The 144,179-nt window shown below is 42.5% G+C and overlaps 2 long non-coding RNA genes and 1 pseudogene across 2 annotated transcripts; 2 read left to right on the top strand and 1 right to left on the bottom strand.

The window, feature by feature from the left end:
• Nucleotides 1-2,589: 2,589 nt before the first annotated feature.
• On the bottom strand, nucleotides 2,590-82,290 carry LOC141278512 (uncharacterized). Its single transcript, XR_012331270.1, has 6 exons — nucleotides 82,110-82,290; nucleotides 39,601-39,764; nucleotides 35,061-35,276; nucleotides 15,506-15,665; nucleotides 13,015-13,177; nucleotides 2,590-3,387 (listed from the first exon to the last, which is right to left on the bottom strand). It is a non-coding gene; the product is annotated as an uncharacterized lncRNA (long non-coding RNA).
• Nucleotides 21,168-24,287, top strand: LOC141279204 (uncharacterized). The gene is made up of 3 exons (XR_012333157.1): nucleotides 21,168-21,206; nucleotides 21,616-21,679; nucleotides 24,236-24,287. It is a non-coding gene; the product is annotated as an uncharacterized lncRNA (long non-coding RNA).
• Nucleotides 82,291-86,213: 3,923 nt separating the features above from the next.
• On the top strand, nucleotides 86,214-88,702 carry LOC101325179 (regulatory solute carrier protein family 1 member 1-like; annotated as a pseudogene).
• The last annotated feature ends 55,477 nt before the right edge of the window (nucleotides 88,703-144,179 follow it).

A 144,179-nucleotide genomic window follows, 5' to 3' on the forward strand; every position in this document is an offset into this window, starting at 1 on the left:
TTAGTTGCAGCAGGCGGGCTCCTTAGTTGCAGCTCAAGGGCCCCTTTTTAGTTGTGGCTCGAGGGCTCCTTAGTTGTGGCATGCATGTGGTATCTAGTTCCCTGACCAGGGATCGAACCCGCGCCCCCTGCATTGGGAGCGTGGAGTCTTAACCACTGCTCCACCAGGGAAGTCCCTGTTATAAAAATTAACATTGCTATTTTTTATCTTTTTTTTTAACTTTATAATGTGTCTACTAAAACATTTTAATAGCATTCATGACTCACATTATACTTCTATTGGCCAGGACTAATCTGGATCACCAAAACGCTCCTCAATGTGCATTAAATACTTGTTTACTAAATGGTTATTTGCTTCCACTCTCTCTTTGAAATTTACCAAAGAGAAGTCAAATGTTTTTCATTTCCTCCTTCCATCTGTTCCAAATTAGGAGAAAGACAAAACAAAGCTCAATACCAACAACAACACCATCAACCGAAGAAATCCCCTGAGCCATTTAGCTCCTAGCAGCAAGCCAAGGAAGGCAAACTGGGATTAGGGAACAAAAGGGTAACCTGGGATGGTGGCTGGATGGGGTGAGCAGTTTCAGCAGCCAGAGATCTTCCCTTAGGCCTAGGAGGTGACACAAGCAATTTTCCCAGGATCATCTTGACACAAGCAATAAAGCAAGTTAACAAGGCAGAAGGTCACTGAACCTGGTCTCAGCCAGTCCTGGTGCAGCTCTCCCAACATGTAAGCAAAGGGGCTGGCAGAGAAGTCTCCTCATTCATCAGCCCGCCTCAAAAGCACATCTTCCGGCTTGTATTGTGGGAGGAGTTGCAGAGTTTGGAGAGTCAAAGTGGAGTGGGGGAAGGGAAATAACTGTGGGGATAGGAAAAGCCCTACTGATTTTTTTCCAGCTTTCCTTTTAAGGGCTTCTGGAGACAAAAGGGGATTAAAACTTCAAGTTAGGGAGAAGTAAAAACTCATAGTTAACTGATTAGGTGGGTTTATCTGATTAATCCTGGGGAGTCTGGGTCATAATTCAATGCAACAAAATTTACCAAAGTATGGAAATTTAAAAACGTTTTGAAGCCAGACGCCCTACCCTGACAGGGTAATGGGTGGGAGAGGATGGGAAGGAATGAGAAGAGCTAGGAACTGCCTTGTTCTGGGAACAAAAAAAGCTGAAAGAGCCCCCAGGCCAAGTGGAGTGGGAGTAAGACTTTGCCCTTAATTTCTTTCAGTTCCACTCATTAATTCATTCATTCCACAAATATTGAGTGCCTACAGTGTGTTAGGCCTTTGCTAGCACTATGAGTTGGACTTCTAGAGTTGTTGACTGTCCTTTGAGAAACCACAAATATTGCCTTAAAATCCTTAAGTCGGTAAGAAAGTGCTTCAACTGAATGAGCAGGCAGGTGGATCTTCCACTTCCTCCTTTTATCCCTTCTCCCTAGGAATCTGCAATCCCAACCACTCCATCCCTCTGCTATTTGCTGAAGTTGTTTCCACTAAATTTCCCAATGACCTCCATTTTGCCAAAACCATATCCACTTGCATCTGTGGAGTATTTTTTTAATATAAATTTATTTATTTATATTTATTTTTGGCTGCGTTGGGTCTCCGTTGTTGTGCTCGGGCTTTCTCTAGTTGTGGTGAGCAGGGGCTACTCTTTGTTGTGGTGCATGGGCTTCTCATTGTGGTGGTTTCTCTTGTTGCGGAGCAAGAGCTCTAGGCGCATGGGCTTCAGTAGTTGTGGCACAAGGGCTCAGTAGCTGTGGCTCTCAGGCTCTAGAGCGCAGGCTCAGTAGTTGTGGTGCATGGGCTTAGTTGCTCCGCGGACCAGGGCTTGAACCCATGTCCCCTGCATTGGTAGGAAAATTCTTAACCACTGTGCCACCAGGGAAGCCCCCACCTGTGGAGTATTGACATCTCTTGAAATTCTGTCTTCCTCTGGTTTTTTCCTTTTCATTGGTTCTTCTCCTTCATTTAAAGCTGCTCATCTTTTAATCTCTTTCACCTCCTTTGGCTGACTTTTGAAATGAAAAGGAGTCCTCAGGAGTCCTTGGCTTTCTCCTTTTCTCACTCTATTCATAGTTCTTGGGCATCAATAACCAAAATAACAGCTTCATCTACCATAAAGACATGGATTGGGCTCTCAAAACTGCATCAGGCCCTTATCGCTCATCACACTTGTAGTCACATGTGATAAACTGCCTGCTAGACCTTCATTGGATGAACTTAACCCCTAAGCCAGTTATTCTCCTGTTATCCTTATATGAGGACTGACACTACCAAAAACCTGTGTCTGTTTAGACTTATGCTCCCTGTCATATCATTCATTCAATAGATTGATCCCTTCCTTACTAGATCCTAGACACTGGGCCCTGTGCTAAAGGGTACAGAGATAAATAAGATACAACCCCTGCCCACAAGGGACTGGGCACTTGGAGACAGGTAAACAATCAGAGAAGTATACTGTAAGACATCATCAGAGGGAAGTGAAAAAATAGAAACACATTTAAGATGCAAGACACAGGGACTTCCCTGGCGGTCTGGTTGTTAAGACTCCGAGCTTCCACTGCAAGGGGCATGGGTTCAATTCCTTGTTGGGGAACTAAGATCCTGCATGCCACTTGGTGTGGCCAAAAAATTAAAAAAAAAAAAAAAAAAAAGATGCAAGACACAGAGAAAGCACAATAGAGGGACTAACTGGGAGATGGAATATGAGGAAGTGCTTCCTTGAGGAGATGATGCCTGAGATGGGTTTTGAAAGACAAATGGAAATGTAATTTGCATGACAAGCAAGGGAGTTATGGTATTTTTAGGCATTGAGAATAGTATGTAAAAGGCATGAGTACGTGAAACCAAGTAGCATATCTGATAACACATGAGCAGTGTGATATTGATGGGAATGTAAAGTACATGGCAAAGGGATATTTGGTAGGAGGTGAACTTGGAGTAGTAGGTAGGGACCAAATCATAAGGGATCTGTATAATAATAAGAACAATAAAGGCTACAATTAACAAAGCAGACTTTACCTATAAGACCACTAGTGCTTAATCGGCTCTATGTTATTATTCACACACTACAGCAAGGAAGCCAAGAGGCTACATATCTGGTATGGTTTAGCTGAAATTCACACCCAGGATTCTTTGACTCCAAAGCCTAGGCCCTTGGTCATACACCTTGCTGCATGTGCATGATGCTAAAATGTCCTTACCTCATGGAGCTTATAACATAGTGCAGGGTGAAGGATATGGTGGGTTGAGGCAAGGATGGGAGATGGCTTCTGTGCCTGTTTGCAGGGTCAGGAACCAGGATGAAGCTGGCTTAGCCACAGCTGGTGGTAGGCTGGGTCTTGCTTGCTCTAGGAAGTCCACACCTCTGGGTGGTGTACAGTTCTGAAGAAAGTCAAAATATTCTTACTTCTATAATAGTTCTTTCCCTTGGCTTCCCATGCCCTCCTCACCTGCTTCCTTACCACCACTCTCCCACCCTCAGCAATCATCTTCAACACCATCCAAATTTGACCTCATCCATTCCTACTTAAAATCCTCCTCTGGATTCTCATTGGCTTTGCTGACACACAAACCCTTCCTGGTGAGGGTTCTGCCCACCCCCTTTAGCTCTGTCTTCCACCTGTGACTCAGTCACACTGCATGGTCTGCTATCCCACCCTTCTGTATCTTCCCAGCTGCTATAATTGTGCCTGGAATGCTTTCCCCTTACCTGACTTCCTAATCCCACACCTAACCTTCAGGATGGTGTACATATCACCTCCTCCAGGAAGCCTTCCCTGACTTCCCCTGGCTGGTCTAAAAGCCCCTCTTTGGTGCCCCCAGCATAATTTATATATTCTTTACTATCTATGTACTTGTTTCTATTGCCTTCTAATTGTGTTAGATTCAACTCTTAGTCTGGCTTCTTCCTAACCACTTGACCTTATGCAGGTTATTCAAACTCTTGATTCCTCAATTTACTCATCTATAAAAGGGGGTGAAAATGTCATTTCTCATAAATGTGCTCTGAAGATTCAAGATATTTAAAACATTAAAATGTATTACATGGGGCTTCCCTGGTGGCACAGTGGTTAAGAGTCTGCCTGCCAATGCAGGGGACACGGGTTCAAGCCCTGGTCTGGGAAGATCCCACATGCCACGGAGCAACTAAGCTTGTGCGCCACAACTACTGAGTCTGCGCTCTAGAGCCCACGAGTCACAACTACTGAGACCACGTGCCTAGAGCCTGTGCTCCACAACAAGATAAGCCACTGCAATGAGAAGCCCGTGCACCGCAATGAAGAGTAGCCCCCGCTCACCGCAACTAGAGAAAGCCCATGCACAGCAACAGAGACCCAAGACAGCCAAAAATATAAATAAATAAATAAGTTTATTAAAATAAGTGTATTATAACATATGTTAAATATATTATATATCAGAATATAGTATTTTTTGTTAAATATATATCAAAACATATATTAAAATTCTTTGTATAGTGTAAGCACTAAATAAATGTCACTGTTATTCTACCTGTCACAATTGTTCATCCATACTAGACTCTAAGTGGCTTGAAGGCAATGATTTATTCAATATCTAGTATACTGCCTGGCATCTGGGAGGTGTTCAGTAGACATTTGGGTTTTATATCCTTCTCCTGTTTTCAGTGTTGGCTTTGCCACTTCAGGTTCTCAATTCAATATATATTTTTTTCTTTTTAAAAATTGAGTAAGATGAGAAGAAAAGGGGGAGGGGATATTTGCATTTACTTATAGAGATTTCTTAACCCTGGGCTGTGGTCCAGCCCCCAAGGGACTGCAGGGAGATGTTATTTCTGTAGATAAGAGAGCTTTGGCGCCTACCCTAGTCTTTCCCACTGTTCCACCTCCTTCCCTGCAGAGATCCTTTCCTACTTATACTGCCTTCTCTGTCCATTCCTGGCGCTTTGAAGATTTTCAAAGAATGTGGTTGTAGTGGTGGTGTATGGGGAGAAGGGGAGTTTGTAGGTAGCTTGGGGGGGAAATCCAACTTTCTGAGGCAGTCCCAAGAGAGATGAAAAAAGATGAGGTTGTACACTTTCCCTAAGGGCCTGGAGGCTTGGAGAGCGTTATCTGAACCTGATCTTGTAAGGCAGAGGGGCAATCATTCTTTTCCATGTTTTTGTTGAGCATTTGGAAGTCCTAAAAATAGAGAGCTCATTCATCAGATAAGGACTCAGGGTGGGTGGGGAGCTGCACTAGATGAAGTAATCATTGTAACCAAATTTTCAAAACCAATATAGGACAAACTATGGCATAAAAGAATTGTTTAAATTCTGATTTGTGATTTTATTTATGTAAAGATCATGAGAAGATATAAAATAATGAAATTGCCTTGAATGAACGGTCTTTATTAAGGACGATAATTACACAAAAGAAAAAAGTACAGTCAAAAATATTTTAATGTTTGTAACATTTCACAACAACGAAGACTTAATTCAAGTCTTTTGCTCACTTTTGCATTGAGTTGTCTGTTTTCATTCTTACTGATTTCCAAGAGTTCTTTAAGAATTCTGGCTATGATTGCAAATATCTTTTCTCATTCAGTGGCTTGCTTTTTCATTCTTTTAATGGTGTCCTTTTATGAACAGAATATTTAAATTTTAAAGGAGTCTACATTATCACTCTTTTCCTTTATGGATAGTCTTTTTTTGTGTTCTGTTTGAGAAGTCTTTGACTGCCCCAAGGTCATGGCAATATTATACGTCTTCTTCTAGAAGCTATATTAGAGAATGTTCAGATGGCTAACAAGCTCGTGAAAAGATGCTTGACATCATTATTCACCAGGGAATACAAATGAAAACTGTAAAGAGGTATATCTATACCACAATGGTATATATATATATAAAATGAAAAAGTACAATACCAAGTGTTAGAGAGGATGTGAGCAACTGGAACGTTCATGCTCTACTGGTGGGTGGGTAAACTTACACAGTAAATTAGCACAATCACACTGGAAAACTTTTACTGAAGTTGAACATAAGCTTACCCTATGGTTTAACAATTTCACACCTAGGTTTGGACCCAATGGAAACTCAGACATACGTGCATCCAAACCGAAAAGTGCTCACAGCAGTTTTGTTCATCAAAGCCTCATATTGGAAACGATCCACATGTCTGTCAATAGTACTGTAGAATGGACAAATGCATGTAGCATATATAGTCAATGGAACATTATACAGAAATGAAAAAAAACCCCCAGCAAACTATTATTGCATGCAAAAACATATATAATTCTCAGCCACATAATATTGAGCAAACATATCCAGACATAAAAGAGGACATACTGTATGATTGCATTTATATGAAGTTCAAGAACAAGAAAACCTAATCTGTGGTGAAAGAAGTCAGGATATTGGTTATCTTTGGTGGGGGTGGGAGCAGGGGTTGATTAGAAAGGGGCAGAGGGAGGCCTCTGGGTGTAGATAATATGCTCTTGCTTGATCTGTGTGGCAGCTTTAAGGTTGTATATGTTTGTAAAAATTGATCCAGTGTCACTCAGAGATTTGGGCATTTTACTTCAATATAAAAAGTTAAGGGACTTCCCTGGTGATGCAGTGGTTAAGAATCCGCCTGCCAATGCAGCGGACATGGGCTCATGCCCTGGTCCGGGAAGATCCCACATGCTGCGGAGCAACTAAGCCCGTGCGCCACAACTACTGAGCCTGCGTTCTAGAGCCTGCAAGCCACAACTACTGAGTCCGTGAGCCACAACTACTGAAGCCCGCACGCCTAGAGCCTGTGCTCCACAACAAAGAGAAGCCACCGCAATGAGAAGTTCACACACTGCAAAGAAGGGTAGCCCCCACTCGCCACAACTAGAGAGAAAGCCCGCGCACAGCAACGAAGACCCAACACAGCCAAAAATAATTAATTAATTAGTTAATTAACTTAAAAGGTTAAGAAAAAATGTTATTTAATAAAATATTTGAGTTGTGATTTTTACCATTCATTGACAACAGAAGTTGAAAGAATATTACTTTGATTATATTTGTGTGTCGAAGAATAAAGGTTACTCAGTCGTAATATTTACTGATGGATTCATTCGGATATTGTTGGCAGGACTCTATGAGGGCTGGGATATTTAAATTTGATATAGCACCAGAAAATACAAGGAGTAGAGTTGGAGGACATCTAACATCCCTCTGGAAGTAAGGTATAATGAATTGTCTGAGATCACATATAGTAATAATAATATTAGCCTTTGATTATAAAAGCAAGAAGATATAAAGACTTGTTTGAAGTATGTATAACAATAATAGCATTGTCCTTTGATTATAAAGGCTATACTATGGAGAATATTTTGAGTTTTTTTCAGAAGTGTTGACTGAATTGAAATTGACTTTGCAATTTTCTGCATAGAACATCCCAAATACTTGGTTCTTGCATTATACTTTTCAAAAAGTTTTCCATGTATTATGTGATCTGCTACTTACATGTTCAGTGAATAAATGAATGAATAAATGAACAAAAGAGCACACCATTCACTTTTTTGTGCTTAGTGCTAGGATCATAGTAGTGAAAAGTCAGACCCGTTCTCTGCCCTGATGGGTGCCTAATCTTCTAGGAGGAGTGACTGACCTTAAGCAAGCATAGGCATGGAAGTGCTAGGAAAGGGACATATCGTCTGGTCTAGGAGGTCCAACCTAGCCTCAGGGATTGCAAAGAGCTTTGTGAGGCACCTGACACATAACCTGAGATGAGTTTAAGCTTGCTAGATAAAGTGGGAAAATGGAGGTAGTTTGGGCAGAGGGTTAGCATATTCCAAAGTTACAAGAATACAGAGCAGCATGCTTTGGAAGAAAAAAAAGCTCAGTGGGTTGGAAAGGAGAATTTGAGGAGTTATCTGGGAGCCATTAGATGTGGAGGGCCCTGTTTGCCCTGTTTAAAATATGGGACTTAATCCTGGGACAAGGTGAAGCCACTCCAGGTTTTAAGCAAACTTATATTTATAAATTTAATATTTATATTTTAGGAAACTCAGACTAGAAAAGGGACAACGCTCTCCTTTTGGTAGGTTCTGTGGATAAGAAGTACAGCTGGAACTAGATAGCAGCTCTCCAGGGGCCTGGTCTCTCTGTTGGTCTCAGACTAAAGTGAAAAAGGAACCTTGGGTTAGAAGTGAAGCTTAAGAGCACAGCTGGCCCCCTTTTCCTTCTTTACTTGTATCAATACCATGCCATAAGCTGGAGAGAAAGGAGGGCTGACTTCTTGCGTGGACTCATGGCAGAACCCTTTACAGAGGAATCTAGCCTTGTAGGTTCACACACAGCAAGACTTTTTAATCCTTTTCATTGATTTTATCTAGAAATACTTTTGAGGTAAAAGCAAAAATCCCTCAAATAGTGTTTCCATAAGGCCCACTTGGAATTCTGTGAAAGGATAAATGTCACCTAGGAGCGTTGTAAAAGTCACTTGGTCTATATCCAGAACACAGTGCCCAGGGTTAGTAAACTGGAAAGCAGAGGGATTTTCCAGGACAGACAATTGTTTTTTGAGAGGAAAAAAAAGAAGAGTTACAGAAATATCACTTCTTGAAGGTCCACTCTATGCTCCTCGTCCTTACTTCTTCAGATCCACAGACAATTGCACCCACAAGAATTTGCTTCCTGTTCCTACTGCTCTATGGAAACTGCTCCTGTCCAGCTCATCAATGACTACCATTTTTTGCAAACCCAGCAGCTTCTTCTTGGTGCTTATGCAAAACCAATAATCTGTCCTGAAAAATACCTCTGCTTTTCGAATCCTGTGCACTGAGTTCTGGAAACAGACAGATTGATTTTTATAACTCTCTGTGGTGACACTTAGTGTTTCACAGGATTCCAAGTGGGGCTATGGGAACCCATTATTTGAGGAGTTTTTGCTCTTTGCATTTTCATTCTGTTGACCTTCCTCTTCTGTGCAGCAGAAACTTTCACAGTTCTCTTCTCCATGGCTTTGGTGACGCTCCTCATTCCAGGTTCTCCTTTTAGTTTCCCATCTCTGATTGGTGTCTCTAGCTTTGCACCCCATTAAATGCTAGTACTCCCCAGGCTTCTAATTGTAATTTTCTTTTTCCTTTCATATTTGCTGAATAATGTCCTCTACTTTCATACATCATTGACTGATGATTCTTAAATGTATATTTCTAGCTCCTACATCTTCCGGGTTCTAATTGTAATTTTTTTCCCTTTCATATTTGCTGAATAATGTCCTCGATTTCAAACATCATTGACTGATGATTCTTTCTTTCTTTCAGGCTGCGTTGGGTCTTCGTTGCTGCACATGGGCTTTCTCTAGCTGTGGTGAGCGGGGCTACTCTTCGATGCGGTGCAAGGGTTTCTCATTGTTGTGGCTTCACTTGTTGTGGAGCACGGGCTCTAGGTGCGCAGGCTTCAGTAGCTGTGGCACGCGGGCGCAGTAGCTGTGGCTCACAGGCTCTAGAGTGGAGGCTCAGTAGTTGTGGTGCACGGGCTTAGTTGCTCCATGGCATGTGGGATCTTCCCAGACCACGGCTCGAACCCGTGTCCCCTGTATTGGCAGGCGGGTTCTTAACCACTGCGCCACCAGGGAAGTCCTGACTGATGACTCTTAAACGTATATTTATAGCCCCTACATCTTCTGGGCTCTCGACTTAGAGTGTCAATGATCACCTACTGGATTTCTTCACCTGGATGAACTAAAATCGTGCCATCTTCCACAAGTTAGCTATGCACAAGGATCACCCACATCCCAAGTAGAACTCCAGCATTTTCTGTTTCAGTTAATAGCATTAATATCTGTCTTGGGCAGATTCTGGATTCACTCCAGAATCCCGGGATTAGTTCTTCAATTCCTTTCTCTACCTCACCTAAGAGCTCAATATGTCATGAATTCCTGTTACCACTACATCCAAGATCTTTCTTCCTGCCACACTTCTCCAACAATCATGACTTGTTTTGTTTTGTTTTTAAACTTTTTATTTTATATTGGAGTATAGTTGATTAACAACTCATGACTTGTTCTTAACCCAGGATCTCTCTATACTAGTGCATCCCTCCCTGTTGCTACCAATAATCACTTTTAAAGAGCACATCTAATGATCTCGCTCCCTTCTTTTAAGTCTATGAAGTCTCTGAAGGCTACCCATCTAGAATAAAGTGTTACCCCCGACTATGGTACACAGGGTCATCCACACTCTAGTGTCAGCTTATTTCCCATGGGTCACCCCCTCTGTTGAACATGCCCTTGGTGCCCTGCCCCTGCTTTTGCCCTTGCTGTTCCCCTGTACTCTCACCCTTTCTTCACACCTAACAAACTCTTCTCCACTCTTCAAAGCTGTCACCTCCCTGTGACTTTTCCTGATGCTCCTCTTCAATATCCCAATAGATGAAATCATTTTCTTTGTTCCCTCGGTACTTTCTACCTGCCTCTATTATAGCAGCTATTGCATTGTTTCATAACTATTTGCCTTATTGTTTCTCTCTTCCTCTCTCAGGGATCTTTCCTTATTCACCACTATAATCCCCAAGTGCCTGGCCTATAGTAAGCACTCAACAATGTATATGTTTTAATGCTTCTTCCCGTTTTTGTTTCTGACCTCTTTCCAGTAAACTGATTAAAGGTATAGACAAAGCCCAACCCATATTTTCCCAGCTGAGCCAGTGCTAATGGACACAGAAGGCATGAGAAATAGTAATAAGAGTGAAAGATCAAGGGCTAGGAGAACAAAGAACACATTGAGTCTTTTCAGTAGGGGTGACTGGGATTGCACCACCCCCAATGCTTGCTCAGAAAATAACAGTAATGCTTTATTGCCAGGTCCTGTCTTACACTTTCCAGCATGTAGGCCAGCTGGTGTTAACAACAACATGGTGAATGAGCCAAATGGTGTGTATGTACCCTGGTGGGCATTTTTGTGGTGACAGAGGGGAAAGTATTATCTTTAGTTGGGAGGTGGGACGCACGGCTGGAATTGGGCTACTGATCTTCTAATGCACGGCTGACCAACTTTTTTGTATTTTAGGCTTTGTGGGTCCTTTGCAAAAGCAGCTATAGAAGATACATAACAAATGATCGTGACTGTGTTCCCGAAAAACTTTACTCATGAACACTGTAATGTGAATTTCATATACCATTCATGTGTTGTAAAATAGTCTTCTTCTTTTGATTCTTTTCCCAACCATTTAAACATGGAAAAACCATTCTTAGCTCTCGGGGCATACAAAAGTAGGCATCAGGCAGGATGTGGTCCACAGGCCACAGTTTACTACTACTGCTCTGGTGCTTAGTCCACTACTACACTACCCGGAGTAGCTTTATTGGGACCAAAGCCACATGGAGAGTGCTGACTCTATCACAGGACCATAGTAGCCTCACCAAGAGCTGGGCTCTGCGCTTCATATGCTCTCTCATTTATTTCTTACAAAAATCCCAGGAGCAAGGAACTAGGATCATCCCTACTTTACAGGGACTCAAACTGGTCACCCAGCCCATTAACTGTCAGAGTCAGGCTTTTGAAGGTCTGTCTGGTTCCGAGGTATGTGTTCTGACCACTGCATCAGACTGCCTCCTGTGGCAAAGTGTCAGTGCTGTGGAAACCATATGTGAAGGCTTATGTTTTTCAAGAACACAGATATATTTTATCAAAAAGAGGTTGGGTTTCCAAAAGAAAAAATGGGGGACAAAGATGACCATGGGAAGATTGGCTCCGAATCCCCCAAGACTTAATGACTTTTCTGAACTTGTTATCTAGTTCTTTCCCCCAGAAGTTTGGAGGAATGCACAAATCATCTCAGTCTCCACAGGGACCCTCCCCTCATTGCTTCCCACTACCCTCCACTAACCCCCCTCCACACACACACACGCGCACACCCACACACACCATCTTAGGCGTGCATGTTAAACTACTGTCAAGCAATCTATTTGGCATTAGTATCTAAAGAACAGATGTCAACCTATTGTCACTGCTTCCAGTGGCCCTGCCAGGTGAGTGCAAATGTGGGCATCGCCCAGCAGTGCCTGCACTTTCCTGCCTTCTGCTTCCATAGTTTCTCTTCCTTGGACACCCATCCACTTGGAACCCAATACTGAGGGCAGCTCAAGGGTGGGCCGCACTAACAGTGTAATGGGGGTGGTGGGGAGCTGGGTGCCCTCAGCTGCCCTCTCCACACTTCTGAAAAGTCTACTCCAAGCTTTTTCCCTCCTCCCCACCAGCCCCACCTCCCCCACTTCCTCCCTGACCTCACAAGCTACTTCCCTCTGCAAGAACCGGGTGTGGCTGTCACCCTCACAGCAGGAGCTGCAAGCCCTGGAGAAACAAGCTCAGATTGTCAGGGGGTGATGGAATTAAGTTGCGGGTGGGGGTGGGATCTAGAGTTTGAGTGAGGAAGATAAAAGGAACACAAAAGGGAACTTAAGGGGCTTCCCTGGTGGCGCAGTGGTTGAGAGTCCACCTGCCGATGCAGGGGACGTGGGTTCGTGCCCCGGTCCGGGAGGATCCCACATGCCGTGGAGTGGCTGGGTCCGTGGGCCACGGCCACTGAACCTGCGCGTCCGGAGCCTGTGTTTGTAACGGGAGAGGCCACAACAGTGAGAGGCCCGCGTACCACAAAAAAGGGGAAAAAAAAAAAAAAAGGGGAATTTAAGACGTCTGGCCATGAGTAGAGGGGGTTGGAGCCAGAGGAGGAGGTGGAGTGTGTCTGAGCTGAAGTGAACCTTGCCTCCTGTCCCTGGTTTTCTCCCAGGCCTTCTCTGCATTCTTGGAGGTCCTTGGAAATCTGCCAACCCCTGAACAGGGCAGTTTCAATTCTGTATTAGAAACCCCCTTCTTTGCTCCTTTGCCTCATTCCCCTCCTACTCTTGATCTCCTCCCTTTCCCATTTTGCTAATGAATCTTTTGGCAGCAAGCTCTCGGGGTGCGCTGGGGGTAGGGGCACAGCTGTGGAGCCATTGGTGACCTCTTAGCTTATGTCTGAACTTGGTTCCTACAGACCTATGTGCCTGAACTACCTCTGTTGTGTGGTTTTCAACTCACCATCTGCCCTTAAATAAGGGTAATGGCCTTTGCCGGATGCTGTGCTGGACAACAGGAAGGAGGGCTGGGCCGGCCGTGAGGTAGGAAGATCTGAAGCCTTTGTACTCAGGTCACTCAGCTTTCAGTGAGGCTTCTTGATGGGATCAGGTCAAGGCAAGGTGATCTACATTAAAAACAAATTTAAAAATTCATCCCATCCACCATTACTAGAGTCACATTTGTTCATAGTAAAAAAACTCGGACAGCACAGAAACATAAAGACAAATAGGAAGCAAAATCACCCATAATTCACAACGCTGGGAAAATTTCTCCAGGCATTTTGATGTATTTCCTTCTACTCTTTGCTCAATGAATATCTTTGTCTCTATCTCTACCTATAATATATGGTAACTACCATTTGAAAGCCTGCTTTTTTTTTTCCTATTGGCTTTTTTTTTTGAGTATTTCCCCATTAAAAATTCTTCTAAAGCAATGATTGACATTTAATGAAGAGATATTTGCCTTCCAAGACTAGACAATGTTCATATGCAGGAATTCATTTTGAATTATTATTGACGACATTAACATCCCCACTCAACACTACACACACACACTTCTGTCTGAAAGTTTATCAGGAAGTCAGGTGGATCAAATACTCCTCACTATGAGGGGCAGACTCTCCAGATGGGATTTGTAGGCTTGGGGTGGGGTGGAAGCCCGGGGGTGGGAGGTAAGCACACAGGGATTGTTTATAGCTGCTCATTCCCCCTCTTGAAGGCCCCACTCCTTAAGCAGAGAACTTCATCTGGGATGGACTGTGCTGGGACCAGGGCTCAAAACTATGTGGGTATATGTTTTGATGTTCAAGCAAGCAAAATGATTCAACATGAACTCTGCCCAAATAAAAATGGATCAGACAGGGAGTTTTATCTGTTTTCCTGAGAGTGCTGACATTCTCCACATCGTGGTTTATTTTCCTGCTTCCCTGGGCTGCCCTTAATTCTGTCACACACTCCAGAACAGAAGCATCCTTTCTGTGGAGATGGTGGCCAGCACAGCCCTAAAGGCCGCCAGCACAGCCTATGTGTCCAGTCCCCTAGGGCACAGTTCTTGGTAATATTTTGGATTTGGTGGGGCGAGCAGAGGGTAGAAGAATGGGGGTATAGGTGGGAATTATGGCCAACGGCAACTGTGAACCCATCTGCAAGAAACCTGACACAAGCCGCAAGTGAGAGTTCCCAAGGAATGGTTCTGAGGGCCAAGTTTCTCAGCTTGGAGGGTCAGCAGCTTGTTTATGCAGCTTTCGACACCACTGGAGGTTGGAAAGAAGCGAGAGGAAAAATGAGAGTAAAGGTGAAGGAATAGGAGCAGGGCTTGATCACCAAGAAGCCAACTATCATGCTCAGGCATCCAAAAACAAGGGAACCCAATATTTAATATTTCATAAAGAACATTCATGTATTGCCTGGAGGTTAGGGTAAGGTGGACAAGGGGGAGGTGATTAAGACCTTAATTATTTCCAGTTATTAGGACCTCAACAAGTCCTAATGGACAGAAAGGAGATGGGAAAGGAGGAAAAAGAGGAAGTTGGAGGATAAAAGGAGAGAACGAAAAGCAAGGATAGAATCCATTTACAAATATGTATTAAGTGTTAATTATGGTGTAGGCTTTGTGTTAGAAGCTAGGAACATAGAATTAAAATTTTCAAGCTGTGCCTTCAAGGGATAGCGCGCCCTAAGCTATGTGTTCCCTAAGCCCTGCCCTAGTGATTGCTTCTAGAGATCTTTGTTGTTTGGGTGAGTCATATGGAGTCAGAGGCTGTGTACAGATTTCTGGGCTCCAGATACCATGCTGGTCGTATTCACTGGGTTGGCTCCTGAACTAACATCCTTTTATGGCTGCCTGTTCTTCAGGAGGAAACCCAATCTCCATCTTTAGATGGAATGTGTTCTAGAGCCATGGGGAGGGGCTGCAACTCTATAAGGAAGACCAAAGAAATGTCAAATATCTTCATTTAAATAGAGTCTGGCACGTTCACCATTTATTTATTCATTTGTTCATTTTTCAAACTTAGAGATCACACCTTATTGCTAAAGGTGAGGTCAAAAAGAATATATCCAGCCATTTCTTTTCTATAGCACTTTATTTTATTTTATTTTTGCCTCACAGCATGTGGGATCTTAGTTCCTTGACTAGGCATCGAACCCGTGCCCCCTGCAGTGGAAAAACGGAGTCTTAACCACTGGACCACCAGGGAAATCCCTCTGTAGCACTTTAAAACACAGGAAAAGCTGTTATGACAGCCTCTCTCTGTGGCATTAATGATCTTAGTAACAAGTTAGACCTTAGACCAGATTAAGAAGGGAGGTAGAACCATTCTTGAATCACTGAATACTGGGGACTATATAGCCTCAAGGTGAAACCCCTCAAGGTTGAGCGTTGGGGACAGATGTGGGAAATCTGCTTAGAGCTTCTTATTCTTGGCTCTGATTGGTATCGAATGGCTCATTACCTGGGCAGAATCACGGAAGGTGTGTGTGATGCTGCTGAATCCATGCTCCGCACCATCAGCTGCCTTTACCATCAAAGGCTCTTGGGAGACCAGGCTGCTGTCATGTAAGGCTTGAGTTACAGAGATGAAGAGGATGCATTCCCTGCCCTTGTGTTACAGCCTAGGAGAAAAAGCAGGAAGGTAAACAAATGATTGGAATTTGAAGCAGAATAAAGTGAATTCTGAACTGTGGAAGGGGCAGTGGGTTGTGGGGACTCAGACGTAAGGGCATTTAATTTAATTATCATGCAGGATTACAGAAAATTTCATGGAGACGATATTCATTTCAGGTGGACCTTCAAGGCTAAGTAAGATTTCACAGGTGGAAAAGATGGAAGGACATTTTCCAGGCTAAGGGAGTTACATGAAAATATGAAAGCATGCAATGGGTTCCAGGAGAAGCAACTCTTGGGAGGTAGCTTGAAGGGAGAGGGAATGCATAGAGTGATGAAGCAAAAGTCATGGGTAGGGCATGAGACCCACAGGAAGAAACTCAGCAACCTTCCCATGGATGTTCAGATGGAAGGCAGTGCAGGACCATTGGAAGAGTGTGGTATTCTAAGTCAGGCACACCAGAGTTTGCCTCTCGACTCTAGGTCACTGTCACCGACTGACATTGAACAAATTATCTCACATCTTTGATCCTTATTTTCATAATGTATAAACTGAAGATGTTATTCTTACCTCTCAGACTGATGTGAAGTTTAAATGATATGATGTTCAGAAAATGCCAAACAAGTGCACATGATAGATCTTCATTAAATGTAGCCCCTTTGTTTACCCCCTCAGGTGGAATAAATTAGAAAATGTAGTTGTGCATCAAAAGGTTGTCTGTACTGTCATTCATTTTACAAATTATCAACCACCTACTATGTGTTAGGTCCTGTGCTAGGTGATGCAGGATATCCAAGATGCAAGCTCTCAAGGAGAGAATAATACAGCTGGGGGGATGATATACAAAGAGTCAAAGTTAGGTAATAGTCTGAGATAACTAGCTGAGAGCCATCCTAAGCTGTCTGTGATTGATGAATGAATGAGCGTCCAGACAGTGAACACTGTGAGTGAAGTACAGGTGGACAAAGGGCAGTGTGAGGTCACTGAGGGCTGGGGGATTGGGTGGCTGGAATTGTGTCAAGGAGCAGAAGAAATGTGAGCCAGACCTCAAACACGGTTAGCATTTGGTGAAGCAGAGGAAAGGAAGAATTGTGCTACATGGTAAAAAACCACCCGTGCAGCAAGGTGAACTTAGGGTGCAGTCTGGTTGGATTGTAGGAGGAGCCCTGGGAGGTAAGGCTGAGATGGGGGTGGAGGTCAGATTATGGAAAGCACTGGAAGTCAGGCTAGGGACTTCAATTTCCTTTATAGACAATGTCTTTTTCATTGTGTGTTCTAGGCCACACTATCTGATCTGCCCACCAGATGCAAATGATCTGTCCCCAGCCACAACTTGTATTTTTTATGCTACTTATTCTCTAGTATTTATATATTGCCTTATCTTATTTTCTCTGTTGGATATATGTGTCACACTGTGCACAAAGCAAGACTGTAAGTTTTGTAGGACAGGTCACATAAGGATTTCCTAACTTGACATGACTCAGAGTGGTAGCACACCTTAGAAGCTGAGCGGAAAGGAAGGCTTAGGGATACCCATCGAGAAGCTGAGGTCATACGGTGGTGATGGCTTGTAGGAAGTCCCAGCCACTGCATGGGCACCATAATCAGCGCATTTGTCATCTCTTCAATGTTGATCTTAATGCTCTTGGTGTTGCCTTCATGGTTTGGTCCTCTAGTTAAAGCAATATCTCTATGGACTATATTTGATGTACTTCCCATCCATTAATACAGAATCCTCAAATACAAGTGGAGGGGACACTTTTATGATAAAGGGTCTTAGACCTTCCAGATTCTTTTGAGCTTTGCCTGGTCAAGCCCCTTGACTTTCCTGGAAAAATCAACCAATCATTTAACAAGAGAACTGCTATGTGACCCTAACCCTCTTACCCTCTAGAAATCCCTGTCCTTTGGTATTCCCAGCTGCCTTTCTCAGCTTATTCCCGAGGAGGAGATCAACCAGGAATCTTGGGAATCAGATGACCAAGGGTGGACAGCAGAACTACAGAGCAAACCTGGCCTGCACCAGTGTTTGCTTTGGTTTAAAGAGTTACTGGGGAGAGTATACTAACCTTTTGTTTTGCAGGAGCTTTGCTTTCCTGGTAAATAGCTGTTTTTTAATAGCAATTTCTCCATGTGACCAGTTGAACAGATTCCTAAAATAGACCTGATTCACTTCTTTGTGGATCAGCCAGGATGGCAGCAGTGACATCTGGGTCACTGGTCCCACTCACATGCCAGAACAATGGCCAATCAGGAGTGCGTGGGTTCTTTATGCAGGGCACAGCTGTTCCTTCCTCTCACTGCCTCCTGAAGCTGTAGCCTTTGGTAGCCCTGATCACCACCAAGTGCTAGAGTCCTCAGATGAGTGTTTGCCGCCCCAGACACTGCTAGACACCCTCACTATGGGGCATGCACATGAGTGGTCTCTGGAGTAAATTACTTTGGCTCTACAGACACTTTTTAACTTGGTTTTCCATGAAACAACAGCAGCTAAACTGGGGTGTGGGTGAATATGGGACTGGAAAGAGGCCATACCTAGTTGTTCCTATAAGGAACAAGGACATTGAGAGGTAGGGGGAGTCTGTAGCTGGTTGGTTGATTAGGTCACAGCCAAGTTCTCAAGGCCCAGCAAAGGTGGCTATCATTTTTTCCTTCCTCTTATATGTATTTTCACTGGAATAAGACTAGCTCTTTACAGACACCCCCAAGTCACATTACATACATGCATCTTGTGCCAGTTCCCCCTCTGGTCTATGTCTTCTATGATTGTGCTGTTCTTTTCTCCTAATAAGTCCTTCCCTTTCCTCTGTATCTATTCAAATCTTTCCCATCCTTCGAAGTCCGACACAAAGCTACTCAACATGACCCATGAGCCTTATTTTGGATCCTTGAAAATGAGGGTATCTAAAAACATAATGGCCTTTGCGTGCATTTCTTTCATTTAGTTGCTGACCAAGGGAGTCTGACTTTAACCTCTCTGATGTTTAGTTTGAACAAGTCAAATTAGTAAACATTAAATGAGCATCTGCTAAGTACACTTCACTCTGCTGGATCCTGGTAGTGAGACCTGAGGCCCTGCTCCTGGAGAAGAGAGTCGAGAAGCCTTTATTAGTTGCCTTCTTAGCCCTAATGGGAAGTGACCATGATAGATAAGAGCAGTAGCCACAGGCTGTTCAGGGCAAGAATAAAAACAAGGAAGGGGTACTAAGGGGTCAGAGGGTCAGAAGCGGGAATGAAGGACTTCAGGTTCCAAGAACACAAACTTGTTGGTTCTCAAACTGGTTGGCCTGAGGTGACTCAAATAACCAATTACGCAAGTGACACAGTAGTCACCAGAACAAGATGAGACCTCCAAGTGAGGGGAGCCAGCCCCAAACTCTTTCTGGGGAGCAGCCAAACATTCAACAGTCATGGAACCAAGTCAGCAAAAGTCCCTGAGAAGAGCTAAATTTATCCAGGTTGCTGGAGATGATTGAGGGCATGAACTTCAGGGAAAGAAATACAAATGAGGAAACACTTATATGCCAGGGAGAGAGAACAGAAAAGATGATACCCATGGCTGGTGAATCACAGCAGGAAAAGAGGGAAGTCTCATCAATGCTGACCAGTATATATCACAGTATGTGGGGGACGAGGTTGGGGTGGGGGGTGGGAGGGGTTGTCTTTAACTGACACACTTGAGCCTTCCCGAGGATTTAAAGATGACAGAAGACCAGGAACCTCATCAAGCTTCCACTACCTCTAATGACAGATAGAAATGCAATGTTTTCTCAAAGAACTGGGTGAACAGCTGAGAGTTACAAAAGCATGTCAGCTCATACCCAATGATTGACGCATGCAATGCTCAGGGTGCAATATCTTGGTGACGTGATGGTAGAATCCCTACTAATGGTCCACAGAGAAAATGCTGAGATCATTGTCAGCTTGGGCAATGTGTCTAATTTGCAAGGAGTTGGAGGAAAGCCAAGATTATTAAGTGTTATCTTGCCCACTCAAGGGTGGTTTTCAAGGGGAAGATGAGCAGAAGGAAGTAGGAGGTGAGGGAGCACTTGTTGAGTACCCACTGGTACCTTTTCGTAAATACTGTCTCATTCGATCCTTTGAGGTAAGCATCTTCCCCATTTTAAAGATGAAGAAAGCAAGACTCATGGGGTTTACATAACTCTCACAAGGTCACGCTGATTAATTGTTAAAGTTAGGGTTCAACCTTAGGCTGCGTAGCTCCAAAGCCTGGGCTCTTTCTTCTCCACTACAGTGCTTTCCAGCTCTCTCTACTCCCTTTGGGTATGAAATCCCAGCCAGGGAGAGCCTCCAGGGAGGGCCTAGTGTAATTAGGACATGGGGGAGGAGATCTGGAACTCCTTGCTCATAAAACCTACTGGATCTTGGATCAATCAAAAACTAACAATCAACCAACAACCCCTTCCAGGCCAACTCAACACTTCCCTACTTAGAATTTCTATTTTTTCTAAAATGACATTTCCCTGAGAAATACACTTAACTAGGTGAAAGGTGCATGTCATTGCCTTTTCCCCTTTGCTTTTAGCAGATGATAACCTTTTTGGTCATGTCCAGTCTCCTTGGCCGTTCTCCTCATCACAGAGCAAGTGCATGTTTACCCAACCTTTATACCACATGGCTCTGAGCAGCACCTGCTCTGATCTGGACCAGGTTCATTTGGCAGAGGGGTAGATGGCCTTCCACTGACACTTACAGGAAACACCTGTCCTCCCCAGGTTTCCCTGGGGCCCTTGCTAGTGGCAACAGTGCTACGATGGGGGCAGAGTGGGCAGCAGCTTACTTTTCCACAGGAAGTCCAAAACTTGTTCCACCAACTTCTCCAGGATGAACCTGGAGAAGTTTGAATGCCTTTGCTCACCCTTAAATCCTCCCACTTCCTTCCTTCTATAACTTCAAGCACTGGCTAAAGATACTTATGACACATGTTTAACACTCAGGAGAAAAACAAGCAATGAGTTTAAGACGCATAAGATGGTTACTCAGAGACAGGTATAGGTTCCAGGCACTGCTTGTATTCTCCTTTACTCTTCCTGTCCTAAGGCTGGTGTTCCTTAGGATCTTGTCTTGGGCATCTTCTCTTTTCAGTGTACTCATTCTCCCGAGGCAATCTCATTCTTCAGTGTGACAGTGATCACCACCTAACTTGTCGATGACTCTGAAATCTCTCACCTCAGACCCCAACATCCACCTGTCCACTAGACACCTCTATCCGGAAATCCCTCAGGACATAGTGGGTGCTCGATAAGTCAATGTTGAATTCATGGACCATCTAAACCCTAAAGGTTGGCAGCTCAGGGAGAGGTAAGCCTCTGACTTGTTGGATTTTATATCTCCCCTTTTACTGTTGTTGCTTTGTGAGGCAGTCTGGAGTGGTGGAAGGATCACAAGTCTTAGAACTACAACTGTGTCCAGATCCTGATCTTGTTCTAAAATCTATATCTATTTATCTATCTGAAGGCTACAGGTCAAACTCTGAGGTTGGCAGTATGGAGTCCCATCCAGGGTTCTAGATCCAGTTCTGATATGGGTAAGCTGCGTAGCTTTGGACAATCTCTTTGCCTCTCTGTTTCTCCGGGGACAGTTGAACTGGATGATTTCTAAGGTCCTTTCTAACACTTAACCTTTCAGTGTAAAGCATTCTATCACCTCTGGATAGCATGGGTTTTTTTCTGACTAATTAGCTGATAGTTTTTGCTGGAAGGGGATATTATAAATCTCAGCAAGTTGGCAAATTTCATTCTGTTTTTCTATAGCTTTGTGTAGATCTCTCTGAATGAGGCTGAGAACTAGCTGTTGGCTTCAACACTGTTCAACATTCAGGCTTCTATCATAGTAGATGTACACGTAGCTGGCTTAAAGATCAAGGTAAAAATATCTCTTTCCACACAGACACCTATTTTTGTCTAACTCATCCCTTTCCCTCTTCCCGAAATGAGGACTGGCAGAAGCAGCTGTTGCCTGAGCATACCGGGCGGGGGTTTGTCTGAACGGGTGACTGTGGTAAGGAGCTGTAACTCCAGGTTGGTAACTGCTTGATAAGATGCCAGATGTACAAACGATGCATCTAGGTGAATTGTTATTTTTCCAGCATTCACCTTGGTAGGTGCATAGTTATTCTAAAACTGTCTGGGGGCTACTATATATTTCGGAGAGTAAATTAATTTAAAATTTAATCGAAGCGACATAGGCCCTGAGTTGGAACAAGTCAAATGCGCTAAAGATACTTATCAACCCAGCAGCCCAGTGGCCTCCTGACCACCTTCCCCCACATCCTGCTCCCTAGAGGCAATTACATTCATCTTCCAGCTCTTTCTTGTGATATGTACTTCCATTTTTTTTTTTTTTTTTTTTTTTTTTTTTTGCGGTACGCGGGCCTCTCACTGTTGTGGCCTCTCCCATCGCGGAGCACAGTCTCCAGACGTGCAGGCTTAGCGGCCATGGCTCACGGGCCCAGCCGCTCCGCGGCATGTGGGATCTTCCCAGACCAGGGCACGAACCCGCGTCCCCTGCATCGGCAGGTGGACTCTCAACCACTGCGCCACCAGGAAAGCCCCTATTTTTAAATAATATACTCATCCTGCTCTCACTTGATTAATGATTTGACATTATTTTTAAATTTTTACTGTAAATGAGGTATTAGATTTCTCATACCCTCTTTTTTTCTCTAATGCTTCCAATTCCTATTCCTCCAACAGAGAATTAAAAACAATATTCAGGGTTTACATTATTATGATCACTGATAGATTGTGCATGCCAAGCCTAAGGACTATGATTTCAACCTTTTGCTTTTTCAGGTAATTCACGGTAACCTACTCCCTTCTCCTCCTCCTCCTCCTCCTTGTACTCATCCTCCTCCTTCTCCTCCACTTCCTCTTCCTCTTCTTCTACCAATTACCTTGGTATCTATGGCTAAATTCCCCTACACCATTCAACATCCACTCTATATACATTTCCATGTGGTCAAACCAGGTGTCAGTGGAGGATGGAGATAATTTTGCATTTGTCTTGAAGCTTGTTATGTGTCCAGCTTCATTTTTTTTCTGTAGCTCTTCCTCCAGGATGCTCTGTCCTCCAACTCCTCTTTGGGCTTGCTCTCCAGGCTCACTGAGAACCTGACCACATGGAAATTCCCTTCATAGTCATCCCGAGGATTTCCTTTATCTTTCTCTTCTGTTGCATCTCCCATTTCCTGGATCCCATGCCTTCTTCTCAGTTTACATCTTCATTTTGGTGGGGCACACTCACTAAGAATTCCTGAGAAAGCGTACATCGGCAATGTTTTGAAATCATGCTTATATGAAAATGTCTATTATATGCTCACATTTAATTAAGATTTTTAGTTGGGAATAGTTGAAAATAATTTTCCTTCAAAAATTTTTTTGTCTACTAGCTTAGTCTAGTGCTGATGCTGAGAAGTTTACTACTATTCTTATATCTCATTTCTTTGTCTGTAACTTACTTTTCTCTGTAGAAGCTTTTGTTTATCCCTAGTATGTTGAAATTCTATGATTTTATACATTAGTGTGAGTCCTTTTAAATTCATTATGTTGTGCACTTGATGGGCCCTTTCAGTCTGGGACCTCGGATTCTTCAATTTCTTGTATTATATCTTTGATAATTTCTTCTCTATTATTTATTTTTTCTTTTCTTTTTCTTTCTGGAACTATCACTAGTCAGAAAAATAACTCCCTGGATTCTCTTATTTTTAAAAGATCTTTTTATCCATCACTGTACACATTTTCTCTTACCTTTTGGAAGAGTCCTTCAATTTTATTTTTTACATCTTCCACTGAGTTTATTGTATCTTTAGTTCTCAAGCACTTTTTCTTATTTTCATGGTTCCTTTTGCTGTTGTTTTGCATCTTCTGCTTGTTGCATGGATATAAACTTTCCCTTACCTCTCTGAAGATACTAATCATGTACGCACGGTAGTTTTCTGTTTTTGGATTGCCTCTGCTTCCTCCAAGTTGCTTTATTACTGTTTGTTATTATTTTCATCTTTCATGTTGGAGGGTTTCCTTAAGCATCTGAAGTTTCCTGGTTGTCTGCTCTTATTTAAGAGTGAGGTCTGTCAACTGGTAGGCTACATTTTACAGTCATCAGGTGACAAGTGGGCTTTTTCACACAGAGCTGGTCATATTCAGAAGACAGAAAATGCAGTGCAAAGGCCACAGGGGTGGAATTGAAACAGGGGTCAATGAATTAGTATGGTAAAAGTTCAGTGCTTTTCCCTCTCATTTAGGGTGACTGTTTCATTCTTGAACTTTAGAAATCATCAAAGGGATTAATAAGTTATTATCCCTTTGAGGTCATTTCAAATGCTGTCCAAATCTTGGAACTAGATTCAAGGTTGGAACTGCAGCTCATTGAGCCTGAAAAGCACCCTCTTTGGGGGGGGGTGGGCACAAACAATCAGCTGGAAAAGATGAAAAGAAAGATTACTTGGATATTATGACTATCCAGGGAATTGGGATTGATGCAACTGTGGCAAGCAAGAGTGAGACTATATAGATATAAAATCCTAATGTTATATGATCTTTCTGTTTGACTTTCAAGGGAGAAGCTTATTGCAATATCACTACAGGATCACTGCTGTTGACTAGGAAGCTGTCTACAATAGGATAGTCATATGGGGATGGAGAAATTACAGATACCACTGTCTTTAAATAAGTTGAAATTTCTTCTCCCTGCTCTGAAAACAAGTTTTCGTATTTTAAAGGAAAAGTGCCAGATCTGTACTCCCTCAATTCCAGCCATGGCATGCCATGAAAAGGCATCAAGTCCATCCTGGAACCCAAGGGAAATGCTTTCCTCTCTTTCATCTATCTAATTATTTATCCATCCAACCACCTATCCTTATCCTATCTACTTGTTGAGACCAAGTTTGAGAAGCTTTGCTTAACTGTTTAATTCTACAGATTTCTCCTTTCCCTGAATACCTGCAACATAGCTATCAGCCTCATGCATTCTAGCATTCATGACTTAGATTGTAATTCATGACTTAGATTGTCCTCAGGAGCGGTCACGAGCACAAATGACTCCCAAGGGCTAGCAGATAATGTAAATGACGTCTTCTCAATGAGTCAGCTAATAGGGAATTCTGGGGACCGGAGTGAACTGGAGAATGGGCGCTCTCAGTAATGGGCAGTCACACCTTCACTCCAGTCAATTGCTGCCTGGCAGTAATGCAGGTTAGAAGCCATATACCTTCTAGTTTTTCAAGAGGAGCCAGATATCCAGCTTTTCATGTGATCTTTTAAAATAATGGTTCAATTTTACAAAAACACAGTGTAGGACAAACACAGTGGGTGTTTCATGCTGTAGGTTTGTTTCCTCTGACATAAGTTTTCTCTCTTCAGGGGGTGATGAGCTTCTTGAGCTCATTGTTTCTGAGTCTCCCCACAGCAGCTCATGCATTAGCCAGCATGCATAATAGGTACCTGACAAATGACTGTCCAACTTTGCAGAATACCACGTTGAAGCCAAGCAAAATTTTTGCCTCAGCTGACTCTCTGTAGCCTATAGGTGGTGAAAAGAAAAATCTTCCCCTAAAACTCGTTTATGTATTAAAGCTTTCCACCCTGCCCCCTGAATCTGGTGAGTCTTGATGTATTTGTCTGGCAGGTTTAAATAAGGTATTAATGTGTTCTCTGCCATCTTTACATAAAACCTTCTCTCAACCTCATCTTTCCATTCTTCTATTGCTACCACTAATAGTGTAAACTCACTACCTCTTTTTTTATCATTTCATTCGTATCCTTCCACACGCCTTAGGAATCACTCTCAATAATAAGTGACCTCTTTGATATTACATGCGGTGATGGTAATCAGTGCTTCTCATCCTCTAATCTGCCTTGAATCAGGCTATAGCATTTGATGCTGTTGATTATTTCCTACTTCTCAAAATTCCTTTGTTCCTTACCCTTTGGGGGCTCTACTGCCTCCTGAATTTTCTTGCATCTTCCTAGATACTCCTCATCAGACTCCTTTCCTGCCCAATTCCCAAAATGCCAGTTTTCTGCAGGTTTTATTCCAGGCCCTCTCCCTTCTCCCTCCACACATTCACCCCGAATGACCTTATCCTCTCCTATGACTCTCCCCCACCATGAGTGCTGATGACGCCCAGTTCTACCATCTCCGCTCCAGATTCATCTAATCAGCTGCCTTCTGGCAGTGTCTGTCTCTGTTGATACTTCAGACTCACACGTCCAAGGCTGAGCTCATCTCTACTCTGCCCCTGCATATCCTCTTCCTGCATCCCTGTTCTTGGTGAAAGGCATGCCATCCACCTAGTGGCTCACACGTGAATTTCACAACTCCCTCCCAGTGCTGGCTTTTCCAATAAGCATGAAAAGGCACGTGTGTGTAACACCAAGAAAACCAAACCAGGATGCCAAAGAATTATTTGGAAAGAGTTTAGTGCTTTCAAACAGTATCCAAGTAGCCATTCTAAAATAAAACAGAAAATTTTTGGAATTCCATACACCTATTTTATTTTGAATGATGTATACACAGGAGCCTGATTGGGCATATATTTTTCAGGGCTGAGAACCAGTACGTAAGTTCTTACTACAACCCTGATCATGCTCACCCAACCCCTCTCCATACCCAATTTGTTCCTAAGCCCTGTTGATTTTGTCTCATTAACAACAATTGAGCCAACTCTAATGGAATGTTGGGGCTTTTGCTGTCTTGGTACCCGGCTTGCTACAGCAGCCTCTTAACTGGCTCTTCCTTCCCATCTGTCCTTCACAGACGATGTATCTTCTTCACAGAGGAAATATCTGCTTCCTGTATGTCACTCTCCTGTGTAAAATCTTTTCATTGCCACTTAGTACCTTCAAGGGAAGTTCCAACTACTTGCCATGGCCCTGCACACCCTGCTTCCCCTCATTTGGCCTCCTCAACTCCATGCGCTACTTCACTTCTAGCCTTGGCCCTGGATTGTCCATGGTTACTCCACCCCCTGCACCCCTCCATGTCCCTGAACCTGAGGAAAGGGTCTGCATGAGAAGTGAAAAGAAAAAAAAATCAGAAGAATCTAAACCTCTGGTCTCCAGAAAAGAAATGAACATCCCAGCCCCCTCCATCTCTTAAACGTTTCTAAAGAAGAAATGAGCAAACATAGAGAAAGACCTCAGCCAAGAAATCATTTCCTTCTTCCCTTGGGATTGTCTTGTGGTCATAGCTCTTGCTCATCAAATGCAATTAGATGCATTACTGGGGCCACATGCAGAAGAGGGTCATTGTCTTCTTTCTCTCAATGCCCTGCTCAGTGTGAGCATCTTCACGTCACCAGCCACGAGCCAGCCACTCAGCTGATAGAACTCGTGTTTGCTGTAAACAGGGCCTGGGAGAACACTCGCCTCCGGCCAAGGCTCAGCCTTGGCTGGGGAGGATGGCATTACTCACTGGAGCCCCATCCACTCCTCTCCCCAACATTGTTTGCCCATTTTCACCAGGGGACTAAAATGGGGATGGAGGGGGAGGCGGGAGAACACAGAGGAATGGGGCTGTTTGTTTTTTACTTGGTGTTAACAATACAACATCTGTTCCCCAGCCTGGCAGCTGGACCAAAGTGAAATGATGTGAGCATTCATTGGCCTCTGGATCAGGGGGTGGAGTGGGAGAAGGAAGGAGGGAGGGGTGTGGCAAGGGCCAAAGCCTCCCTGAACAATACCAACAGCAACACTAATGAGAATATCTTCCATACCACTTGGCAGGCCGGTCCATGGAACCCACAGAGCTGGGTAACTTGATGTTCTGGCTGATCCACATGCTGTAACTAATGTACCTAAGAGCGATCTATGTGCCTTTTAAAAAATCACCCAATTAAAAGGATAGTGTTTACCTGGGAAATATCTGTTTTGGCTCATGCACTTTGACAGAAAATGTCTTTGTTTACCTAAGAGTGAGGCTGAGGGAGGTGAGGCTGAGAGGTGGAGAGCAAAGAAGGAGAATGAGAGTTGGAGGGAGAGCAGCAAGGACAATGAATGACCCACATCCTCCAGGTTTCCCTCCTCCCTTCCTCCTGTTCCTTCTCATTCTCTGATGCTGAATGCTGCCATGCTCCACAACTCAGGCAGTGGGCCTCGTCTCCCTTCTCTCTACAGTTGCCCTCAGGGTTTTCATCTAGTCTAGTGATTATACATCTCATCTAAATACTGACCATTCCCAATTTATACCTCTAGCACCAACCTATCCCCTGCTTTCCAGCCTCATATATCCAACTGCCTGCTTGTTATCTCCAGTCAGATATCTAAAAGTATACCCAGCCAAGTATCCCCCAAATGAGATTCTGACGTCCTCCATCTCCCAAACTTGCTCTTCCACAGTCTTCCTCTTCTCAGTTAATGGCAACTTCATCCTTCCTTGACTCTCCTCTTCCTCTCACATCCCACAACAAAACAGTTGGCAAATCCTGTTGACCTGACCTTCAAAATGGAACCCAGAACCCAATCACTTCTCCCCACTTCAACCACTGTCACCCCACTCCAAGCCATCATTAGTTCTTATCTAGATCATGATAACAGCCTCCAGACTGCTCTGCTTCCACCTATGACCTCCTTTCCCAGTCCATCCAGTCTATTCTCAACACAGCAGTCAGAGTCCTCCCATAAAATTGTAGTTTAGATCAGACCCCCCAACAGCTTCCACTCAGACCCCCCAACAGATCCCCTTCTCACTCAGAGTAGAAGCCAAAATCCTTACAGTGGCCTGCGAGGTTCTCTGTGACTTCTCATGCTGTTAACTCTGTTTCAGAATGTACCAGGCACAGTCCCAGGACTTTTCCTGAACTGCTCTTCTCTCTGAGTTTTGCTTATCTTACTCTCTCATTTTTAGGTCTTTATCTCAGCATCTTCTAACCTCCTTTCTTAGTTTATTTTTCTCTATAACACTGATCTCATCTAACAGGTTATATCTTCACTTATTTATTTTGCTCATTGCCTCTTCCCAGTGATGATGCAAATGGTTCAAGAGTCTAAGACAGTCACCAACCAGAACTACAAATACTCTCCATTCTAGGTGCAACAAGAGTTTAATTTTGTTCCAAGGAAGAATAATGTTCTTTGTTTTGTTTCTGGTTCATGGTGATGTTCAGCATTTTTGTTTGACTTTTTTTGACCAAGGCAGTATATTCATCTCATGCTCTCTGCTGGCTCAGAATTAGAAAAATTCATCAGCACACGGAATAGGCACACAATAGTGAGACTGCTCAATTAATGCCTCCATCATAATCAGGATATGAAGATCAGTATCTGTAAGATTCTTTTCATTGGGTTTTATTATCATATTTTTTATAGCCTTTTATTACAGCAAACTGCCAAGTGATTTCTTTCTTTTTAAATTTCTGTCTAAACTTCATTGCAGTGTATAATATAAAATAATATTAAGAGGTAGCAATATTAACTTTACAGTATTAAATCCATCTTCCTTTCCATCCATAGATCAGGAGAAATAGGAAAAGTGCTGTACTCCCATCTCTGCTAGTCAAAGCAAATATTTAATATAAAACTTCTTGGTTCCATCTGAAAAGCTGACAGACCTCTGAGTCATAGGTCTTATATCTTAATAGCTCTTGAGACAGTTGCAGGAAGAAATGGTTGAAGGTGGTGGTAATAAAGTAGAGATTCCTTAAAATTAGTAACAGCTTCAAACCAAATGAAATAACAGTTTAGATTCAGTTGGGAGATTTTGATGTTCCAGGTTTATTCAGCTTCAGTTGTTTTCAAAAAAATCAGAAATTTTAACACAGCTAAAACAGTTTCTCTGTTCTTTAAAAATACTTCTGGCATTTTGTGAAGAGAAAGTGTAAGTTTATTTTAGCTAAAGGGATGTCAAAGGCTCTTCTAAATTTGATTATCAAATGACAGTCTGTCAAGTATTTGAAGACTTTCTCATGGAAGTCTGCAATTTTCTTGGGTAAATATCTTAGCTTCCTTCCAACTATTTCTTATATGACAGGGCTGCCCTATTCTGGGTATTGTGTCTAGTTGTCATTCAATGTGCCTGTTAATCTGCGAGTGTGGCACCAAGAACTGAATTTACCACTTCGCATGTGGATTGACCTGGACAAAATAAAGTGGTACTTCTACAGTCCCTCTTTGGAATTTTTTTAACTTCTATTAATCCTAGCCACATCAACATTAGTTTGTCAACCACATCACAGTATTGATTCATAATATCTTGTAGTCAACTAAAACCTCTAAAATATCTGCTGTTATTTCTTTCTCTTAAACAAGAGTAATTTTTAAAATTTTTATTTTGAAATAATGATAGATTCTCAGGAAATTGCAAAGATAGTACAAAGAGATCCCAAGTACCATTCCTCCAGCTTCACCCAATGGTTCCTACTTACTTAACTATAATAACAAAACCAGGAAACTGATATTGGTGCAACGTGTGGGCATAGTTCTTTGCCGTTCTAGCTATTTTTTTGACCTAAAAAATCTAAGTTCATCAAATAACAAACACTGTAACTACATAAGTTTCTTCAGATGTCGTCCTCTTTCTCCTGTATTGGAATAATTTATATTGTCAGAGTTGAATTTTTTAGAACTTCTCACTTCACTTTCCTCTCTTAACATTTCTTAATACTTCCCCTGACAAAAAACCAACCAACCAACCAACAAAAACAAAACGAAAACAAAACAGAAAACCAACCCTCCTCTCTCAGCATCCTATATCAGTAAAATGGTACCACCACTCACTCAATTACTCAAACTAAAATTCTTGGAGACATTGTTGCTCCTCTCCTTCACTTATACCCTATATCCAATTCATTAGCAAATCCTATCAATTTTACTTTAAAAATTTATCTTGAAGCTGTTTCTTTTCACACGCACTATGACCACCTTGGTCTAAGCTGCCATCACTCTGGCCACCACTGTGGCCTCCTAACTGACCTCTCAGTCCCACACTTGCCACCCTAGAGTCTATTCTCCACAGAAAACACAGAGAAATCCCTTAAAGAACTAAACTGAGCCATTAACACTACTCTGCTCAACACCTCCAGTGGCCAAATACTTGTTTACATATACATCACTTATTGTATGCCAAGAATGTTAGTGCTTTTTTTTTTTTTTTTTTTTTTTTGCGGTACGCGGGCCTCTCACTGCTGTGGCCTCCCCCGTTGCGGAGCACAGGCTCTGGATGCGCAGGCTCAGCGGCCATGGCTCACGGGCCCAGCTGCTCCGCGGCATGTGGGATCTTCCCGGACCAGGGCACGAACCCGTGTCCCCTGCATCGGCAGGCGGACTCTCAACCACTGCACCACCAGGGAAGCCCTGTTAATGCTTTAAATGTACTAACTCATTTAATCCTCACAACAACCCTCTGAGGCAGGTTCTAGTATGATCTACATCGTATAGATGAGGAATTTCTGACACAGAGAGGTTAAGTGACTTCCCCAAGGGCACACAGCTATTATGTGGAAGAGCCAGGATGAGACATGGGCAGGCCGGCTGGAGAGGGCACACTCTGCTATTCCGCCTTGTGCCTTTGGAGGAAGACACGATGTGGAGCCCACACTTATGGGGTGGGAGTTATGGTCCACCTCCTTGAGGAAGGATTATTTACATAAATTATTTGGAATTCTTCTTCATGGAAGAGTCACCGCTTCTCCATTTATTTGTTTGTTGAATCATTTATTTACGTCAGTGTGAACTCAGAGATATTCATTTTACACCTTGGGTTATAATTCAGTACTGCTTTGTTTTGTTGCTCAATTTATTCCAGTTCTGGCCATTGGGAATGCTTTCAGTTTGCTTCTGCGTCCCTTTGACATACCCCCATTAGTGTGGGGTTTTTGTTTTTTGTTTTTGAGCACTTCCTTACTTCCTGACACTATAAGATGTTTCAAGCTTATTTTGTATATTTCTTGCCCTAGTTCTAGAATCAGCCATTTCTCCAAAGAGCTTGCTCAAACTACTTTTAAATTATATACTTATTTATATATTTGTATTTTATTCCTCTCTCCCCTGACTATACCGCAAGTTCCATGAGGACAGGAACTTTGCTTTATCCAATGCTGTATTCTAGCCATAGAGTGCCTAGTAACTATCAGTCAATTTTGTATGTGTTCAGTCCATTTTGTTAAATCAATTTCTGACATGGGACCAGTGTTCTTTTTTCTCTGAACTTTAATTTGCTCTCTAGAAGTTGGGAATATGCAACTCACCATTTACTTGTTTGCCTCTTCATGGTTATTTCCCCCTAAATTTTCCCTCATCTCTGCAATCCTGATGACTTTTTACTTGTTGATCAAAATTAAGTCTAGAATAGCGTTCCTTTATTGCTTCCTCATGTGCAAGAGTTCAGAGAAGTTCTGTTTTAAGAAAAAGAATGAGGCTTACAGTAGATTTCCAGATAACTGAAAATAATTCCTCATAACGTCTGTATTTTCTATGCTGTGTTAGAATAGCATCATTCTCAGTCCAGCCATGTTGCTACTACTGGTTATCCTTGTCTTTACATTTCCCAGATGGTCCCCTTTGGGCTTTCATCTTCGACTTCATGGATACTCGAGACTTGCTGTATCTGCTAGGTCCAGGAAATCTACAAAAGCATACCCTTCCATGGCCATGTTGCAGTTACCAGACACTGTCCACTAAGTCTCTAGAAAATCCTTAAGACTGCATTACATTCTTTTAATTAATTTATTAATTAATTTATTTTTGGCTGCACTGGGTCTTTGTTGTTGTGCATGGGCTTTCTCTAGTTGCGGCGAGCGGGGGCTACTCTTCGTTGAGGTGCGCGGGCTTCTCATTGCAGTGGCTTCTCTTGTTGCAGAGCACGGGCTCTAGGCGTGCACGAGCTTCAGTAGTTGTAGCACGCAGGCTCAGTAGTTGTGGTACACAGGCTTAGTTGCTCTGCGGCATGTGGGATCCTCCCAGACCCGGGCTCAAACCCGTGTCCCCTGCACTGGCAGGCAGGTTCTTAACCACTGCGTCACCAGGGAAGTCCAAGATTGCGTTACATTCTTATATGAAAATTTCCAGTTTATTTTGTTATTTAAACTCTGGTATTATTACTGAACTCTATTACAGTCATCCCTCATTATCCGCAGAGGATTGGTTCCAGGACCCCACTCATAGCAATATCCAAGGATGCTCAAGTCCCTTACATAACACGGGGTAGTATTTGCATATAGTCTATGCACGTCCTCCTGTATACTTTAAATCATCACCAGGGTATTTATGATACCTAGTACAACGTAAATTCTGTGTAAATAGTTGCCAGCTCGTGGCAAATTCAAGCTTTGCTTTTTATAACTTTCTGTAAAATGGAGCTCGTAAAGGTGTCTAGCCCTTTGTATTAGCAACTGTGCCAATGTGTCTATTCAATCATAATAAATAATTTATTTCAAATATATTCCAGGGACTTCCCTGGCGGTCCAGTGGTTAAGACTCCGTGCTTCCACTGCAGGGGGCATGGGCTCGATCATGGTTGGGGAACTAAGATCCTGCATGCCATGGTGTGGCAAAAACAAACAAACAAACAAAAAAAAAAACAGCAGCAACAAAACCAAATATATTCCAAAATACCACCTTTTTATTAATTCACAGAGTTTCCTTCCAAATAATGCAAATTGGTGGAATTTTTTTTTTTTTTTTTTGCAGTACGGGGGCCTCTCACTGTTGTGGCCTCTCCCGTTGCAGAGCACAGGCTCCAGATGCGCAGGCTCAGCGGCCATGGCTCATGGGCCCAGCCGCTCTGCAGCATGTGGGATCCTCCCGGACCCGGGGCACGAACCCGTGTCCCCTGCATCGGCATGCGGACTCTCAACAACTGCGCCACCAGAGAAGCCCAGTGGAATTTTTCACATCTATAAAAATGATTTTCTTTTTTTCTGAGGCAGTGGAATTTTTGTATGGCAAATTTTTATCTGAATCTATTGAGGATGGCATAATGGTCTTTGGTTGCAGCAAGCAAGAATGCTGTCAGACAGAAAGGGGAACTGGACGCAAGTGCAGATAAAACTATTCATGGTAAGTTCCCCTTGTCCCCTGCCCCAAGCTGACCTGACACTAAATAAGAGTCTGTGGAGACTCCTTGCAGTGACTGCTGTAAGGATGTTGCTAAGGATATGCCCATCATATTGCTCAGTGTCCCTTTTATAAGGATCCTTCAGAAAAAGCTTTTCCTAGTTTTAGTATAAGCTCAATTATTCAACCAATATTCACTGAGGCTCCTCCTAAGTGCCAGACTCTGTCCTAAGAGGTACAGGCCAGGTCTTGTGCTCATGATTTCCTGTAATGGGAGAGACACACAGTAAACATATTATCAAATAAGTGAGTTAAAATTTTTCATGTAGTGATTAGGGGCTATGAGAAAAAAACAAGCAGGGTGAAGCAATCTCACATTGGGCTTAGGGGAAGAGGAGCCGCTTTCAAGCGGGCAGTTAGAAATCATTTCTCCGAGGATGGGACTTTAGGCTGAGGCCTAAATGACGAGAACAAGTCAGATGTGTGAAGATCTGAGGAAAGAGGAAAAACAGGTGCAAAGTTCTCGAGTCAGGAATGACCTTGGTGTGTTCAAGGAACAAAAAGGAGACCAGGGTGGCTGACGTGTGGTAAGGAAGCAGGGGGTTGGGAGCTGCTGAGATTGAAGGCCCAGAAGGACCTGGGCATTGGGCTTCCTAGGTGAAGAGGAAGTTGCCGGAGCTGAGAAACACACCTGGGCTGCTCTGCCGTGTGTATCTCTGGGTCCCATGAACGGATATCTTAAGCCACTTCCTGTTCTCATCTCTTGTTCAACAGCTTTGGGCCAGATTTGTGACCTTTGGTGAGTGCCTCGGAGCCTGAGTTGCGTATTAACTTCATTCACGGCACCATCTCGTGCCCAACTCTTGTGTGTCCTTTTTCTTTCTAATACTTCTTATTGTAGCTAGTTCTGGTTTATGATATGTTGTGGGTGAGTCACTTCCTGTCTTGTTTTGGATGAAGATGGGCGGACAGTGCATACACACAAAAACAATGGTGGAGGGAGGGGGTAGCAACATCTCCTTCACGGAGTCTTCAGAACGGGGTGGATTTTTATCTATCCAGCTGAACTTAGAGGCTGTCGCCCCTGTCTTTGACTTTCTGCTCCTTGGATTTTAGCGTGAGGCTATGGGTTTGGAAGGGACTACTATTCGTTAGCCACCTCTCTAAGAAGGAAAGAAGAAAGAGAGGGAGGGATGCCACCAGGAATTTTTACCTGAGGCCACCTCAAGAGATATAAGATGGGTCCCGATGAAAATAGGAAATGTATTTCAGATCCCAGATACCTAAGAGGCCACAGCAGTCAGTTCCAAGAAAGTGTATATTAATTCCATGAACTCTGTGGAGTAAAGGGACAAAAAGAACTGGGAATGTCAGGAATTTCCCTCAAAAGTTACCTGGAATTGCTGTGGACTTCTCAGAGTGTTGTGGTCTCCACAGGCCCTTCACTCAGCGGTGATTCCAGGTGTGGCAGAGCCATCCCAGGCTGACCACTGTCCCCTGGTCATCTCTAGCTCTTGGCTAAACCAGACTTGAGGTTTTGAGAAGATACGCAGGCCAGGGATCTCGTCACGTTGTGGTAACTACCATGTTCTTCCCTGTTAAACGATCATCTAAAAAAAAAAGGTAAGCACTCAGAGTGGGTGTATGATGGGGGGTGGGGCAGGGAAGAGTCACTTACAGATTCTCTCCAGGATAGGGGACAAAGACAAAGGCCTGAGATCATTCTACAGGCAATAAAGTAGCATATCTGTTTTGCTTTAAAATAACTATCTTTCTCTAAAACTAATGCTAACCTGAGTCAAATTTGCCTCCATTCACTTCCTCCATAAATATTTCTTGAGCGCTGATTAGGTGCCAGGCACTTTTCTGGGCATGAGGATACACCACTGACATTACAAGCATCTTCTCCCTCCAAGGTGATCGGGGCCTTCTGCCTGTGATGACCACAATCCTGTCAATGTTCCCTGTCGCCCTGAACTTGCTGATTCCCTCTTGAATAATTGTACTCAATGAGCTGTACAAGGAGCTCATGAAGGAGGAGCTGGGTGAAAGCAGGGAAAGAATCTGGGTATTAGTTCTTGCAATACTCTACCACGAAGATGTCTGATTGAGAGAGCTGCACGCCCATGTGGCTAATTCCACAGTGGCTTGGGCCTCTTCCAACCCACTCTACGCCCTCCTTGCAAACTTTACATGAGCTTACATGTAAATTTTTCAAGTCGTCACCTCCTTCCCCTCTACCCTCCCCCTCCGAAAAAAGGTAGAGGGTACATTTCTTCCTCATTATTTTGCCTTTTCATGCCCCTCCTTACAACTGGCCTCTACCACAACTGGCAGCAGAAGCGCTGACCTATCATGAGAAAGACTTTCTGGGGGATGTGTGGCCTGGGCAGCAGCAGCAGGAAGTACAGGAAATCTCATGAGACAGTCTGTTCTTGAACACTTGCCCGTCTTCTTCTGCAGACTCATGAGGTAAAGAGAAGCATCCGAGTTACTGGGGAGGTAACTGAAATGGAGTCGCAGCTCTTAACTGTTTGAGGTTCACCCATAACTGGCAAAATAACCGCAGGGCACGACCGTTAGACTCCAGCCAAGCCTGCGGCCATGGTGCTGCATGTTGAGATACTTCTGATTCTAACGGTTCTAAGCACCCAGGGAGCCCAGCAGTTATAACTAGCAGTGAAAGTCATAAAGCAAGGCTTTGTCTGCAAGCACTATAATGTGCTGGCTCATGGAAAGATGCTGCTATGGAGTCCTGGGGCGGTCACGTGAGAGGGGAGGCATAGTGGTCTGTTTTCTTGAGGAAAAAGAGAGCTGCTTCCAAGAGGAAGGGCAAGCAGGCTGAGTCATAGATCAGAGCTGACTTCTGTGGAAGACTCAGGATGGGGCCCTGTGACGGCTCTTGTGCTTTTCTGGATGATTTAGCTAACTGATCACACACAGTTGTGAGCTCTGGGATGAAGACACTGGCCTCAAGCCCCAGACTTCTAAAAGTTACATCACTTGTTATTAAGAAAAAGGGAGAAAGAGAGAGAGCGAGTGAGAACAAGACAGACAGACAGACAGAGAAAGAAAGAAAAGAAAGAAAGAAAAGAAAGAAAGAAGCTTTCTCTGCCACATCTCTGGCAAGTGTTGTCTCCTGATACAGCAAGGTCCATTCTTAGAAATGGCCAGGCTTCACTACCAGGGTTTGCTGAAAGCACTGTGTTAAAGCCAGCACAGAAAGACCGGCCCCAGGCTGAATGCTCTGACCCATCCAAATCCACCCAGGCACATGCCCACCACACCCTGTCTTTTGTTTTCGGTCACATCTGATCCTCTGGTGCACACCTTGGGACACTGGAAATTCTAGGATGGTTTGCCTCTGTCTTACATACACCAAAACCACCAGGCCAGGCACAGTGGCTTCCTTAGAGATAGCATCTAATGAACCCAGTGGATGACTTCTTCAAGCAAGTTGGCAGGTCAACCTAATTTGGAGGAAGAAAGAGAAGCAGGCCAAAATATGGCCAGAGATCAGAGATGGGCCCTGGACCAACCATCACCAACCTAGCTAAAACCCCCCTCTGCTACTTCTCTTGCCTGGAGAGGAACTCCTCCCTAGGCTGAAAACATGAAGAGCAGAGCTGGGTATTGTCAGAGGCTGAGTGGATTACAGCCTGGAACAGGGCCTGCCAGTCAGGAGACCAGGACTGGGGTCCCAGCATTATGATCAGGTGAAGATTATCATCTGGCCATGTTGATAAGGCCCCCCAGCCTGGTTGTGGCCGGGGTGAGAGGGTTCCTACTCTGCTCCTAATCTGGATGGAAGGTATCACATAACTGATTTATAAAATGCAATTGATGCTACGTAAGCTCAAAACACTTAATATGTCTTTCTAAGTTCAGATATGTTTTTTTTAAATGGATGCTCTCCTCCCAGCTCCCCACTGCCCATAGCTGACTTGGTGATTGAGCTATTCTGACCACTCTTTTTAAATTTACAATCAAGTTCTAAAGGTGAGCATTTCTTTAATAGATGTATAACACAGTCAATAAAATTAAAGGTGTATTCAAAAGACCTTTTTCCAAAGCCTGGAAAATTTATTTAAGATGAGAGGGGCTGCTCAACTTCAGCTGGGCAGGGGTGGGAATGCAGGGATTTTATCACTACCTCTCCTGGGGAAAATACTAAGTAGCAACTCTCCCTACCACCATCAACACCACCCAGAACATAAAAACACACAAGAAACTTTGGCCACGTAGATTTTTTTCCAGGCTGACCAGATATTTTCTTTTGTCTTTTTGAATTTTATTTATTTTTGTCTGTGTTAGGTCTTCACTACTGCAGGCGGGCTTTCTCCAGTTATGGTGAGCAGGGTCTACTCTTCGTTGTGGTGTGCAGCCTTCTCCTTGCTGTGGCTTCTCTTGTTGCGGAGCACGGGCTCTAGGCGTGTGGGCTTCAGTAGTTGTGGCTCGCAGGCTCTAGAGCGCAGGCTCAGTAGTTGTGGCGCACGGGCTTAGTTGCTCCGCGGCATGTGGGATCTTCCCAGATCAGGGATAGAACACATGTCTCCTGCACTGGCCAGGTGGATTCTTGACTACTGTGTCACCAGGGAAGTCCCAGACCAGATATTTTCTAATGAGCATCTATTAGCCCTAGGGTTATTTATTTTTTTTAAATTGGAGTATAGTTGTTTTACAATGTTGTGTTAGTTTCTACTGTACAGCAAAGTGAAGGAGAGTTCCCTGTGCTATACAGCAGGTTCTTATTAGTTATCTATTTTATACATATTAGTGTATATATGTCAATCCCAACCTCCCAATTCATCTCATCCCCTCACCCCCCATATCCCTAGGATTATAATTAAAAGTTGCTTTTTTTGGTGTTTTAAGGTAAAATCTTCTTATAAGTAACACCATCATCATAAAAAGGTCAGAATAAGTGAGAGAGTTTGGAATTGCCATGTACGCCCTGCTATGTTTAAAATACATAACCAACAAGGACCTACTGTATAGCACAGGGAAGCTGCTCAATACTCTGTAATAACCTAAATGGGAAAAAATTTTGAAAAAGAATAGATACATGTATATGTATAACTGAATCACTTTGCTGTACACCTGAAACTAACACAACATTGTTAATCAACTATACTCTAATATAAAATAAAAATTTTTAAAAAAAGGTCCAATAAAATTTCAAGTCCCTACCTATGGCCAATATATTTCTAAGTAACATCCAAAGTAACAATATTCCCATAAAAATGTTGGCATTGTGTAATACTTTCACCTGCCTTATCTGGTCCTTATGATCACATGAGTAAATTGGCCCAGCTCTACCATCCCCACTTTACAGTGAGGAGGAGCAGTGGATGTTGGAGCATATCTCTCCAGCCAAGGAAGGACACAGCCAAGGGGCACGTGACTGACCAGCAGACAGCCTCTCACTGTCAGCTCCTTCAGAGTGGCCTCAGTGGCCAAGATCCACCTCACCTGAGGCACGCCCTTCTCAGGGGTGACTGAGTGAGGAGGGGTAGAAAAGCCCAGCACTTCAGTCCCCTGCACGATGACCACAGTGGGCAACGCTCACCCCAGATCTCCCTGCCCAGGTCAGCCCAGGTTCTGTCAGATCTACGTTGCAGGTTGACTGCTTCCTCCGCCCAGCTCTGCTTCTTCCTCCCATCCTCTCACAGGTGTTGAACCCCCAAAAATATCTGCACCCTAAACTCCATCTTAACAACGTCCAAAGAACCCAACCTTTGAGTATGGATGCCAAAAAGGCAAGGGTGTGAAATGAGATTTCACTGGCTGGACCTTCACTGCCTGGTTGGCAAACTTGTCACTGGTGGTGAGTTGAAACACAGACAGCCCCCCTGCATGAGGTGGTTATTCACTTGTTCAAACTTTAACTTCTGTGAATTGGGAAGGTGAATTGGTGGCAGGGGATGCACTAACCTGTGTAGATACTCCAGGTGTTTGCACTGTGTGGAGGGAAGGATGATGTTGTCGGATGGTTATTACTAAGTGCCACTGGTGCTCTGCATGAAGATGAAGATCGGATGAAGAGTCACAGGCAGTTGAAAGCCAGGTGTGGAAGCCAGAGGGCCTCTTTGGTTGCCCTGCAGAGGAAGAATGGAGAAAGACAAGGACCAAGCCCATGACTTAAGAGTGCCTGAACTTCAAAGACAGTTAAATGCCCAACCGAGGCAGATCTGCTATGCCAAGTTCAGGGCACTGGTTGGAAAAACCTGAGACCCTAGCACAGTGCATGTGGGGACATGGTGGATCGTCCCTCCACAGGACCCATCCCTACCTCCCTCATGGCCTCTAGGTTTGAGTCACAGGATAGCACAGCTGGAAATGTACCAGGCCTGATGAGGAAGGAGACAGCCTATGCCTCAAAGGAATTGGAAAAACTGAACAGAAGATACTGGTAGAAGCCAAAGGACCATACGTATAATTAAGTTCTGTGGGTGTTTGATCAAGGGAGCTGAAACATACAGATAGGGAAGGGTTATAGGATTGAGGGAAGCCTCCTGAGATACAAGACTGAACACCCTGGCAAGGAACCCAGGAGATAGTGTGAACTTGCTACTCGGATGGCTCCTAGAAGCATAAAGAAAAAGTGATGGTACACATTGAGAGAAACTGAAATGCTAGAATTGTAGTGGCAGATAGTAGAGGAAGGGATCAAAACGCTATGGTGGTGGGGGGACTTCCCTGGTGGTCCAGTGGGTTTAGCTCCGCACTCTCAATGTAAGGGGCCCAGGTTCAATCCCTGGTAGGGAACTAGATCCCGCATGCATGCCACAACTGAGAAGCCCACATGCTGCAACTAAAAAAAAGATCCTGCATGCCTCAGTGAAGATCCCTCATCCCTGTGCCAACTAAGACCTGGCACAGCCAAAATATATAAACAAATAAATAAATATTTTTAAAAAAAGGCTATGGGGCTGGTCATGTGACAGTGAGTATAGTAGGTATGGCTGGATGATCCACTGAATGCTTATATTCCAGAGGAATGCCCAAAGGACACACCATTCCACAAGGCCATTGGGATGTGCTAGGGGAAAGTTAAACAGTGGCCCTCCTCTGAAGGCCAGGGGCTGATGGTAGCAGAAACTGTTACAGACCTTGGCTTGCTCATAGCAGTAGGGATGATGGGACATTGAAATAATAAAGGTCAGGAGACAGCATTTAACTGCCAAAGTTAAAAGTTTGTAATTATTAAAAAGACTGATGAGGTCAGAGTGGCAGCCAAGGAGGCCTGATCCACAGAGAGTTATGGCAACAGTTAACAGAACATGGGGTTCCTAGGAGAAAAGAGATGGGAAGTTGACAAGGATATTACTCAGACTGTATTAGCAGAAAAAATCTAGCATGGGTGATTGGCAGATTGTGTATGAGAGGAGGGTGGTCATCCCAATACTAAGTCACCACTCCTTGCACAGCCCCTAGATAGGATCCAGTTTTCAGACCTGGAACACACTGTCTGATGAGGTGGCTGGGTCTCCAGGCAACAATCTGGAGGACCCTGCAACACCATGACAAGTGAACAGGGTATTTCTCTAGCCCTTTTCCAAAAGGATCTATAGCTATTTATTTGAGTAACTGTGTCCTGGGCACAGGGTCTGAATTGACATTGCTATGCAGAGACCTGCAGTATAATTGTGGCCCTTCTGGAGGACACCTGAGGTCAGATATTCAATACAGTCCTAGCCAAAGTTCTGCTTAGAGTAGGCCCCCTGAGTGTGCAGACCCACCTGTTGTCACTTCCTTAACCCTTAAGTGTAAAATTAGGATTGACACACTTGGTCCAACTCCCACATTGGGTCCTTAGCTTATGGGGTAAGAGTTATTATAGTGGAGAAGGCCAAGTGGAAGTATATGAAACTGCCTCTTCCCGAGATAGTAAATAAAATTTAAAAAACCACTATTGCATCCCAGGGGGGATGGCAGAGATAAGTGTCATCCTTAAGTGTCCAAAGGATTCAGGAGCAGTGGTTCCTAGAATATCTCCATGTGAGTCAGCAGTCTGGCCACTGCAAAAACTAGATGAATCCTGGAGGATGACTGCAGATTATTACAAACTCAAATAAGGAGTAGCCTGATTACAGTACAGCTGCTGTTCCAGATTAGGTATTTTTGCTAGAACAGGCTAATATAGCCTCAGGTTCATGGTATATCGTCATTGATTTGGTAAATGCATTCTTTTTAATCCCATTTAAAAAAGAGGATCGGAAGCAGTTTTCATGTTGCTCCAGGGCTATGTTAACTCTCCTGACTTCTGTCCTAACAAAGTCCAAAGACAGCTCTACTGTCTGGACATTCTATAGTATCGATCCATTATATTGATGGTATTATGTTAATCAGGCTGGAGGAGCAACAGATGGCTAGCGCACGTGCACTTAGAGAGTAGAAAATAAACCCTATGTAGATTCAGGTGCCTGTCACTTCTGTACAATTTTTGGAGGTCTAGTAGTTAGGAGTGTGCTGGGAAATCCCTTTCAAAATAAAATATAAATTATTGCATCACATACCTCCTACTATGAAAAAGGAAGCACAACACCCAGGGGGCCTTTTGGGGTTCCGGAGGCAGCATATTCCACTCCTAGGAATGGAGGACATGAAAGGATGCCAGATTTGAGTGAGGCTCAGAGCAGACAAAGGCCCAGTGGCAGGTCCAGGCAGCAATACAAGCATTTCTGCCACTTGGACCATATGATCCAGCAGACCCAGTGGTGTTAGAGGCATCCTTGGTAAGGAAAGGTGCCACTTGGAATGTGTGGAAAGCCCTAGAAGGAGAGTCACATGGATCAAGGCCATGCAATTTGCAGTAGATGATTATATGCCTTTCTAAAAAACAACTCCAGGTGTGGTACTGGGCCCTGGAAGAAATGCTTGACCATGTGAGACCAAGTGACCATGAGTCTAGGACTATTCATCTTGAGCTGAATCCTGTTATATCCATGGAGTCATAAGGCCAAGTGGGCCCCCGAATAATTCATCATAAAGGAGAAGTGGTTCATCTGGGATTGAGCACACGCAGGCTACATAACAGAGCTCCTCCGCGCCGCACACCCATCACTGTTGCATCCACGCCTCTCCCTCAGCTCACACCCAGGTGTGTGAAGGATGATTTTTTTTTTTTTTTTTTTTTGCGGTACGCCAGCCTCTCACTGTTGTGGCCTCTCCCGTTGCGGAGCACAGGCTCTGGACGCGCAGGCTCAGCGGCCATGGCTCACGGGCCCAGCTGCTCCGCGGCATGTGGGATCTTCCCGGACAGGGGCACAAACCCGTGTCCCCTGCATTGGCAGGCGGACTCTCAACCACTGCGCCACCAGGAAAGCCCCGGGGTGATTCTTAACAACTAACTGAAGGAGGATCAAAAAGCGCAAGCTTGCATATGAATGGATTGGCTTGGTACTTCTGTGAAAGTTGAATGGTTGAATGTTGATGACAGCTGCAGGACAGTCTCACTCAGGCTTGGCCTTGAAAAAGGCAGGGGCAAGAGAAAGTCCTCCCAATGAACAGAGCTCTAAGCAGTGCCCATGGTCATTCACTTTGTGGCAAGAGAAGGGGTCTGAGGTTAGAATATACATGGACTAATGTACTGGAGTATAATTCTAGCAGGAATGATCCCCGATGTCTCACCCAGCCTCATAAGAGAGAGGTTGGAAAGTTATTTTCCAAAGATAAGCTCCATTCTTTTGGAGGGAGCCTCCCTTTGTCCCAAGACTGACCTGGCTCCTCTTTGGGGCCCTCCCCAAACTCAGAGGATCCCTCAGAGGTTTAGGAGGCCCACTCTCTCCTGTTAAGGTGTTGCTGGTCCCGCATGGCAGAGAGTACATAGCACACATAGAGAACACGTCAAAAACAAATAGCTCCTGAAGCTCTATCCCCAGCTTTGGGTTAGGGCCCCTCCTGGCACAGACTTCTCAGAAGCCTGAACAGGGTTGTGTGATTTTTTGTACCAGGATTAGCTAAGACTAATACAGATCTAATGTAAACATACTTAGGGATATGTAGGAAGTATGCTTAAATTTGCACTTATAGCAGCCTGGTCAAGCTTTGGGCAGGGGAAGGAGGATATTTTTTTTCAGTTAGACACTTGATTGGTGATATAACTTAAATATTTCAGATTGCAGTTCGTCCACAAGCAGATAGAGGAGAATGAAAAACTGGGCAGAGATTTTCCAAGAAACTTATTTAACCAACAATTGCCATTTTTTATCGTGGAAAGAAAGACTGGCCTACAGAAGCCTTGCCCCTTGTCCACTTCTGGTTCTGTAGCTACCACAAAATACCCCCAAATCCAGGAAAACCTAGTCAAAAAGGACCGAGGGACCCAGAGGAGAAGGCCCTTGTTGCCATACATTCTTACAAAATTAAACTGGCTTGTCAACCTGCAAGAATAACGATGAGAACATAGTGATAACATTTAAAATAAAGTAAAACTGTTATCTTTAACCTTTACTTTAGATGAGAAATACTTGGTGGGGTGGTGCCTTTAAAAGACACGTGGGCTCTATTCCCTGAGGCTCAGAGATGCAATTGCTCTGAGGAGGGGGCAGCCTGGTAGGTAAACACCAAAGAAGACCTTGACCTAACCTAGCACCAGGTGATTTCTATCCCCACAGAAGAATATACGTTTGGCAGGGGGTGGGGTGGAGAGAGGGAGGCCTAAAAGAACCATTGAAAAGAGATCTACAGAAACCAGTAAACCGAAGCCGATTTTAAAATGACAACTCATGAGCCTCTATATTCCACAAAGATCCTGTGAACCTTTTGAAACACACCATGATATTAAATCCACATTTCATGTATTAATACCAATTTGTTTGCTAATAATTAGACAATAAAAAGTAAGGTTATTGTTTTACAATGTCTTCGATTTGGGTTCTGTAAATGGGCAAGCAAATTCCTACTGGATATGCCAATCAGAAAAAGAAGTCTCCCAGAGGGCTCCCAGAGGGCCCTCAGAAAGCCCTCCCAGAGGGCTTTTGAGAAAGCCCACCCCGCCAGTGCAGAACTACATGTTGGCAGCCCAGTAGAGGGATGAGCGTTAGTCCAGGAGCTAGGTGACTTGGATCTTTGTCTGTTTTTGATACCGACTTAGCGAGCTATTTACCTGAGATCCTTTTTCATCTGTAAAATGGAGATAATAATGATTATTTTAATAACTTGAAAGGTAGTTGTTATTTTATTATTACATTATTATCACTCCACATGTAACTTGACCCAGTGGGTCTTAGTCTTGTTTGGGAAATTACTCTTTTTATTATAATCTTCATGACCAACGGCCTTATTTTTATTTTGGTTGGCATCATTATTTCTGTAGCAAAAAACCAGAAGAAGTGCCAAATAGGTGACCCCAGCGAAATGGCCTCAATGATACAGTTATCTAAAGGATCCTTCCTTCCCACATTATACAACAGTACATTTTATTACACTGTCTATACTCTTATACCATGAAAATCCCCGCTTCAAGGCCTAAGGAAAAGCCAGTGACTTCAGTACTCATGATCCCAACTGCAGAATGTCCTTAGAGGGCTGTTGTTAGCATGGAATGAGAGTGAATATGAAGACACTTTGTAAACTGTGAGGCACTAGACATGTGTGGGTGATGGTGATGACAGTGGTGGTTATGGAGAAGATGGTGTTAATGACAGTGATACAGACCAATTTGTTAACCTTGAATAAATAGGTAAGGACATGAACTGCTGGTCCCCACTCGAGTAGCAGTTGTACTAAAGGAGACAGGGCAGCCTCTGGAAAAAGGCTAAGTCACGTAGAGTGAAACATAGAGCTGGCTGGTTATAAAGTCTTATAGTTCTAAAACTCTATCCCATCCCTTTCAAATCTGAGAAATGCCAAACAACTTCCTGGTAGTATTCATTGGGTTTTCTTCCCCTGCATGCTTCTTTCTAGATAGTTCACTTGAGGCTTTGTCATGCATATCTCTTGTTCAGCAAAGTCCCTCCTTCTGCACAGTCTCAGTGAGTACCACTCTCTGGACCATAGGATGGGTGTCAACATTGGCCAAAGGGCAGAGTGTAGAAAGGAAGGGGCAGGACAATGAGGAAGACTTGTCTACTCATCCCCAGGAAAGTTTCACGAATTACTTGTCCTTACAACACACTGACTGCTCTTTTTCTAATGGCTAAACTCTTTGAGACAGTAACACAGAAGCTTCCACTTTGGTGGAGAAGATAGACATAGTAAAGCATTATAAAAGTACACATAAGTACCCCCAGTGCTCAGAGCAGGCTGCTACAATTCCATTTTAATTGGAAGATGAAAGGACTTCCCTGGCAGTGCAGTGGTTAAAACTCTGGGTTTCCACTGCAGGGGGTGCGGGTTCCACCCCTGGTTGGGGAACTAAGATCCCGCACGCCGCGCAGCCATAAAAATTAATTAATTAATTTTAAAAATCGGAAGATAAAAGATTTCATAGAGGAATAGGAGTGGGGACAAATTTAAAAAACTGGATTGAAAACTAAATAAATGTGAGGGATTTGTTAACCATCCAGAGGTTCACTTTTTTTCCCCCAAACAGGAGAAGAAAAGTATCATTATCCTTGTTCCGGGGCTTCTCCCACATCTTTTGGATCCCTTAGTCTGGCAGTTGAAAATTTCTTACTCTAACAGTTGGGGACTTTTTCCTCCAGAAAGCCATTCTGTCTGCCTGCTACTGCCCAAGGTATCTTTGACCAAAAGAACTGCATAGAGGACAAGATCTCAGTTGTTCAGGATCAGGGCTGGAGGTCAGAGGTAAAAGATCCATAAGTCTGTACCTCTCCCAAGCCATGAGCTGTCTCCTTGGATTAGCTCAGAGCAGTGAATGGCCATGGGCGCATGACCATCAGGTCATCCCAGCCTTGTGGAACTTGATCAGTGACATAACTATGCCCTGCTGCTGACAATCCCTCTCTTTAAAAAGACATGGGGTGGTTGTGAGAACTCTTACAACTTGCTGTGGGACCACTGGGTAGATAACACCCCATCTGCCTTCATCACAACACTTGACCCTTAATCCTTCAATAATGCTTTTATCAGAGATTTTTTTTTAATCTCTGGAGACTTTCCCAAACTCTACTGAGTTTCATGTTGTTGGTTTCATCTCACCCTGTGTGTTCTAGCCATTAGTGTCTGGCCCTTCTTTTAGAGCAGACTTTCTCATGAGAGTTTTGGGCGCTAGAAGTAGATATTCTTCAGACTGACTCTTCTTCTAGGGAGATTAGGCAGGAGTCTAAGAATGTAAATAGACAGGCCCAAGAGAATGCTTTGTGTATGACTGGATCCCAGGGCATCATGGACTGCACTGGGTGGGGGATGGAGCTTGACCAGAAACCTGGTGAAAGTTCATTCTACCCTGAAGCCCCGCTGGCTCACTGCATAATGAAACGATGGCTCAAAGAGTCTGTCTCCTCCACGGTCAATAAGGCCTCTTGCAGCAGACTGCTCAGGCATACGTGCTCATGTGCTCCCACATCCTATCTGCCGTGCGCTTCCTCTTCTCCCATGGACTCTTCAGGTTCAATGCCTGAGAAGCCACTTGAGGACCCTTCAGCACCACAGCTGCCAGTGCCCTCCATGACAGTACTGATACCTGTGCAGGTGTTGCTGTCTGCCCGCCCCCACCCCCGGCCCTTACCCCGTGTCCCCAAAGCTGTGTAGACCAAGGAGCTGTTACAGTCTCAGAAGACCTCAGTCCTCAGTATGTCTAAAACACCGCAGCCTTAGCACAGAAGCAAACAGAATGCTCTTCCTTTCCACTTTCAGTTACCCTAGCATCAGAATCCTGCTTTCTATATCTCCTCCAATGTTGAAAACTGGCTGTTGTATCTTCAGCTTGTAGCTTCTCTTTCCCTGGGGCCAAGGGCGAGATTGGCTAATGTCTGAGATACCCATTCCCACTCCTGCCACATAAATCCCTTCCAAAGTGACTCTTGCCAACCTTTCTGTGACACACACACAGGCAGGTCTGAATCCCTGAAATGGGCACCATTTAGGCTGCAGTGGGGGACCCTGTATGCTATTTAAAGAAACAAACAAAAAAGAAACGAAATCCCAGGAATCTTGAAGCTATTCATCTTGAAGACTATTCATGGAAGCAGGGAAATTAAACATGACATCCTTGAATATATACCCTCCACAGCGCAGCTTGGCCTATTGTTTCCCTCATAATGACAATTTACCTCTGGGAGGTTGAGAGCGGGGCACTCTGCTGGATCAGGTATCGGGGAGGAAGTGAGAACAAAGCTATATTGTCAGGAAGCTTGAGGGCTGACACAAACATAGCAGTGCTCCAGAAAATTATTGTTGAAAATGTTTCCTCCATAGCTGCCTGCGGTTGTTCAACCTAATCTTCAGTGAGACTGGACCTGGAGAGGAAAACTACTCCTGTGTGTTGCTATTCCATTAAGGAGAAAAACATAAAGACATAAATAAGAAGAGTGGTGTGAGCCATTCCCATTGTTCTGTCTTCCCTTTCTGCTCCCTCTTCGACATCACTTTCCAAGACTCAAGTGTTCTCTTAGCTCTAAGGGCTGTTGTCATTAGGAGAAAATATTGATTTGACTTACATGCCTTTCTTCCTTTTGTGGAGCTCCTACCTGCTCACCTGCTCATTTGATTACCTGGGGACCTGATGAGAGTAGAAAATCCCAGAGACAAAACCAGGACCCAAGGTGGAGTGTATAGAATCTTTAGAAGCGAATTGTTGGGCTAGAAAAATTGTCAAGGTGGAATCTAAAATGGGATCTGTCATCAATAAAATCCTTTAGCCCTTCTGCTTCTTTAGATAATCCCATGGATACCCCAAAGTAGATTTAAGTGCCCAACTAAAGGACACAGGGGATTATTGTGGATGTGTGAGGCTCATTGTGAGCAAGATAAAGTTTCTCTAAAGTCTTGATCTGTCAGCACTTCTGGTTGAATTTTTTTGTGGCAGCTGTAAATCAATTCCTTTCTTAAGAGTGCAGGAGAAGCTGTGAAGAATCCTGCAAAGAGTGAAGATGAAATATGGAAGGAGAAAAGGGACAGAACTGTACTAATAAGCTAGTCATGACAAATGGCTTTGGGGATTCATTCATTCGTTCATTTTTCATTCATTTATCCACCCAGTCACTCAACACATATTCACAGAACCGTTTACTGTGTGCTAAGCATTATATTGTTGGGGGCAGATCAGTGAATAAAATAGGAAAGATTGCTGCTTTCTTGGAGCTTTTGCCTGGTAAGGGAGACAGACTAATACGACACAAATTATGTAACTGTAATTGTGGTAAGTGTTAGGAAGCAGAGGCACAGGGTGCTATGAAAGCAAATAACAGGGTGGCGATGGTTCAAAAAAATTTCCATGAGGAAAGCTGAGCCCTGGAGGATTAGCCAGATGAAAGAGAGGGGAGTTTGGGGAAATGACCTAATCAGGAAATAATAGCACGAATGAAGGTGAAAAAATGGTCAGGTGAAAAAATGAATCTCAAAAAAATAGTCATCTGTAAAAAGCAAATGAGCAAAACTCAATGAAGAGAAGCCAAAACAAATAAAGCCAAACCACAGTGGGGCAAATATCTGCTCCAAAAAGCTGCAGTGGCGGCAGGGGAGTGGGTGCAGGGCCTCCTCCATCCATCTGGCTTCCGTCTCTCTCACACTGATAGCAAAAGGCATTTTGTGGAAGCACAAGGTCAAGTCCTCCACTACTGCATTCCTAAGATGTTACCCTAAGGCAGATAGATGCCATGAATTCTTTGTAAAATTAATATGGTTATCAAATGACAGAATGGCAAAGTTGGAGGTGGGGATAAAACTAAAATTACTGGGCATCCATGATGTGGCAGGTAATGTCTGAGCCCTTCGTGTGTATATTCTCATTTAACATTCAAATAGACCTCCATGGTGGATAGCACACATTTTATACTCTAAAGAGAACTGCAGTCTGGATAAGGTAAGTCACTTGCTCAGAGAGTTAAGGCTGGAGATAAACCAGCTCCAGTTGGTCTCTTACATCTGACCATATTCCCACTCTTCTTTGCAACCTAATTAGAACCCATAGAGCTTGTCTGGTCCCAGTTCTTTTGTAAGGGGACCTGGAGCTCACAAAGGTTCAGAGACTCATGTAAGGCCTTGGGATTAGAGGCCAGTGTAGGATTAGACCTCTGGTCCCCATTGCTAATCCATACATCTTCCCCATTTCTTGTTGTTTTGTTAAATGTAATAAAAACACACAGTTGAGAATTATCAGGATAGAATGCCAGAACTACACAAAAATTCATCATCATTTTTCTTGAGTTACATCCCTTTTTCCCTGGAAAGCTTCAGTGTCAAAATATGTAGTGGAAACTTCCTATCAAAAAAAATAAAAACCCCACTAAATGATATATTTTGTAATGAAGCAATCATACCTTACTTTTGGATTTTTGTATTTTGAACTCTATTAAAGCAGGACGTGTTTGAATTAAGCAGCTGATTTGTGCATTTTATACAATATTCTTCGACATTCATCTAATAAAATGCAAAGTCTTAAATAGTATATTTAATCAATTAGCTTCTCTAATAAAATCTCATATCCAGAATAATATCTTGGCTCATACACTGAATAATGAAACAGTACTGTGGAACAGGAAGATAAAAAATGGTAACCATTTGCTCCAACAGAGAGGAATTCTACATTTGTTATTATAGAGTTGCTTCTAATTAGGTTTAACTTTGAACATGTCACTCACTCTTCTGGCCTTGGATTCTGCATTGGAGAAATGTAGGGATTAGACCTGATGGTCTGTAAGATTCCTTTTAGATTTGAACTTCAATGAGACAATGGGTCTTGGAGGTATATTTACAACTAGCTCACCCTTTCCTCCTCCACAACCCTCAGCCATCATTCTCATCAGCTGTCCCTTAACTTGATTTCCAGCCCTTCCCTACTGGGTCTTAGAAATGCTAAAGGGAACTTCTGACATTTTCAATTCCTGGGCCTGAGCGCCCCCTAGGCACACAGAGAAAAATTGTAGCTCTGGGAGAAGACGGTGTCTCACTATGGGCAGCACCAAACCCTTGCACTTCCCTGTATGTACTCTGAGGCAAGAACACTGGGGCAGGGAGGGAGCTAGGAAGGACAAGAGGGAGTGGGTGGCAAGTTCTGTCATCAACCACACATTGCAGGGGCTCTGTGCGGCTGTCCCCCTAACAACAGGTACATTCAGAATGGAAGGAGGTGAGCTAGAGGTGGAGCAGACCTTGCCCCGTGGAAAGAAGTCAGGGGCCACATAGTGAATGTATCAGGCTAAAGAGTAGTTACTGGAAAAATTTTACTGTTCAACTAAATCCATTCGCAGAAAATGATCCAAAGGTTACTAAATAAACATCAATTATTTGCATTGCTTACGTTGCCTTCCTGTTCTTATAAATATCATGCATGCATATCACTGGATTTCATCTTTGTGTATTTACCTTTTTTGCTGCTTTTCTTATTTCTGGTACTGTTTTGTATACATACCTCCCACACTCACAGTCCACACAAATATTACCTTAAACCTTCTGTAATATGGCTAAACCATAGTAAGGCACTTATTGAGAAGAAAATTTATGCCTGTGTATATGTATGTGGTATTAAGTGTTCACTGTGTATGTTTGTGGGTGTGTATGTTTGGGATGTATGTATTATATGTGATAGTATGTGTCTGCTGTGTGTGTGTGTGTGTCTCGGTATGTATATGTGGTATATGTTCATGTGTGTGGTATGGTATGTGTATTTGTGTGTATGTTTGTGGCATATGTATTTGTGTCTGTGTGTGTGTACATGGTGTGTGTATGTATCTGAACGTCTCTGTGTTTGTGTGTGGTGAAGTGTGTGGAGGGTTTTGTGATGGGTGTGGTGTGTATGTGTGTGTCTGTGTGTTTGTATGTGTGGTTTGTAGTGTGTATGTGTCTGTGTGTGTATGTGGTGAATCCCTGTGTGTGGAGGTGTGTGTGGTATGTATGTCTGTGTTTTGTATATCTGTGTGTACATATGTGTGTATATTTGTGGTGCGTATGTTTCTGTGTGTGATATGTGGTGTGTATGTTTGTGTCCCTCCGTGTGTGTATGTTTGTGTTTCTGTGCCTGTGTGTGTGATCACTCCTGTACGGGGACTTCAGTCCCACAGGTCTTGGTCCTGGGCCCTTCTCTCAGACCTCAGCATCTGTGCCAGAATACAGATACAGAGACTTCCTAGGTACTCACATGGACTGTGGTTTGTGTCCGGAGAGAGTGGAGAAAGCATGTCCTATTGCAGGTGTTTATAAGCCTGCACAGTCGTGTGCCTGGGTGTATGATATGCCAACTGCTTCTGCAGAGGACAGGTGTCTGCAGTTATCAGCAGAGTCAGGACCCTCAGGAAGCAATTACCACAGGCACCAGGCTGCCTGAATTCCTTGGGAGTCTGTTTTTCCTCTAAGATCATACTTTCATTCTCTATTAAAAGAAAAAAAAAAAAGGCAAAAATAAAAATCTCTTGGGTGAATCAGTCAGTCATTGTTATTAGGCCCTTCCATCTCGACATTCTCTGATCCTAGAAGCACTCAAATCCACCAAATGGCTTTTCCCCTATATTCTGGTTTCAGTTCTCTGTGGGACTTGCACACACAGCTCCAACTCCCTCCACCACATGGGCACCTCTTTTGTGTCTCTCTCATCATTGTCGGCCTTCTGCCTTCCTGACCTGGATCAGACCCAGAAGGTGAAGACGACTGAGGCCACAGTATATAGGTTTAATTCTCTGTTTAAATCCCTGATAATTAATTCCTCTAATGTTCATTGAGTAGGTGTGGCCACATGCTGGGTTAGGCATGCAAGATACAGTGATGCGTAGAATAATATGGTAGTTAAGAGCGAGGGCTCCAGAATAATATAGAACCTGTTTACCTCCCATCCTCACCTCTTAATCTGTGACCTTTGACAAAGCAACTTCCTTAAGGCGCTGCTGCCTTATTTGTGAAATAAGTACATACCTCACTGGATGGCTGTGAGGTTAACCTGGCATGAAGTACATAGAAGAGTGCCTGGAATGCAATAGTCCACACGTTAGCTCTTGTGTGGACTGGCTCACAGACCTTCATTCCAGCCTCCCAGGTAGAGGGAGACGTTGGGAAGCCAAGCACCATGTTTTCTGGATGTCTTTGCAGTCAGAGTTCTAGATGCAAACTGCCTTCCATCATGTAGACGCACTCAGCATAAGAAGTGCAAGGCATAATCTGCTCCCTTTTGTGATATGTGAAATAAAATGGAGTCACTTATGTCAAGGGGTCTTAAAATGGAGCTGGGAGGTTATTAAGGAGGTGAACCTTACGCATGTCCTCACTGGGTGGAACCATGAAGGTTTAAACTGAAACCACGAAAATTCCAAGGACTCTACAAGAACACCTGAAAACTGTCATAGTAACAAACTTCTACCTTCCTCTAGTGATAGCCTTAGCATGAAATCATGATTAGCCAAGACTAGCTTCCACCTCCAACTCCAATTAAGACTTTGTAATGCAGACCTCCCAACTTTGCCTTTATTTTGTTTTTATTTATTTATTTTTTGCTTTGAATATCCAGCTTCTAATATTTGTTTCTTTAAAAAAATTTTTTTATTGAAGTATAGTTGATTTACAATATTGTGTTAGTTTCAAGCGTACACACAGTGATTCAGTTATATATATATATAAAAATACATATATAGGGCTTCCCTGGTGGCGCAGTGGTTGGGAGTCTGCCTGCCGATGCAGGGGACACGGGTTCGTGCCCCAGTCCGGGAGGATCCCACATGCCGCGGAGCGGCTGGGCCCGTGAGCCATGGCCGCTGAGCCTGCGCGTCCGAAGCCTGTGCTCCGCAGCGGGACAGGCCACAGCAGTGAGAGGCCCGCGTACCGCAAAAAAAAAAAAAAAAAAAAAAAAAATACATATATAAATATATATCTTTTTCAGATTCTTTTCCCTTATAGGTTATTATAAAATACTGAGTATAGTTCCTGGTGCTATACAGAAGGTCCTTGTTGGTTATCTATTTTAGTGTGTATATGTTAATCCCAAACTCCTAATTTATCACCCCTCTCCCTTTCCCCTTTGGTAACCATAAGTTTGTTTTCTATGTCTGTTGTTCTAGTTCTGTTTCATATATAAGTTCATTTGTATCTTTTTTTTTTTAGATTCCACATATAAGCAATATCATGTGATATCTGTCTTTGTCTGGCTTACTTCACTTAGTATGATAATCTCTAGGTCATTCCATGTTGCTGCAAATGGCATTATTTCATTCTTTTTTTATGGCTGAATAATAATCCATTGCATATATATGTGTACACACACACACACACACACACACACACCCCCCCCACACATCTTCTTTATCCTTTCATCTGTCAATGGACATTTAGATTGCTTCCATGTCTTGGCTGTTCTGTTTTATTCTATTCTATTCTGTTCCCCATAGTGGCTATACCAATTTATATTACCACCAACAGTGTAGGAGGGTTCCTTTTTCACCACACCCTCTCCAGCATTTATTATTTGTAGACTTTTTGATGATGGCCATTCTGACTGGAGTGAGGTGATACCTCACTGTAGTTTTGATTTGCATTACTAATAATTAGCGATGTTGAGCATCTTTTCAGGTGCCTTTTGGCCACCTGTATGTCTTCTTTGGAGAAATGTCTATTTAGATCTTCTGCCCTTCTTTGCCTTTAAAAGCCCCTGAACTTTACTCAGTGTCCCTACTAGGGACACTGGGTTGTTACCGAAATCTGTGTGCCCGAATTGCAACTCCTTGATCCTAAATAATCAAGCTTTTTGCTTGCTTATTGTCTCTGAGGTTTATTTAGGTTGACCCTCTTCTAGCCGTTTTTGCTGGCAACCAAAGTTGTGGAAATGTGAGGGTTTTCTGCAGTGGTGCTCTGGAGTCCATTTTCCAGCTTCTTGGGCATTGAGAGGCAGGGACTGTAGCAGAGGTAGCTTCAGGATTCTAGCACAGCTCCCGAGGTGCCCCAGAGGTGGTAACTCCCCTGACTGGTCATTTCTGTGTTGTTTTGGAAGCTGTTTCTGGAGCCCCAGCCTAGAATCGGCTCCTTCAACCCTTCTACTAACTTTGCAAGCACATTATTCCTTTATAAACTCCATTTCCAATCATTAAATTAAATCCTATTTAATATAAATAAAGCAATTTCTATTTCATGCCCTGAATTCTGATGGATACAACTATTATTATTTGTATGTGTTATTAATATTATTATTATAATATTATCTTGTCATAAATAATATATCATTATATATTATGCACATTAATATAGTATTTGTATATATTAAATAATATTAAAATAATAACAGCTACCAAATATTGGTTATACTATAGGTCCAAACATTTACAGATGTTATCTAATTGCACTGTCCCAGCAAAAGCACACAGTCTTTAAGGGATCCAATCAGGGTGTGAACCTAGATCTTTCTGCCACCTAGATCAGGTGCCTAACAACTGCACCCTACTGTTCCTTCTCTGGTGGAGCTCTTGGTGCAGTCAGGATGGCTACCATGCACTGTAAGAAATGCTGAAAAGAGCTGTGGGCCCAGGGCTGTGAGAGCCCAGAAGAGAAAATGTCTAATTCTGCCTGGGCCTTAGAAGTCCACGATGGTGTCTGCTTTCCACCTTGGCAAGGGGTCACGAGCTCTAGATTCCTTAATATGTTGGGGCACCCTGCCTCAAAGATCCAGTGGCCTGTTTCTCAAGTAATAATGACTTAAGAACCCCAAATCTGCTTGCTTGCAAAGGTAACTGTCTGCTCTTGCATCCAGGTGAGTCATTGCAGGCCCTGGGACATTCAGACTCCTTTGTGGGACACATACTAGCTGGCAGCTGGAGAAGCACATAAGCAGAGTGTTCGGCCAGCCTGGGGCAGATGTGTACACTCACCTTCTGGGCAGCTCTCTCCCTGTTTCTCACAAGACTTCTCTGCAGCGACACCTTCTTGCTGGGAATGCCTCAATTTCAGAGACCTTGCCTTATTGAGGTCTGTACCTCTCACATCAAGCATATTGCAGATCCTCGGAGAATGAACACATGAATAAATGAATGAAGAAACCCCAGCCTGCAGCTAAGCCGGGCTACCTGGAGAGCTGGATTCTTTGCATTCTATTCTCAGCTCTTTTCTGCCCCTGCTTCTGGTTGCCATGGTTCACTCACATGCCTGGCCTTGCATGGACTGCACTACTCTCATCCTCTTCCCAGCATCTGAAACACTGGGGTTTGTCTTTAATTGATGCTTCTTTTTTTTTTTTTTTTTTTTTTTGCGGTACGCGGGCCTCTCAGTGCTGTGGCCTCTCCCATTGCGGAGCACAGGCTCCGGACGCGCAGGCTCAGTGGCCATGGCTCACGGGCCCAGCCGCTCCGCGGCATGTGGGATCCTCCCGGACCGGGGCATGAACTCGTGTCCTCTGCATTGGCAGGTGGACTCTCAACCACTGCGCCACCAGGGAAGCCCTTGATGCTTCTTTTAATTCCATGAAATGATCTATATCTTCATGGGTTGTAATAATTTTCCTTCACTCAGTTTAGAAGCTTATGTGAAAAAACAAAAGCTTACGGCTTCCAATGTGTGTCTGAAAGGTCTCTTGATCCAGAAACAAACAAGACCTTTTTTCAGCTGAAGGACTGATGAGAGTTTCTATCTCTAAGTGGAAGGTTCATCCCAGTAGCCAGTTATAGCTGACCTTTTCTTTTTGGGAGTCTGGGGACCCGGGGCTATATAAATCTTTGCATTTGCATGCTTTATAATTCACAACAGGTTTTTTTTATTAAAAAAAAACAAAACCTCCCATTGATCAAGATATGCAGAGCAGGTATTATCCCTATTTCAAAAGAGTAGCTTTTGAAGCCAGAGTCACACAGCTTTAAGTGGCTGAGTCAATCCGTGACTTTGAATCAGTGCATTTTCCACTTTTCCTTGGAACTAAATCTTTCCCAGAGCTGTGGGTTCCACTGAGTGGGTGGGGGCCAGGCACAGGGAGTCTGACTTCCTGGCTCTCGCCTCCCTCGTTTCCAGAATTCACTATCATCCTTTAATTTTCAGGTTTTGGGTCTTGCAAAATGTTATGAATTAGACAATTAGAAGCCTAATCCTGGAACACATTTTCAAATTCCTAGCCTTTGGGTAATTGGATCCTCTGCCTTCGCATTCAGCCAACACCCACGACCACACCTTCAGCAGAGCCCTGGGTAGGGGTGCAGGGAACTGCAGGAGATTCTGGTCCCAGAACAACTTTTAAATGATGTCAGACAAAGACCGCCACAGACACACACTTCAAATAGTCTTAGGTCACAAGGACCTGATATACCATGGTATTTTATAGGGGGCACAAAAAGGGGGCTAAGAAATTATGCAGCTTCTAGAAGATGAGATGACAGAAAGTTACAGTGGAGGTGACAAAGCACTCTTAAAATAATGATACCAAATATTGCATGCATACAGTGCTTGACAATGTTACAAGCTTTCTCATATATATCATTTCATATAATTCTCAGAATAACAGCCTTATCAAGCGGCAGAGCAGACATTAGGATACCAGTTTAAGAAATTAAATCTGAAGCTTGGGGTTGAGGTCTTCTGATCCCAAATCCAGCTCCCTCATGAAAATCAGGACCAATATGATATAAGGTTATTTCAATTTTTAAAAGTCTATAGTCCAAGTTACATGCTTCTGCCTGTTACCTGTGTATGCAGGAGTTTACTCTCCTGCAAATTCCCCCTTGATTAGTTCTGGGAGTCCCTAAGAGGTTTCTCACATGCGTTCAGCAAGAAGACCACTCACAGAAGTTTTGCTGCCGGTGACTGTTCCAGTTCTGGCTGGACCCCATGAACGTCACAGCACCCTAGGCCACTGATTAGGACCCACCCCAGCACTGTCGTTGCCTCTCTGGAGCTGTGCTCTTTCCTGCAACTTCATCAGACCCACCAGTTTCTGCTAGTACTCGTTTCAAGTCCTCAGGCTGTCAAGGATATCTGGTGCTCTGTGGCAGTGTAGGGGACCTCCCTCTTTGTGGAATCATGCTTTGTCAGAGACTCCCAAAGCAGTGTTGTTATCACTGCAGTGTGATACAGGGGTTAACTGAGCAGCTATGTCAGTTTTTATGTATCCGGGGGTGACCTTGGGACAGGTGCATTTAACAGCCACAGAGCTCTACTGGATTCTACTGGGTGTCTCCACAACAGGGTTGTCTATCAGTCAGTCTGAACTTAGGAACCAAATGGAGTGAAGTACATTTTCAGTTAAACCTTTGTTGTTCAAAACTAAAGACTCAAGCAGATTTGGGTAGCCCATCATTCTTCAATACCTAAGTGCTCTTATTTGGATAGATGGGAACGCTGGTCATAAGCCCTCTGATATGTCAGGCTTGTAGTTGTAGGCACAAGTGATCCAGTGACATATAAGGTGGACGCAATTCCTACTCTATTGGATCTTACCCTCTGGAAGGTCAAGGTCATAGCACCAAGTTCTTTGTTTATCTAGGATGAGTTCTTTCCTGGGAGACTTATCTGGATTGTTCACTCCCCTCCTACACACCTCCCTACCATCTCACCTTCCCAACTTGCAAGTAAACATTGTTTTAATTAAATTTTTATTCTGAGATGATTGTAGATTCATTTGCAGTTGTAATAAATAATATGGAGAGATCCTATGTACCATCTACTTCGTTTCCCCCATCTTGTAAAACGATGGTACAATATCACAGTCAGAATTGACATCAACACAGCCAGACACAGAAAATTTCCACATCCACCACAAGAATCCCTCATATCACTCTGGCATAGCCAACCCCACCTCCTTCCCTCATCCCTGATCTCTGGCAATCTGTTCTCCATTCCTGTAATTTTGTCATTTTGAGAATATTATATAAATGGAATCATACAGCATTTGCCTTTTTGGAATTGACTTTTCTTAACTCAGTGTAAGTCCCTAATTATCTGGAGATTCACTGAAGTTCTTTTATCAATAGTTCATTCCTTTTTATGGCTGAGCAGTATTCCATGGTGCAGATGTGCCACAGTTTGTTTATCTAGTCACCTACTGAAGGACATCTGAGTTGTTTCCAGGTTTTGATTATTATGAATAAAACTGCTCTTTATAGGTTTTTATGTGAATATAAAATTTCATTTCTCTGGGACAAATGCCCAGCAGTGCCATTGCTAGGTTGTAGGGTAGTTGCAGGTTTCGTGTTGTAAGAAGTTGCCACATAGTTTTCTAGAGTTGTGGGACCATTGTCTGTCACCACTAGCAATGTGGGAGGAATCCAGTTTCTCCACATCTTCATCAGAAAGTAAACTTTTAACTGACTACCCCACCAAATCACCAGACCCTCCCAGACAGGTTGAAAGTCACCAAGGGGGCACAGCCTGAGATTGTTTATTTGTTTGTTTGTTTCTCCCAGAGGGCTCTTTAGACTCTGTGCAAATTTGACTTCTACCCAGCATGTCCCACCGTTTCCCTGGACATGTCCAGACATGCCTGAAGCCTCAGAGGGGTCAGCAAAAACTGTCAGCTCAAGCTACATGTCCCTCTGCATATAGTGAGATGTTTAGGGGTTTTATCCCCAGAGCCTCTTCTAAAGAACTGCCCCTCCCCATATCCCCTGCTGGGGAAAGGTAGGCCCCAGATACCAGTTTGTCCCCATCCACCGGACCCAAGGGAGGCTGTCTGTGACTTGTGTAGAGTCAATCCCATTCTTTCCCTTGGTGTCTACTATGTGTCAGGCACTGTTCTAGGTGCTGTAGATAAAATAGTGAACCATTGGGATTTCCCTGGCAGTCCAGCAGTTAAGACTCCATGCTTCCAATGCAGGGGATGTGGGTTTGATCCCTGGTCAGGGAACTAAGATTCCGTATGCCACATGGTGAGGCCAAAAAAAAAGAAAAATATGAAGGGGAAATAGACAATAAAGAAGCAGGATGATTTCAGATGGTGATAAATACAACAGAGCCTACACCCAGGGCAACGTGATAGAGTCTCCAAGGAACTCAGCTTTTTCAGTATTAGAATTCCTACTTTTTTTCAAAGCTAATTATTTATATTTTTTTCTGTAATATGTTTTCTGATCCTAAGATCCCAGAGTTGACTTTTGCTATCAACAATTCCTTTTATCCATTAAAGATCATTTTATAATTTGGTTTTTTGAATTAAAAAATATTTCTCCAAATAGGGAATGGGGCACTACAGATGCAGTGAAAATACTTTCTTCTTTAATTTCAACACCATATTTTTATGAATACAGCCAAAGACTGCAGGCTTTTGGAAGGTTCTGTTCTTGTCCATTTCTTGTTCTGTGAATTAATATTCCCAGGTCCTTTCCAAGCAAATACTGTAAAGTCAAACCCCTCACATCCTGTACTAACTAGTTCCAAGCTATTTACGTAGATATACATCAAACTTGTTAGCCTCAGCCTGCCAGATATTTCTGCCACTTGAGTCTGTTTTGAACAAATCAGGCGTCTACCAGGCATCAGGTTATCTGTGAATGTGATAACGTGCACTCTTAGATCATATTTCATCTTCAGGTGTTAAGAGTACAGAACATCGAGGCACGCTTGGCCTTCAGACTGGCATAGTCCACTTATACTCTATGGGCTTAGTTGCTCAGTGAGTTAGGAAGTCATCTTAGGCTTCCCCATCTTGCCCATGAAAGTATTACCCATGAGAGCTTCGATAAGATATTTTGCTCAGATCAAGCTACGGTACATTACCTGTTTGGTAATCCCATTAATAAAGCAAATGAGAGTTTGATGAGACTTGTTCTCAATGATCCCATGTTGGTTTCCAGCTTTTCAGTCCTGTTTGTAATATTACACCATCTGCCTCAAGCAGTTAGCCTAGACTTTTTCTGGTTCTTCCTGCTCTGAACACGACTGAAACAAAAATCTTTGCTGTCCTTAAGCTTCTTGAAATCTCGGCTGCTTCTGACATTGGTCTTTGGAGGCCTTATGTTCCATCTTTTGTGCTCATGTTTATAACATCTGAGTGCCCTGAGCAGCCAAATTGTTAACTTCCATGTATTATTTTTGGCATGTTCATGCACAGATGAACAGCAGCTTGAATGACTTATGACTGTATTAATAAAAATGTTATTTTTAAATAATCTTCCAAGTCCCTTGACATGTTCCGTCTTCTGGAGTCATTAGCCACAGGATCATCCTCTCTTCTCTGTTTATTTTATCATACCCACTTTCCTAAGCCTTAATGTGCAAGGCTGATTCTTCCTAGACTTCTCTTTCTTAACTATATGGTCTTTAAAATGGCATGGTTACTTTTCACCAATCTTAAGAGGCCTGGTTAACAATATGGGCTTCGGAGTCAGGTAGATCTGGGTTGGATTCTCAGGTACTTTATTGCTAGCTAAGTAACGTTGCACTCATTAACTTCTTTAACGCTCAGTTTCCTCATGTGTGAAATGGGGATAGTTTCATAGCTTGTGAGAACATTAAAGGAAGTAATGCTTGACACATAGTGAACACCCAATAAATGATGTTAAGGGCTCAACAAATGTAAGCTATTGTTATTTGTATTATCCTTGTACATTAGGATTGCATCTGGAGTGTCATGTCCTCAAAATGTTACTTCTGCCTTCTTCAGGAAGGAAAGAATTTACCAGATCCTTGCTTTTGGAGTATAAGTCTTCCCGGTGTTCAGATAGATTTCCTTCTCCATTGCTATTGTCTCTTATTATGTTAGTTTTCTAATCTGATTTGCAAAATGTCCTCCACATCCTTAAATGCTTCCACAGTTTGATCATTCCATTTCTCTATTCTTTAATCCTCAACTAAAAGTGTCTATTCTGCTTTACAAATGTCCCTAAATGTAAATAATTCTATTATATGTTGCAATTTTTCCACCCTTCAATTAGTTGTCCTTCTTTTGGGTGGTGGATGTTATCACATGATGCATGCCTTAACATGGCAGGGAATATATTCTAGCCTAGAGTCACTTTTTAAAAAGCCAAATACTTCCTTTTAAAAGCATGATTTCCGTTTGATATGAATTATCACATTCGCTTTTATTATCTATGCTTAGCTCATATCTGAGATCATATGTTTTGCTGCCACATCTTTCTCCTCTGTTTTCTCCTGAGATCAGCTGGGAATCTTCACCACTGTTCTTTTCATTTAACACCTGAGTCTTCAGTTTTATCTGAATCTTTTTCTCCCTCCTCATCAAATGTTAATGGAAAACACTCTTGTTCAGTTTATGAACTACCTGCCAAACTCTCCCTTCCTGTTCTGTCTCTTGCCAAGAGTCCATCGCTCTATTATTATAAGCCATGGTCCAGGAAAATCAAACCTGTTTTTCAACTCGTTTATGAAGCTAGCAGTTAGTTCCCTTCCAATATCTCCTTTTCTCTTCCAAGGTTATTACTTTCAACTGAAATATGAGCTTAAATGATCTTCATTGCCCTTCAAATGCCCATTTCCTATTCATGATTTTGCAGCCATCTGAGATGCACCAGCAAATGTCTTTGTGCTGTATTTTCTTTCCATGAAGATTGGTGGGAGCAGGCAGTGGTCAACAGGCTTGGCGGCCCTTGGCAGGCTCTCTTACGTTTCAGGTGCCTGTGTCAAAAAACAACAAACCTCCAGAGTTTCCTATTGGGATCTCCTTGCACAACTCCATTTCAGCCACACTGGCCTCCTTGCTGGTTCTTAAATACACTGGGTGTGGTTCTGCCCTGGGGTCTTTGCACCAGATATCTCCCAGACATCTGCAAGACTCACTGCCTCACCTCCTTTGTCTATGTCCCTCTGCCCTATGTTTCAATAAGGCCTACCCTGACCACCTTATTTAAAATCACAGACTGCGCTGCTCTGCTACCTCTATGTTACATTCCCTATCTTCCTTACACAGCTCCATTTTTTTCCACAGTACATATCACCTCCTAATATATGAGACAATTGACAAATTTATTATAGTTACTGTGCTTGCCTGATACCCCCTCTGCCTCCCCTTCCTACTGGAATATAAGCTCCATGGAACAGATTTATACATCCTGGAAACTTACAACAGCCCTTGATACATACAGATGTTCAGTCAATATCTGCTAAATGACACTCAGGATTCAATGGCAAATTATAGTTCAAATCCACCACCTACCTTCTTTCCTGTTTTCATTCCTTTACTTTTTTTTTTCCTTCTAAAATAAGATTCTTTAAAATATAAAAATAATACTAAAGTTTGGAAGTAAAAATTAGGAAAAAAAGGAAAATCATAAATGGTAAAAATAAAGTTAAACATAATCTTACCACCCAGAGGTAAACATTGATAACCGTTGTTAACACTGAATATTTTTTCCAGTTTTTTAAAACTGGATGTGTGTTTATACATAACTGAAACATGCTACTGTACATGTTATATAAGCAATACTCTACATAGTATTTATACACACAGTATTTGTATGCAATGTATTTATACATACATTACTATGTAAATAATACTGTACATAGAGTTTGGTATTCTGATTAATATTAGAGGGAAAGTGTTTTTTTCCTGTTTTCTTGGTGCCCTGCAGGCTCTCAGAACAAAGTCACCCCATTTCTCTGCCTTCAGTAAAGAAGAACCTAACCTCACCCTAACTTAGCCCTAACCCTAATCCTTAATGGCTCTCCTAGACAAGGACTTCTTCCTATTGGGTCTTAGGAGAACATGAGATGGTCTTAAAGCTTTATTTTGTTTTACCCACTAAGAAACTTCTTTGAGATCAACCTTTTAAATGGTTCTATTCTAGTTCATCATTTAGACTTGGCATTTGCCATTCTCACCCTTTTTCTTTAGTGAAAAAACGTAATTTTGTTCTAGGCAGCAGTTTACTGAGCCAAAGGACTATATTTCTATGTCTTCCTTGCAGCTAGTAGTCCATGTTACTGAGTCCTGGCCAATGACATGTAAGCAGAAGTGTGTTGTGGGACTTATGGGAGGGCAGCCATAGGCATGGTGGTTGGGGTTGTCATAGCCATCATGAACTTTAAATTGACCTTGAGGATGGAAGTCACTTGCTTGGATGTTAGAACAGAAAGTTATCCCTGGGCTACCTACTTTAGATTCCTTTTACACTGTCCAAGAAACAAATATCTATCTTGTTTCAGTAAGTATTATTTGGGGCATTAGTGAAATTCAAGTCAAAATACCAAGAGGATTTTTATCTATTTGACACTTGGTAGGCTGTTTGAAAATCTATATGGAAAAGTAGAGGGAGAATAGCCAAAACATTTGTGAAAAGTACTATAATGTAGATGGACTATGAGATATCAATACTTATTATAAATTAGAGTATATAGATAAAACAGTTTTTTCTTTATGAAAATAGACAAATTGATCAAAGTAATAAAATAGAAATCCAAAAAACAGCAACGAATATATAGAATCCTTATTTATGAGAGAATAGGCATGGCTTATCATAGGGGAGATGATGGATTATTCAGTAAACAAATTGGGATGATTAGCTATTCATATGGAAAAATAACAAAGTTGGAGCATTATCTCACACTCTACACACCAAAAAATCAATTCTTAGTAGATTAAATACTTAAATATGGATACACAAAATTTTAATGTGAAAGAGAGAATCGCAAAATTTTTAGAATATAGAAGAATCTTTGTGAACTCAGTGGAAGGAAACATTTCCTAAATAAAACACAAAACTTGCTAACCAGAAAAGAAAGGATTTCTAAATTTAATTACCTTAAAATTTAAAAAACCTGTTATCAAATAACATCATAAAGGAAAAGACAAGTTACAATCTGAGTGAAGATATTTGTAACTCATCTAATTGACAAAATATTAGAATCCAGAGAACATAAGATAAAGCAATATAAAAAATATAACCCAACAGAAAAATGGGCATCAGACATGAACAGGCATTTCCATTAAAAAAATGCAAATATCATATAAACATCTGACAACATGTTCAACAACACTAGCAAATAAATAAATGCTAATTAAGAAAACAATGAAATACCATATACACCTACTAGATTGGCAAAAATTAAGATATATGTTAATGTAAAGTGTTGATGGGAATGTAGAACAAAGGAAAAGTTTAGACACTGCTGGTGACAGTTTAAATTGATACAACCACTTTGGGAACAGTTTCCCACACCTTATGACTCAGCAATCCATTCCTAACTATATGCCCCAGAAACCCTTACGCACTTGCGTACCAGGGGCCATGTTACAAGAACATTCATATCAGTATTGTCTGTAATAGCCAAAATGTCTTATGGCAGGAAAATGAATAAATATATTGTAGTGTAGTCATACCTTGGACTACTATACTGCATGAAAAATAAAAACTTCCACTCCACACAATAATATGAATTAATTTTAGAAACTTGATGTTTAAAAGAAAGTAGATGCCAGATGTTGACACACGTACGTCCCTCCCCACACTTTTTTTTCATATTTAAAGACAATTTTTTAGAGAAGTTTTAGGTTCACAGCAAAAATAAGGGGAAGGTACAGAGATTTTCCATATACCTCTGTCCCCACTCATGTGTAGCCTTTTGCATTATCAACATCCCAGAGTACTACATTTGGTACAATTGATGAACCTACACGAACAAATCATTATCACCCAAAGTCCACCGGTTACATTAGGATTCATTCTTGATGTTGTACATTCTGTGGGTTTGGACACGGACATTCATATAAGATTTAATTCTAACATATATAAATAAAGCCTACCTCAAGAAAAAATCAACAACATTAGCTGAAAGAAAGCAGATGGAATAAAATAGTAAAGATAAAAGCAAAAATTAATGAGTCAAAAATAGAAAATAAGTAAAACTAATAAATTAATAATGCTGGTTCTTAAAAAAGTAAATGAAATAGGTAAACCATTAGCTGATCCAATAAAAATGAGAAAGCATACTATAAAAAATTAAACAGGAAACGTTTTTAAAAATGGCATTAACTTGAAAAAGTCTGTGTAAATAAATTTGGAAATCCGGATAACACAGATAATTTCTTAGGAAAATACTCTTTCCCAAATTGACCTGCATAAAGAGAGAAACCTTAAGCAGACACATTTCCATAGGAGAAAGAAATAAAGTGATCAAGACATTACCCTACAAAAAAAGCACAAGACCCGGATTATTTCACAGGAGAATTTTTACCAACACTTTATTTCTAGTTTAGCTCCAACATGTAAAGAGCTGTTACTCCCCTCTTTACAACAAGAAAAATGCTGAATGCACAAACTAAAAATCAATGGATTTTCTTAGATCCATCAAAGAATTGAAGTCATAGGGCAAACATCCACCCTGTAATTTGGAGAGACATGCAAGTACAGATATCACAGCCAAGATCAAAGTCATTCAAGCCATTAACTGGTAGAAACATTTAATGGTAATTTTGACTAATTGCTGGGGGCTGAGCATAGACTAGCTCGAGAGTTAAACATTCCTAGGGGCCCAGGCTTAGGGAGGATTCCACACTTTTGAAGGATTTATACCTCCAGGTTCTCACATTGAAGACTGAAGAAAAATATCCTTTGGTTTCTAGCAGGGGGAAGGGAAAAATAACCATTTAAAGATGTGCCCAGGGCTTCCCTGGTGGCGCAATGGTTAAGAATCCAACTGCCGGGCTTCCCTGGTGGCGCAGTGGTTGAGAGTCCGCCTGCCAATGCAGGGGACAGGGGTTCCTGCCCCGGTCCGGGAAGATCCCACATGCCGAGGAGCGGTTCGGCCCGTGAGCCACGGCCGCTGACACTGCACGTCCAGAACCTGTTCTCCGCAACGGGAGAGGCCAGGCCACAATAGTGAGAGGTCCGCGTACCGCAAAAAAAAAAAAAAAAAGAATCCAACTGCCAATGCAGGGGACACGGGTTTGAGCCCTGGTCTGGGAAGATCCCACATGCCACAGAGCAACCAAGCCTGTGCACCACAACTACTGAGCCTGCGCTCTACAGCCCACGAGCCACAACTACTGAAGCCCGCACACTTACAGCCCATGCTCTGCAACAAGAGAAGCCACTGCAGTGAGAAGCCCCCCCTACCACAACGAAGAACCAACACAGCCAAAAATAAATAAATAAAATAAATTTATTAAAAATAATAATAAAAAATAAATAAAAATGTGCCCAGAGTGAAAGAAAACATTTTGAAATATTTCAAAGAAAACATTTTGAAATATTCTCCAAACCAAAGTTCTGCCCTCCAGGGGAAACTACTTTCCCAGAACCTTATCTTACTGGGAGAGAGGGTAAGCTCCAGCACTCTCTACCCTTTCTGTCTGAGGAAAAGAAAAAAAACGATGAGACACATTTCTGAAGGGCAGAGCCCAGGGACTCAGGCCTGTTAATCATAAGATTATAGAACACTTATCCTCTCCAAAACATTAACAGGGCTCCAATATAATAGTGGAGTACAACTGAGAGAGCTGTAAGATGAAGACTTAATTTAAGAAGGAGTTCTTAGTGAAACCCAAAGAAAACAAGGGAGGAAAACAAAAAAACAAAAGACCAGGAACTCTCAGTGCTACTTAAATGCCAGCGTAGAGAAAAAAAGTCCAAATTCTATATACCTATACCTGAACTAATGCAAAAATCCTGAAATAAAGTATTAGTGAACAGAATCTTTTAGCACATTAAGAAAACAATACATATGTATCAGGTGGAGTTTTTTTCAGAAATATAAAAATGATAGGATAAATGCAAGGATGGTTCAATATTACGAAATCCATTAATATAATTCATTATACTATTTGTTATAAGCTAAATATTATTTTAGCATCTCTGTAGATTATTAAAAAGACTTTTGACAAAATTCAACACCCATTCCTGATGAAAACGCCAAATAACATAGAAATTGATAGAACTTCAACATAATAAAACATAAAACCCACACCTAAAGTTAAGCTATTCTGCGACCATGAATTGGAAGTCTTAATATTGTTAATTTCCATTGAGGAAAACAATATGGAGTTTCTGCAAATAGCTAAAAATAGAACTACCATATAATCCAGCAATTCCACTCCTGGGTGTATATCTGAAGAAAATGAAAACATTAATTTGAAAAGATACGTGCACCTCAATGTTCACAGCAGCATTATATACAATTGTCAAGATACGGAAGAAACCTAAATGTCCAACAACAGATGAATGGATAAAAAAAAGTATACATGTATATGATACACACACACACACACACACACAAAATGGAATACTACTCAGCAATAAAAAGAATGAAATTTTGCCATTTGCAGCAACATGGATGGACTTGGAGGGTATTATGCTAAGTGAAATGTCAGACATAGAAAGACAAATACTGTATGGTATCACTTATAGGTAGAATGTAAAAAATACAACAAACTAGTGAATATAGCAAAAAAGAAACAGACTCACAGATATAGAGAAAAACTAGTGGTTACCAGTGGGGGGAGGGAAGGGAGAAGGGGCAATACAGGGGTAGGGGTTTAGGAAGTACAAACTATTATGTATAAAATAAACTACAAGGATATATTGTACAACACAGGGAACACAGCCAGTATTTTGTAATAACTATAAATGGAGTATAAACTTTAAAAATTGTGAATCACTATATTGTACACCTGTAACATATATAATATTGTACATGAACTACACTTCAATAAAAAAAGAAATTAGGTTCAGAAAATTTTAAAAAAGAGAATATATCTAGTGTTATAAATTGAATTATGTCTTTCAAAAAGATCTGTCCTAATCCCCAATACCTCTGAATGTGACCTTATTTGCCAATAGGGTCCTTGTAGATGTAATTAGGTTAAATGATGTCATACTGGAGTAGGGTGGGCCCTTAATCCAATATGGCTGTGTCCTTATACAAGAGGAAGCAGAGACACATGGAAAAGATAACCATGTGACATCAGAGGCAAAGATTGGAGTGATGCATCTACAAACTAAGGAACACCAAGGATTGCAGGCAAACTCCAGGAGCTAGACAAGGCAAGGATCCTCTCCTACAGGTTTCAGAAGGAGCACAGCTCTGCCAACACCTTGATTTTGGACTTTTAACCCCCAGAAACGAGACAATACATTTCTGTTATTTTAAGCTACCCAGTTTTGTGGTAGTTTGTTAAGGAAGCCCTGGGAAATCTAGTAACATTTATGCATATATGTATGAATTTTTAAAAACTTATTTTTGCAAAAAAGAAATTCACAATGGGTAAACCAGAAACTAATGAAAGTGATTTCCTTTAGGGTATGTGTGGCTACAAGATGGAAGGGGTTGGGATGGCAAGAAGACAACTAGAAGCATACCTTTTTAAGCTCTGGCCTTTGAAACTTGCAAATGTTTTATATAATAAAAGAATAAAATACAATCAAAAAGAGTGTAGAAAAACAAACCCAAAAATTGAATATCAGCAGAAACCATTAACTACCAATGAAATTGATAATAAAACCACACAAAGAATTATTTCATGTAACTTTGGAACACAGTTACTCTAGCTATACATCTTTAGTGGGATATATTCAAAGTACAAAAAAGTAAAGCTTTGTATCCCAAAAGGCAGATTATGAGTGGCATTCTGAGTCTGATCAAAGGGACCTTCTTCAACTTACCTACCTCCTCCTGGATAAGATGCTGCTGCGATTGGAGAATGTTTTGTAATTCAGCTGCGATCCAGATGCCAGGGAAATTGGGTTAACTCCATTTCTTGCAGCTCAGTTGGACTTCCTTGGTTTCCACAAATGCAGAAGCCTGACCTTATGCTAGAAATAATCAAGCCCCACACTCCTGGCTGAAATGGCAAGAGAGTGCATGGCGCCTAGAAAGGACAAAAGGGAGGTGCTGCAGGCACAGGTCAATATTCCATCGGCACTGGGGGCTCTACCTCCAGGAAATAGAAGCAGTCTCTACACGGGGCAGAGCTACCATGAAGGTTGGAATTGCACTATTTAGTTTGTGGTTGAGGCAGAGGTTGAAAGTCCTAACAGCATCTAGCAACACAGCGTACAAGGTCTTAGGAAGCTTAATTTGCTGAAGCAAAAAAACAACACTCACACTCCAAGTTCTTGGGAAGCGTTTAGGAGTCTTCTAAGGAGTTGCTTCCTCTTTTGACATCTTTACCAGTTTGGTTCCTGGGCCCTTTCTCTCTGACTCCTCTGGCTTCACTTGGCCAGGTTTTTGCCATCTGAATATTCAAAATACTCAAATTCCTCGTTCAGTCTTGGAAGGTGTACCTTTCTAAGAATTTGTCCATTTCTTCCAGGTTGTCCATTTTATTGGCATAGAGTTGCTTGTAGTAACCTCTCATGATCCTTTGTATTTCTGCAGTGTCAGTTGTAACTTCTCCTTTTTCATTTCTAATTTTATTGATTTGAGTCCTCTCTCTCTTTTTCTTGATGAGTCTGGCTAATGGTTTATCAATTTTGTTTCTCTTCTCAAAGAACCAGCTTTTAGTTTTATTGATCTTTGCTATTGTTTTCTTTGTTTCTATTTCATTTATTTCTGCTCTGATATTTATGATTTCTTTCCTTCCACTAACTTTGGGTTTTGTTTGCTCTTCTTTCTCTAGTTCCTTTAGGTGTAAGGTTAGATTGTTTATTTGAGATTTTTCTTATTTCTTGAGGTAGGCTTGTATTGCTAAAAACTTCCCTCTTAGAACTGCTTTCACTGCATCCCATAGATTTTGGATTGTTGTATTTTCCTATGTTCATCCATTTTTTTCCAGAGTTCCCTGAAAATCTTTATGATCATTACTTGGGACCCCAATGTTCGAATCAGATCTGACTGTCATAGAGGATTACTGTACTCTGCTAGAGGCCCAGGATCTTAGGGTTGTTAAGAATCCTAATGATTATCAGTTACTTCCAAAAGATCCTGAAACCATCTATACAGTTCCTGCTGAGGGATTACTGCTTGAATACCTTGTATGCTGGGAGACTCATTATCTTATAAGGCAGCCAGGCCATTAGTTCATTAATTAAATATTTATTGAATGCATTCCCTAGGCAGGCACTAGGACTACAAGGTGACAAAAACTTAGGCCCAGTACTTAAGAAGTTTATAATTCAGAACAAACTTCTCTTCTGTGTTTGTTCGTTTGTTTGTTTGTTAAACAGGACCATATACTTTGCTTCTGCTAATGGTACTAATCACTACTCTCCATTCCACAGGTCACCCAGCATCTGGGTGAATTACAGGCACAGTGCTATAGTCCTCTCTCAGACTCAATCAACCTCACCCTAATTATTCCTAGAAAAGTGCATTGTAATTCCCCTGGGGCATTTAGAAATGGCTTACACAGCATTTTTCCAAACCCTCTTCTCCCCAGAGGACTTTTACAGTCAGTCATTTTCTAGTTGACAAATTGCTTCTCCTCTGCCTTTCCATTTTAGGTTTCCAAATTCTACCTCTAGGTCCATTTCAAAACCTGTAATTAGATCACTCAGGGGCTGAGCTGCTGTGGAGTGTCTGTGTCCTTCTCCATATTCATCTTGGAACAAACCCACACCAGAACTCACTTTTCATTGCAAAATTTGCCTGTGCTTCTTATTCCAAAACCATTGCATCTGAAAAATGGCCACCCATCTCAAAGCCACCATCTACTTTGTGTTACCAGTTCAAAACATAAATTGTGTCTGGAAACCAGGGTGCTTTCAAAATTGCTTTGGAAGGTATTCTAGAAGGTCAGTTTAAAACTGTCAGGATTATCTTCCCTGACTACTCTCCTCCACTCCAGCCCCCAGCTCTCTTCATTCTCCCTCATTAAGAGTCCTAGGTCAGACCACAGATCAGCTTAATCTTTGCTGTCAGCTTCACCAGAAAGAATTCCTGTCTGATTAATGTGTCAAACTTCGCTGTAAAGTGGGAATTTGCAGATTAATAAGCAAAAGTTATTTCTCAATGTCCCAATTTCAACTTTTAGGCAAAACCCATTGTGTTTTTAAGCTCCATTTAGCACTCAGTTCCTTCTACTGGTCTGTCCTGTTCTAACCAGCCCTGGGATGTTCTAGTGATGTGAGGGGAACCAAGCAATTCGTGCCCACTGGGTACCTGATCTATACTAGCCCGTTAAGTCCTCTACACAATCCTGGGAGACTGGCTCTACTATCTCAATGCCAAAGATAAGGAAATGAGGCAGAATTAGGTCAAGTCACCTGTCTAAGACCTCCAAGCTGGCAAGTGGAAAACAAATTCACATATGTCTGACTCCAAAGCCAAAGCTTTTTCTACTGCTTCAGCTAATCAACTTCCTTATTTGAAGGTTGGAACTATTCAGGCAAATAACCTTGGACAAGCCAATTAACCTCCTCTGAACATCAGGTTCCTTCCCAAATGAAGAAGTTGGACTAAATGGATGCTAGGGTCCTTTTATCTCTTACATGCTCTGCGTTCCTACTGCACTCGGGCTAGCTGATTCTGGAGGAAGAACTTATACCAAACTTAAGCCACAGCAACAGCAGTAATATCAACACTAACCATTTATTGAGTGCCTACCCTATATGAGGTGAATTATAACTTTACTTATTTTAATCCTTCTAGTACATTCTACATATCATCCCTATTTTATAGATGAGGATGACAGAAGTTAGAAACATGCCCAAAATCACACGGCCAATAGAAGCAAACCCAGGGGTATCTGATTTCCAAGCCCATGCTCATGGGCCCACTATGCTATGTTTTGGGAGAGGCAGGGGACATAAGGAGGGCAGGCATTGTGAGAAATGGTCATTTAGTGATACAGAAATGTATACACCTGGCAGAATGATCAGACGTAACTCAGTTGGAATGAGGAAGGGTGTTCAGATATCCAGGTAATTAAATCCCTGTCCTAGTCTCTGCCACTTTGCTCCCAGCTCTAGGCAGATGTGTTCCTTGCTTCCATGCACAGAATGTTGCCCTGGCAGGCACTTGGCCTGGGAGAGCTTTGCTTGGTACTGAGTCTTGCTCCCAGAGGACACTTAGACCCAAAGTCACTAAAACTTTCATCTCACTGTTGTTGTTTTTAATCTCATCTTATTACTGGGTCCAAGATTTTCTGACCTCTCTGAACTTCAGCCAAAACTGTCAGACCCCCAGCCCAAGCCTTACTATGGCCAGTACTTTTCTGGGGCTGCCTGAGTCTCGGTATGCAATAAGTAGGGCTTCCGGGAATATGAAATCATCACAGCTATAATGGAAAAGAAAGAAAAATGGGTCTCTGAAGAATAAGCAAGGGTCCATCAAGGGTTATTCTAAGCTGGTCAGCTGACTGAGAAGGACTGGCCAGTTATGAGGGAGGGCCTGGGCGTGGTATGAAGGCTGCCATCTGTGGGCATAAAAGTCCCACAGCCCCTGGAGAAGGAGGCCAATTCAGATTTACAAAGGCCGGTGCATGGATGGCCTGGTGGAGCACAGGCACGGACTTTGGGACCAGGTAAACCTAGATTTGGATACTACTTGGCTACTTCCCTTTTCTGGCTCCAATGTACAGCCCCAGTCAATAAAATGAGGATGACTAGAACTTCACAGTGTGGCTATAAACATTAGAAATAATCCCCACAGTACTTTAAGCACACTGGAGAAACAGAAAGGAGGCAGTGCCTGTTATCCTTACTCTGAAGGAAACAGTATGAGAAAGGCTTTTTTCCTGCCATGAGTACTCAAGCAGTCATCACCATTTTTCATGCTGTTTTGCTTGTCCAAAAATGGGGGCGTGACCATTTGGTGAGTAAAAGCTGACAATACTTACTGGGCACTAAAATTCAGAATGAAGTAAGTCTCTGGAATAAAAAACCAGCTTCTTGAGACTGCTGGAAGACACCACTCAGAGCTTCAGTGGAGGAGTCATACAGCTTTTCACATGGGGAATTTTTAAAACCTGCCTTTTCCCCACTTCAAACTAGAGATCTAATTATTGCCTGAAGATCACTATTATCCAAGAGAATAAAGGAATAATAGGTCAAAACCAGAAAAGGGAAAGGACAAATCAGTCATAGTAAAAAAGAAAGTCACCTGTGAAATGGGGCAGAATGGTGACCATGTAGGATAAGAAATGGACCCACCAGTCATGCAGGTAAGGGCTTTGTCCCAGAATTTTCAATAGTGACCCCTTTAATTCTCAGAGATGTCCAGTGTGAACGATAAATTCTTTGGTCACCTAGTAGTCATGTGGAATCTAGAATATCACTCACACATTTATGTGATGGGAGGGGGAAACTATACATGCTATTTGGGCTACAAATCCCCAGGCAGGTGGACACTTAGAGAAGGAACTTCCAGAACCTTGCTCTCTAAGCCCAAGCACTCTTCCTCATATTTTTACTAAGTACCTCTGATTTTTTACTTAAGCCCATTTGCTGGCTGGTGAAATGAAGTGGAGAAAATAAGAGAGTGTGGGATGAGGCAGAGGGGAGAAAAAGCCCAAGAGATCATAGGATCGTCAGTTGTTTTACACTATGAAATCAAATGGGGAAATGGATTGAATGACTGTGCTTGTCTGTGGCAGCTCTGTTTGTCTTTCTGGAAGGCAGAAGTATTGCTTAGGGAGTGGAGACCATTAGTCAGCAGCTTGGCTTGGCCTGACTCAGTGGCCTCTTTGAACACTCTCTTGTCCTAGGGTTCCTGGGAAGTGTCCTAAAGGAGCTCACCAGTTTCTGACCCTTGCAGACTTGACCGTCTGAGGATTTGGTATTTGTCCAAGTTCCACTGGAAGTGAGGATGTGTATGCGTGTGTCTGGTGGGTGGTGTGCGTGTACCGCCCTGATCCAGGAAGTGCACAAAGGCAACCCCCCCCTACTCCGGCCACACCCAGCTGGCCCCCTGTGTTCTATTTTAAAAGCCCCAGCATAGCCTGATCTGAGGTCTGTCCATTCCATCCCCTCCTTGTTTACTGGAACATTGGGTCACTGCAGTGCAGTTGGAATGCAATCTCTGGGCAATTCAGCAAGGCCAAGGCAGGCCCTACCAGGCGTCATGTCATTGCACTGTTTTTCCTCCCCTCCCAGTGAGTTTTCTTGGAAGTTCTGAGCCAGGGTCAGTATGTATCTCCAGAGATGCATTCCAAATTCCCAGCTGCCTGCAACTCAGCAAGTCTCACTGCCCCTCCTTTTAAAATCCAGGTGCCCTAAAAGGTTAGAAGAAACCTGCACCAAGGGGTGTCCCAGACTCCTGATGTGTTAGCTACTGCCTGCTGTCACACAGGCTTCAGACAGTGTCCCCCCTAAAAAGCAAAGAGGAAAATCATCTCTGTTGAGAAGGCTTTGTGACCCAGCAAACTTGCCTCTAGTCTGTGCATCTGTCCTAGCTGAGGGGAATTGGGGGCAGCTTTGCTGCCTTTTTTCCTCCTGAGTACAGGTTTCATGTGATTCTTTACCACCCTGAACTCCCAGTTATCTATCCCAGACCTCCTCCTTATTTCCCTCCAAACTTCCTGCCTCCTTAATTTCTTCCCTGCAGTGTTTTCTCTCCTCATTATGATCGCTTTATCCCTTACTGGACTAGAGGAAATAATGGGGGACGGGAGAAATAGCCAAACACATCAATTATGTAAAAATCATATTTGTCTCATTAAGGGTGAAAATGGGACCTATGCCTTTTGGATTTGTTCTTGCTCTTGAATTATATATTGATTTTTAGGAATTTTTTAAAATTTAATTTATTTTTGGCTGTGCTGGGTCTTGGTTGCTGTGCGCGGGCTTTCTCTAGTTGCAGCGAGCAGGGGCTACTCTTCATTGCAGTGCACAGGCTTCTCATTGTGGTGGCTTCTCTTGTTGCAGAGCACGGGCTCTAGGTGCGCAGGCTTCAGTAGTTGCAGCACGTGGGCTCAGTACTTGTGGCACGTGGGCTCTAGAGGACAGGCTCAGTAGTTGTGGCTCACGGGCTTAGTTGCTCCGTGGCATGTGGGATCTTCCCAGACCAGGGATCGAACCCGTGTCCCGCTGCATTGGCAGGCGGATTCTTAACCACTGCGCCACTAGGGAAGTCCCTTGATTCTTCAGGATTGAGCGCTGGCTCCCCAAGTGTGGTTCCCTGACCTGTAGCAGCAGCCTCACCTGGGAACTTGTTGGAAATGCACATTCACAGGCCCTAGACCAGACCTGCTGAATCAGAAACGCTTGAGCTAAAGCCCAGTAATCGGAGTTTTCACAAGCCCTCCATGTGACACTGATGTGTGCAAAAGTTTGTGAACCGCTAGGGTAGAGGATTCTCCATGGGATTGGGGGCAGGGGAGGTTTGAGGTTTCCCTCTGCTCTCCAGATGTCAGAATCAGTGTGAGGAGAATAGAGCCTGTGCCATGCTCCTGAGGGCTGGCTCATGCACCTTCCTTCTCAGGCAGGGGCAGGTGTGAGAGTGAATGTGAGGAGAAGCACTGAGAGGTGGTGGTCACACTATTGGATGCCCTCAGTGAGCTGGCTTCATGGGCCAACCCTTTGGACGGGGTCTGGAGCTTCCTGACCTTCTTGTGTCCAGCACCCCTCTAAGAGCGTGTCATGTAAACCATCACTCAGCTTCTCATCTGCTCTCAGGCAACTAAGCCAACCACTAGTTATAGATGGAAATTGTAGAGTTTACTACTTTTATTTTTTTCTTGTATTAAATCAAGCACTAACTAGAAACATGCTCTTCATTTTGCCAATTCTTTCCTTTCTATTCTCCAGAAGAGCCCCTATGATTATTAAGAGGATTGGGATCTATGAGTCTAGACTGGTGACATCCAGCTCAGTAGCTTCTAGCTACATGTGGCCATTGAGCAATTGAATTGTGGGTAGTCTGAATTGAGACATGCTGAAAGCTTAAATACACATCATATTGCAAAGGTATAGTAAAAAAAAAGTGTAAATTATTTCATACATTTTTTTAGTATCGATTACATGTTGAAATTGTAAATTGGATGTATTGGGTTACATAAAATATATTAACATTAATTTCATCTATTTATTTTTACCTTTTAAAATGTGGCTATTGGAAAAATTAAAATTATAAATGTGGCTCATATTTGTGACTCACATTTTATTTCCATGGGGCAGTGCTGGTCTAGTTAGCTGGGGGCTCTGGTCAAACCCAGGATTTTTTTTTTTTTTTTTTTTTTTTTGGTGCGTTGGGTATTTGTTGCTCCGTGCAAGCTTTCTCTAGTTGCAGTGAGTGGGGGCTACTCTTTGTTGTGGTGCACAGGCTTTTCATTGTGGTGGCTTCTCTTGTTGTGGAGCATGGGCCCTAGAGCCGCATGGGCTTCAGTAGTTGCAGCATGTGGGCTCAGTAGTTGTGGCACATGGGCTCAGTAGTTGCAGCTCACGGGCTCTAGAGCGCAGGATCGGTAGTTGTGGCACATGGGCTTAGTTGCTCCACAGCATGTGGGATCTTCCTGGACCAGGGATCAAACCCATGTCTCCTGCATTGGCAGGCAGATTCTTAACCACTGAGCCACCAGGGAAGTCCGAACCCAGGATTTTAAGTAAGACTAGTGGATAGGCCAGGAGCAAATACAAGGGAGCATGTATAAACTATAACATGTACAGCATGTTAGGTAAGGCAATGTAGTCTAAAGCATGGCAACTGATCTCCTGAACCTTGGAGCTAGACATACTAGGGTTGTCTAGATTCTGCCACTTACTCAGTCAAGTAACTTAACCTCTCTGAATTCCAGTTTTCTCACCTGTAAACTGAATTGTCTTGGTTCCTAACTCAAAGTGCTTTTGCAAGAATTAGTTAAAACAATGACTGTAAAAGCCTGAATATTATTCCCAGCTATTAATAAGTACTCAATAAATATAACTCTCCTTAAGTAAGAAGAAATTGTATTACTAGATGGTATTAGATACTCATTGTGGAACCTTCATTTTGGAGGGTCCTTAACATTTTAGATGGATTTTCCTCTATCTGGAATGGTTTGTGTATCATCCTACTCAAAATATAGGGTGAATATGTTACCTTTTCAGTGCTTCCTCAGCTGGAAATCCACAGCTGGCTATGGACCCCTCCCCACCACTTCGTACTGTGATAGTTAAGGTCCTCACAGTGAAAAACCGGATTACATAGAGGATTGCTCCTGGACAGAGACCCTGGTTTGTTATGGTTACAAAACTTGACAGTTTATATGGCATAGACTGGATGGACTCTGACAGCAACAGAAGACAGTGTCCTTCCTGAATGAGGGAAATAGAGTCTCTTCACTAGGAAATATAGTACTCCAGGTGAGTAAAGTCAGGGTTGGGTGGTAATGGGAAGGGAATGCTATGGTTCTGGCTTTTACGATTTATGGATGAGCCCTGAAAGAAGTGTTTTAGTCCTTCTGTTCATAAGAGCACAGAACATCTGGTTTAGATTTTCCCAAAGACGAGGCATAGCTCTCACAAGCTTACATGGAGGCAAGGATGAGATAAAAGGGTAATAGTAAGATGAAAAGACAGTGGAAAAAACAAACAAACAGAAAAAGGTGCTGCCTGGCTCCACTTTGAAAGACCCTAAAAGCATACAGTCAAAGTAGCATATCTCCAGGTGCAAAGTCTCTGAGCTCCCAGAACACTGACAACATGATAAAACCTCTAACTGTTCCTTAGGTGTTAAAAAAAAAGATCCTGAGTTTCCAGCCATGGCTACTACTCAAAACAACTACAAGAATGAAGAAGCAGAGAAGAAGCAAGGTGTTCCCATGCAAGACTGAGTGTTCTGGATATCTGCTCTAGGCAGTGTTCAATCTTGAGAAAAGAAACAAAGTGGTGTGCTTGGCTGAAAAAGGGATTGAAGAGTCTTTGGTCTCTTTCTGAATTGTACTACTTAATTTATCATCATCACCATCATCATTGTCATCGTCAACACAGTGCTTCCTACCTGCCAGGAACTTTGCTTTCCCTGATTGATCTCATTTAATTCTCCTGAAAGCTCTATGAGGTAAGTACTATTATTATGCCGTCTTCATGAATGAGGAAACAGAAGCTTAGAGACATTAAGTAACTTGCTCAAAGTTACACACACCCCTGTCCTGGCCTTGCTGGGACTTCCATGCTCAATAAACAGAGAGGCAAACTGAACGTGCCTTATTATAGATCACAAAGGGAATCCCTAGATCAGAAGTTCTGAACCCTATCTCAACATTAGGGCCCCTTTTTATAAGAAATCTTTTATAATACCACATTTACTATCCTGAAATGAAATTCAGATTATATAACCCACCTAACACACTATATTTGAAAATCAATATTTAGTCATAAAGAGACATTAAATGAGTGTATATTATAATAAAGTAGTATACATTGCAATATGTAAACATTCAAGCATGATGAAATCATCAGATGCTGGCACCTATGTATAGAATCACCATGGAAACCACAGCTACAAATGCTGACAATTCAAATACCACAAGTAGTACTGATATTGGTCATATGTTTATCTGGCAAGATAAGAAACTCCTAGTAAATTTCTAAATAAATAAAGTACAATTTTACCTTGATTTATATGTTGATTATATTCTGGGAAAATTCAGTGTGTATTAATTAAAAACGTGCAAATAATACTTTGTGTTTATATGTAAGGTGGAGTTAAGTTCCAGATCATATAAATTTTTCAACTGTGTCAATATCTGGTAGGATATTCAAAGGGTGGGACAATGTTTTTATTGGGAGGGAATTGTTCTAGGCATTATAAGACATTATGACATTATGACATCTAACCCATATCGCTGCCAAGAGAAATGCCAGTAATATCTCTGCCCCAATTATTGGGCCACCAGAGAGACTCCTTGTAAATTTCCAAACACCTTAGGAAAATAGTCCTCAACCTTGGCTTTAACTCAGATACTGACACTAGGGCAGCATCTGCAGAGCCTCTGATATAGTTGGTCAGGGCCAATGCCTGGTCATAAGGGTTTTTAAAAACTGCTCAGTTGATTCTGTGTAGTAGCCAAGGCTGAGAACCATGCCATAAGGGAGGTTCTGCTCTTTTGAGCATCGTTGCCTTAGCTGAGTCAGATCACCAGAACATTGACCTGACAGGCTTTCTTTCTGCCTCATGGAGCTACTTCCTGTCAGATAGAGCCCAAGGGCCTCCTAACCTAAGGATCAACCTCTCTAATTATAAAGTGGGACAGCGGGTATGTGGCTCTAGGCTCTGAAAAGTCAAAGACCTACTTTCAAGAAATCCCAAGAGATGGGTAAATGATTAATCGTTTACTTCCACATTTAGAACAAACAGAAAAACATAGTTTAACTAAATTAAAAAACAAATCAACCTGTGACTGATTATTTAGGAAATAAACTTGTACTACATTGTGACCAAACACCTTCTAGAACCTCTAGTCATCCCTCCTTAGGCCTAACTTGGGCCTTTAACTTTGTAGGAAAAATAAATTTATAGTCTTTCTTCAGTTGTCTACTAAACCCTAAATCAGGAACGGTAGATACATTTATCTCCAGTGCTAACTGTAAACAGATCAGATTTGTCTGCCTGGAGAGGACTTTGAAGTCTGATCCAGGCTAACTGAACAGTGCTGTGGTGGGTTGGTTAGTGATACCTGTCACGGGCACAGGATGGGGAGAGGAAAGGACGTGCCCCATTCCTCCCATAGACCCTAGTGGAAGAGGCACATTTCTCAAAAATAACAGGTGAGCTTCTCAGTCCTGGTCAGCTTTTGGAACCTGATTGGATTTTATTACCATCATCATCATCATCCAGTGAGTTTCCATTTATTGAGGTATAGCTGTGCACTGCACATTTATTACCTCATTAATCCTTACAACTCTACAAGATAGGCATTTTCATCACAGTCTGCGATCCCACAGCTCATGGAAGGAACTAATCATCTAATCTGTGGTTGCTTGACGTTCAACTCCCACAGTACAATAAATAATAGGGAGTGAAATGTGGCCTCAGACCATCCTCCAAAGCTCTAATGTTCTTTATCCTGCATCCACATCCCCAGGATTCTTGCTCAAATGATACAAGATTCAACAAATACCAAATGATAATACACATACTTATTTCTCAGTATTTTCCCATTATTTCCTGGTACTGCATCCTGTCCATGTACTTAAGCAAAAAACTTAAAACATATGGCAAGGATGTTTGTGTTAATAAACTTTCTCTGCTTTGTGTTTTTCCTTTGTTGAAAACATTTTTTAAATGTTCATTTTCCTGTGACAGTCCAGTATAATAGAGGGAATCCAATTCATTGTCATAATTCAACACCTAGAAGGGTGTTGGCACATAATAGACATTTAATAACTATTTTAAATGAATTAATCAATGCAATTGACATTTTTGTCCAAGAGCAAATGATTAATTTTTATGAAATTAAAATGTTTAATTTTGATGAAATCCAATTCATCAATTTTTCCTTTTATGATTTATTTATTTTAAACAGTTGACTTTTTTAAAAATATATTTTTTTAAGTTTTATTTATTTTTTTGGCCACACAGCTTGTGGGGTCTTAGTTCCCTGACCAGGGATCGAACCCTAGGCCCTTGCCCTCAGAGTGTGGAGCCCTAACCACTGGACCACCAGAGAATTCCCCTTTTATGGTTTATTTTTTGTGTGTTAAATCTAAGAAGTTTTGGCCTTACCTAAGGTCACAACAATTTTCACCTATGTTTTCTTCTAGAAGTCTTATAGTATTAGCTTTTACATCTAGGCCTATGATCCATTTAATCCATTTTTGATTATTAAGATTTGTGTAGAGCTTAGGGTCAGCTCTCTAAACACATTCATCTGCTCGGCACTGAAGAGGCAGGTGAAGCAGTTTAAGAGTATGGATATAATGCTTCCTGTCTTAGAACATGGTCTAAAAGTTGTTTTTCCAGAAAAGTGTCTCATGGCAATGTCAAATTTATCGTTTCACTCTTTCTCATAAGTAGGGGTGTGTCCCTCCTTTTCTTCCCCTCTCTTCTACAGTCTCCAGAAACAGAAAACTCTAGTTTCTCTTTCTGTTTCAGAATAACAATGTCACAAGTAGAAAAGGAAGTATTAATCAATACTTTTTTTTTTAACATCTTATTTGGAGTATAATTGCTTTACAATGGTGTGCTAGTTTCTGCTGTATAACAAAGTGAATCAGCTATACGTATACATATATCCCCATATCCCCTCCCTCTTGAGCCTCCCTCCCACCCTCCCTATCCCACCCCTCTAGGTGGTCACAAAGCACCGAGCTGATCTCCCTGGGCTATATGGCTGCTTCCCACTAGCTATCTATTTTACATTTGGTAGTGTATATATGTCCATGCCACTCTCTCACTTCGTCCCAGCTTACCCTTCCCCCTCCCCGTGTCCTCAAATCCATTCTTTGCGTCTGCGTCTTTATTCCTGTCCTGCCCCTAGGTTCTTCAGAACAATTTTTTTTTTTTTAGATTCCATATATATGTGTTAGCATAGAGTCTTTCCACGCTTCATCTACTTAACCAGATAGATAACAGCCCCGAGCAGCACTCTTTCAAGTAAACCCTGAGAGGCCTTCGCAGGCGGGTGGTGGCTACCGCGCTTGCCGCTGAGGGCGGGACGGAGGGCGGGACGGAGGGCGTACCTGAGCGTGTGCGAGCGAGGGAAGGGGCGAGCGGGCGAGCCAGCGGCCGGCGCCCTCCGCTTGAAGCACCAGTCAGGCCCCGCACCGCCCTGCCGCCCCGAGCCGAGGCCACGCTGAGCCGAGCTGGGTCGGGTCCGGGCCGTGCCGCTCACCGTGTACTGTGTGCGGATGGACCTCCTCGAGGTGACCTTTTCCCTCCAGGTGACCTTTCCCCTCCAGGTGACCTTTTCCCTCCAGGTCGACGCTGACTTGGAGCTGCGCAACTTCCGCGCTGTGCGAGCTCGAGTCGGCATCCTAGCCGCCGAGGGCCAGATCGTCTCCACTGAGAGGCCCCCCATAGACCACCAGGGATTACTGGCTGCTTAAGTCTTAAAAGATGGCCACGTTGGGATTTTAACGAAAGAAGGAGAATGCAGACCCTTGACTTTCCGTGCAGTTCCCAAACTTACCCCGAATAGACTTGCGTAGTTTATCAAAAGGCTTTCTTCAAAGGAATATAATCGGATATTTTCAGTCAGCAGTACTTCCCAAAGTGAGAAGTGTGAAAGGAGAGGGGAGATATGCTAAGAGCCATTTTATTTTGAGGTACTTCTTTTTTACATCTTTATTGGAGTATAATTGCTTTACAATGGTGTTAGTTTCTGCTTTATAACAAAGTGAATCAGTTATACATATACATATGTTCCTATATCTCTTCCCTCTTGCGTCTCTCTCCTTCCCACCCTCCCTATCCCACCCCTCCAGGCGGTCACAAAGCACCGAGCTGATCTCCCTGTGCTATGCGGCTGCTTCCCACTAGCTATCTACCTTACGTTTGGTAGTGTATATATGTCCATGCCACTCTCTCGCGCTTTGCCACAGCTTACCCTTCCCCCTCCCCATATCCTCAAGTCCATTCTCTAGTAGGTCTGTGTCTTTATTCCTGTGGTACGCCTAGGTTCTTCATGACATTTTTTTTCTTAAATTCCATATATATATGTGTTAGCATACGGTATTTGTCTTTCTGACTTACTTCACCCTGTATGACAGACTCTAGGTCTATCCACCTCATTACAAATAGCTCAATTTCGTTTCTTTTTATGGCTGAGTAATATTCCATTGTATATATGTGCCACATCTTCTTTATCCATTCATCCGATGATGGACACTTAGGTTGTTTCCATCTCTGGGCTATTGTAAATAGAGCTGCAATGAACATTTTGGTACATGACTCTTTTTGAATTATGGTTTTCTCAGGGCATATGCCCAGTAGTGGGATTGCTGGGTCATATGGTAGTTCTATTTGTAGTTTTTTAAGGAACCTCCATACTGTTCTCCATAGTGGCTGTACCAATTCACATCCCCACCAGCAGTGCAAGAGTGTTCCCTTTTCTCCACACCCTCTCCAGCATTTATTGTTTGTAGATTTTTTGATGATGGGCATTCTGACTGGTGTGAGATGATATATCATTGTAGTTTTGATTTGCATTTCTCTAATGATTAGTGATGTTGAGCATTCTTTCATGTGTTTGTTGGCAGTCTGTATATCTTCTTTGGAGAAATGTCTATTTAGGTCTTCTGCCCATTTTTGGATTGGGTTGTTTGTTTTTTTGTTATTGAGCTGCATGAGCTGCTTATAAATTTTGGAGATTAATCCTTTGTCAGTTGCTTCATTTGCAAATATTTTCTCCCATTCTGAGGGTTGTCTTTTGGTCTTGTTTATGGTTTCCTTTGCTGTGCAAAAGCTTTGAAGTTTCATTAGGTCCCATTTGTTTATTTTTGTTTTTATTTCCATTTCTCTAGGAGGTGGGTCAAAAAGGATCTTGCTGGGATTTATGTCATAGAGTGTTCTGCCTATGTTTTCCTCTAAGAGTTTGATAGTTTCTGGCCTTACATTTAGGTCTTTAATCCATTTTGAGCTTATTTTTGTGTATGGTGTTAGGGAGTGATCTAATCTCATACTTTTACATGTACCTGTCCAGTTCTCCCAGCACCACTTATTGAAGAGGCTGTCCTTTCTCCACTGTACATTCCTGCCTCCTTTATCAAAGATAAGGTGACCATATGTGCGTGGGTTTATTTGTATGGAAACACAAAAGACCCCGAATAGCCAAAGCAATCTTGAGAATGAGGTACTTCTTTTTATAGCCTATTTTACTCATGTGTATAAAAAACTCACCTCCTAATAAAAATCAACATTCATAAGAAAAAAAGAAACAAAAGACAAACAAACAAAAAAAACAACTCTGGGAAGTGCCAGCCACCAGGAACCCAGCAGTCCCACTCATCTCCTGGAAAAATAGCTTCATCAGGGCTTGGACAATCCAGCCTTGTTCTGATACCTTTTGCTGGCCAACTCCTCCACGAGCTGTCCTTGCTGGAGGAATACAATCCACCCTGGCAGATGCTCTGCTCAGAGGAGATCTTGAGAAATCTTTTAGGATCCTGGTGGAGCAGCAACAGGACCGAGCCTGGAGAGAGCAAGAAAGGATTCATCTCTTTTCTGTGGATCCTTTTGCTCAGGCAAAGATAGAAGAAGATATAAGGCAACAGAACATTGAGGAAAACATGACAATAGCTATGGAAGAGGGTCTGGAAAGTTTTTGCTGAGTAGTGGTGCTTTATATTAACTGCAAAGTGAATGGGCATCCTTTGAAAGGCTTTGTTGATTCAGGTGCCCAGATGACCAGTATAAGCCAAGCTTGTGCGGAAAGGTGTAATATTGGGTTGGACAAAAAGTGCCTTTGGTTTTTAAGTAAAACTAAAAGACACATTTTTTCATTTTCACCAAGGACTTTATTGAACAATGTATTCACCCTTTTGTTCCACTACCTTTTGCCATTTTTCAGGCAACTTCATAATTCCATCTTCCCAAAACTTTTTATCTTTTTGAGCAAAGAATTGTTCCAGGTGCCTTTTACAGTCTTCCAGGGAATTGAATTTTTTTCCATTAAGAGAATTTTGTAAAGACCTAAATAAATGGAAATCTGAAGGTGCAATGTCTGGTGAATATGGCGGATGAATCGGAACTTCCCAGCCAAGCTGTAACAGTTTTTGTCTGGTCATCAAAGAAACATGTGGTCTTGCGTTATCCTCATGGAAGATTATGCATTTTCTGTTGACTAATTCTGGATGCTTTTCGTCGAGTGCTGCTTTCAGTTGGTCTAATTGAGAGCAGTACTTTTTGGAATTAATCGTTTGGTTTTCCAGAAGGAGCTCATAATAGAGGACTCCCTTCCAGTCCCACCATATGCACAACATCACCTTCTTTGGAAGACGACCGGCCTTTGATGTGGTTGGTGGTGGTTCATTTCACTTGCTCCACGATTTCTTCTGTTCCACGTTATTGTACAGTATCCACTTTTCATCGCCCGTCACAATTTGTTTTAAAAACAGAACATTTTCATTACGTTTCAATAGAGAATTGCATGTGGAAATACAGTCAAGAAGATTTTTTTCACTTAACTTATGTGGAACCCAGACATCAAAGTGATTAACATAACCAAGTTGGTGTAATGATTTTCAACGCTTGATTTGGATATTTTGAGTATGTCGGCTATCTCCTGCATGGTATAATGTTGACTGTTCTCAGTTAATGTCTTGATTTGATCGCTATCAACTTCAACTGGTCTACCCAACTGTGGAGCATACTCCAGCGAGAAATTTCCAGCACAAAACTTCACAAACCACTTTTGACATATTTATCAGTCACAGCACCTTCTCCATACACTGCACAAATCATTTTTTTTTTTTTTGCGTTTCAGTTGCGTTTTTGCCTTTCTTGAAGTAATCAAGCATAATATGCCAAAAATTAATCTTCAATATTGAACTGGGTACACAAAAATTCATCAATTTTGATAAGTCTTTTTAAAAATGTGTGCTGATATGACAGCTGTCACATACAATCTAACAAAATTGTTTAGAATGATGTTAAAGACAACTAAGTACTACTAGAGCCATTTTACAGAAAAAACCGAACGAACCTTTTGGCCAGCCCAAAATAATGAGGCTGGTGGACCGTTGGTGGACACCCAGAAGATTACTAGAAGGGTACATCTAATTCAGGTAAAAATTGAAGGCGATTTCCTGGCGTGTTCCTTCTCTATTCTTGAGGAAGAGCCCATGGACATGGTTCTGGCACTGGACATGCTGAAATGGCATCAGTGTTCCACTGACCTCAAGAAAAATGTACTTGTGATCAGCACCACAGGCTCACAGAGCACCTTTCTTCCGGAGAGGGAGTTACCAGAGTGTGCCCAGCTGGCATATGTGGCCAGGCAAGAAGAAATACGGCCAAAGGAGGTTGCAGAAACAAGAATTAGCAGAAGCCCTTCAGAAATCTGTGGAGGATGCAGAGCGTCAGAAGCCATGATGCATGTCGTGTGTGTGTACTGCAGCTGGAGTGCCCCAGAAGAGAGAAAAGAGGTAAAGAAACTGCCTTACTGGGAATGTCATCATTACCAACGTCAGGTGGATTTAACCATCAAGCCCATCCTTCAGGACAGAGTCCTGAGATTGGTAATCCTACAAGTCTCGCTCACTCTGTCTCTGCTTCAGTCTACCCCATCAAGCCCAGTGACCCAGACAGCATTGAACCTAAAGCTGTGAAGGCTTTGAAGTCCTCAGCTGAATTCCAGATAAGCTCTGAAAAGAAAGAGCATCTTCCTCTACAGGATCTTTCTGATTGTGCTTCCTCAACAGACAATGCTCCAGCAAACCAGAGTCCAGCTACGCCTTTGCAGAATTCACTTGAAGAAGTCATTGTTGCAGAAATCTAGAGAAATCTGCTGAAAGAAGCACCCAGGGCCTCAAATCTCATCTCCACACAAGACAGGAAGCTAGGTTATTTGTCACAGCTTACTAGGATGCAAGAACCACAGAGGCTTATCAGTGAAAATGGTTGGCCTCCAGAATATCAGTACCTGATTCAGGTAAATGGCCTTCAGCAGCATGAAGAATCGAGGAATGAACAGCATGAGGTTAAACAACAAAATGCTCCACATAACCAAGAACATCTTTATAACAGAGGGGACCTTGAACTTCTTGGAGAAAAACAACAAAGAAGAGTTGATTTGGAAGCTACAATGAAAGGAGACAGTTTACAGCAGAATGGGGACCTTCCACGTACAGAGAAAAATATTCTACCTTCAGGATGCTTTGGCTGCTCAAATTCAGAAACACTTGTGGAAGTAGATACAGTAGAACAGTCCCTAGTTGCTGTGCTTATTTCAGCAGGCAGTCAAAATACCAATGTCAAGAACATTGGTGCATCTGATCTCACCTTAGATAATCCCTTGATGGAAGTAGAAACATCAGAATGTAACCTTTCCCCTGAAATATTGAGTAATTCCATTTCCACTCAGGATTTACAGCTTCTAGAAAGTGATGTTGAAATGTCTGGAACAAATAAAGAATATGGGAATTGCCCTCATCTTTAAGTCTCTGTGCAGTTGTCAGCCCTCTGCAGAGTCAACAGAGGAATCTTGCTCATCTGTAACAGCAGCCTTGAAGGAACTTCATGAACTTTTGGTCATTAATAGTAAACCAGCTTGAGAAAACACATCTGAAGAAGTTATCTGTCAATCAGAGATAGTATCTAAGGGCCAAACAGATATTAAGGACCTTTCTGAAAGATGGTCCCCAAATGAGCATCTTACAGCTACCCAGAGTGAACAGTGTTCACAAGTCTCCTTTCATCAGGCCATATCTGTATCAGTGAAGACAGAAGAATTAACAGACACTTCAGCTGATGCTGGAGTAGAAGATGTAGAAAATATTAACTTCAGGGGTCCGTGTGATAGCCTGTTAACTGATAAGGAAGGTGTCCCCAAATCTAGGGAATCAATAAATGAGAGCAGTTCTGTCACTCTAGCCTCAGCTAAAATGTCTAATTAACTACACTGCACCTTAGGTGTAGAAATTTCACCTAGACTTTTAGCAAGTGAGGAGGATGCACTCAATCAGACTTCTGAGCAAACTGAGTCCTTGTCATCCAGTATCACATTGGTTAAAGATTCAAGTCAGGGCACACAGAATCCAGTGACAGACAGGCCTGAGACCAGAGAAAATGTTCTGCAGCTGCAGGGCCACTTCTAGAATTTGAACCACCTACCAGCCATCCATCATCAAGTCCCTCTTTTCTTACACAATTAATTTTTCCTGCTACAGACATTGACCAGATTCTCCGTGCTGGCTTTACTTTGCAGGAAACTCTTGGGGCTTTGCATCGAGTTGGTGGAAATGCAGACCTTGCACTTATTGTTTTGCTAGCAAAGAACATTGTAGTTCCTACATAACCATGGAAAAGTGGGCTAGACATTACTCCATTCCCTTAAAAAAAAGCTACACACACGCACACACACACACACTCACTGCATATACAGTTTATGTAGAAACCTGCAAGCAGAATGTTGAGCCAGATTTTTTTTAAATATTTTTTTTGGCCGAAGTAATTTTTGATCTCTCGACTGGATTTGTCTGTTTGTCTAGATGGATTGTCTATTTGATGGATTTGTCTATTCTGTTTGTTAAAATTTGGGCCTTTTTAAATGTATTGGCAGTATGTGCATACAAAAGCTTTTTCTTATCATTAAGATGATGTAATCTGGAATAAAATTGATGGTATTGTGTATAGCATAAAAAGTAAAAATAAAAATAAAATAAAGTAAATCCTACATTGTCTGCAAAATAATCCAGGGCTTGAGGAACAGACAGACCACCAATAGTAAGCTGAGGCCTATGGGTGGGAAAGGGTGAGAGGTCAAGGACCCGCTATTCTGGTCAACCTCTAGCTATTTCAACTTTGAGCTGTGATACCACATGAACAAGACCTCTCTGTTTAGGGACTTTCATGGGGAATCAGGGGAAGGGGATGTCTTAAGAAGGATCTTGTCCTCTGAATTCATACAGCTCCTGAGAAGACTTGATTTCATAGCTGGAATGGCAACCAAGGTTCTGTCTGCTTACAATTCCAATTGCACATTTATACCATATTTTTATTTCTCTGACCTTCTGGGAAGGACTGAGAAAAAGGAAATGGACTTTGTTAGATCTTCGTTAGATATATGGAAAAAACGTTTGCTTCTCACAGTTGAGCTTGTGTCCTTTACTGTTTGTTTCACATACTCATGCTCTGGATCACTCTACTGGCAGGAAGGACTTCCCCTGAGCTTTCAAATCCTACTTACCTATTGACCAAAATCTAACCCAAGTGTTTTTCTGTGAATCCAACTACTCAGGCATTCTTAGTGATCTCTCTATTTCCTAGTCTTATAAAAGGGCACCAATACCAGAAATAGCCAGGAGCTAGGAGAGATGCTGGGTGTATATAGAAAAAATGAGACACAATACATACCTATAAGGAAACTTGCAGCCTAGTGAAGGGGTCAGATGCAGCAATAGCTTATTATAACACAGTGCTGTGATAAGAGATGTACATAGACAGCTATGGAAGACAAAGGTTGGGCATTTAATACAGAGTACAGTATGGAGTCAGGGATGATTTTCTGGAGGAGGCAATAGGTTTTGTTGAGTTTTGAGATTAACTTGGTATAGACTATCAACGGGGTGGTTCCAGGCAAATCTGTCTAAAGCACAGAGGCATGAGATGGCATGGGAAATCCAGAGAACTACAGGTAGTTCAGTAACCCATAACCAGGCCCTCTTAGCTCACTTTTATTTTATTTTTATTTCTATTTTTTATTTTTTATGGTAGGTCCTTTTTGGTTATCTATTTTAAATATAACAGTGTGTACATGTCAATCCCAAGCTCCCAATTTATCCCTCCCCTCAACCCTTCCCCACTGGTAACCATAAGTTCATTCTCTAAGTTTGTGAGTCTGTTTCTGTTTCGTAAATAAGCTCATTTGTATCATTTTTTTTAGATTCTGCATATAAGTGATATCATATGGTATTTGTCTTTCTCTTTCTGACTTACTTCACTTAGCCTGATAACCTCCAGCTCCATCCACGTTGCTGCAAATGGCATTATTTCATTCTTTTTAATGTCTGAGTAATATTCCATTGTACAATATGTACCATATCTTCTTTATCCATTCATCTGTCGATGGACATTTAGGTTTCAGCTCACTTTTAACCAGTTTCCTTTAAATTTTTTTAAAGGAAACTACGAGGGCTCTTTGATGGCAACATGCAATTCCTCATCTCAATTGTCCCAAGCAAGTCTATTCCTTGGCCTCTGACTCAGTTCAACAAAATTGTGCAGAAATTTAGAAATCTTCTACTGTTACTTACACAGGTCCCTGGGGGGTATCACTCCCTCTCCTTAGCAGTTTATCACAGGACCTCACAAAATGTCTGCTCCTTGAGTTGTTCAGACAATTCTATCCTCTACACCTTGCTAGATTTCTAGTGATGTGTTAGAAAGCCTTACAGATTGGCTCCCTGAGGGGACTAGCCACCCTTAAGACAGCTCCAAGAGTGGCTGGAACATAAAATATAGGAGAGAAGTGGCAAGAAATTTGGTTTGGTGGAATATGAGTGGGAAACCAGATTATGAAAATCTTTGAAAGTAGACGGAGGGGCCAAAGGAAAATTAGACTGTTGACCTATAAACTGAGCCACACAGATGAAAACTTGCTTATTCTAATTGCTCTAAGGTACAAGCTGCTCCCTCCTACTGAATATACATACATTTCCTGAGGGCAGAAGTCCTGCCTAATATTTCCTCTATGATTCTACATACATGTTCAAGCACATAGGAAGGAGTACAAAACATGTTGGTCAGTGGATTCGAATGGGCTACCAAGTGAGGCTGCATAGATTTTTAGAAAGGGATACCTTGCATTGCATAGAGTCAGATTTTCAAAGACAGGGAGGGGTAGAGTTTGTATGTTTATTTGGAGTCTGAGATCCTCTCCAATTACTCCAGCCTATTCTAAATGGCTGTTTCTCTCAATTTTCCACCCTATCCGCCACTAGGAGGCAGCATAATTTCCCTTTGCCCTCTGGGACAAAGATTCTCTATCCCATAATACATAGTACAAACATACATACATAATACACACAAAAAATATATGTTTCACCTGAAGCTTTGACCTTGATTGACTGGAAAAATGTTGCCTGGTGTTTTGGCCAGTTGGCCCCAACGCTCAAGCCAGAGGGTTCTAGAAAAACACTCTGACCTCCAACTATCCCTGAAGGAGCTGCCCCAATGAAAACTACTTTCTAATGAAGCATCTGAATGGTACATTAATTCTGCAAGCAACAACTGGCAAACTCAAACATTACAGAATCCTGTATTGGGTAAAGAGGGTTTAGATGGGGTTGGCAGCCCTCTCCTGTTGTGTTTTTTTTTTTTTTTTTTTTTTTTGCGGTACGCGGGCCTCTCACTGGCGTGGCCTGTCCCATTGTGGAGCACAGGCTCCGGACGCACAGGCTCAGCAGCCATGGCTCACGGGCCCAGCCGCTCCGCGGCATGTCGGATCTTCCTGGAACGGGGCACGAACCCTTGTCCCCTGTATCGGCAGGCGGTCTCTCAACCACTGTGCCACCAGGGAAGCCCCCTGTTGAGTTTTATGCAACCTTGGACCCCTAGGGAGTTTCCACAGAAAATCAGTTCAGGATGTGCCGGCCTTGTTTGTTGTAGCTTTCTGTTTATTTCTTAGTGGTTGCAATATAGTGGCACTTGTGTTTATGACAGCAGCCTGAAGCCTTTTAGCAAGCTAGAAATATAATGCCCTATTAAGAAGCCAAAGTATGTTCCAAGCATATTTTTCTCAAGGCCCATGTTTTCAGGATTACTTCTGCCTTGGTGACAGTGAAACTTAAGGAAAGCTATTTAATTTGATCATCATTGTCAATGTGCCAGTTAAACGGTGTCGGGGTGTCTCAGGCTGTCCTGGAAAAGATTTGTCAATCACTTTAGCAGAACTGCTCAAAGCTTGTGACATCAGAGGGTTTCAGGTTATTTCTGAGTCACAAGACGGGACAGCCAAAGCCAAGAACATGGTCAGCCTCACTCAGACACGCAGCTTGTCAAAGTCAAGTCTTGGGCTGGCCTCCTGCTTAAGCCTCTTTAAGAAAGATTTGCTTTGACAGGTGACTAGTGCAAAGACCAAGATTATAAACTACTGTATGTGTGTGGGGAGCAGAGACCATGCAAAATTTTAGGAAGAAATTCAGCTTCTCTTCCTTTGAGCTTTGCTGAAATCTCTCCAGAGTTTTCAAAGGCAAAGTCAGCACTGTTCCTTTCATAAGCATGTATTGAGTCTGAACTCTTGCCAGGGCCTAGGACACAAGGGAAAATGAGACCTAGAATGTAGATTTGGCCATCACACCTGTTGCAAATGGGCTTGCACTGGGCTAAGGGACATAGCCAAAGACAAATACTTTCCATGTGACACATTCATGATAATAAATAATAAAAAATAAATGAAATACTACTTTTAAAAAGGAAATAAACATTAAAGCAAAACAGAAACATTGACTTGGATTTTTGGAGCTGCTATTATAATGGAAGAGTCACACATGTATATAATAAAAGAGATGATTATAATGTACAGAATTGCCACCCATATAAGTATTTTCTAAATTGCTATGAGAATGCAGAAGAAGGAGTTATTGACAGGAGTTTAACTCTCTTCCCACAGAAAATTTGCAATACTAATGACAGAGAAAGCCTGGTGGAATCACCTACCAGGAAGACAGTGACCTTGATTCAGACAAATATTCATTCACTCAGCAAATATTTATGGAGCACTGATCATGTGTTGTTAGGTTCTTGGGATACATCAATTAACAAAAGGGAAGAAGGTTCCTGTCCTTATATTCTAGCAAAGAAAACAGGCAATGACCAATAAAAACACTTCCTCTTTTTAATTTTTAATTTTTTTATTTCTAATTTTTTAATTGAAGTACAGTTGATTTACAATGTTGTGTTAATTTCTGCTGTACAGCAAAGTGATTCAGTTATACATATATACATTCTTTTTCATATTCTTTTCCATTATGGTGTATCACAGGATATTGAATATAGTTCCCAGTGCTATACAGTAGGACCTTGTTGTTTATCCATCCTATATATAATAGTTTGCATCTGCTAATCCCAACCTCCCACTCCATCCCTCCCCCAACCACCTCTCCCTTGGCAACCACAAGTCTGTTATCTATGTCCCTGAGTCTGTTTCTGTTTCATAGATAGGTTCATTTGTGTCATATTTTAGATTCCACATATAAGTGATATCATATGGTATTTGTCTTTCTCTTTCTGACTTACTTCACTTAGTATGATAATCTCTAGTTGCATCCATGTTGCTGCAAATGGAATTATTTTGTTCCTTTTTATGGCTGAGTAGTATTCCATTGTATATATGTAGCACATCGTCTTTATCCATTCATCTGTCGATGGATATTTAGGTTGCTTCCATGTCTTGGCTATTGTGAATAGTGCAAAAGCACTCCCTCTTAAGTAACATGAAAGAATCTAATTGGTTTTTTGTTGCCGTCAACTACTAAAAGCCATAGGACATCATAGCTCTTGATCCTGAAGTCTCACTAAAATAATAGACTCCAACAGTATGTTAGAATGATGATTGCCCCAGATAGATCCTGAAGACAGTTTTAGGATTAATGTGAGCCAGTTGTGTGCTGGTAAATGCTTAACAATTGGCTCTCAGAAATAAATAACAAAAAATAAAGCCCTCATCTGTAGTATCTGCCACTTTTTGTGGTATAAGTACTCTCACTGTGGCCCTTTCAAATTAACAATGAGATATTACTGAACACAGAGTTGGAGAAAAAACACACACAATGACTCGTAAGAGCCAGTGCAACCTGGCTCCAGCACACCACTGATTGAGGGCTCATAGGACAATGAAACATCCCACATGCAAGGGACCTCAAAGTCCATGGACAAATGTTTCTTGTTCACAGTGTATTACAATCATTTCTGACAGAGGTGTCACAAGTGAATTGCTACAAATACTGTATTTCCTTAAATCACTTCATTGATTCAAAAAAAGCTTTGGGGGAAAAAAAGAAACATTAAACCTACACAGAATTTATTTTATTTACCAACTAGAGCACATTCAGTACTTAAAGGTTCTTCTTATTTACTTTTGGCCATGGGCAGCTATGCAGAGCATTGTAGTGAGGAGCTGCTATTCTGGGGAGCTTTACTGCTTTTGCAGACTTAATATTGACCTTGAAATTGAGACATATTAAAGAATACCTGGGTTTGGTCTACATTTCTTATTGGCTTAAGCAGATATTTTGTTTTCTTCTTAAATTATGTATTGAGGATTGTTAAACAGTTAGTTCCTCTTGAAAATCAGCCAGGAGATTTTGCCAGATCCATGTTTGGAGTCTGAGTCCTTTGTGATGGATTAGTCAGTTACATCAAGTTATTCCACCTGGATGTTTGCTGCCTCTAATTTCATTGTGTGTGTCTCAACAACAAAATAAAACCCTGCTGGGGTCTAAAGGACACTTGGTTGTTGCTTTACAAAAAAATGTGAAGGGTGTTCACTCCTCTTTTGACAAACTTTGATTCACTTTTCCTAGGTGTGTCTGCCTGAACTTATGCACTAGGAACTTTTTCATTTTAAGGCTGAAATGTGCGGAAATATTTTGGTGAAATTTTAAGCAAATTTAGAGAACTACATCAAGTAAAATTCAACCAAGCACCACATGTAGTCTAACTTTGGAATTGCGAAAAAGAAAAAAAGTAAAAATATGAAGATATAATACAACTACAAAAACATAACCTTTGACAATTAAAATAATATTAAGTTAGGTGTCAACATTTATAAGAGATGCACTGTTGTTGGCTTTCAAGATGGAAGGAGGCAGCCACAAGCCAAGGAACGTGGGCAGCATTTAGAAGCTAGAAAAGGCAAGGAAACAGATTCTCCCTTAGAGCCTCTGGAAGGAATGCAGGCCTGGTGACACCTTGATCTTAGCCCAGTGAGACCCATATCAGATTTCTAACCTATGGAACTGTAAGATAATAAATTTGTGTTGTTTTAAGCCACTAGGTTTGTGGTAATTTGTTTTACAGCAGCCATAGGAAATGAATGCACATGTGCTTCTCTACATTTTCCAGTCTCTCTACAGAGAGAGCATAAGTGTGGCTGTGAGACTAGCTCTGGCTCTTGGAATGGGGGTGGATGTGATTTGCACCCTAACTAAGCAATGCGCCATAATCTCTCTCTCTGCCCAGTTGGGCAGCCAAATGCAGAAGGTCAGTAGAGTATTCCAAGGAGGCTCTAGTGGACGGCAGAGCCACTGTTTGCAAGGAGCCTTCAATCTGAAGTCACCATTTGGAAGTGTTGCCCAAGGGGGCTGCCTCAACCAAACGCAGGAGGGCTAAAATCCCCTGAGTCTCCAGAGTTCATGTTTCCTGCAGCAGAGCTTCTCCTAGTCTAATGCCAGAATCTCCAAATCAGAGATTCCGGAATTAAAAAATTTTTTTTTACTATTCAAGAACATTGCTGTTTATTTACAAGTGACTGATGCTATGCATTTATTACAATAATGGAATTTTATTTTAAGAATTTGACATTTTTTTTTTTAAGATTAAACTATTCTAAATGGGCAGTCAGAACTTTGTTGGGCTTCCTTAGCCTTATTTTGTAATTTAGTATTTTTAAAATTTCACATAGCACCTGGAGAGCATTGTAATAAAATTTCCATACTTAGGGCTTGTGAAGTTCTTAAAACCTGTTCTGCTTTCCAGGCCACGGAGGTACCCACAGCCTCACAGTTCAGACAGCTCACTGGTCTCTTACAGGATTTTCTGGCCCTTTCCTAAATATGCTCTCTACTCCCCTAAATTTCTACTTTTGTTCAGAGAGTCCTTTTTCTTGGAATATGTACCCCACCCCCTCCTTCAAGCTCAGCTCAATCCCTTTTCTTTCAAGAAGCCTTTCTAGATTCTCAAAGGAATATGAATTTTCTTCCTCTATGATTCCCTGTATTCTTTCATCATAGTTATTGCATTTGTATCTGTCCTCTCTCCCTCAGTACACACACATACACATACTAAAATATAGCTTCTAGAAGGCAGGTACCATCCCATACTCACTGTTGTCCTCACCATAACATAGTGCTCTAAATGCAGTAAATGTTCAATGCATTTGTAAACTTTAGCAGAACCATCTGTGGCTGGTGGGAGAGTTTTGCTTTGTTTGTTTGTTTGTTTACCAGGCAGGGTCATGTGGTGCCTTTTAAATGATCACATAGGACTGCTCCATTTATATGGAGCAAGGGTCCCCACAATGTACCTTGTTTATCTACCAAAAAAATAAAAATCTGAATGCTTACTCTAAGCCAGGCACTGTGCTGAATGCTGGAGTACTGTGTACCCTGTGTAACTATCATATGTCATCAACTAGGACAGCTGCAAACCACATATAGAGCGTACCTACTATGTGCCAGACTTTGCGCAGATGACTCACATCAGCCTGAGCCTCTGGCCAAGCCTTCTCTTTCCAGGACTTCTTCCTCTTCAGGGAAATCTAGCCTCGCGGCATCTGGAGATTGAACTGCTCATTTGTTAATGTTTGTTTGCACATCAGGATTTTTCACTTTCAGAAACAGTTTGTCTCTCTGGCTCAAATTTCTGTGTTCCCATACCATTATTTATGACGTAACTAAGAATCTATTGTACAGAATTAAACTCAGTTCCATTTTGAAATTGTGCAAGAGATCTACCCCGCCCATTTTCTTTCCATTTAAAATGCAAGAGGGGTGTGTAGGAGCAGTTTATTAAGGGGCCCTGGAGCTAATCCCAGTCCATTATTTCTCCATTTCTTTACAACTCACTGAGAGGGGTGGGGGAGAACAGGGAAGGGGAGACTGTTCTTTCTTGACTGATTGGCCAGATCCACAGGGATCCCTACTTTCCTACACCCATCAGGGAAGTAGCGTTCAGAGGGTCACCCAGGGGCAGGGCTGGCTGTGTCGGGCTGTGATGAATGGGAGGTGGTATTTGGCCAACAACAGGGAAAGTGTGATAGAAGACAATAATCATTAGAACATTTAGACATTGAGAATAGGATCCATGTTTGTCTTACGTATCCTGCGTACCAATACAACAACTTGGCTGAGTAACTGCCCTATAATGTTTAAATGATGTCCAATGAATGACTGAATGCATGAATGCCATATTCTTGCTTCCTTCTCCAAACACTCTTTATAAAATTATGGCATCTCATTCATGTCTCCTCTATAAATCAGGAATTTGGTGAGGCATACAGTTTATTGCTTTGGAATCATTTTGCTTAATCACAAAGGCCCCAGGGGTTTGGGCAAGGAAAAAAGCACAGTTAGGGAGAGAGAGTAGGATAGAATCTTTCTAGAGACTTTTCAAATAGGCTAGAGCCCCACTTCCCTGTATGGTTAGTTTCAGGCTTCTAAGCCATCCTTCCAACATGTTGAAAGCTCTATGAAAACCAAGATCAGCAGTATATGACAACAGTTAAATGCTCTGTAGTCTGGGCTTCCCTGGTGGCGCAGTGGTTGAGAGTCCACCTGCCGATGCAGGGGACACGAGTTCGTGCCCCGGTCCGGGAAGATCCCACGTGCCGCGGAGCGGCTGGGCCCGTGAGCCATGGCCGCTGAGCCTGTGCGTCCGGAGCCTGTGCTCTGCAATGGGAGAGGCCACAACAGTGAGAGGCCCGCGTACCGCAAAAAAAAATAATAAAATAATAAAATAAAAAATAAATAAATGCTCTGCAGTCTATAGCTCTGGGTTCTAATCCTGGTTCTCCACTGACAACAAGGAACTCATTTAGGCACCCTGCCTTCAATTTCTCATCCATAATATGGGGATGATAATGGTACCTATTTCATAAGATTGCTCTGAAGATTAATTTGTGTATTATTCCCATAAAATACTCAGCCCAGCCCAGGGACATAGTACACTCTGAATAAATGAGAGCTATTATGATAATTAGCTCAAAACATAGCACACAGAACATCGCAGACATTTTTTGGTTGCCTGACTGGGATCTAGCTTGGAGAAAGCAGAACAAATTAGAGTCAGCCAGTTCATCAGGTTTCCTTCTAGATCTGTAGTTCAAGCTTTTCTCTTGCCTTGGTCATTTCTCCAAATGTGAGCACTTCCGGGCTCTTTGCAATGAGGGAAATGGGTATATTTGCAGGGATAATTTACAGTTTAGGGAAGCTCTCTGAAGGGATAGTTTTCAGGACTTGGCTCATTCTTGGCTAAGTACCTTAAAGAACTTGGAGGGTATTGAAGAGCTATTATTCATCTCCATTGAGGGCAGGTGAGAGGAAGTGGAAGCCAATGGCAGCTGGCACACTTCCTGCTACACAGGAAGAAATTCCTGGAAGCAATTTAGTCTCCTCAGGAGGGCAGGTAATATCCTTCCAGGAAAAAAATTAATGAACTTTATTGAGGTATAATTTATATACAGCAAATGCATTCATTTATTGGGTGGAGTTCAATGAGTTTTAACAAATGAATACATTCATGTAATTACTACCACAGTCAGGGTTTAACACATTTCCATTGACCCAAAACTTTCCCTCATTCCTTTTTTAGGGCCAACGCTTTCTATCATTATTTTGCCTACTCTGGAATTTTATATGAATGGAGTCACACGGTATGTACTCTTCTGTGTGTGGTGACTTTTGCTCATCCATGTTGTTGCATATACCTGTCGTCTGTTCACTTTTTTTTAACAGTAATATTCTATTATACGGATATAGCACAGATTCTTTCACCTATCTGTTCACATGTAGATGAACATTTGGGTCGTTTCCAGGTGTGATCATGATAAAGTTGCATTTGGGTGCAAGTCTTTGTGTGTATGTTTTCCAGAATGGCTGCATCATGTTACATTCTCACCGGCAGGTGTATGAGAGCTCCAGCTGCTTCACATCCTCACCAACACTGGGACTTGCGAGAGGTAGAATAATAATAGCCTCCAAAAGATGGCCGTGTCCTCATTCCCCAAACCCGTGAATATGTCACCTTCCATGGCAAAAGGGACTTTGTAGCTATGACTAAGTTAAGGATCTTGAGCTGGGAAGGTTATCCTGGACTGTCTAGGTGGGCCAATGTAATCATAAGAATCTTTAAAAGATGGAAGACAGGTAGAAGCAAGAACAGGCAGTTACGGAGGGAGAGCTAATATCTTTGGTTGCTTTGTCTTAAACACATGGTTTGTCCTACTCATCAGGGATTGAGCTGAGCCTTTAAACCAGATTTACCTAGTTTATATGTACATTCACTCTGCTGGTCAGCCTTTCCAGTGCAAGACACTATCAGGACCCCTCTCAACAGAGGGATAATTGTGGGGTTTGCTGGGTGACACTGGGAAACTGGGGAGAGGGTGACAAAAGGAGCTGAGAAGGGAGTTTTGGGAAACATAATTCCAGGTTAACCAAGTTGACTTGTACAAATCACCCTGTGTGGCAAGCGCTGCAAACCTCTTTCCATGTATTACCCTCAAAAGCAGCAGGGTGCACCATCCATGGGAGAGCCCAGAGTCTCCGGGCACTAAAATTGCTGGCACAATGCAATCTTGCATTACCTTCAGGCGTAATTCAGAGACTTAGTGTATGACTAATGTTCACTTACTTTCTTTTTCTTCTGTCAGAAGATTAGAGGAGGGCTTATCATTTCAGTTTTGACCATTGGTTTAAAGTATAAAAATGAACAAAAAAGTTAATTCAAAAAAAAAAACCTCTTTACAGACAGGCAAGGTGATAAATTTTTCAAGCATTGGAGCATAGAGGACAGTTAGTGCTGGGCCTGGATTCCATTTAAAACAAAAGGAAGTAAAGTTAAAAAAAAAAAAAATCCTTCAGTAGTTGTATGCCAAGGATTCCGGCAAAGACAAAACATCCTGAAAGCTCAGGATGAGTCATCAAATTTGTTTGCCAAGGCTTATCCGGCTAGTAAGGGCTGTACGTTTGTGCAGGGAGAATTCCTGTTTGCAGCTTACTGGTAGCAGTCACCACACCAGTAGGTTCATATTAGCTGCTCACCATCCAAATCAGTATATGGACAAATGAGACTAACCACAGGGCAAAATTATCTTCAGCTGATTTACAGACATCCAGGAGGACCAGGAACCCCAAAGTTCAGGGGTCTCCTGCCTGCCTCACTGTATCCACACTCCTTGCACAGAATCCATTCTTTCCTGCCTCAGCTCAACATCTATCTCTTATTGGTTTCATTGTCATCAGGCTAAGAAATTTTCTCCAGCAACAATGTTAATTTTGCCTAACATGCAAATTCCCATGGCTATTTAGAGGAGTAAAGCAGCTTTCCATGAGCATGTATGTGCACGTGCGTGCGCACACATAGGGCAGAAGAGAGGCGGGTGCCCTGAGATGGGCAGGTCAGCCCCCACCCCGGAGCTCATTACATTCATTACATAATTATTTATCAAGCACCTACCTGTGTACCAGGCACTGTGCTACGTGATGTGGAAACCATGGAAAATAAAATAGGTGACTCATATCTTTTCTGGCCAATGCCATTTAAAAACACTCATGTTCTCTGTGAAAGTTAATTTGTGTCTATGAGACCTTTATCTGAAAGTGCGAGTTTGGAAAATAGCATGGCATATTTATTCCTCTCTATTTTTCACATTTCACATGCCCTCAGCTCCACCCTATTTCAGTCCTTATCTGGCTTCAGTAGATTAGTCTGTCAGTAGATTAGAGAGCAGGGGCCTGTGCGTCATTGTCTATTTCCTTAAAATTATTTGTCGTTGACTTTTGGAAAGACAAGACTGAGGGGAGCCATATCCCTGATGCGAAAACTGCAGAAACATCAGTCATGATATCTTATCGCGTGTAACCAGATGATAAGTCTCTCATGTCTTTTTTATAGGCTCAGGTTGTAAGTTTCTTTGGAAGACACCATCCATTTATTTTAAAAATTTGAAAAAAAAAATCCCCAAACGATAGAGATAGTGATGTGGATTCATGTGGGACAGAAGCTCTCAAATCATCTCAGACCAGCAGTTTCTCTGAATCAGAGTGATCACCACATTGTTCCATTTTCACTCAGACACTGCCAAACTCCAGGGACTTTGCGGCCATAGTTGCCACAGTTGGGTCTTTCCCAAGGTTCCAGCAGAGAGTCCAGATGGATATTCAATTAAACATGTCTGCCAGCCTCAACCGTACTCTCAGTGGAGCCAGGTCATCCAACCTTGCTCCACAAGCGGAGTGTCTCTCCTTTCTCTGGAGACGACGCTTTCAAACCTTCTCCATCCTCCTCACAGGGTTGAACCCTCAGCTTTCCCTTCACTTCCTACTTAACAGAAGACATGGAGAAGTAGTCAGATGAAACTTCCTTCAGCTTCCTGCCTGTCTTGTGCCTACCCTTTCCCTTTCCTTCCTATTCTGATGGAAGAGGTGCCCACGCCTTCTGAGACTGAAGCTGTGCCCCCGTCCCGCGCCCTCTGGTCTGCTCAGGGACTACACCTTGGTCAGCATCCTCTCTGCTGGCTTCTTTCCACTAGTTTTTACACATACTCTGATTTCTCCCATTTAAAAAAAAACAAAACAACAACAACAAAAAACTCTGCGTATCCAACATAATCCTCCAGCAGCTGCCTTCTCTCTCTCCTCCTGTTCATGCATTTACATCCTCAGCTCCGTCTAGCCCAGTCTAACCTGTTGTAGTTTGGCTTCTGTTCCCATTACCCCACTGAAACTGTTTTGGGGATGGTCTGTGTTAATCACGCAGGGATGCAACTAATCTCCCCTTCTGCTGACACCCGGCTATCCTTCAGTCCTACTCTCTGGGGGTAGTTGTTGGTTTTTCTGTTTTTTTTTTTAATACCCTTGGATGAATCTAGAATAGGTCCATGGCTTTTCTGACCGCTCTTAAATGGTAAGAGACCCTCTGGTCACTCTGAGTTTCACAAACAACTTCATTTCCAATATTAAAATGTCTGGTCCAACTTTTATTTAAGGATACATCTTCTCTCCTTCCTGAGCTCAGGGCAGCTCCAGGTTTGAGAAAGTAGACTGGGGTTGGCTGCCTTTCTCTTTACTCTGTTGACAGTTCCATTCTCCCTATTCCCCACTCCCAGACTTGAAATCTACAGGCTCTGATCCCTCAAAGATTGGAGTGAGGAAAGAGAAGAGACAGGGCTCAGGAAAGATCTCACTTGGTTGGCAATGATGGATTGCAATTTTTCTCTGGATGCAGCAGGGATGTATTTCAATCTGACTTTCTATCAGGGCACTTTGTGGATTCTTTGGAGGAATCTCTCTCCTGTTATTCCATTGAATGGACAAATGCATCCTTTGGCTGGTCACTTAGGATCCCCACTTCCTCTCCCCTCCAAGAGGCTGTCCCAGGTGGGGTTTAAGAAACACAGCAGGCTCTCTCCTATGGCCCACATGTGGTGCCAGGAAGCACTCTTTAATCCTCGGCCCTGACAAATCCTAGGAGTGTAAACTGTCAAACACAGCCACTTCTCCTGGCTCTGCCCACAGACCAGGATTCTCCCAACCACAGCTTTCCACATTTAGATGCCTCAGGCATGTGACAGAGGCCTCTGTGCCCTAAAAGTTGCAGAAGACACATACCAAGCTTTCCAATTGGTTCCATGGAAGTTCTTCTCACTTGATTTGCGTAAGACGAGGGCAAAGTACTTCCTTTTCTCTCTCCACCTCCCTAAGATTTGCAGGACACAGATGACTCTTCAAAAAGTACCCCCTCTCTCAGCCTCTTTAAACATCCTGTATAAAGCGATCAGCTAATGGTCTAGAAAAATTTCCAGACACCTCCTTTGCAGGTCCAGGATAGGTATTTAGTACCTTACTGTGAAAAATGGGAGTCTCCTTTTAACATTCTCTTGCAACCATATCTCAGCTTTTATCTTATTCCACCTGTAACCAGCCATTATCTCCTGAAATTCAGAGAGGATAACATGAGCAAAGTAAGAAGACACTGAAAATCCAGAGCACATGAGTAGACTTCTATGATTGTCTGCGGCCAAATTCTGGGGCAGGGGAGAACGCATCCTAGAGTAAACCTTCCTTTGAAATGCTACCTGGTTGCTTTTTACTTAGACTCATTTCTTGGGTCCTCTGAGGCCAACTCCTCCTCCGTGACCTGCCCCAACCAGGAAACAGTGACAGTGGCTGGAGAAGAGGCTCAGATGTGGGCTCTGTCAGTCTGAGAAGGGCTAGGTTAGCCAGGCAAAGAATTCCAATTTTGTCCTGTAGGACCCAGGGAATCTGGGGAGGTATTTTAAGCAGAGAAGCATTATAATATGACCTGTGTGTGAAAAGGATGACCCTGAATGTGATGTCCTTACCTTTTCTTTATTAGGCACAAGTACTTTTTTTTCTTTATTAACCTTTGCTGTGGGGACTGCAACACTCCCAATGAACATTTTTCTGTCCCCACTTGTCTTAGTTTGCTTGGGCTGCCATAATAAAATATCACAGACTGGGTGACTTAACAACAGAAACTTATTTTCTCATGGTTTTGGAGACTGGAAGTTCAAGATCAGGGTACCGGTATGGTTGGTTCCTGGTGAAGGCTGTTTTCCTGGCTTGTAGACAGCTACCTTCTCACTGTGTCCTCATATGACCTTTGCTCGTTGTGTGCATGCAGAGAGAGAGTACGCTGGTCTCTCTACCTCTTCTTCTAAGGACACTAATTCTACCAGGTCAAGGCCTTACTTTCATGGCCTCATTTAACCTTAATTACTTCTGTAAAGGTCCTATCTCCAAATATAGTCACATTGGGGGTTAGAGCTTCAACTTATGAATTTGGAGGAGAAACAACTATTCAGTCCGTAACAATACCCAAGAGATTTTTTTTAAATAGTTGGGAATATCAAGCTCTTAAAATATTCCAGAAGCTTAAATGCAGTGGGGCCCCATGACATCAATCAAGGTGCAGTAATTAATCAGCAGATAAATGCAAGACCTATTTTAGTCCAGCTGCTGACCAACTTTGATTGTCTCCTTTAACCTGTCCAGAGTATCAGTTTATCCCAGTTAAATTTGTGCTACTTGGATTTCCCCAGGAATTCCTATTTACTCTCCTAAATCTGACTCTGGGGGCTTATTAGGCACAGAGTTCAAATTCTGGCTTCCCAAGTGATCCTTATGAATCCAGCTTCCTTGCCATCCTTGCTCCTCAAGCATCCAGAGTTGTATCAGATGCCTCTGTGCCTGGTGTATGTCTATGAACTCTATGGGGAAGCTGGCTGCCCCATTCTGATGGGAAGCAACAGTTACTCATGAGTTTCTGTGCCCTGGTTGGGGCCTGTCACCTCAGGGGAGAGGCTGCCCTCGTAGGATCCAAGAAAGTGAGTCTGAGTCAAAGTGAAAAAACAACCAACTAGCGTTTCCAACAGAATGTCGCTCTGAGGTGGCTACATGTGGAAATTAAGTAGGTAAGGGTGAAAAATATATTTCATAAATATTTTTACTTCAGTTTTGTTAATATATCCTATTGGCTTTTCTTTCTTCCTTCCTCTCTTCTTCCTTCCTTCCCTCCTTCCTTCCCCCTCCTTTCCTCCCTCCCTTTCTCCTTTCTCTCTTCTTTCCCTTTCTTTCTTTATTCTTTCTTTTTTTCTTTTAAAAAAACAATAGTTTTGGTGGATTTTTAAAAATGAGGTATGATCTCTGCAATTTAAATAGCAAAACACTGTCTATGAATTACTACATACACCTGACCCATAATAGATTGTAAAAGTTAGTACCCCTGTCATTATTTGTACGATTTATAGAAAACAATAAATAACCACAGAGACCATCTCAATTCCAAAGCATAATTAAAAACTAGTTGTATCCTACAAACAATCTGTATTATTCTTCATTATTCCTTTTCTCCAGAACCAGACTTAAGTATAGTTCCTGATATTTTTCTCTATGTTCTCCCAACCATTGTATGGGTTCAGCCATGCTTTAAAAATACATGTAGGGCTTCCCTGGTGGCGCAGTGGTTGAGAGTCCGCCTGCCGATGCAGGATACATGGGTTCGTGCCCCGGTTCGGGAAGATCCCACATGCCGCGGAGCGGCTGGGCCCGTGAGCCATGGCTGCTGAGCCTGCGCGTCCGGAGCCTGTGCTCCGCAACGGGAGAGGCCACAGCAGTAAGAGGCCCACGTACCGAAAAAAAAAAAAAGAATCGTCCCCTTGTAGGAACCTGGATAGTAAAGACTAGTAATTAAATATTTTTCAAACCCTAACTTAGTTCATTCTGTGGAGCTGTCTTTTTTTTTTTTCGGTACGTGGGCCCCTCACTGTTGTGGCCTCTCCCGTTGTGGAGCACAGGCTCCGGACACGCAGGCTCAGCAGCCATGGCTCACGGGCCCAGCCGCTCCGCAGCATGTGGGATCTTCCTGAACCGGGGCACGAACCCATGTCTCCTGCATCGGCAGGCGGACTCTCAACCACTGCGCCACCAGGGAAGCCCCAGATTCTTAATAGAATTGACTGAACCTACACAACTTCATCTGGATGGGGATACACAAATAAAATCAAAAGCAGTACTCTATGACAAAAGGAAACGTTTTTTTTTTTACTTTTTTTTTTAATAGATCTTTATTGTAGTATATTTGCTTCACAATACTGTGTTAGTTTCTGTTGCACAACAAAGTGAATCAGCCTTATGCATACACATGTCCCCATATCCTCTCCCTCTTGAGCCTCCCTCCCATCCTCCCTATCCTATCCCTCTAGGTCATCGCAAAGCACCGAGCCGATCTCCCTGTGCTATGCTGCTGCTTCCCACCAGCCAACTATTTTACATTCAGTAGTGTATATATGTCGATGCTACTCTCACTTCGCTCCAGCTTTGCCCTCCCACCCCATGTCATCAAGTCCATTCTCTATGTCTACCTCTTTATTCCTGCCCTGCAACTAGGTTCATCAGTACCTTTTTTTTTTTTTTTAGATTCCATATATATACGTTAGCATACGGTATTTGTTTTTCTCTTTCTGACTTACTTCACTTTGTATGACACTCTAGGTCCATCTACCTCACTACAAATAACTTAATTTCCTTTCTTTTTATGGCTGAGTAATATTCCATTGTATGTGTGCCACATCTTCTTTATCCATTCATCTGTCGATAGACACTTAGGTTGCTTCCATGTCCTGGCTATTGTAAATAGTGTTGCAATGAACATTGTGGTACATGGCTCTTTTTGAATTATGGTTTTCTCAGGGTATATACACAGTAGTGGGATTGCTGGGTCATATGGTAATTCTATTTTAGTTTTTTAAGGAACCTCCATACTGTTTTCCATAGTGGTTGTATCAATTTACATTCCCACCAACAGTGTAGGAGGCTTCCCTTTTCACCACACCCTTTCCAGCATTTATTGTTTCTAGCTTTTTTGATAATGGCCATTCTGACCAGCATGAGGTGATACCTCATTGTAGTTTTGATTGCATTTCTCTAATAATTAGTGATGTTGAGCATCTTTTCATGTGCCTCTTGGCCATCTGTATGTCTTCCTTGGTGAAATGTCTATTTAGGTCTTCAACCATTTTTTAACTGGATTGTTTGTTTTTTTGATATTGAGCTCCATAAGCTCTTTGTATATTTTGGAGATTAATCCTTTGCCTGTTGTTTCATTTGCAAGTATTTTCTTCCATTCTGAGGGTGCTCTTCTTGGCTTCTCTATGGTTTCCTTTGCTGTGCAAAAGCTTTTAAGTTTAATTAAGTCCCATATGTTTATTTTTGTTTTTATTTCTGTTACTCTAGGAGGTGGGTCAAAAATGATCTTGCTGTGGTTTATGTCAAAGATCTTTCTGTGGTATATGTTTACTCTAAAAGTTTTGTAGTGGGCTTTCCTGGTGGCGCAGTGGTTGGGAGTCCGCCTGCTGATGCAGGGGACACGGGTTTGTGCCCCGGTCCTGGAAGATCCCACATGCCACGGAGCGGCTGCGCCCGTGAGCCATGGCCGCTGAGCCTGCGCGTCCGGTGTGCTCGCAACAGGAGAGGCCACGACAGTGAGAGGCCTGCGTACCGCAAAAAAAAAAAAAAAAAAAAAGTTTTGTAGTGTCTGGTCTTACATTTAAGTCTTTAATTCATTTGGAGTTTATTTTTGTGTATGGTGTTAGGTAGTGTTCTAATTTCATTCTTTTACATGCAACTGTCCAGTTTTCCCAGCACCACTTATTGAAGGGGCTGTCTTTTCTCCATTGTATGTACTTACCTCCTTTGTTGTAAATTAGGTGCCCATACATGCGTGAGTTTGTGTCTGGGCATTCTATCCTTTTCCATTGATCTATATTTCTGTTTTTGTGTCAGTACCATACTGTCTTAATTACTGTAGCTTTGTGGTATAGTTTGAAGTCAGGGAGCCTGAGTCCTCCAACTCCGTTTTTCTTTCTCAAGATTGCTTTGGCTATTTGGGGTCTTTTGTGTTTCCATACGAACTGTAAAATTTTTTGTTCTAATTCTGTGAAGAATGCCATTAGTAGTTTGATAGGGATTGCACTGAATCTGTAGATTCTTTTGGGTAGTATAGTCATTTTCACAATGTTGATTCTTCCAATCCAAGAACATGGTATATTTGTCCATCTTTTTATGTCATCTTTGATTTCTTTTATCAGTGTCTTATAGTTTTCTGAGTACAAGTCTTTCACCTCTTTAGGCAGGTTTATTCCTAGGTATTTTATTCTTTTTGTTGCAGTGGTAAATGGGAGTGTTTCCTTAATTTCTGTTTCTGATTTTTCATTGTTGGTGTATATGAATGCCAGAGATTTCTGTGCATTAGTTTTGTATCCTGCAACCTTACCAAATTCATTGATTAGTTCTAGTAGTTTTCTGGTGGCATCTTTAGGATTTTCTATGTATAGTATCATGTCATCCACAAACAGTGACAATTTTATTTCTTCTTTTCCAATTTGGATTCCTTTTATTTCTTTTTCTTCTCTGATTGCCATGGCTAGGACTTCCAAAACTATGTTGAAAAATAGTGGCGAGAGTGGACATCCTTGTCTTGTTCCTGATCTTAGTGGAACTGCTTTCAGTTTTTCACCATTGAGTATGATACTTGCTGTGGGTTTGTCATATATGACCTTTATTATATTGAGGTAGGTTCCCTCTATGCCCATTTTCTGGAGAGTTTTTATCATAAATGGGTGTTGAATTTTGTCAAAAGTTTTTTCTACATCTATTGAGACAATCATATAGTTTTTATTCCTTAATTTTTTAATGTGTATCACATTGATTGATTTGTGTATATTGAAGAATCCTTGCATCCCTGGGATAAATCCCACTTGATTATGGGGTATGATCTTTTTAGTGTACTGTTGGATTCATTTTGCTGGTATTTTGTTCAGGATTTTTGCATCTATGTTCATCAGTGATATTGGTCTATAATCTTCTTCTGTCATATCTTTTTCTGGTTTTGGTATCAGGGTGATGGTGGCTTCGTAGAAAGAATTTGGGAGTTTTTCTCCCTCTGCAATTTTTTGGAAGAGTTTGAGAAGGATAGGTGTTAGCTCTTCTCTAAATGTTTGATAGAATTCACCTGTGAAGCCATCTGGCCTGGTCTTTTGTTTGTTGGAAGATTTTATTTTATTTTATTTTTTTAATTAATTAATTAATTAATTTAGTTTTGGCTGTGTTGGGTCTTCATTGCTGTGCACAGCCTTTCTCTAGCTTCAGAGAGTGGGGGGCTACTCTTCGTTGTGGTGCACAGGCTTCTCATTTTGGCTTCTCTTGTTGCGGAGTACGGGCTCTAGGTGCGTGGGCATCAGTAGTTGCAGCACGTGGGCTCAATAGTTGTGGCACATGGGCTTAGTTGCTCCACAGCATGTGGGATCTTCCTGGCCCAGGGATCGCACCAATGTCCCGTGTTGGCAGGTGGATTCTTAACCACTGTGCCACCAGGGAAGTCTGGAAGATTTTTAAATATGGTTTCAATTTCATTACTTGTGATAGGTCTGTTTATATTTTCCAATTCTTCCTGGTTCAGTCTTGGAAAATTATACCTTTCCAAGAATTTGTCCATTTCTTCATGGTTGTCCATTTTATGGGCATATAGTTGTTTGTAGTAGTCTCTTATAATCCTTCATATTTCTGCAGTGTCAGTTGTGGTTTCTCCTTTTATAATTCTAATTTTATTGATTTGCATCCTCTCCCTTTTTTTCTTGATGAGTCTGGCTAAGGGTTTATCAATTTTATCTTCTCAAAGAGCCAGCTTTTAGTTTTATTGATCTTTGCTGTTGTTTTCTTCATTTCTATTTCATTTATTTCTGTTCTGATCTTTATGATTTCTTTCCTTCTACTGACTTTGGGTTTTCTTTGTTCTTCTTTCTGTAGTTGTTGTAAGTGTAGTGTTAGATTGTTTATTTGAGATTTTTCTGGTTTCTTGAGGTGAGAATGAATTGCTAGAAACTTCCCTTTTAGAACTGCTTTTGCTGTATGCTATAGGTTTTGGGTCATCGTGTTTACATTGTCATTTGTTTCTATGTATTTTTTAATTTCTTCTTTGATTTCTTCAATGATCTCTTGGTTATTTAGTAGCACACTGTTTAGTCTCCATGTATTTGTGTTTTTTATAGTTTTTTTCCTGTAATTGATTTCCAATCTAATAGCACTGTGGTCGGAAAAGATGCTTGATATGATTTCAATTTTCTTAAATTTTCTGAGGCTTGATTTGTGACCCAAGATGTGATCTATCCTGGAGAATGTTCCATGTGCACTTGAGAAGAAAGCGTATTCTGCCACTTTTGGGTGGAATGTTTATAAATATCAACTAGATCTATCTGGTCTATTGTGTCATTTAAAGCTTGTGTTTCCTTATTTATTTTCTGTTTGGATGATCTGTCCATTGGTGTAAGCGGGGTGTTAAAGTCCCCTACTATTATTGTGTTACTGTCAATTTCTCCTTTCATGGTTGTTAGTATTTGCCTTATGTATTGAGGTGCTCCTATGTTGGGTGCATAAACATTTATAACTGTTATATCTTCTTGGATTGATCCTTTGATCGTTATGTAGTGTCTCTCCTTATCTTTTGTAACAGTCTTCATTTTAAAGTCTATTTTGTCTGATACGAGTATTGCTACTCCAGCTTTCTTGTGATTTCCACTTGCATGGAATATCTTTTTCCATGCCTTCACTTTCAGTCTGTATGTGTCCCTAGGTCTGATGTGGGTCTCTTGTAGACAGTATATATATGGGTCTTGTTTTTGTATCCATTCAGCCAGTCTGTATCTTTCGGTTGGGGCATTTAATCCATTTATATTCAAGGTTATTATCGATAAGTTTGTTCCTATTACCATTTTCTTAATTGTTTTGGGTTTGTTTTTGTGGGTCTTTTTCTTCTCTTGTGTTTTCCACTTAAAGAAGTTTCTTTAGCATTTATTGTAAAGCTGGTTTGGTGGTGCTGAATTCTGTTAGCTTTTGCTTGTCTGAAAAGCTTTTGACTTCTCCATTGAATCTGAATGAGATCCTTGCTAGGTAAAGTAATCTTGGTTGCAGGTTTTTCTCTTTCATCACTTTACGTATATCCTGCCACTCCCTTCTGACCTGCAGAGTTTTTGCTGAAAAATCAGCTGATAACCTTATGGGGATTCCTGTGTATATTATTTTTTGTTTTTCCCTTGCTGCTTTTAATATTTTTTCTTTGAATTTAATTTTTTTTTAATTCAAACAGAAAGTCACAAAAATTATAATCATCCTCATCAGTTCACTCAGTCCCATGTAATTAATTTTTCTAATCTTGATCTCTTGTTAGCACTTTTATGAATTCATCAGTTTTCCATTAGAGTTCTGAAAATGCTTATTCATTCAGTTCAGCAGTATAGTCAGTTACCAGAAACCTGTACTTGTCAGTCTTTTCCATGTGGATTTAATTTTTGTTAGTTGGATTAATATGTTGCTTGGTGTGTTTTTCCTAGAGTTTATCCTGTATGGGACTCTCTGTGCTTCCTGGACTTGGGTGACTATTTCCTTTCCCATGTTAGGGAAGTTTTCAACTATAATCTCTTCAAATATTTTCTCAGTCCCTTTTTTTTTCTCCTGTTTCTCTGGGACCCCTATAATTTGAATCTTGGTGCATTTAGTATTGTCCCAGAGGTCTCTGAGATTGTCTTCAATTCTTTTCATTCTTTTTTCTTTATTCTGCTCCTTGGCAGTTACTTCCACCATTTTGTCTTCCAGCTCACTTATTCATTCTTCTGCCTCAGTTATTCTGTTATTGATTCCTTCTAGTGTATTTTTCATTTCAGTTATTGTGTTGTTCATCTCTGTTTGTTTGTTCTTTAGTTCCTCTAGATCTTTGTTAAACATTTCTTGTATTTTCTCAGTCTGTGCTTCCATTCTATTCCTGAGATTCTGGATCATCTTTACTATCATTACTCTGAATTCTTTCTCAGGTAGATTGCCTATTTCCTCTTCATTTACTTGGCCTTGTAGGTTTTTACCTTGCTCCTCCATCTGTGACATATTTTTTTGCCATCTCGTTTTTTTTGTTTGTTTGTTTTTTTGTGAGTGCAATTGTGTTCCTGTTTTACTGGTTGTTTGGCCTGAGGCTTCCAACACTGGAGTTTGTAGGCTATTGGGTAGAGCTGGGTCTTGGTGCTGAGATGAGGACCTCCAGGAGACCTCACTCCAATGAATATTCCTTGGGGTCTGAGGTTCTCTATTGGTCCAGTGGTTCGGACTTGGAGCTCCCAGCACAGGAACTTCAGCCCTACCCTGGGCTCATGAACCGAGATCCCGCATGTCTTGTGGGGTGGCAAAAAACAAAAACAAAAACAAAGTAAAAAATAAAATTAGACTAGGAAACTAACAGATATGTTAGAAAGAATGTAAAAATAAAAATATAGATGAATCAACAACCAGAATGTACATCAGTACCACAATAGTAAAAAAGAATAGGAGGGAAAAGAAAAAAAAAAAAAGAAAGGAGGGGAAAGGCCTTGGCTGTGGAGGGTGGGGCCTAAGCAAGGGTGAGGTTTAGGCAGTGGGTGGGATCAAGGCTCAGGACCCACAGGGCTGGAAAAGGCCCTGGGGGCTGTGGGGGGTGAAGCTTAATCTCAAGGAACAGAAGGGGTCCAGGTGTGCCCCCCACCCCTGGTCTCAGAGGGCAGGGGACCTCACCTGGGAGCCCAGCAGGCTTTCTGGGCTCAAGTGAGGGTGGCAAATGCCCTCCTCTCCTCTCCTGCTCCTCTGGTCTGGGATGGCTCCTCCCACCTACCTCTCCTGATCTCCCCAGCCTCAGGGGCGCCAATCCTGTCTGGCCTCCACTTCTCCTCCTGCCTCAGTCCCCCTACATCCTACTAGTTCACTCTGGGGTTCCTCCCATCTCCTTGGGTATCAGAGTCACTCACTGGCAGCCAGCAGGTGCCTTTGTTGTGGGGAGACGTTAAATCCAGGTCTTCCCACACTGCCATCTTGACTCCGCCTCCTGTATATTTATTTTCTAACTGACAATATCTTTTTACATTATTTTCTTTCTTTTTTTTAAATGAATTTATTTATTTATTTATTTATGGCTGTGTTGGGTCTTCGTTGCTGTGTGCAGGCTTTCTCTATTTGTGGCGAGCGGGGGCTACTCTTTGTTGCAGTGCACAGGCTTCTCATTGTGGTGGCTTCTCTTGTTGCAGAGCATGGGCTCTAGGCACATGGGCTTCAGCAGTTGTGGCACGTGGGCTCACTAGTTGTGGCGCCCAGGCTTTGTTGCTCCGTGGCATGTGGGATCTTGCCGGACCAGGGCTTGAACCCATGTCCCCTGCAATGGCAGGCAGAAATTTAACAACTGTGCCACCAGGGAAGTCCCTTATATTATTTTCTTTTACAGTACATTCTCTTTGGTTTGTGATGTAGACAATCACATTATTTGCAAATAATAATTTTCATCCTCCTTTCTTCAACCCTCCTCCCCTTATTTTATTTCACTGACTAGAATCTCCTCATCATTATTAAAATAGCATCAAGAGAGCCACCTCCTTACATTCTTTCTGGCCTTTAACGTGAAGACCCCTATTTTTTCACTATTGAACATGGTGTCGACTATAAGGTCTACATTAGTGTTGTATCATTTATTGAATTAGTTTTCCATATCCAGTTTACTAAGAGTTTTGGGGAGGAATGTTTACTAAATGTTTTAATCCGATTCTTGTTGGCACCTGTCAAAATGACGTATAGCTTCAGCTTTGTTTTGCCGTTTACTATCGAATTATATATTCCTACCCATAGTTCTACTCCAAGACCACTTAAGAACTTTTATTTCTTATATTTCTCATAATTTGTTTACTTCTAAATTTTTTAGTGTTGATATTCACCATAATATTTCACCCTCATCCCCATCAAAGATAAAATAAGCAGATGAAAACCTGTCTAGTGGACACCAACAAATCAAGTACTGTCTAGCTACAAGATTAGAGCAATCGCCCAGAGGATAATTTTAAAAATCTGTAACTTGAGTAGGTTATTTTATCCCAGGAATGGTCAGCCTTCTAGATGTATTTTATTTACTTTTGACATTTAAAAGCATTCTTAAAGGTATTAGCTTGCTCTCCTTCCTCTATCCTATATTTCTTTTTAGAAGAAATCTCCTATAATCTCCTTTGTATTTTCAATCAGTATTTATTCAGGAGAAAATATTTTGAGCACCTACTGTTTATCCTACTATGAAAGACTCTGGGAAAACAGGTGACACTGGTACAATCCTTTTGCTCCAAATTTTTGTCCAGTATTGGGGGTGGGAGTCCTGCAAGGGGAGCTCAGGACACAGATAAGAAAATCATGGAGTCAATGGGGTGTGGTAAGTTCTTGAATAAAGATATAAAGAAGATATTTAGGAAGCATAGAGGAACACTGAACTCTGCCCTGAGATGCCTGGCAGAGGGGTCAGGAAATACTTCCCTGAATGCTGCCACTCAGTTGAGTAGATTTTGCTTGAGATGACCTGTTTATTCACCACTCCACAAATGCTGGAAGGATAGCCATCCTTCTGCCTGTGTAGCACTGAAATAATCCTTCCCCATAAAGCCAAACCTTAGTTACCTCATAAGAAGGCTGATCATAAATCCCAGTTTATCCAGGGTTGTCCCATTTGTACCTATTGTCCCCATGTAACTAATAGTTCTCCCTTTCATTCTCAGACATGCCCCAGCTTGAACGATAAATGACAAAACAACCCATCAATTCCTCTTCCTCCCAGCCTTAATCAATCAAACTTCAGTCAAATTAAACTTCATGAAGGAATTGAATTTTAAAGGCAGATAATAATAATTATCAGCAACTTCATATATCCTCTGCCTCAGTCCTCTGTACGCTGTTCTTTTTTGCCCAAGGGGCAATCTCTTCTAACTCTTAGCTATTTCTTATTTACCACCATTTTTCTAAATAATATGTTACTTCTTAATTTTATCATTTTATATCCTCTATTGACTTCTGTTGCAGAATGAATTGTTTCCCTCTAAAATTTATATGTTGAACTCTCAACTCCCAGTGTGACTGTGTTTGGGGATAAGACCTTTATGCAATAATCAAGATTAAACGAGGTCATCAGGGTGGGTCCTGATCTGATAGGATTAGTGTCCTTATAAGATGAGGAAGAGACACTAGAGTGCTCTCTCAGAGAGCACGGAGGAAAGGCCACGGGAGATCACAGTGACAAGGTGGCTTTCCTCAAGCCAACCAGGAACAAAACTGGCCCACACCTTGTTCTGGGACTTCCCAGTCTCCAGAAATGTGAAATAAATGTGTGTGGTTTAAGCCAGCCAATCTGTGGTATTTTGTTATGGCCACCTGAGCAGACTAAAACAACTTCCTACTGTGAAGAAGAGACCTTAGCTTCTTCCTACAATTCCCCTCCACACACATACACACACACACACACACACACACACACACACACCCCTCATACACACACAACACTCACACAAACACACCCCACACACCCCCATACATATACATGACACTCACACACATTCACACACACCTCACATAAACCTCACACACACACCCCTTATACACACATATATTCACACACACACTTCACACACTCTCACTTATTCACACACATCTCACCACACTTCACACACATACATACATCTCATACACACACTCACACACTCACTCAGACACACACACACGCTCATCTTCTTCTTCCCAGCTTCCCCTGTTTCTTACCTAGTGATGCCTCCTGTCCCATTCTCTTTGTCTGTGATGATTTATGTGTAATGTGGTTTTAAAATCTTTTCCCTGACATATTAGTGGCATTTCAGGATGGTGATCACGTTTTCAACCCATCATGCTTACCAGAAGTTCTTATCACTTACCTTTACCACCACATATGGCCCTAATACGCTCTCCATTCACCACTTGTGCTAATTTGCCAAGAAGTATCCCTGAAGAAGCACTTATGTCACCACTGTCCTCACATGCAAGGCTTTATGACCATCAGCTGGCTTCCTCAACCTTGGTGATTTCTAGCCCTTGAACTTTGGCCAATTTGTGTGGCCTGTTTAAGTTCTCCTTCAGGACTCCTTATGCTCAGCTTCTGTAGATAAAATATCTTTGTGGTATGGATTCACCTCTGGTTATAATTTCAGGGAGGCATGTGAAAGTGCTTTTTAAAACTGTATGGGAGCACTGTTCAAATATAAACATTATTATTATCAACAGTAACAAAGTGAAAAAAATGCATAAACTGTTAAATTGTGTCATCCAGATACTACTCTCAGCACTTTTAATCATTGGACTTCAGACCACTTTCCAACTGTACAGCATTCAGCTAAAGAAATGCTCTTAGTCTTGGTTTCCAGGACACAATGCAGAGAAGACTCACTCCGTGTGTTAAATGAATGAATCAGGAGGCCCATCTAAGGCCACTGATTCCTACTAGCTCACCTTTCTCATTCTGTAATGACCATATAAATTCTGAATGGCACCAGTTTTTACCTTTATGCATATAATAAGGCATTACATTACCTTCTATTGGAAACACAAGGTTTCTTCCCAAGTGAAGAAATTAAATGCCCCACAAACTCAGAGTATAATACCAACTTCAGAAATTTTCAGCAGGAGTGGCATTACAGAATACTATTTTGCTGAACTACATCAGCGTTACATGGATACAAATGACTTTTTAACTGAATTCTTTAATTTATAAAGAAAATATTTATTGAGTACCTCCTACATTCCGGTCACTAGAAGTAGTGGATAAAAGTAATAGCTAACATTTATATAGTGCTTACTATACTCTATATTGTTACATAAACTCATTTAATTCTTATAATGATCATATGAGAGGGCTACTATCATGATTCCCATTTTACATATGAGAAAACTGAGGCACAGAGTCAATAAATTACTTGATTGGTCTACACCAGAGGTTCTCAACCAGGGCTGATTACCCCACCACTCCTGCCATTTGGCAATGTCTGGAGACATTTTAAATTCTCATGACTGGTGATGACAGGTAATAACAAAGCCTAGGGATACTGCTAAATGTCCTACATTGTATAGAATGGCTTGACAACTAAGAACAATCCATCCAAAATGTCAGTAGTGCTGCTATTAAGAAGCCTTGATCTACACCAGTTAGCATATAGCATTCTTCTGGCAACAGTCATTGAGACCAGTGGTAGACACATGACTTACTCTGGCCCAATCAGACTAAAGGAGACGGCTTTGGGGAGAAGTTACTTTCATTCATTTCTCTCCTGCTGGGCGTGAACAAGGAGCACATAGCTTGATATCTAGGGGTAGCCATCTTGTTATATTGAGAATAACCAACCTTCCAATGAAGCCAATGCTGAGGACAGCAGAATGGAAGGGCTGGAGTAACCGTTGTCCTTAACGATGTTACTGAGCAGCAGTGAACCATATCTCTCCTGGAAACCAAGCCATCTCTGGACTTTAAGTTATGTGAGGCAATACATTCACTTTGTTTAAGCCTACTTGAGTGAACATTTTCTGTTTCAGGCAGCTAAAAGTGTTGTAACCAACACACCTTGTTAATTACAGGCAATATCTTAGAAAATTCAGCAAAGTCTCTTTCACATGATCAGATAGGAATCCGAAATTCATATTTCTCCCTTCTGGCTGAACTTTGTCTTAGGAGGATAGTCAGAGACACCTTCCTCAGCTTGTTCTCCTGTCTGAACAAACATGTACTAAGTAGAGACTTTGTGGGGTCAGTCAACAAGCAACTGGAGTCCAATGCCCTGTTCTGGGGAAGAACGAGGGGAAGGCTGAAGAGGGAGATTGCAATCTAGGTGGAAACATGGAATGCTATATACATGGAGAAAGCAGAGAGAAATGAGTTGTGGAACTCTGTGATGAGGACCAACTGTTTATTGGAATTTAGAAAATGGAAAGGATGAGCTGGAATGATTTGGAGGAGGCCAGCTTGGAAGTGAAGGCCATTCCCATGTACCCCAGGTGACTTGGGATGATGTGTTGAGGGAATTGAAAAAAAGTGATCTTTAAACATTGTTCCAGTGGGACATTCCATCATCGAAACTGAAGGAGATGGTAACCTGAACTGTTTGGTATCCATATTACATCCTACGGACTCTGATGGTGGCAATTTTCTTTATATGTTCTGGAAGCCACCATCTTGTTATTGCCCAGGTACCTACATGATGTAGCATAGACGGGCCCACCTCCTTCCATATCATTAGTCACACCTGTGAGAAGGTGAGTAGAAAGGAGATAGGAGCTGACTTTAGAAGCCCGAGAATGCCATAAACGAAGTGTGTTGGATGCTAGATGACTTTCTTAGACATCTATACCGCATTAGGGAGTATTCTGGAGTCTGTATAGATAGGCATTGTTTTGTTTTGTTTTGGGGGGGGAATAAATTCTTAGTTTAGTTTCTAAGCCCTGGAAAATGAATCATTTCAACATAATCTGCCAAAAATAATAGTTGTTTTTATGGTGCATATAGCACTTTATTATCACAACATCATTTGTGATTTCCCACATGATCTGAGTGAATATCAATTCCTCTTATCCTGGATTGGACTATAAGTGGCCAGTAAGCACACACTCCCACAGTGGGACTTCTTTCAGAACTCTCTCACATGCACAGAAAAAGTCCCTCAAAACAGAGAAAACAGAAAGAGAAAAACAAATACCGTATGCTAACACATATATATGGAATCTAAAAAAAAATGGTTATAAAAAACCAAGGGGCAGGACAGGAATAAAGACGCAGACGTAGAGAATGGACTTGAGGACACGGGGAGGGGGAAGGGTAAGCTGGGACGAAGTGAGAGAGTGGCATGGACTTATATATACTACCAAATGTAAAATAGATAGCTAGTGGGAAGCAGCCGCATAGCACAGGGAGATCAGCTCGGTGCTTTGTGACCACGTAGAGGGGTGGGATAGGGAGGGTGGGAGGGAGATGCAAGAGGGAAGAGATATGGGGATGTATGTATACGTATAGCTCATTCACTTTGTTATAAAGCAGAAACTAACACACCATTGTAACGCAATTATACTCCAATAAAGATGTTAAAAAAAAGATTAAACTAAAAAAAATATATTGTAAAAGCTTACATCAACCTTATAAGAGAAGCAAAAAAAACAGAGGAAACAGGCACAAGTTTTCAATAATCTCTTTCCCAGGTCCCTAGACAACACAACAAGAAAGATGGAGCCAGAAGTGGGATAGTAATTGGGTCTTGGAGGCTCTGAAAAATCCAGGTGACACCACATGTGTCCTCAAACATTACCTGACTTTTAATTTCCCTCTGAAAAACTGACACATAGTCTGTGGACTCCTTACTGAAAGGCTTAGCAGGACTCCAGTTTCCCGTTTTTGCCTTTTCCCTGATCACCCAAATTAGATTTGATTTGATAATTCTTTGCGGTGGTGTCCAAGAAGGGAGAACTTTGCTGACGCCCATATTCACCGTTTTTGCTGAAGGGCAGACATATGATCCAAGCCTCTCCTGCTGAGCCTTGCCCGTGGCTCATACACACTTGTTTTGCAATCAGTTCCTGTGTTGCCACATCAGACTCTTTCCCTCTGAGACTGAAGAGAAACTGACCCGGACTCTCCTCTTGCTAGCAGAGAGTCTCACCTGTGGTTAGCTCCCTGGAGCAAGCCATTTCGTGTTGACCCGATGGTTAGAGAGGCAGACATACTGCAGTATTTTCCAAACTGCCGATCAAGACGCATTAGAAGGTCCGGAACAAATTTAATGCAGCACAACTAGCACTTTTAAAATGCAATAGAGTTGAAAAGAACTGAGGGGAGAAGGTTAAACATTCCAGTGCCCTACACGTAACAAGGGCAAGTATTGTTTGGTGAAACTGTTGTTTCAGTTATATAAATTCAACAATATGAATGTGCACATTGTGTCTTGATGTAAAATGCATTTCTTACTGTGGGGTGGCAATCAAAATAATTCGAAAGCTACTGAAATGTAAAATTGAAGTTTGATTTCATTATCTTCAAAACTCACTGCTGGGAAGTGACGAGTCTCTCGTTTATTTAGGGAACTGGAGAGAAATGCTTTTAGTTACCCACTGCATAAACTCAGTGATTCCAAGAACCTGCCTTTCTCTTAGGAAGCTCACTATGCTATGCATGAAAATGCCCATGCTTCAGCCAGCTTTTCCTCCTTCTATTCCTTCCACAATCTTAGCAGAACCCTCAAGAGGAGCAGGCATCAGAACTGGTGAGGCAAATAGGAAGGTCAGGGCAGATTCTGCATCCCTCCGATGATGACATCCACTGAAAAGCATCTACTGTGACATCTGCCTGCAAGGTTGGAAACCGGCAACCTTCATCTCATAGGGCTGGAGCAGAGCTGCTCATGCAAAGAAGGAAGCAGAAATTTCAGCAGCTACTTGGACATTATTTTTCTTCATGCTTCATGTGGTTTCTTATTGCAGTGAAATGTACACAACATAAAATTTACCATTTTAACCATTTTGAGTTGTATAGTTCAGTGGCATTAAGTATATTTGCATTTTTGTGCAACCATCCATCTCCAGAACTTTTTCATCATCTCAAACAGGAACTCTATACTCATTTAACAACAACTTCTCATTCATCCCTCCCTCCACGTCCTGGCAACTACCATTCTACTTTCTGTCTCTGTGAATTTGACTACTCGAGGTATTTCATACAAATGCAATTATATTTGTTCTTTTGAAACTGGCTTATTTCACTTAGCTCTTTTCCAAAATTCATCCATCTTGTAGTGTATGTCAGAATTCCCTTTGTTTTTAAGGCTTAATAATGTTCCATTATATGTATATATTCAGATGTTATTTTTAATATATATATAAACACTTCTGCTTCTCCCCTGGCATTCACTGTGTAATGCTCATTTTGGAGCAGCAGCAGAGGGAAGAATGCTATGAAGCTAGTATTGTCCATAAAAGACCTGGGGACAGTGGTTCAAAAATCCTAAGGCCAAAACTACCTGGTGGCTGAGTTCTCTGGCTTTCTTTTCCTGACTCTGGAAGTATGCAAAAGTTAGAACAACGTTTTTTTTTTTTTAAGAATGCCAAACTTCATAACCTGTTGAGATGTTCCCTTTGGTCCTTACTCCCAGCAGTAGGACCCAGCTTCCCTTGGAAACAAGCTGACTCCTCTCTCTCGGGGCTACTTCTTAGCATCTATTAGTGGGAAACAGAAGAGAATATGCCTGTTTTGATTCCTTTGTTTCTGTCATTCATAAACCCCCATTTGTATTAATATAACTTAACTGTGACTTCTAGAGCAGACATTTTGCTATGTGCCACTCCCCTCTTTTCCTTACTTATCCAGGTTCTAGATGATCTAGATGCTCAGTAAGAATGTGGGCAGTACATTTGTCCAGAATGGAATTGTTAGAAATGAGACCGGAACAGAAACAGGGCAAAGAATCCTCATGTTTAGGTATCTGATGTCATTATACTCAATGATTCAGTGACAAATTCAGGTGTAGAAAGCAGCTTGGGTAGGAGACATAGATGAAGCAGAATCCTACCTGAGTGTGTCTATGGGGTTTGAGTTGTGGCCATGGTCCCAAGCCTTTGTTTATGAGCCAATCCAGTTCTGATCACTACCCATTAGTGCTAATAATAGCTAACATTATTGAACTCTTACTATGGGTCAGGCTATTTTCTAAATGCTTTGAGTTCTCTCATTTAATCCTCAACAATAACCCTATGACATTCTATTACAGTCCCCATTTTACAGATGACGACCAGTTAAGTGGTTTGTATGAAGTCATGCAGTTAATGAATGGTAGTGCTGGGATTCCATCTGAGGTGGTGGAGGTCCAGAGCCTTCACTCTTCAGCACTCTTCTGTACTGCCCTCATTTAATTCTTCAACTCAGAAGCCTAACTTGTGATCAAGCTTAGTCTTGCAGATGCCTCTGAATCTGGGCCATATGATCTGGATCATATTGGGCCAATCTCTCTGGAGAGTTATTACCAATACTGCAAGCACACAGCAATACTCAGAAGAAACACTGCAGGTCTCTTCCTTTGTCATCTCATCCCCAGGGCATTATCCAGATGTAGCCTGAAGATAGCCTGTTCAGGCATCAGAACCATCAAAATTACTTCTTATTATTTTTAGATTGTAAGAAACATTTTATTACATGTTCTACTAATACTGCACTAGGCACATCACAGAATAAGCATCTCTTGCATTCACAGCAAGAATACTGTAGAGAATGTAGCTAGAAATTAGCTTCCAAAAAGCATTGGCTTATAAGTCTTATTAAACACTTCACTACATGCATCGCAGAATGGGTATTGCTCCATCAGAATTACTTCTTAAAGTCCACCAATTAATATTGACTTTTGAACACCTACTGGATGGCCAGCATCATGCTGAATACTATTGTGGATACAAAGAAATGTGGCATGATCCTTACCCTTTTTAAAAACCAACCCCTATGAACTCATACAGGGTAATATAAAAGTAAGGGTTTAGTTCTCTGACACGTGGGCATTGAACAGTGTATGGTCCGTTCAAGGAAATCTCTATATGTTAACTTTTAATATATAATGCCTGCACATTTCCTCCACAAGTCACCACTCATCTTTTTCTCTAGAGCAGATTCAATCACTTCCCATTTCTTCCTTACTATTTATTTCTTGTCAATCGATTTCTTTAAGAACCAAAATATTCCTTTAAGGATTTCCTTAATTTCTTTGCCTTCAATGGCAGAGAACCAAAGGCCAGAAGAGGCTCAGAGCAAAATATATTCACAGCACACAAAAATAAAAACAACCCCACTTAAAACTAATCAGCACCAGAGAGGAAAGCAAGGTCAACACAAACATTTCCTCTGTTTCCAACATGAGAGGAATTCCTCCCAGGGTTTTGGTCATGCTCATTTCTGTTCATTTTCTGGTTCATTTCATGTGACTTCCCCTGTGTCTTATTTGGGTTGTTTGAATCAGAAATGACAGCCAGTGAACCCACTTAAATCCAAGTCCAGCATTGCATGAATCCTGCTATTCTTAGAGATCCTGGAGTCATTTTGGAAGAGGGAATGGAGCACACTTTTCACTAGGTGAAGACCTAGAACCTCCTTCTTTTGAAAAGTTATAGTGTCAGCTGAAAGACGCTGAAGGATACTTGTCAGCTCCAAATGGCCTGGGGAGTATAGACACTATAGCCTGAATCTGGCTATATGCTTGGAAGTCTGTTTATACCATGGTTTGGGCTATATTCCAAGGTAGGTGATCCCTGAGAACAGTGTTTCTTTGCTACATGTTCAGCATCCATCAAAACCTGCATAGATTAGGGTGTTTGTGAAAAGAACAGATTCTAGAACTCCACTGAAGGCTTAAGGACTTCTAAACTTGGAGGCGGGGCCCAGGAGTCCACTTTCTTTAACATTCTCAGGGTCCCTTTCCCTTTCCCTTAATCTGTCAGCCACTGAAAAACGGCAGAGGGACTTTAGCCAGCTCAGTCTTGGGAACAATATCGGGCAGCAGAGTGTCCCTTCCAGCAGGCAAGAGTGATGCCCAGGGAAGGGCCAAGAGGAAGCAGTGACCAGTGGCCTTTTGCTATAAAAAAGCCTCAGGCCAGTGCCAGAGCTGGAACAAAGCTGGGCTCCAAAAAAAACAAAACAAAACAAAATGCAGCCTGATTATATCTCTGCCTAGAGATCCTCTGGCTTTTAATTCTCAAACTTAATAGAAAAACCAGATTTCTTCTTCCCACACTCGACACCCCCTTCCAAATCCGTCCCTCTCCCAGCACCTCTTATCCAACCTGTACTTTACCCAAAGTGATCAAATGGAAAGTTTAGTCCAGGAAGAGAAGGATGGGGAGGTGCTGGGGGACCAGTTGTTTGCCATGGGAACCCCGCCTGGTGCAGGGTCTCAATGGTTTTCTGTTTGCTGACGTCCAGTTCTTTAGGGCAGGCCTTGGCCTCAGCAGGGGCCTGGGCACCGCATCCTGTGTGTCCCGTTTCCGGCATCCGGCCCAGTGGCATCCACCCCAACAGGTCTCCTGGGAGCAGGCAGGGTGTCTGGGACTGAATGCTTCCTCCTGACCTCTTGTCCTGCTGCTGCTGCCCTCCCCAGCTGGGAAGTGAAGGGAAGCAGAGGGTGTTTCCCAACTCTTTGAAGAGAGAGTCCTTGTTTTCTTTTGCATTTTATTCTTTCCTTCCTCATCATCCAAACACAAACCATTGGCCATTTGCCTGTCTCCCTGCTGGCCAGCTGTCCTTGCCAGTCTCAGTTCTGAATTTCTATTTATCTCACAGGGACTGCAGAGTTTGTTTTCATCCAGCTTGGTACACTGGGTGAGCTGCTGTTTCTAGTTTGCTCTCTGAAATTGTGCCTCCAGCAGCTGATTAGAAAGGCTGAATGACGGCCATCCAGATGATCCAGGGAGATGATCGATGGTTTTAGTCTATTTGAAAGGTTTATTAGAGCCAGGTTAGGAATGACCGAGGCCTCTAGGTGCCTAGCTCATGCTGTGTATGGAGTGTATGCTACCATGCTGTAGGCTACCATGCTCACATACCAGTTCCTCCAACTGCCAACTGTGTTTTACATTTGTAGGCCTTTACATGGGCTATTTCTGCTTGGAAAGTCCTTGCCGCCCATTTTTATTATACTTTGGCTTACCAAGCCTCGAATGTACCAGCCCCTGCTTTCCTCCCTAGCAGTGTATCATGCATCTCTCCTTTTCATATTCACCTTGCACCAGACACAAAGGCCTTTTTGCACTTACTATACAGTCCTGGCAATTTTCTGCCTCAGGGCCTTTGCACATTCTCCCTCCACCGACCCATGCTCTTACTTGTCTTCCCATGGTTAATTCCTTCTTATCTTTCAGGTCGATCTAACATCAGCTCCTCAGCAAGGTCTTTCTTGATCATTTTAATGTGACTTCTCTTTGTTCTCTATATCAGCACCTTTCTTGTTTTTCCTAGCATGTCACACTTTGTAATATTTGCTTACTTCTTATTGCCTTATCATACTGCCTGGTGCAATATTTATTGAATAAATGAAAGAGTAGCTCATTTCTACCCATCCTTCCAAATTCTACCTGGACGTCAATTGCCTCCTTGTGTAAATCCTTCCTGACTACCCCTCCACAGGCTCACCTCCTGGGTCTTGGTGGGGTGTCTGCCCTGAGTGTTCCCCTGCACCCTGGGCTTACCTCTCATGCTATATTATAGTGCTTGCTGGTGTGTCCTTTCCTTCAAGCAGAGGGTAAACTTTGAAAGGGAAGGATTATAACTTCCATTTCTAGAAAAATATCTGACACATAGAGATTGCCTAATCAATGTTGGTTAAATGAATAAATGAATGAATAAATAAATGACTAGGTAACAGTTCAGATATGTATAGAAAACTTGGAGTGGAGCTACTACTTACTTCAAAAAGAGGCAGAGATAAGTTTCAGAAGAAAACTTTTGTGCAACTTGGTTCTCATGTTTCTTGGTCCTTCCTGGTCTGGTGATATTCCAGTAAACTAGGCAAGCAACAATCTGGTAAGGTCTTAAACATAAATTAAACCAAGGAGTCTCAATTCTTACAACTGAAATGTTCCTATCATTACAGGATTTTATGATGCTCATTCCCAAATCTTAAAACATGGGGTTGGGGGGACTTCCCTGGTGGTCCAGTGGATAAGACTCTGGGCTTGCAGGGGGCCCAGGTTTGATCCTTGGTCAGGGAACGAGATCCTGCATGTATGCCGAGTCTGCGTGCTAAGAGTCTGCTAAGAGTCTGCGTGCCACAACTAAGAAGTCCGCATGCTGCATCTAAAGATTCCCATCCCGCAACTAAGACCTGGTGCAGCCAAAATAAAAAATAAATAAATAAGTAAATATTTTTAAAAAACACACTGTGTTGGGGGTGAATTTTAGACACCTCTTTGTGCCTCTGTTTCCTCATCTGTAATGAGAAGGATGGATGACATCATCTCTAAAGAATCTTCTAGCTCTAGCACTTTATGATTAAAAAAAAAAATCAAGGTAACTAACATTGATTTTGAATGCTTTGAAAAATTTCCAGCGTCTCATGAGCTCACTGGGGGTGCTCTAGGGCTGAAGAGAAACCTGGCTGGAAACCACAGCTCTGGGCATCTCAGGTTTGATGCTCTCTCCCAGAGCAGACGAGAGTTACCTTCTTACCCACATAATCAAGTGTGTTGTAGCTCAAAAGATTGTGGGGAAAGAGTGTAATGTGGGACCAAGTGCATGAAGGGGAGAAGAGAGACTCTAAAGGATGTGGCCCCATTGGTCCAGCAAAGAGTGATGCTGAGGGGGCCAGAGGTGGGTAACTTTATTTTAATTGAAATGAAGGCATAATGTGTCCTAGAAAAATAAAGATTTAGGATACAAACTAGACACAGGGGTCAGGGTTGCCCCGAGGGTCAAGGGATCTTTGGTCTGGGGCTGGACGTGCTAACAAGGGCTCTAGTCCAGGAGGAGCTTACGGAGGACCCTGGCCCACAGACCTCACACTGCATCCCTTGTGGGCAGGAATGGTCCGGTGGGGAGGGTCTGTCAGTCTCTGGGCACAGGACTGCTGGTCCTCCACCCTCGAATTCCAAGCAGTTCTGGGAACACTGGATGTCAGTGGAGCTGTGAATAGTGTTTCAGGGAGTGACAGGGAGAGGGCTCAAGGGGGTTGGAAATCCAACCATTTGGCAGGGCTTTCAGCTCACAGCTAGTACCGGGTCGAGGCGGGCAGAGCCCCTGAGTCAGGGGCTTCAGAGAACACGTGATGTACTTGTGGCAGGGAGGGAGGAAGAGGACTTGGGGGGGCGTGGAGAAAATGTGGACTGAAGGTAGAATGAGTTGAGAGGAAGGATTATTGAGACAAAGAAAGAAAGAGAGGGTAAGAATAACAGGCAGCCAGTAAAATGCTGCAGAAAGATCATGAGCCCAGCAGTCAAAAAACTTTAGCTCAAGTCGTCCACTAACTAGCTGTGTGAAGCCAAGCAAATCTCTTGACCTCTTCGGGCCTCAGTTTCTGAATCTGCAAAAATGTAACAAATAGCACCCTCCCCACAACACAGGACTATTTTTCAGACTAAATTATGCTTATGGAAATGAAAGCGCTTGAAAAGAATTTTTAAAAAATGAATGAAAGCAGAAATGATTGGGTCAAAAGGGTTAAGAGCAGTTATGGAATAATACAGCAAAAAGTGCTACCGCATTAAAGAAATACTATCAGGAATTTATAACTCACAAGGAAATGGATCAAAGAGGTCAGGGAAAGGTTTTTTCCCCCCAAAGGCTTGGTCATATTTTTCCAATTGTTTAAAAGAGAAAAATTAATAAATGTTATCTTTATTTTACCCAAAGGTGACTTACAGGAATTGAAAGGGTTGGGCCAGGACGAGGGCTTGATGGATCAAAACATGACTTTGATGGAGCTAAATCCCAGGTAATTACTGTCCTGGAAAGTTTCCCTAAACTCAAGGCCCTGGGCTAGACTGCCCATCAATCATCCACATACCCAGCCAGGGCAAGAGGAAAACCAACTAACCAACCAACAAAATCCAAATCCAGAGCCTGAGATGACAGTCAAGGGAGGATGCAGGTCAGGTAATGGACTTAGAAAGAGGTTAAATAAGCTCACCATCAGATAAGAGTAGACCTTTAAAGATGAGAAAACAACAATTAAGAGCAGAGAGCTGCTGTTTTATGTCCTTATTTCAGTTAAGGCCCAAATCCAATTCCTTTCACAGTAGGGACTACCGTGGTGGCCAGTGGATAAGACACCGTGCTTCCCCTGAAGGGGACAGGGGTTCGATCCATGGTCAGGAAACTAAGATCCCACAAGCCGCGTGGCGTGGCCAAAAAAGTAGAAAAAACAAACAATTCCTTCCACTGGAAAATGGGTTGGTCTTCTAAAGTTGGCCAAGCCCATCTTCAGAGCCCCTTCTTTCATGGGGTACCACTTCCAACCCTGGCCCTTGTCTAGTATCCTGCCCCCCTAGAATGTCCCATTTTGTTCCAAGCCCCTGTGCTATGCCTGCCTGACTTTCCTTTCTGCTCCAGCATCTCCATCAGTTCTCCATTTCGTTGGCTGCCCCCCGAACCTCTACTGTCCAGCCCCCATGTCTTTGGATTGAAGCTTGCTAAATCAACCCAGGCTAGCTTTAGCTAAGCCCTACTTATGTGCAAATGGTGCAGGGCCAGAGGCAGCCAGCCCTTCAGGGCCAGCTCTTATGCTTCCTCTTTGGGGCCTGTAAAACTTTTCCTGTAATGAACCAGATAGCAAATATTCAGGCTTTGCATGCCAAGTGGTCTCTGTCACAGCTACTGAACTCTGCTGTTCTACAAAAATAGCCTTAGACAATATCTGAATGAATGGGCAGGACTATGTTCCAACAAACCTTTATTTGTGGATCTGAAACTTAAATTTCATATAGTTTTCGTGTGTCATGAAATTTTTTTCTTTTGATTTTTTTTAAATAATTAAATATATAAAAAACATTCTTAACTAATGGGCCATACAAAAAACAGGCAGATTTGCAGCAACATGGATGGGCCTAGAGATTATCATACATAAATTAAGTCAGAAAGAGAAAGACAAATACCGTATGATATCACTTATATGTGGAATTAAAATATGACACAAATGAACTTATCTATGAAACAGAAACAGACCCACAGACATAGAGAACAGACTTGTGGTTGCCAAGGGGGAGGGGGAATGGGGGAGGGATGGAGTGGGAGTTTGGGGTTAGCAGGTGCAAACTATTATATAGAGAATGGATAAGCAACAAGGACTTACTGTATAACACAGGGAACTATATTCAATAGCCTGTGATAAACCATAGTGGAAAAGAATATGAAAAAGAATGTGTGTGTGTGTGTGTGTGTCTGTGTATCTGAATCACTTTGCTGTACAGTAGAAATTAACACAACACTGTAAATCAACTATACTTCAATCAAATAAATTTAAAATAAAAGGCAGAAGACAAGATTTGGTCCACGGGCCTAGTTTGCAGGTCCCTGCTTTATGGCTGCACCTTCATGGCTGACTACTGAGTACTCAAGATATGGCTGGTCTGTATTGAAATGTGTTCACGTATAAAATATGCCCATTTCCAAGACTTAGTAAAAAAAGAAAATATAAAACAGCTCAATAATTTTATATTGATTGCATGTTGAAATGATAGCATTTCAGATATATGGGGTTAAATAAAATTAATTATTAATTTTACTTTTTGAAATATGGCTACTAGATATTGACACATGTATACGTGGCTCATATTATGTCTTTGTTGGATGAAAACGCTCTAGAGGCAGTGCTGGGGCCTTTGCTGAATGAATTCATGGGCGAATAGAGCATCATGGAGCTAATCAGGCCTACCTCTCATTTCATGAATGGTGATCTGAGAGGTAAAGTACTTCTCTAAAATCTCACAGCTGGCTGGACAAGAACCCTGGTCTTTCTGTGCTATCAGCCCGTGGCACTTCCAGTACACATTTTGACCCAGACAAGGAGTTCAGCTGTTGAGCAGGGTGCAGGTAGGACCCTGCGTCGATGCCACAACTCACAGAAAGTAAGAACATTTCTATTCTGCCAGCCCCGGATGTTGGGATAACTCCCCCACAACCTTTCTCCTTTATTATTTCTAATTTCTTCTCAAAGTCTGGTCCCAGGACCGCTGATCAGAAAATCCTGACAGGGTATGTTAAAAACTGCATTGTGAGCCTCACCCCCAGGGATGCTGAATTAGTGGGTTTGAGTAGGGCCTGTGAATCTGTATTCTGCCAAGAAGCCTCTTAGGTAATCCCTAAGGCACATTAACCTTTAAGCTCTGCTACTCCTGGAGTGGCTTTGGAATCCTGATCTATATGACACAGGGAAAGCTTCTTTCTATGGTAGCAAAATAGACTAGAAATGAAAACGGGTTGAAAGCCCTTATTTTGCAAGCACTGTGATCACCTCAGAAGAAGGTATTCACATAGGTAACATAATATGGTTGCAGCAGTAATTTTAGATAATCATGATTTCTTTTTCTTCTTGGCATACCCTCGGATCTCTCTAAAAGGAGCAGTTTTTGATCCGAGAGGCAGTTCTTAGGACTCTAAGTCTCTTGCAAACTGTGCCTTTCAATATTCTGTACATCAGCTGCACGTGGGTGAACAATATAATTTGAATACTATTCATCAAAATATTCACGGTGTATGTGCAGGGAATGAAGGTTTAGCCAGTGCTCATCACAGTTGTTGCCACGGCTGAGAGTTCTGCATTCAGCATTGGCCAGAAATTCAGGCCAACTCATCGCAGACTTTACATTTGGGGAGAAATGAATTAGGAGGCTCAATTCCTTTGGCCACAAAGGTGCCTATAATTTTGAGATTTTGCTGGTAGTAATGGCTCAAGAAACAGATGATAATATCTGTGTGAGACATATAATTTGAAAGAGTGCCCACTGCAATATTCATCTTGTGCATAAGGTAGTTTCAGATTAAAGTTAAGCAAAGTAATGCATTTACGAGGAAAAGAGTCATACTCCATTTTGGAAAGACAAGTACAGAGCTACCCATTCTGGTGTAGGAAAGGTCTCAATCTTTCCAAGAATACTTCAATTCAGTGTGCTACTGCAACTTTACTTATTTAATTTTTAAAATTCTTATACAATTTTTAAAGGCTACACTTCATTTACAGTTACTACAAAATATTGGCTCTATTCCCCATGTTGTCCAGTACATCCTTGAGCCTATCTTACACCCAGCAGTTCGTACCCCCAGCCCCCCATCCCTATATTGCTCCCCATCTCCCACCCCCAACCCCGCACCACTAGTAACCGCTAGTTTGTTCTCTGTACCTGTGAGTCGGCTTCTTTCTTGTTAGATTCACTAGTTTGTTCTATTTCTTAAGATTCCACATATAAGTGTTATCATACAGTATTTGTCTTTGTCTTATTTCACTTATCAATATGCTACTTCAATTTTAAATGACCAATAAAATGTTGGAGATTGTCCGATACAAACTATAAAATGTTATCTTAGCCTTGTATAAGCCCTCACTAATCTATCACATGGAATGCTTCAAGCAGTTAAGCCTATCTAATTCTGATAAAGAAAGAGAAATGTTCCAGAAAAGAAATCAAGCAAAACCACTGATTTATATATTCATTCATGCATTGAACCAACACGTGAGTACCTAATTTAATACAAGTCCCTAGAATGGAGATACAGACTCTGCCCTCAAGTAGATATAATCTAAAAGGAGAAATATGAAAGTTTTGTGTAACTAAAATCCAATAGAGAAAGTGAAACGTACCATAAGAAGGATTGAAAGGTAGAGAGTCCTGTGGTTATTTCACATGAGAGTGAAATCACTTCTATCTGGGGGCATTAAAAAAGGCTTCAAGGAGGGGTTCATCTTTGAGCTAATCATCAAGTATAGATTTTGGCTATGGGGAAATGAGGAACAGGTGGGCACAGAGGAAGGGCATTTCAGTTTGAAGGGTCGTGGGAAACTGAAGGCATAGACCAGCCTAGAACTGGTGGTTTGCCTGGAGCACGGCGTCAGGAAAAGACGCATGAGAGCTGCCTTATAAAAACACTGAAAACATGACTTTTTGGCCTTGAAAGATGAGGCCTTAAAGCATAATATAATAAATCTAAAGAAAAGCAGAAGTCTCTGTGAGGGGAAATTGGAATTTACAAATCTTGGAGTATTAGAATTACGGACTGTTCTTTAAAGATTGGAGATAGGAGCATTAGTTCAAATAAGAGGAAGCACATAGAATCTGATTAAAACCATTTTACTCAAGACATTGTGCAAGCAGAAGATTAAGATTCCAGAGGAATTTAATTAACTTTGAGATAATAAAATTGCCATGGTTGTTGAGAGAACTAAACAGTGTTTCAGGGAGCCCAACCCCAATCTTATGTGGTTAGTTCCTTTCAAAGAACACTATTCTTCCCTAAAAAACCTCATCCCCAGAGTGTAATTGGTTAAAAGCTTGGGTTTGGGCTTCGGACAGCTCTGGGTTCAAGTCTTTTTTTGTAGCATGCAAGATATATCTCTTTGAGCAAATTACTTTGTCTCCCCAAGTTCCAGATTCATCTGTAAAGTGGTGACAGTGGATTGTTATGAGAACAGCCATATTAAATAAGAAAACACTTGAGAAATACTTAACAGAATGCCAGTACTTGAAAGTAGATGTTGGCTGTTACAGTTATGACCTGAGTTGAATGGGCCATGCGCCCAATTGGGGGTGACATTTCCTATGGTTTGAATTTAGGGATTCAAAGGAGTAAGTAAATATGTCAGAGCTTGCCTTCAAAGGGGGCCTAACAGGTATGTGTTTTGCATGTAACATGCTCAGCACTACACCTGAGGGCTATCACCACATGTCTTTGTAGTGTTGAGAGCCATGGATTACACATGAATTTGGTTTTAGGTACCTCGAGTCTTCAACTGTCAAGCTCGAAAATCCACAGAAGATTAATCCTGTCTTGTGCCCAGGGCTGGGCTGAGACTTTGAGGTTTTTCATGTGAGAGCTGAATAAATTAGTTATGCAAGTGTCAGGGCCAGGCTAAAAAAACATGGGCTGAGTGAATGTGATATTGAGCTGAGATTGACATAGCAGGGAGCCACGGCTGGCCTGGGCACAAAGACAAAATTGAAATTCCTTGTGGGGAAAAGCACCAAAGCACACAGTCCTCGGGGGTCAAGGCAAACAAAGAGTAATGGGTCGGTAGGAGAGATGGCCAAAACTGGAGGCCACATGATCCTGTCTGGAAACACTGTGTTCAAAGCTGAATTCCATAACCAAAAATTTACTCAGAGATGGGCTGGGAGGAACAGTCCTGAGACTCTCTAAAGAAATGTAGTAGACAGAGAGCAAAAAAATTATCTGCAGTGACTCAGTAGGGCCGGAACAGAGGCTGAGGGAATCTGTTGTCATGGAACAATGAGACTCTCCATGGCAACATGAGATTGGGGCCCCTCAGGACTCTCATCCACCCTCCCTGGATGAGTTGCCCCATGAGGACCTCTGTCACTTAGGGAGTACCTCCAAAGACACCTCCTTCCCTCCCCAGGGGCTCCCATCAAAGACAGCTCCCTTCCCCTCCCGTATTCCCCTCAAACCAAACCCAGTCCTCAGAAGCTTCCTCCAAGCCTCCCCTGTTTTATTTTGAAAAGAGAAACCAGCACTAAGAAACAGTCAAGACTTGAAAGAAATCAGATTCAGAAAGAAGGGTGACATTGGATAGTGACAATAATAATCACAGCTTTCAATCTTCCTCAAGCTTTAGAGCTCAGGTCTCTGAAGCCCCTCACCAAGGCCATGACACCAGCGAAGGTGGGGAAGGCTGACGGCAGGTCTTAGCGTCCCTCTTGGCAAACTGGCAGTGCGTGGAAAGAAATGGAAGCATTTTCTCACTCTTGTATTTCTTTGCTGCATCCCTTATTTTTCTTCCACTCCTGCCTCTTGCCTCTGCCCATCTTCCTACCACCAGTCCTCTGCCCTTAGAACCTTTCCCAATAACTGAAGAACTTCCAGAATAAAGTAGGAATAGGAAGGGAGTGAGAAGGAAAGAAGGAAGATCTTCCCAGAGCTGAGATGTCTTACAGGTTCAATAAAATATTTGGGGTTTGGTGGAACGTTTTTCTTTTAAATACTTTTGAACATTGGCACTAAAAATGAAACCCAAACTCATTTCTTCTTCTTGAGCTCTCCTTCTGCTCCTTTGTGCCAAACACTCAACAACTGAGACTCTTTGAGCACCTCATATGTGCTAGGCACTATTCTAGGTTCTCGTGAGATAAATCAGACAAAATTCTTGCCCTAGAGGTACTTACAATAAAAGAAGCTTCCAATTATATTTCTCATTTATTCATGCATGTCTTAGAGAACTACTATGCAGAAGGGTAGGTTTTACCAGTAGTAGAGGAGGGGGCAGAAAGAAGAAAGGAAGGGACTGGGGTAGGGAGCAGTTCTGGGCAAAGGAGAAAGCACTGTGGTTTCTCTGCAGGCTCTGAGGCCATTGGTTACCCCTGCACATACTGCTACAGACACCCAGGTCCAAGTGACCAAGGCTTCTTTGCTCACCATCTGGGTTTCCAGCTAGGACTGGGTCAGCAGGAATCTAGAGGGGGCAGAACATCCCACCCTGGTACCCTGCTCTGAGGCCTAGGTTCATGGGAACACCTAAGGCAGAGCTGCAGCCTCGGCTGACATTGTAGCTCCCACTGAGTCAGGGAAGCATGGGATGCAGAGCAGGTCCCGAATGCTGGTGAACAGACCTGAATCCCAATCTTGAATCCATCATTAATGGTTTGCTCCTAGGTTACTTGACTTCTCTGAGCCTCAGTTCTCTCAGCTGTAAAATGGAGACAGAATATGTGTGCTGTTGGGTTATTATGAGAATTAAATAATTTAATCTTGCATAGCACATAGTTAACCCTCAGTAAGGGGTAGCGGGCATCAGATAGTACACCGAGAACTCAGGGATGAGTTGACCCAAGCATTCAATTCATTTTAAATATCAGAAAATATTTTCATTATCTGAACCATATGGTTATGAACTCATCTGAGTAGCTGACAATTGTTTTGAATATTATATATGGATCCTTGGAAAATGAAATAAAATAAAATACCTTTATAACTATTTTTCTAGATGGGGATGCAGCCGGGAGTAGATGAGGAACCCATTTTCCTTCACTTTCCAAACATTACAAGGTAACTCTATACATTCTAAGACTAAGATTTTAGAGATTGCTGGGTAAAAGTCACTTTCATCATTTTGGTTAGAAATTGACTTTTAGTAACCAATCTCACAGAGGAAAACAGTTAAATTTTTTTTCAATCTTTCCACTCAATACTCTAATGAGTAGGAATTTTAAGTCCATGAATTCTGCTAATGCTAATACTATGACTACTGATTATTATGATAGCTCACATTCATTGAGAGCTTACTAAGTGCCAGGCCGGGCAGTGTTGTAAGTGTTTTGCAAGTATTAACTCATGCAGTTGTCAGAAACAACTCTGAGATCAGTGCTATTATAAGCCTTCCTTGACAAACAAGGAACTAAGGCACCGGGATGTGGAGAAACTGGCCCTTAGTGGTCTCCCAACTCCTCTCCTAAATGGGGAGCTGGGACTTAGATTCAGGAAGTCTGGCTGCCGTGCCTGCGTAACCGCCTCTGACAGACGTAGCGTTTCATCATCCTCAAAAACTTAGCACATGGAGCCAGATATGCCTTTTTTACAGGAAGATTAGAAACTGTTTCATTTTTCTCATAGAGGAACTTATTTGCATACATTGATGAGACTTATTGCTGCTTGCAAGATATTTGAAATAGCATTGTTCTGTTTGATTTCATGTTGTCAGTTCTTGATTTTCATGCTTCCTTTTTATTTAAGAAGTGATCTTGATTTTGCACTTAAAATGAAACGGAAAAGTTTTCTTCTGAAACAAACCGTTTTCAGTAAAAAAAAAAATCTGCTTCTAGCAAAGTGATGAAGCATTCAAAGTATCACCAGTGTGCCTGGCATGGTCACAACGGGCTGGTAGACCTGAGGATTGCTGAGCGCACGTAAGCTACAGCCATCTCTGGTCAGCGAGCTGACATTTGCCTGGACGAGTCCAAGCAGCAGATGACATGGGACTGAGGCTGGGGTGCCACAGGTAAACTCACCCCAAGCTGACCTCATGATCCTTTGGGAGGGCAGTCTCAGATCTCACATTCCTAGTCACCTTGTTACCGACTCCTGTGGAAAATTTAACGTGGCCAAAAGGAACTCTGACCCCTTCTAGGGGTAAACATGCTCATGCTTTAATTATTAGCTCTTTAATATTTTTATTGAAAGTATTTATTTTATACTGCTCTAAAAGGGTGAACATTTTTTAGGTATTGATCTAATGCTGCCAAGAACAAGAGAGGATACAATTGAGGAAGGTGTCAGATTCAATACACATTGTATTTAATTGTTCTTTGATTTAAACCCCGCCCTTTCACTGATGTTGCCACTTTTCTCATTTTTCAAAATTGCATGTTGGAAGAAAACAACAAGAGGGGAGGGAGCAATAGCGTGGCCTGGGAAACTAGGGTGTTTACTGCCTCGAGGAACCAGAAGTTCAGAGGGGTCTGGCTGGACTAAGAAATGACAGCTCAGCATAGGGAAGGGGAAAAAAAGAAAAAAAAACAAAAAACCGACAGCAGCAGCAAAGCAAGAACAAAACATGTTAAGAGATCTGGCCAGAACTGGTCTGCACAAATTCCTGTCCCGCCTTCCTCTTCCACTATGCCCCAAGTGGTAGCAATCTTGCTTCCCCTAGAAAACCTGCCTGCAACTCACAGCCACTCCCAGCGAGCTGTGCACGCGCCCCGTGCATTGCTCCGCTCGCCTCCCACGCACCCACTGAAGGCAGACTACGTGTGAGTGAGGGTGAGGAGTGGAGCAAGAGAGACACAGCTCAGCTGGCTGGCCCCGGCCCCTGAAGAAAACAAGCGGAGTCAGGGAGGGGCACGTACTGTTCCCTGCAAGCGCATCACCTCCGTGCAAGCCTCTGGGTTACACACCCCGGGACGCCGAGGCCCAGAGGTGAAGCTGATTAGACCCGGCAGGAAAACCAAGCGTGCTGACTGTTCCTGGGCAGATTAGAAACACGTTGTTGGAGAAGCGGGGTGGGGTGGGGGGCGCGGGAGGGCTGGAGGCTGGGGGTTGGGGGGAGGCTAGAGCCCGCGAGCGGGCGGGGAGCAGGCAGAAGGCCTGCGGGGAGTGCTCTCCTTGTGAGCTGCGATTCCAGCTCCCGGGGTGGCCCCTGGCAGCTGCCCAGGCCTCACAGTGAGAAATCTGGAACAGCCAAGGCGCTGCGACAAAAGGGTCTCTGGACAGAGGGGCTACAGGCTTCATGGGGCCAGGGGCACTTCAGTTCCGAGGGGCACCGAGCAACCCCGGTGTGACACTGGAAGCAGATTGCCCACCACGCGGGATTACTTAGGAAAACTAACGTTTATTGGGCATTTTCTGGGTACGGGGCACTATGCTAGGCTCTTTTTACGTATTTCATCGAGTTTGGGGTCACAGTATGGATTCTCACTGAGTTGGAAAACGGGAAGCAAATAGCATTTTTTCCCCAGGTGACCGACACCCTAGACTTGCGCAGTATCTCATCAGTGCAGTTGTAACTAGAGGCCCGCTGGGAATTTTGTCACTAGGAAACCAGTAGAGCATGCCCCTGTAGCTTCCAGCTCAGGCAAGGACATTCAAGAGTGTGAGGACCGAAGTATGTTTTCGCATCTTCCCCTCTCGGCCGCCCCCCACTGCTGCTGGACCCTCAGCCTCTCAAACCCCCGCTCCCCTTGCGGGATCCTCGTAACAGCTGAGTCACCGCCAAAGTTCTCTACTCTAGCGCCACCTGGTGGCCCTGACGGCTAATCCATGGCTGACTTGGCTAGGAATTGCTGGTTTATAGCAGCTAAATTAATGTCACCTAGCTCAGCTTTGTGAGGCCCACCTGTCCTTTCGCGCTGCCATTGATCTCCACGTTCTTATCAGTCTTTTTACTACTTCAGCCTTCGCCAGTTCTCTGCTGCTTCGTCTCACTAAGGCACCCTCAGTATTATTTTCATGGGATCCCAAATCAGGGAGATCTTGCTCCCATTCTTACAATTTTGCCAGTGCACCAGCTTTTTCATTTGCGTAGTTTTCAGTTTTCTAGAGGATCCTTCTCTCCCTTTCCCTCCGAGGGTTTGGGGCACGGACATATTTCTGAGTGTTTGATTTCCCTCTCTGTGAGTGGTAGAATGCTGTATCCCACCCGAATTGTCCCTCCCACCGATACTCAATCAGCATCTACGTCTGGGGACTGAAACTGGGGACAGCAGCTCTGTCCAGTCCCAGGGTGGTTCCGGGCCCACCTGGAAGCCCTCTCTGAGAATGCAGATGAGCAACTTTGCCCTGGTTTTGACCAGGAGGCTCAGCCTGGTGTCTGATTCCAATCCATGAAGCTTGACCAAGCACAGTGGGAAAATCAGCCTTATGCGCAATGGACGTGGAGGCCAAGCTTGAGTGAGAAGGGAATTTGTCCAGAGTGCCCACTGCAAAACAGGAGGACAGCCGAGGTTGGAATGAGAGAGGCAGGGTCAGGCCAAGGATGTCGGGGAGAGGAGGACAGATGAGATCTGCGAGGAGATTGTGAAGAAGCCACGGCAAGGATGTTGAGGCTCTTATCGGTGGCCTGCTGCATGGTGGGGGTCCAGGTTGGCAAGGTGGAAGTTTGTAGTGCTGGCCCAGATCCACGGGGCTGGACACACCCTCCAGATGTCTGGTTACTGTTTCTTCAAGTAGGCCAATCGAGATCTCATGTAAACAGAGCCCCTGATTAGCCACCCTGGTGATACAAAGCCCACCATGGATGTAGAGCACAGGTACCTCTGGGGTCTTTGTCACACTGATGTAATAGGTTGATCAATAGGGCTTACATTTATATAGCGCTTCATTCAAGTGTTAATTTGTTTCTTAAATCATTTATTCATTTTCACTCAACTGTCTACTGATGTGCTGGTATAATGCTGGGTGAGGGAGCAGAAGACAAATCAGATACAATCTTGGCTATAGGAACTTACAGTTTGAGGAGAGAAACATATACATAGGGCAACCATCACATCATTATCTCCCAATAGTTTCCCAGTAACCCCGTGAAGTACCCAGGGCCAGCATCACTGTGATCACTTAGCAAAAGCGGCTGACTATCTGAGACAGTTTTCTCTTGTATGTAATGGTACTTAGGGACTATTAAAGCCAATGACATCAGTCAAGTCCTTAGCATTGTGCCTGGCATGTAGGAATTGCCTCATAAATGTTAGCTTCATGCTGGCTGTGATAAATTTGGAGCTGAGTATTGTAATTGGCCCAGGATTATCTACTAATGATAGAGAAAGTGTGGGCTCCACACCTGGACCTTCTGATTCAAAATTCAGTGTACTTCCCTTTACTATCTAGTAAGATGCTGTCTTAGAGACAGACACAGCAGCTGGGTAGTAAAATGCTTTTAATCACTTTTCTACTGTAGAGTTGATAGCAAAAACTATGATTTAGGAGGCAGAGAGGCAAATGACTGTTTGGCTGCCCAAATATCAGTCGCAGCTGTGATTCTTCCTACATCCTGGGCTTGCGCCTGAATCAGAGGTCACATGAAACATTGTTAGGGATGAAAGGAAGCTGTGAATTCAACATACAGAAGGAGGATTCTCCTCTGTCCAGGCTAATTGAAGTGGATGTCAGTTTGGATGGGAAATTCGGCAGAAGAGTGGGGACACAGCCCCCAGAGGCCCTCATTCAGTAAATCCCTCTCAAGGTGCAGGAATCTGTGCCTTTAAGGCTCTGATGATGAGCAGGTTTGGGAAGGACTGGACTAGATACCTCTTAAGGCTCTCTGTTTCTCCATGGCCTGGCTGCTCCCAGAAAGGAACGGTCTGTTTGGCTTAGAACATGGCTGGGAATGAAAGGCAACTGAACCACAGAGGACGCGAAAGTCTGCAGGAAGCTATGAACTCAGAGAAACGACTTGAATTCTGGCCCCGGGAAGGGCATTGCCAGTCCAAGCCCTAGGTGGTAGAGCCCGCCTTGGCCTGCTCACAGCTGCCATCCAAATACCAGTTCTCAGGAATCCCCTGGAGATCCAGTAGTTAGGGCTCCGCGCTTTCACTGCTGAGAGCCTGGGTTCAATTCCTGGTTGGGGAACTAAGATCCCACAAGCTGCACAGTGCAACCAAAAAAAAAGACCAGTTCTCATGATAAAATAAGCAAAGAGTATGTTTATATCTTTCTTCTAAGTCCTTTGCTAGGTCTGGGTGGAGCTGATCTAGGTAACTCTCGTTGACAATTCAGCAAGATCAACCCTGAGCCAACACACTGAGAGACCAGACATCTCCAGATTGGTTCATTTCCGAAATTCTGCTTCAGGCTCCCTTATTCACCTGCACTGCCCTTTCAGCCAGATCTTTTGTCCGAGGGTGAGGCAGCCCAAGGATAACAGCACACAAATTCCTTGAGCTTGGGCAGGTAAACAGGCCCAGGCCAGCCCATGTGATGACCTCGCCCGGCCCTGGGTCACAGGCTCCTGATAAGTAAGCAGCAGCTGCAGGTAGTATCACCACCCCAGAGGATTTCTCCAGGCTCTATCTCCTAACATCAGCCATAAACCCTCCCCGCTCTGTGCTGTTTCCCCTGCATCTCTTTCCTGGGTTCTCCTTGCCTAGATCCTCTGCTTTGATGATGACTCTCTGAAGTGTTCTCCCTGGATTTAATTCTGTTTTCCCCTTGAAACAACCACCCTCCTCCTCTCCATGTCCTGCATCCCTCTGTGAGAATCCTGGAACCCCAGCACCACTGGCTTCCAGGACACAGGACCCCTCCTGTGTCCAGCTCCTATGACCCCTCCTTGTCTAGAGCAGAGAACGAAGGTTGGGTTCTATAGCCTGAGCAGGAACTGGGTGTTTCTATCCCGGGCAGCACAGGACCTGAGAGCCCAGAGGAATAAGAACAAAAGAAAAGTGAAAAACAGGCAAGGATGGACCTGAGCCCTGGGTTTTCAGTTTGCCTCCCTGGACCAGCAGGCCTGAGTGCCTTAGACTGCCTTAAAGGGCCAGGAACAAGGAAAATCGATGGTTCTCAGCCATGGTTGCACCTTAGAATCACCAGGAGAGCTTTTAAAGAAAAACACCCATGTCCAGTCTCCACCACAGAGCAATTTAATCAGAATCTCTGGGGATGGTCCTGACGTGTGTGTGTGTGTGTGTGTGTGTGTGTGTGTGTGTGTGTGTGTTTTAAACCTTCTCAGAAGAGCTCGATGTGTAGCCAGGGTTAAAAACCCCTGAGATGATGACAGAATCAGATCCCTTTGCCTGGTCTTCAGCGTCTCTCACCTCTGTCTTTCCCAGCAGCATGTTACGAGGTCCTCCCAGGAGCAGCTTGATGGGGTAGAGAGAGCCAGGACTTTGGAGTCATACATGAATTCAGATCTTGGCCGGATCACCAACTAGTTGTGATCTTTGGCAGGTCTGAACATTTCTGAAGTAGTTTGAGAAGTAAAAGAGATGGGATATTTAGCTCCAGCATCTGGCAGGTTTATAACATGTCAATTCCCTTCCCTGTTACCACACAATTAGCTCCCCTTGTAGGCCTCCCTGGGTGTTGAGACCATCCTAGAAGAGATGAGATATGCATCAGAGCCACTGCCCAGCATCCTGTGGGAGCTGGGCATGAATTCAGACTGCCAGGCGTGGGAGGGAGACCATGGCCACTGGGCTCCCAGGTTGTCCCAAAGCCTTGTTACACTGTCAGCTCTTCCTAGGATCTAGCATCCTAAGATCAAATGCCCAGGTTATCCCTAAACAGCTTAAACCTCTCTGCTTCCCTCTACTCCCATGCCTTGTCCCAGTCCACATGTTTGGGATTTTGACCTGAGCTAACTGTTGATGGATTCTCCCTTGTCATCTCTCCCTTTGGGGAGACCTTCCTTGAGTGTCTAGCCTGGTACCCTGCTTAACTCCTATCATCATCTCTCCCTGGGATGAGGCCTGGCTCTCACATCTCAGCCCTGGTTGGGTTCCTAGTCTATGCTGGCACATCTTCCAGTATCACCCTCTGCCTACTTGGTAACCACAGGCTCCCGGACTTTGACTGGCTCCTCCACCTGCCCACCTGCTCCAGCCCTGAGATGGAAATGGCTGTGCTACCCACGACACCACTCCTGGAGCACCCAGCTGCCCTTCCAGGACCAGTCTCAAATCTGGGTGGGTCATTCCTGTTTCTCCCTCTCGTCACAAGGGATCAGACCCTTGCTTGATTCAGTGAGACCTCTCCCCTCCTCTCAGCCCCGGACTTACCATTCTTTTTTTTCAAGTATACAATACCACATTTTATTATTGCTCTTTTAACTACGATTATTGCTGATAAGAAGTGCTTTTTTGATAAGGAAGTTTGCATTATTTTTTCTTTCTGTGTTTCCTTTGCCTTAAGAAGATTTTAAAGAGAAGCTTACTTTCTTTTCTATACTACAGTAACTATTACCACTTTTAGAAGTTACAAAGTTCATCCCCAATAGTTTATTTTTATTTAACATTTATAAGTTGCTGGGCACTAAGAGTTTCTACCATGTTATGTTTTGTTTTGTTTTTTTCCCATTTATTTATTTTATTTATTTATTTTTGGCTGCGTTGGGTCTTTGCTGTGCGTGGGCTTTCTCTAGTTGAGGCGAGCGGGGGCTGCTCTTTGTTGCGGTGCGCGGGCTTCTCATTGCGGTGGCTTCTTTTGTTGTGGAGCATGGGCTCTAGGCACACGGGCTTTAGTAGTTGTGGCACGAGGACTCAGTGGTTGTGGCTCGTTGGCTCTAGAGCACAGGCTCAGTAGTTGTGGCACACAGGCTTAGTTGCTCCGCAGCATGTGGGATCTTCCCGGACCAGGGCTCGAACCTGTGTCCTCGGACTTACCATTCTTCATTCTTGAACCATTTCAAGCCATCACACCGTTGTGCAATGTAAATACTTGGTGACAAATTGTGACTTTTGTGGAATTTGGAAAGAAAAGGGGAAGCCGTTGCATTAAGGTGGAGCTGTCTGCCTGAAGGGGCCCTGTGTTATTAAGATGGACACTTGATTTCTTGCCACTTTGTGTGGAATGATGAGGTACATTTAATGTGTTATAGAAAATATCTAGAAACACATTAATCTTTTCCAAAATCCTAATCAACTCTGAGTCTTCAACAGTGCTTCTAGTTTCTACATTAATTCAAAGAATCCAGATGTATAGAACACGTAACATAAAGCCGTAGTCTCTTCCTGGAATCACTTCTGCAATTTCCTCATAAAAGGCACTCTTTATGGGCAGCAAACTCATGTTGATAGCTTTTGGATGGCTCAAATTCCTTCTGTCATTTTTCCATACCAACAGATTGACCAGTATGAGTCAGCTTGGAAAAGCAGTCTAGGGGGACCATCTAATGTAAAAACTCCAAGTAAAGGTGTCAGAATACAATCTATGGTGGCAGGTCAGCTTTTGATGTTGTTCAGGCTTACAGTGCCGAATCAGAATCTGAGGCTGCATCTGAGATGATATTACTGGGCTATAAGCCAAGGGCAGCAATTAGTCCTATCATGTATCAACTCTGATCTATCAGTAATGGCTTTCTAGAGCACTATGCTAAAAGAAGTTGGGAGGCCCAGTCTGGGCTGAGTGAGAAAGAATGCAATGATTGATTAGTGATGCCTGCCATGGGCAGGACAGCATAGTAGTTAACAGCCTGAGTATTGTAGTCAGAAGTTCAAGTTCTGTCTCCACCACTTATTTGCAGGGTGACCTTGGGCAAGTTACCTAATCACTTTCAGCCTTGTTTCTCATCAGTAAAATGCAGATAAATTATAGCACCTGCTTCACAGGATTTATTACGAGGATTGATTGAGATAATTCATGCCAAGGGCTTAGCAAAGTATCTGGCACAGAGTACTCAATAAATATTAGCTGTTAGTAGCATAAATATTACAGGCAAAGGACAGGGTGAGACAGCTTGTGCTTGGCATATCTGCCTTTCCAGGTTCAGGCTTATACGAGTGCTTATAGGGACGTACGACAACTTTTAAAGGCATTTGTAGAGGTTGTTGGAACTTCTTTATTCCTAGGATACTGTCAAAATGTTTTCAGTTGATGTTGGTATAGATTTATTTTTTTTCCTGCTTAAATACAAGTGGTGTCTCAGAATCATCAAGTAGCACAGACCCTCATTGTAGGTATATACAAGTCTGATCTGATCTTCTAATTTGATTCTCACTGTTTACAGGACAGAACAAAGTATCAGCATGGCTTAAAAAGATTTACCCCTGCCTGATTTGCCAGTTCCTACTTCTTTCCATTACATCTCCTGAGCTCCAGCTGTACTGAACCACTAATTTCCCAAATTCATTGCACTGGATAATCACAGCTGTGATTTTCAGCAGAGCCTACTCCAACTTCAGAGGGAGGCTGTAATGTTTTACTATTAACCAGCATTATCTGACAACCAACTTTATTGCCTGCGAAATCTCCTTTTATTTATTTATTTTGGTTAGTTTTAATTTCGTAAAGAGAATCCCTTATTCAAAGAAGATGTCTTATGTCTCAGGAATCAAACAAGGGTCATTCATTCATTGATAGTGACTGCTTGAGGCCTAAATGCTCTTCCAGCCTTTCCCCCAAGCCCACATTCACTGCTGCAAGTGGCCACAGCAGCACTTCTCAAGAGCACCCACTCTCACCCCAGGCTTGGCTTTTTAAACTTTAGGGCACCAAATCCATGTTAGCAGTGGACCTGATATGCCTGAAATTAAGATGCATCCTCATGTCCAGTGTTGCCTAAGGCATTATCAGGTCAATCCACCAAGAGCCTGCAGGTCCACACGTGAAGCTGGCCCGGTGATGGCTTTCAAGAAAGACTTCGTAAGCTTGAGGAGTAGGCAAGTCATTCATGTTACTGTGGTTCAAATGGCTTTGGGGGCTGCTAACCAGAAGAAGAAAAGTGCCAAATTTCACATCTCCTCTGAATTAAAGTCTAGTCGTTCAGCTCCTCTGTTCTCCAATAATCTCCTTGTGGAATTTAGACTCCATGGAACAGGACCTGTGCTATTGCACTGTAGTTCACAGCAGTGTTCTGCAATGTCACCAGAGGAAGGAAGAGAGATTGTGGCCCAAACTAGAAGGAGCACAGGGGGGCCATGGTGGGAGAC

The sequence above is a fragment of the Tursiops truncatus genome, chromosome 1 (assembly GCF_011762595.2).
Source record: "Tursiops truncatus isolate mTurTru1 chromosome 1, mTurTru1.mat.Y, whole genome shotgun sequence".
Classification (NCBI taxonomy): Eukaryota; Metazoa; Chordata; class Mammalia; order Artiodactyla; family Delphinidae; genus Tursiops; species Tursiops truncatus.